The following is a 144,179-nucleotide window of genomic DNA, read 5'->3' on the forward strand; positions in this document are numbered from 1 at the left end:
GCCCTGGAGTGCAATGGCATGATCTCAGCTCAATGCAACCTCTGCCTTCCAGGTTCAAATTATTCTGCTGCCTCAGCCTCCTGAGTAGCTGGGATTACAGGCACCTGCCACCATGCCCAGCTAATTTTTGTATTTTTAGTAGAGACAGGGCTTCACCATGTTGGCCAGGCTGGTCTCAAACTCCTGACCTCAGGTGATCCGCCCACCTTGGCCTCCTAAAGTGCTGGGATTATAGGCGTGAGCCACCGCGCCTGGCCGTGTTTTCTTTAAAAACAAGCAAACCAACACAGAATAATAATTACAGGAGGATTGGATGTCAACAATTCTTTATTTTTCAGGATCAAGCTCAAATGTCACCACATTTGTGAAGGTTTCCCTTCTGGCTTGTTGAATACATACTTTCATTTATTAATTGTATTCTTGTCTGTGAACTATCATTTATGTCTGTATTACTTTGCTAGGGCTGCCATAACAAAGTGCCACAGACTGAGTAGCTTAACCAACAGAAAATGTTTACAATTCTGGAGGCTAGAAATCCAAGATCAAGGTGTCAGGCAGGTGTGATTTCTTCCCCTTGGCTTGTAAATGGACATCTTCTCCCTGCACTTTCACCCAGTCTTCCCTGCGTGTGTGTCTGTGTCCTAATCTCTTCTTAGAGGGACATCAGTCATGTTGGATTAGTCAACGTGACTGGTGTTGAAGTCAACTCTCACGACTTCTTTTAACCTCAGTTCCCTTTTTAAAGACCATATCTTAAAATACAGTCACTTTCTGAGGTACTGGGGGTTAGGATTTCAACAAATGAATTTGTGGGGAGACCTAATTCAGCCTGCAACAATGTCCTTTGCCAATGAAACGATTTTGCTCTCAGCATTTTTCATACCATACTTACACGGCAATTTTGGTAAAAATACACTAACTGGCCGGGCGTGGTGGCTCACGTCTGTAATCCCAGCACTTTGGGAGGCCGAGACGGGCGGATCAGAATTGCCTCAGCCTCCCGAGTAGCTGGGATTACAGGCATGTGCCACTACAGTCTCCTCAGGAGGCGGAGGTTGCAGTGAGCCTTGCTATGTTTCCCAGGCTGGCCTTGAACGCTGGGCTCAAGCAATCCTCCCCGCTCAGCCTTCCAAGTAGCTGGGATTACAGGCACATGCCACAGTGCCCAGTTCTAGTTATATTTTTACACATAAGAGTTAATTTTTTTTTAATGTAGTTAAGTATGCCCTAAAGTTTGTCAACTTTCCTTCAACTTATAGTTTCTCATTTTTTGAATTATAGTTTAGTTTATTAATTTTTATTCTTGTAGTTTATGTATCTTTAAAGTATCTTGAGCTTATTTTGGTATTATTGAGGTAAGAACCTAAAAAGCTTTTATTTATCTGAATTTTAAACTAACTATTCCAACACCACCTTCTGAACGTGCCCTCCTTTCTTCATCTGGCATGTGATGATACATCCTTTATAGAAACCGTATTCCTATGTAACTCTGTGGCTCTGCCCCCAAGACCTAGATATAGGTTCAGACCATTACCAGAAAGAACTGCAAAACATTTCTTTACATTCTCAGCTGGGTCATGTCTCAGCCCATCTGGAAGCAGCTTAGGAGGATCTTAGGCAAATCTACTTCCTTCCTTGCTCTGGTCTCCTCTACTGTGCCCCAGAGTCCGCACTTTGCTTCCACTCCTAGTTGAGGCTCATTTACCGTTGAGCTAGTTGAAGTCATTTACCGTTCACTTCTGAGAGAGGGAAGATAGGTTTTCCCCTCCATCCTGGAGGGCAACAGAACTCACATCCTTCAGGGATCTGACTGGTATGGAGATGTGAAGCTGTTGTTCTGGTGAGTAAAAGAGGGAGGTGATGTGAGAAACGCATGTGATTTCTGCGCAGGGCTGAGGCCCATTTGAGGTTGGGGATTATGAATTTATGGTGGAACCCAGCAGCTTCATTGTGTGAATCTCATTGATAGCTTTTGGAGAGACTTAAACTCCTTTGTTCATGGACTGAAGACAAGTAGAGTAGAGAGGTTAAAATCAGGGAAAGATGAAGAAAGAGGGAAGATATCTGCTTCAAAAAGAGATAAAAAAAGATTAGCTTTCAACAAGAGAGAAAGCACTTTATCTTCTGAGGAGGTAGGAAAGAAAAGGTGTGTGCGAGTGTGTGGGGGTGTATGTGGGGGGCAGGGGGGCGTGTTCAGAAACTGGAAGGGGCCCTGCCTGGCATGTCACAGTGCCCTCCTTCTTATTGTCGAAGAGGAATTGGAAGGACACCTCTCTCGCTTCCCTTTGTGGCCAGGGTCAGGTTGTATGTTCCAAGTTCTACCAATCTGATGCTCACTTGGCACTTTGAATCTGGACCATGTGACACCGAGGATTTGTTCATGACCACTGCAGTGACACTGTTGAGATGACAGCAGTGTCTGGTGTCACAGTGTCCCTCTCGACTGTCATGGTGAAAAGAAGACTATACACTTCCTCCTCCCTTGTTCTCTGGAGTTGCCTTTGTTCCAGCTAGTTTTCCAAGTCTGGCCCTCAGGCCTCTGGCCAATATTGTAAACCTCCACTTTTCTCCTATTAGAATTGTCAGAGTCAGTTTCTGTCACCTGCAACCAAGAACCTTGACTGATGCTTTGTGGGGAGCTTTGGAATTAAAGCACAGAAGGTTCTAATCTCAGCTCTCACACTAGCTTTGTGGCCTTGACAAGATACTCAAGCATTCTGAGCTCCAATTCCTCTCATTTTGTAAAACAATAATAATAATCTATACCTTACAGGATTGTTGTTAGAATCAAATGAAATAGTAAGTGTAAGATCGCCTGAGTCATGCCTGCATTTTTGTAAGGTCTTGCTGAAGGAATTATTCCTTGCAAAGCGCTTTCGTGTCTATCTTCCCATGTGATGACCTTCACAGCAAGGTAGTGCAGAGATCTCCATTTTACAGATATGGAATCTGAGGTTCACGGAGGCAAAGTGGCACCCTCAGGTTCAACAAGGAGTGAATAAATATGGGGTTTAAATCCAGATTTTCTGATTCATGGTTCTGTTCTTCTAGAGCCCTAGCCGTGAGCATGTAGATGGATATCAGAGTTTCATGGTTTATTCATGGAAACCTTTAAAGACAGGGAATTTGGGGGAAATAATTTGGAATGTATGACCAGCAAGATGTCTTTTAATCCTATAATTATAGTGAAGAGGAGGAGAATAAGGACTGTCTGATGTACCCCCAGGTTAAAGGGAAAGAAGAGCAAACAGAGGTATGGAGTAGTGGACAGAGAAGAGGAGACTCAGTGCCTTTTAGGCCCCATAGAATAAAGAACGGTGTGGGCCTGATGGACAGAATTCACCATTTCAAAGAGGTCATAGAGAATGAGGACTGAGAATAGGCCATTGGATGCAGCTACAGAGATGTCCCCAGTATTCAAAGACACCACAGTGTTCCCCAATCTACTTGCCTATACTTATCTGATCATCAAATTAACAAGTATTTTAAAGCATTTCTTTGATTCACAAAAGTTGACATAAATAGAATAACATTAATGGTATCTTTCATTAAATATACTGTATTATGCTTTTCACTAATTACCATTAATCCTCTAAATGGTAATGTTCCCAGAAATGGAAGAACATAATAATAATAATTTCTAAAATCACCCCATAAAGCTGAAGGCAATTGATGATTTTTAGAACATTTTTCTATTGATCACTAGAAAAATGAATAGCTTTTCTAATATGTGTAAGTGCACAATTAAAACACCAAAGAAAAAAATCCTGCAATACAAGTAATGTAAAGCTATTTCCTAATATATAGGAACAGGAAGCGTATAATACAGCGAGTGGTTCAGACTCTTTTCTTTGTTATTTTTGCAAGGTTCAGGAGTTAAATAAACTCTGTGCCTGATGGGTTTGCTCAGCTCTGAAGTCACATGTAAATGCTGAGCACATTATTTGAAATTAACTTTGGAGGTCAATCAACACAGACAAGAGAACATGAAAAAACTTTTTATGGTGCTTTGCCTGGTCTCCTCTCTATCTCTTCTCAGTATAATAATGACAACGTGTTCTACAATGGAAAGAATATGAAAGATACAATGTGATTCTACTTATTTTGGCTATTTTTTTGAAAAAAAAAAATATATATATATTGGAGACAAAGTCTGTTGCCCAGGCTGGAGTGCAGTGCACAATCATGGCTCACTGCAGCCTCAACCTCCCGGGCTCAAATGATCCTCCCACCTTAACCTCTCAAGTACCTGGGACCACAGGTGTGCGCCACCACACCAGGCTAATTTTTAAAAATTTTCGGTAGAGATGAGGTCTCGCTATATTGCCCAGGCTTATCTTAAAATATATTTTAATATAAAAATATGTAAAATATAAATATGATAAGTACATTTTATGAAAATGTATTACTGCCGTGTTAACATCATCAAAACTTATGATCTTGGCCTTTTCTTATCTCTCAAGAGAGAAGCACTGGCTCCTTTGGCAAAGGGTGACTCCAGGAAAGTCACCAACAGCATGATCTTTGTGATCAAATCCAGCCACCAGAGGTAAGGTGTAGGTAAGTAAATTGGGTAACATTGTGGTGTCTTTAAATACTGGGGACTTCTCTGTAGCCACATCCAACGGGCTTCATCATTTTCCTCATTAAAGTTTGAGCAGCCATCACTGCTTGAACAGATGCACGGCCGAATTGGGTTGCTTGGCTTTAATCTCTACTTTACCAGCACAATTCCCTTTGCATGGGAAGTGCCTCCAAAGGGGTTGGCTTTAAGGGCTGTGCCCAGATGGATCTCCTTGTATGTTTATCGTGACATTTCTCCTCCCATTAGTAGCTATAGCACTCAGTCCTGGCAGTTCAAAGACCCCGATGCTTGCCCATGCTGCAGGCCTGGGCAAAGGAACAAGACAGGAGAGGCTCTTTTGCTAATTTTTGTATCGCTGTTATAAAAACACAAAAAGATTTTTAAAAGGAAGAAAGAGAAGAAACACAAAAGAAGGTTTAGTGTCTAAATGTCACGGAAATCAGGGGTTCAGTCTAGGTTTTGCTGCTTGCCACACAGAAAGCCAATCACTGAGACAGTGAGTATTGCCAAGGAGCAAGGCTTTAATCAGGTGCTTCAGCTGAAGGGATGAGAGATCAGTCTCAAATCCATCTCCCTGGCCAACTAAAATTAAGGGTTTATATAGCAGAGAAGAAATGTAACTTCATGCACAAAAACAGGAATTAGGGAAGGGTAAGGAAGAGTTCATCCATAGGAAGTAAGTGGTCACTTATGCAATCATGATAGATGAGGGGGTCTGGTGTCTCATTGTCCAGATGTGATGATCTGGTAAGTTTCACTTCCTGGATAGCATGTGGGAGACCTGATGGTTGCTTTCCTGAGAAAGGAGCTCACATAAGAGAAATGTAACTTTCTTAAGTTTCAAGACTGGGAGGGTCAATTTCTAGGTTTATTCAAAAGAAACTATTAAACATCAGTTCTATGGGACAATTAGATGGGTTTCATAAACGCGATCTTAGTGAGTGTGCCACTCAGCTCAAAAGCTACTCTACTATTTGCTCTGTGTTAACCAGCTGGACCCTGTAAGCAGTTCTCCTTTGCAGCAAGCACTTTGTTAGGTTTTGTCAATAGAGGGTGCAAGAAGGACACTGCAAGAAGAAGGGACTTCTGGCTCTGATTCTTCCATTCATGTGACCCCCAGGCAGGAGAAGCACTGGATAATATAACAGCCTCTCTGTGGTGGAGGTACGAGGTGCCTGCAGGCCCAGATCCCCTTTGCCATCAGGTGCTCCCGTCACCCTTGCCTCCCAGCTGCTGTGACTCTGGGCTGATGGACTCCACAGCTGCCCTGTTGCTGGAGAACTAACTGCCCTCAGCCACACAGGAGCTGCCTTGGACCTGACCTGCCCAGGAGGCTCTGCCACATTCTCATCCATCTGCCCCTGGTCTGATGACTGACTCACGGGGAAGGAAAAAAAGCCCAGCCCCCTCTCCACAAAGAAACTGACTCAGTGTGGCCATTTGTGCTCCAGAGCACCTTCATGGGATTAGACTGAAGACAGGCTGCAGCTGAGACCACTTCCTCACTTAGCTTTATCCTCCATGCCATCCTGCATTCCTCACCCTGCTTCTCCTGAGAGCATCCACTAGTGAAGCACTGAAACAAGAACTTTCATCTCAGGCTCTGGTTCTTGGGAACCCAATTACATTTAGAGCTCTAACTCAGAGCATGGCAGAACTGAGCAGAAAGAAGGGAGACCCTCAGGGCAGGAGCAAAGAAGACAGTGGAATAAGGCAGAACTAGAGCAAAGAGGACATGGGATAAGACAGAACTAGGACGTGAGCCCTATTCCTGTATCCCAAACTCAGCAATCACAATTTAATTCTCCCCTGCTGGGGAAGAGTGGGTGCAGAGAGAGAGAGAGAGACAGGGGTATTATGATTGTGGAGCTCACCTCAGTTGCATGAAAGAGAACATCAGGAAGGGGGACAAGGCATTACAGTGTCTAACAATGTGACACTGTTGTATTCATTTCCTAGGGCTGCTGTAATGAAGTGTCACCAACTGGATGGCTTAAAACAAGAGAAATGTATTCTCTCACAGTTCTGGAGGCTAGAATTCCAAAATCGAAGTGTCAGTGGGGACATCCTTGACTCTCAGACACATCACTGCAGTCTCTGCCTCTGTGATCACGTGATGTTCTCCCACTGTGTCTTCACATCATCTTGTCAACCTAAAAGTCATCCAAAGGGTCAGAATCTAGTTTAAAGAGTTTGCGCAGGCCGGGCACAGTGGTTCATACCTGTAAGCCCAGCACTTTGGGAGGCCGTAGCTGGAAGATCACTTGAGCTCAGGAGTTCGAGACCAGCCTGGGCAGCATGGTGAAACCCTGTCTCCACCAAAAATACAAAAATTAGCTGAGCATGGTGGTGCACACCTGTAGTCCCAGCTACTTGGGAGGCTGAGATGGGAAGATCATCTGAGCCCAGGGAATTCCAGGCTGCAGTGAGCCATGATCATGCCACTGTACTTCAGCCTGGGTGACAGGAGAAGACCCTGTCTCAAAAAACAGAAAACAAACAAACAAAAAAGAGTTTGTTCAAATGCAAAATTTGAGGACAGCTAGAAAACACAGATTCCAAAGAAATCTGAGAAAACACAGATTCCGAAGAATGAAATTCAGTGTTCTGAAGTGTAGAAGTTTAGGATCATTTATTTAGACAAAACATGGAGAAGCATAACAGAATTTCAGTATCTTTCTACATGAGGTTTAGTGCATAGTTACAATGATTGGATTAGTTGGTCTTTTTTCTCAGAAAAGGTATATTTAACATTCCACACTGAAGAGGTAACAGTCACGGGGTCTTCTGCATCATTTGGTCTGTTTCAGATATGGGACAATGAAGGAAGAAGTTAATCTATAACAAAAACCACTGATTGGAAGGGGAGGGGCCTGGTTTCTGGTCTTTTCTAGTCATTAATGGAACAACATTTATGGAAAAGAGTTAATCTATAATCTAAGAAACAGAAGTTGTAAACATGTTCTGTGTCTCAGTCTCCAGGGCTTAACTTTCCCCTGGGCATAATAAATTTAGAGGATCCTGAAATTTTATTTTCTTTTACAGTTTTTTCTTTTCTTTCTTTCTTTTTTTTTTTTTTTTTTTGAGCTAGAGGAGTGCCGTGACGCGATCTCGGCTCACTGCAACCACTGCCTCCCAGGTCAAGCGATTCTCCTGCCTCAGTCTCCCAAGTAGCTGTGATTACAGGCATGCACCACTACGCCCCGCTAATTTTTTTTGTATTTTTAGTAGAGACAGGGTTTCACCATGTTGGCCAGGCTGGTCTCAAACTCCTGACCTCAAATGATCTGCCTGCCTCAGCCTCCTAAAGTGCTGGGATTATAGGTGTGAGCCACTGCCCCTGGCCTACAGTCTTTTTATTTTTATTTTTAAATTTTATTTATTTATTTATTTATTTTTGAGACGGAGTCTGCTCTGTTGCCAGGCTAGAATGCAATGGCATGATCTGGGCTCACTGCAACCTTCGCCTCCCTGGTTCAAGCAATTATCCTGCCTCAGCCTCCCGAGTAGCTGGGACTACTGGCACACGCCACCATGCCCAGCTAGTTTTTGTACTTTTTGGTAGAGATGGGGTTTCACCATGTTGGCCAGGCTGTTCTCGATCTCTTGACCTCATGATCCGCCTGTCTTGGCCTCCCAAAGTCCTGGGATTACAGGTATGAGCCACCACGCCCGGCCTACAATCTTTTTTATAAGGATATCAGTCATATTGGAGTAGGGGCCAACCCTACTCCAGTATGAATCTTTACTAATTTCGTCTGCAACTAACTATTTCCAAATAAGATCATATCTGAGATACAGGGGGTTAAGTCTCCATCATATCTTTTTGGGGACACAATTCAATCCATAACAATTGCATAGGTCAAATAAGATACCTCTCAGGTTCAGATTCAGCCAGAGGGCTGTCAGCCAGCAGATGCAGGTGTTCCTCCTCTGTGTTTCTGTGGCACCTGTTTGTGTGCAGAATACCCATCTCTATCACAGCACCAGCCACAGTGTACAGCAATCATCAACCCACTTCGATTTCCCTTAGACTGCAATGCCTTCAAGATAGTAGCAATTTATTATTTGGTTTTGCATCCTCAGTGCCTGGTTGTAAAAATCTTCCACTCAGGGTTCACTCACTAAATGCTTGTGGAATAACAGTAGAATGCTTCCACTTTTGTTAGAGATGTGTGAACCAGAGCAACTCAATCTTAAATAGGAGCTAGGTAAAATGAGGCTGGGACCTACTGGGCTGCATTCCGAGATGGTTAAGGCATTCTAACTTACAGGATGAGATAGGAGGTCGGCACAAGATACAGGTCATAAACACCTTGCTGATAAAACAGGTTGCAGTAAACAGGCTGGCTAAAACCTACCAAAACCAATATGGCCACGAGAGTGGCCTCTGGCTATCCTCACTGCTACACTCCCACCAGCACCATGACAGTTTACAAATGCCATGGCAATCTCAAGAAGTTACCCTATATGGTCTAAAAGGGGAAGCATAAATATTCCACCCCTTGTTTAGCATTTCATCAAGAAATAACCATAAAAATGGGCAACCAGCAGCCTTTGGGGCTGCTCTGTCTATGGAGTAGCCATTCTTTTTTTCCTTTACTTTCTTAATAAACTAGCTTTCACTTTATGGACTCACCCTGAATTCTTTTTTGTGCAAGATCAAAGAACCCTCTCTTGGGGTCTGGATCGGGGCCCATTTCCTGTAACACTTTCATGGAACCGTTGTGAGTCCAGAGCCCAGCCCAGTGGCATGATTCAAAAAGCAGTAGCTTCCATGCCTTTGTGGCTTTTCCCCTTTGAAGGTGTGAAGACCCATTTGGAACCCCAGATTTGATACGAAGATAATTTTGAGCTGAAGGAATTTGAGATTCAACAGATGCAGAAAGAAACCTACTTGGAGCTTCTCTTATCTGACTTAAAGCAGAAACCTCTGAGAAATGAGGACTGCCATAAACTCCCTCATGAGGTGGCTTCTACTCCCAGGAAATAGAGAAAGAGTAAATCTACCATAAAGTGCCTCTTCAGGGGAGTTTTATGGCCCCAAAGAAGCTGGAAAGACCACTTGCCTGTATAGACAACATTATCACAAATTTTTGTATCTCCTATTCTCCTAAAACTTCATTTGTCTTTCCTTAAGAAACCTAATTGTTTTTCCCATAGAAGCCTTTTCTCCTCCCTCCTTTTCCCCTGCTAATTTAGGTGTAAGCCTTTAACTTTAACCATTTGACAAGCCAGCTACTCCTTTTGTTGGCTTCTGGGTGTATATGAATAAACCTTTTTCTCCTGTTTTTTTTTTGTTTGTTTGTTTTGTTTTTGTTTCTTGAGACAGAGTCTTGCTTTGTCAACCAGGCTGGAGTGCGGTGGCACCATCTCAGCTAACTGCAACCTCCACCTCCTGGGTTCAAGTGATTCTCCTGCCTCAGCCTACTGAGTAGCTGGGATTACAGGTGCCCACCACCACACCCAGCTAATTTTTGTATTTTTAGTAGAGACAGGGTTTCACCATGTTGGCCTGGCTGGTCTCGAACTCCTGACCTCAAGTCATCCTTCTGCCTCAGCCTCCCAAAGTGCTGGGATTACAGGTGTGAGCCACTGTACCTGGCCACTTTTTCTCCTGCTAATCTGTCTTTTGTTGGTTTAATTCACAGGCCTCAACTACAGAACATAAGAGGGTAGAGGAAAAAGCTTTTTCCTCCCCTACAAAGTCTTTGGAAAAGAGCCTATTTTTTTCATTCATGGCTGTGACTTGACTATGTACAAATACAAACATCTTGGAGTATTTTCTTAACAAGGATGGATGATTCTGCCAAGAATGGTATGATCATTGTTACTCTCATGAGCTTCTAGCAACTTCTGTACTATGTCTGAACCACAGGTGTCCACAGTGACCCTGTCTCCTTCACACAGGACTAACAACAGCACATTCAAGTGCATTAATATTACAAGAAAAACCTGGAATTGTATAGAAAAATGTTCCTGCAAAGTGGGAGGGAGCCAAGGGACCAAAGAATTATTCGGAAAAGTCCAGCTTGGCAAGTAGATGTGTTGATTAATATTTACATACAGGGCACTCCTGGACAGCAGCAGGACTGTTCTAGAGATCTGTGCCACCTCCCACCTCTAAACTATCTTTAAGCTGATTTTCTGGCTCTTTGCCTACTGTGTTTGAGTGATGAGACTGTTTTTCTTGGTAGGTTCTCAGATACTCCTCAGGATGCTTAGGTTCTCAGGGATCCCCAGATGCACACCATGGCCTTGGCTCACTACCCGGCCTTCAAGGTTCCAGCAGCAGGCATGCACCCTTCAGTAACCTGGTGCGGGACCCATCACACTACAATTAAAATGTATATGTGGGAAGAATGCATCCCAAAGGGTTAGCATGAGTTATTTCCTGATGAGGAAATGTTTTAATGAACTTTTTTTGGCTTTTCTTTATTTTCTACATTTTCAGCAGTGAAAATTAGTTTTATAAGAAAGCTCTTTCCTCTTAATAAATATTAATTTAAAAACAAAAAATAAAAGTTACAAGACAGGCAATATCCTCTAGATCACTCTTTTGCTAGTATTTTTGTCTTTTTTTAACCTTCAGTTCAGATTTCACATTGCTGTTGAAGCACTTACACGTGTTCGGCATTCCTTGCTCTTTGGATGTCTATGTAGGTAGCAGAAGGGAAGGTCTTTGGGATTTTGCAGTCTCTGCAGGGGTTCAACATTTGCCTCCTACCTGAATCAGAGCTTATTTTATTTTAGTTTTTTAGTATTTCTGTCGCCCAGGCTGGAGTGTAGTGGCAAGATCTCGGCTCACTGCAATTGCACAGCTAATCACTACTTCTTATGTAAGCTCAGCTATGGGAATTATTTTTATTAAGCATAGCCCTTATTCATGAAGAATAATTTTTTTAAAAATAAATTAGTACAATGGTGTAGGGAAGAGTAATATTTTTTCCTTGCTTGTTACAAGGTTCATGGCTTACGCCCCATAACAAAAAACAAATTACCAAGAGAAAAGTGTAACAAATTTATTTAACCAAAGTTTTATGTGACATGGCAGCCTTCAGAAATGAAGACCCCAAAAATGGAGGAAACTGTGTATTTTTATGTTTAGGTTTGATGAAGAGTAGATATTTGTGGAGAAACATGATTGGATAAGGGGGTATGATCTAACAGTAATAAACTAGGTGACTTAACAAGGGCTGTGTGTTCAGATTTATCTTGGTGTCTCTGTGTCTTCATTCCCTTTCTCTGGCTGTCACATGAAGATCTCATGACTGAGAACAAAAAGACATCCTAAGTCCCCCAACTGACTGAAGGGACCCTCTCCTGGCCAAGAGGACCCCAGAGAAACCTTGAACACTGAGTTCCTGGACATGACAGGATGGAAAGTGAGACATGCCTTGTATTAGTTCAGTTCATGCTGCTAATAAAGACATACCCAAAACTGGGAACAAAAAGAAGTTTAATTGGACTTACAGTTCCACATGGCTGGGGAGGCCTCAGAATGATGGTGGCAGGTGAAAGGAACTTCTTTTTTTTTTTTTTTGAGATGGAGTCTCGCTCTGTCGCCCAGGCTGGAGTGTAGTGGTGCGATCTCGGCTCACTGCAAGCTCTGCCTCCCGGGTTCACGCCATTCTCCTGCCTCAGCCTCCCGAGTAGCTGGGACTATAGGCGCCTGCCATGACGCCCGGCTAATTTTTTGTAATTTTTTAGTAGAGATGGGGTTTCACCGTGTTAGCCAGGATGGTCTCGATCTCCTGACCTTGTGATCCTCCCGCCTCAGCCTCCCAAAGTGCTGAGATTACAGGCGTGAGCCACCACGCCCGGCCTAATGGAACTTCTTACTTGGCAGTGGCAAGATAAAAATGAGGAAGAAGCTAAAGCAGAAACCCCTGATAAACCCATCAGATCTTGTGAGACTTACTCACTATCACAAGATTAGTATGGGAAAGACAGGCCCCCGTGATTCAATTACCTCCCCATGGGTCCCTCCCACAATACACCGGAATTCTGGGAGATACAATTCAAGTTGAGATTTGGGTAGGGACACAGCCAAACCATATCAATCCACCCCTGGCCCCTCCAAATCTCATGTCCTCACATTTCAAAACCAATCATGCCTTCCCAACAGTCCCGCAAAGTCTTAACTCATTTCAGCATGAACCCAAAAGTCAATAGTCCAAAGTCTCACCTGAGACGAGGTGAGGCCCTTCCACCTATAAGCCTGTAAAATCAAAAGCAAGCTAGTTATTTCCTAGATACAATGGGGGTACAGGTATTGGGTAAATACAGCTGTTCCAAATGGGAGAAATTTACCAAAAAAAGGGGGTTATAGAGCCTATGCAAGTCTGAAATCCAGCAGGGAAGTCGAATTTTAAAGCTCCAAAATGATCTCCTTTGATTCCAGGTCTCACATCCAGGTCATGTTGATGCAAGAGGTGGGTTCCCATGGTCTTGGGAAGCTCTGCCCTTGTGGCTTTGCAGAGTACAGCCTCCCTTCTGGCTGCTTTCACAGGCTGGCATTGAGTGTCTGCAGCTTTTCCAGGTGCATTGTGCAAGCTGTTGGTGGATCTACCATTCTGGGGTCTGGAGGATGGTGGCCCTCTTCTAACAGCTCCACTAGGCAGTGCCTCGGGAGGGACTCTGCATGGGGGCTCTGGCCACACATTTCCTTTCTGCACTGCCCTAGCAGAGGTTCTCCATGAGGGCCCCATCCTTGCAGCAAATTTTGCCTGCACATCCAGGCATTTCCATACATCTTCTGAAATCTAGGCGGAGGTTCCCAAACCTCAATTCATGACTTCTGTGCACCTGCAGGCTCAACACCAAGTGGAAGCTGCCAAGAAATGGGGCTTCTGCCCTCTGAAGCCACAGCCTGAGCTCTACGTTGGCCCCTTTCAGCCACAGCTAAAATGGTTGGGACACAGGGCACCAAGTCCGTAGGCTGCACACAGCACAAGGACCCTCAGCCTGGCCCACGAAACCATTCTTTTTCTTCCTGGGCCTCCAGGCCTGTGATGGGAGGGGCTGCATGAAGGTCTCTGACATGGCCTGGAGACATTTTCCCCAAGGTCTTGGGGATTAACATTAGGCTCCTTACTACTTATGCAAATTTCTTCCGGTTTGAATTTCTCCCCAGAAAAAGGGTTTTTCTTTTCTACTGCATGTTCAGCCTGCAAATTTTCCAAACTTTTATGCTCTGCTTCCCTTATAAAACTGAATGCCTTTAACAGTATCCAAGCCACCTCTTGAATGCTTTGCTGCTTAGACATGTCTTCCACCAGATACCCTAAATCATCTTTCTCAAGTTCAAAGTTCGACACATCTCTAGGGCAGGGGCAAAATGCTGCCAGTCTCTTTGCTAAAACGTAACAGGAATCACCTTTGCTCCAATTCCCAACAAGTTCCTCATCTCCATCTGAGACCACCTCAGCCTCGACCTTACTGTCCATATTGCTATCAGCATTTTGGGCAAAGCCATTCAATAAGTCTCCAGGAAGTTCCAGACTTTCCCACATTTTCCTGTCTTCTTCTGAGCCCTCCAAACTGTTCCAACCTCTGCCTGTTACCCAGTTCCAAAGTTGCTTCCACATTTTCAGGTATCTTTTCAGCGATGTCCCACTCACTCTAATAGTACCAATTTACTGTATTAGTTTGTTTTCATGCTGGAGATTAAGACATACCCGAAACTGGGAACAAAAAGAGATTTAATTGGACTTACAGTTCCACATGGCTGGGGAGGCCTCAGAATCATGGCAGCAGGTGAAAGTTACTTCTTACATGGCGGTGGCAAGAGAAAAATGAGGAAGAAGCTAAAGCGGGTCTGGGTACAGTGGCTCACGCTTGTAATCCCAGCACTTTGGGAGGCCAAGGTGGGCAGATCATGAGGTCAGGAGTTTGAGACCAGCCTGGCCAACACAGTGAAACCCCATCTCTACTAAAAATACAAAAATTAGCTGGGCGTGGTGGTGGGCATCTGTAATCCCAGCTACTCGGGAGGCTGAGGCAGGAGAATCGCTTGAATCCAGAAGGTGGAGGTTGCAGTGAGCTGAGGTTGTGCCACTGCACTCCAGCCTGGGCAACAGAGCTAGACTCCATCTCAAAAAAAAAAAAAAAGAAGAAGAAGCTAAAGCAGAACCCCTGATAAACCCATCAGATCTTGTGAGACTTATTCACTATCACAAGAATAGCATAGCATGGGAAAGACTGGCCCCCATCATTCAATTACCTCCCCCTGGGTCCCTCCCACAACACCTGGGCATTCTGGGAGATACAATTGAAGCTGAGATTTGGTGGGGAGGCACAGCCAAACAATATCACGCCTCATTATACCCCCTCCCTCACTAACCACCATTAGACCTTTTTCCCTAAGAATTAAACAGAAACCAGCCCTTTGGAAAGACTCATTCCACCCTTCATTTAACCAACACCCTGACACTGCCCCTCCCTTTTGCAGCTTCCACAAACCAACCAACCAGCATTCCTTCATGATAAGAGATCACCAACCATGGGCTGGTTCTTTTTAGTTGTTGTTTTTCACTCAGATCAAGTTTCCATGTATTCAAAAAATAAGTAAAAGTTTAAAAAGTGGTTTCACTAACTTTAGTTTCAGAACTGACTAACATCAGGCATTTCTTATTGTCAAAGTCCACCCTTCACAGAAGATAAGAAATTTCTGAAGTCTACCTTTGGATTCTTGTGGGATTCATTCTGACTAAGGAACATTTTTTTACAAGAAAAACCTGGAATTATGCAGAAAAACATTTCCCCAAACTGGGAGGGAGCCAACATTTCATTGAGAAATGTTTCTTTGTTTTGCTCACATTCTTTGAGGAGCAAGAAAATACTGACTCTCCAGATGTAGGTGTTTTGAAAATCAATACCGGGCTCTTACCTTTGGAACCAGACATCTCATGATTTGGGTTTGCAGTCCTTCTCTTTGGTGTCTTCAGGCTGAGTTTACTTGAGGAATAGTAGGATTGCTCTTCAATGCTAATAGAAAGCTTCTACTCTTACCATGATGTTTCACTGTTCTGTGGCATGTTTTACAAGTAATCAGCAACACACTTTTGGAGTCTTTGAACTTTTTCACAATTTTTGCTTCTTTAAAACTGAGTGTATAATTTCATGCTTCTCGATTAATCAGTTTCTGTATTTTGGGTGTCAATGTGGCTTTGGGTTTGAGACACACTCAAGAGTTATCCAGAATCAACAATTGTAAATAGTGTGGACAGGTTTCTTCAAAAGTACTCTTATCATAGGAGATGGCAGGCTTGGCCCTGGCAGCTGTTGTGCAGTCCCTGCTCTGAAGCTTCAAGGTAGATGCTTCTGTGTCATGGCTGTCACTGCCACTTCCTTGTCACAGGGACCTGGTGAGAAAACATGGCACCAGAAGTTGGCTTCCACCACGGGGTGGTTCTTGCCAGCCTAAGGAGGATGTGCAGTGAGGGTTTTCATGTCCTCGGCTTCACATTTTGTTTTTTGATTTTGTTGTTGTTGTTGTTGTTGTTTCGAGACAGTTTCACTCACTCTGTTTCCCAGGCTAGAGTATGGCATGATCACAGCTCACTGCAGTCTCCCCAGCTAATTTTTGTATTTTTTGTAGAAATGGGGTTTTGCCATGTTGCCCAGGCCGGTCTTAAATTCCTAGGCTTAAGTGATCTGCCCGTCTTGGCCTCCCAAAGTGCTGGGACTACAGGTTTGAGCCAACACACCTGGCCCGTTTCATCTTTTGACATCAGAGACCCAAAAACTTAACCCTGGGATCATGCTAAAGCCACCATTTTTGAACATGGGTCTCATGCAGAGGTGTAAGGTAGATGAATGTGCTTTGGTCAAGAATAGGCCTAGGCAGACATGCAGGCCAGCATGACTCAGCAAGTTTGGAGCACAGGCGCACAACTCCACTTGTTGTATAACGTGTGTGTGTAAGCTCATACTTGGCTTAAAGCCACTATTGTTTTTAAAAGCTATAACTACCCTGCAGACACTGTACGTGAGTCACACACTCAGAGAGAGTGAAGCTCCTAACCCTGTAGGGAGAGTCAACTATCTTGCAGATGGACATGAGGGGAGCCAGAAACCAGCAAGTGTGTCAGGGAATGCAGCTATAAGTGTGGGAGTGACAAGAGCTGCAGAGCTGGCTGCCGAGAAGGGATGCAGCTGGAGCAGACAACTGAGACAAAGGAACAGTGTACGAGAGCTGCTGAATAAAACCATATTCCACCTGCCTGCAGCCCCCCGAGTGTTCTTTCAGCTATCTGCCACCCATCCACCCACTCCCCTTGGACCTCAGCATAGGCTGGAACATGACAGTTGGTGTGACAAGAGGCATGAAGGTCAATTGCACATGCATTTCTCATTTTATAAATATTCATGACTCCTCCTATAGCTTATTGAATATGTATATTTGGCCACCCACTTCAGCATAAATTCCTGCCTTATTCTTCTCATTTTTGAAGTGCTTGTTTCTGGCTTCTAATGGGAGATTATGCTTCCCAGCCTGTCAAAATGGCCACTTGCAGGCTGCAACCCTTTATGAAAAATAAAGCTCTCCTTTCCATTCTTAAGAACCTCATCATTCTTCAGTTGCCACTTTTTTTGAAACAAAGGTGATTTTAAGATCACATACAATTTATTTGAAAATAATACTAGTATCTATTATAATTTGGTCTATTATATATAATTCGGTCTATTATATATAATTATATATAATTCGGTCTATTATATATAATTATATATAATTTGGTCTATTATAATTTCGTCTTTAACCAAATTATAACACATGTAGTAGCTTTCTGAGCTACTATATAATAGCTTTCTAAGAACATTTATATATATGTTCATTTATATACATACATTTTATCTCATATATAATAGCTCTCTAAGAACATTTATATAATATAATAGCTTTCTAAGAACATTTAAACAACAGAGGACTTGATCTTAAACCAATCAAGATGAAATAAGAAAATAAGAATAACTCTGTGTTCAGTTTCCTCATCTGTTAAATGAAAAAGAAAAAGAAAAAGTAATAATAATTTGGTCAAATAGCCTATCATGAAACCATGAAGAAACTTGTGTGTCCACATCTCTGACAGACCTTGCACTTTAACCACTGTAAGTAAAATGGCATTTGTTTGGGCAATATAAGTAAAAAAAAAAACACACACACACACACACACAAAACTCCCATTTCAGAAAACTTCTCTACAAAGAGAAAGAAAACAGTGTTATGATTAAATAAGCATTAAACCAGAATGTGATGCACAGCTCAGACAATCTGCTAAAGAGATTGCAAAGACAGAAAGAAATCCACTGACATACAGCTAGCTGGACATAACCCATCACATTAGGCAGGTGATTTGTGAATTGGAGTCAGGTGATAGCCAAAGTTTGTCCACCTCCTCCCAGGAGACTGGGAAGATAGGGTGTTATCTTCCTTGATGGGTACATTTCAAAGAAATGACTCCCAGGTCCTTGAGAAAACATTCTTGAATCATGAGCCTGGAAAGAGGCTTACTTAGCTATTTAAAAGACTTACATACATTTGAAAAGGGCTGAGAAAGAAATTCTTTAAAAAAAGAGGGGGCGAAGTAGAGAGGTGGGTCTCTTTCCTTGTTTTCAACAGGAAGAATTAAGTTTCTTATTCACCCTTACACACACTCTGGGGTTAGTTAATAAACTGAATTCGTGCTAGATAATGAGGGATAAAAGGTAATTCAGCACATGTCAAGGATACAGTTTTCCTTTTTGGCAAAGCAGCAGAAACATACTCACTTTCCTAATTGCCTAGGCCAGGGTTTTTCAACCTTAGCACTGTGAAGGAGGAAAAATACCTTTCCTTCCCCTCATTTTAGGTTCATTGGCTGGGGGTCCCTGTAACAAAAGGCAGATTAACAAGAGAAAAGCATCCAAATTTATTTAATATAAGTTTTACATGACAGAGGAGCCTTCACAAGGAAATGAAGACCCAAAGAAATGGAGTAAACCTGAATATTTTTATGCTAGGTTTGCTGAAGAGTGGATAGTCTTGGAGAAATATAATAGGGCAAAGAGTATGATCTAATGGTAGTAAACTAGGGGAAACAGCAAGTCTTGCTTATTAATTCTTCTGTGTGTCTCTGTGTCTTTGAAAATAAGGATGTTTCATTTCTCTTGGTGTACGGAGGACATCTCTCATATGAGGTCTTACGATCTGCTTCAGGGGAAGTTCAGAAAATCCTTTCCAGGTTCCTTTCCTTTTCCTTCTCCTTTCCTTCCCCTTTTCCTCTCCTCCCTCCCCTCCCCTCCCTTGCCTTCCACTCCCCTCTCTCTCCTCTCTTCTCTTCTCCTTTCTTCCTTCTTTCTTACAGGGTCTTGCTATATTGCCCAGGCTGAATTCAAATTCCTGGGCTCAAGTGATTCACCCACCTCAGCCTCCCAAAGTGCTAGGATTGCAGTCATGAGCCATCATGCCTGGCCTATTTTTTGCTACAGGGGTGTCAGCTGTGTTTGTGACAAGTGAGGAGAAGATACCACTTTTCCTCCTCTACACCATTCTACTAATTTCAGTGATTGGCTTTGCTGTGCCAGGCAACCCCAGTTTGGTTCTGTAACACCCCCAGATGATGTCTGATCACCCTGGTCTGCCTTTGGCAAGAATCCTGTTGGGCTGGTTTAGCCAGAACCCCCCTTACCCTGCATGTTTCCTTTTAATAATTTTCCATCCACTGACCTGTTTTCTGCTCCTTGGTTCTAAATTCCCACTTGCCCATGGTATATTTGGAGTTGAGCCCAATCTTTCTCCCCTACTGAAAAATCCCATCACAGTGGTCCCTATACGTATCGGAATGGTCCTGAATAAAGTCTGCCTTATGAAGGGGTTAAGAACCTGCCACCCCAGAACATGTTCTGGCATATTGAGTATTTTGAGTTAGAGGCACTCAAAAAACGGCAGATGCAAGAAGATAACTCTGACCTTCCTTCTGTTTCCTAAAAGCAGGAGATGAAATTCCCACATGAGGGATATTCTGCCTATTCCAGAGGGAAAGTATCATTTTTATCATCAAGGATGGGAAGTCGAGGCTGAGGAGAATCTGAATAAACCATAGACTAATCCTTAGGTTCCTAGCCACTATACTACCCAGTACCCTTTGTTGCATCACATTTTCACAATTTACTACTCTTCGTTTAATTCTTTATATAAGTGTTCATCTCTAGCAGCGTCTTTGGGTCTTCATTTCCTTATGAAGTCCCCTGTGCCATGTAAAACCGTACTAAATTTTTCGTATGCTTTTTTCCTGTTGATCCCTCTTATGTCAATTTAGTTCTCAGCTTGAGGGGGTGAAAAAAACAAATCCTGAGGGCATTTTTTGCCTGTCTTTATGTACGGGAGGAAAAATAATGCCCTCCTCCAACCTTCATGAGCTCTATAACAAAAGACAGATTAACAAGAGAGAAACAAATGGAAGTTTAATAACATGTGTACCCCCTGTAACATGGGAGATAACCCAGAGAAATAAGTAAATCTCTAGAGTAGATCTCAAAGAAAGATTTTAAAACCTCAGGCTTGAAAAGCATTATTCTCTGAAACAAAGAAATAAGGATGGAGAGAATGGCCAGCTAAGAGAAGATGGCCAGAAAAAGCATCTTAAACAAAGGTACATTTGTTATACAGATTTAAGTTGATGCCTTCCTTCTTTATTGATTAAGCATCTCTAGAGATTTAGTCTTCCTTCTCTTCCTGGTGCAGAGAGGGAGACACACTTAAAAATGAAGACTGCCTTTATAGCTGCAAATTTCTCTTACACAAAAGGGTAACTTTCTAGAACTTCTGTGTCTGCAGTTTCTCAAAATAACCAGCTCAAAATAAACCTTATGCCAAAGAGGCCTATTTTGGGGTGGCATATTCTGGACTCTGGCAGTCATATTTTGGAGTGGTATGTCCTGAGCCCTGTCACTTACTGTGTTTAATAAGGATCATCAAATAATTTTTTCTCTAGCAGAACTTAGTGTGCCCCTGGCACGCAGCACTCACAGGTTCCTCGTGTTACTGGAAAGGGGTCCCAGTCTAGACCCTAAGAGAGCGTTCTTGGACCTCGTGCAAGAAAGAATTCAGGTCAAGTCCATATGGTAAAGTGAAAGCAAATTTTTTAAGAAAGTGAAAGAACAAAAGAATGGCTACCCCATAGGCAGAGCAGTGGCAGGGGCTGCTCAACTGAGTATACTTACAGGTATTTCTTGATTTTGTGCCAAACAGGGGTGGATTATTCATGAGTTTTCTGAGAAAGAGGTGGGCAATTCCTGGAACTGAGGGTTCCTCGCCTTTTTAGACCATATGGGGTAACTTCCTGATGTTGCCATGGCTTTTGTAAACTGTCATGGCACTGGTGGGAGTGCCTTTTAGCGTGGTGATACATTGTAATTAGCATAAAGTGAGCAGTAAGGATGACTAGAGGTAACTTTGGTCATCATCTTGGTTTTGGTGGATTTTAGCTGGCTTCTTTACCACAACCTGTTTTATCAGCAAGGTCTCTGTGACCTGTATCTTCTGCCAACCTCCTGTCTCATCCTGTGATTAAGAATGCCTGACCTACTGGAATGCAGCATAGTATGTCTCAGCCTTATTTTGTCCAGCCCCTATTCAAGATAAAGTCACTCTGATTCGAATGCCTCTGACACCCATGCTGTCCTTTTTTCCGAATGGGTCAGTGAGGTGGAGGTGGAAGCACACGCCTTTAACATCCCCTTCTAATCTCTCTCAGCACTATGTTCCTACCTCTCCTCTTCAATTCCTCTTCTTAACACTTTTGATACAGTTATTTGTGAGGATGCCTTATCCCTGCTGCTAAGCTGCATGTTTCGTTAGGACTCTATCCTGTTAGATTCACCTTTATATCCTCTGTAGCACACAGCAAACCCTCAATAGAAAGTATAGGGTGTAGAAAAAAAAAAAAAAAAAAAAAAAAAAAAAAAAAAAAAAAAAAAAAAAAAAAAAAAAAAAAAAAAAAAAAAAAGGTGTCATGAAACAATTTCAAACAGGAACCAAACTGTAATCTACCTGTGTCTTAAATTGATGCCTTTCTGGTTTCCACAGTAAAATGAGAGAAATGTTTTCTGCAGTGTTCAGATTCTGGAAGCTAGGCCCGTTTCTTCCCCCTTAGATCTCTGGACTTCATCTTTCCCTTCTCTGTATCATTTCTTGCTCATATTTATGGAAACACACCGTGGCCAAACAGCTCTATTGTTCCTCCTTTTGCTGGCCAACAACTGTTTCTCCAGTTCCCATTGTCCTTAAAGGATACCAGAATATCTCACCCCAAAATATGCCTTTTTGGCTTATAAATTATTTTGAGCTAAAGGCAATTAAGAGCCAGCAGATACAGGAAAAGCTCTTTATCTCCTGATGACTGCCTGAAAACAAATTGTATTAGTCTGTTTTCGCACTGCCGTAAAGAACTACCTGAGACTGGGTAATTTATAAAGAACGGAGGTTTAATTGACTCAGTTCCACATGGCTGGGGAGGACTAAGGTGTCTTCCAATCATGGCAGAAGGCAAAGGGGAAGCAAGGCACATCTTAAATGACAGCAGAAGAGTGGGGTAGAAGTGCCCCACGCTTTTTAAACCATCAGATTTCATGAGAACTCACTCACTATCATGAGAAGAGCAAGGGGGAAGTCTGCCGCCAAGATCCAGTCACCTCCCACCAGGCTCCTCCTCCAATTTGACATGATATTTGGGTGGGAACACAAATCCAAACCATATCATTCTGCTCCTGTCCCTTCTGAAATCTCATGTCCTTTTCACATTGCAAAATACAATTATCTGTTCTCAACAGTCCCCCATTCTTTACTCATTTCAGCATTAACTCAAAAGTCCACGGTCCAAAGTCTTACCTGAGACAAGGTAAGTCCCTTCCATCTATGAGCCTGTAAAATCAAACAGTTACTTCCAAGATACATTGGGGGTACAGGGATTGGGTAAATGCTCCCATTCCAAATGGGAGAAATTAGCCAAAACAAATGGGCTACAGACCCCATGCAAGTCCGAAACCCAGCAGGGCAGTCATTAGATCTTACAGCTCCAAAATAATCTCCTTTGACTCCATGTCTCACATCCAGGTCATACTGATGCAAGAGGTGGGCTCCCAAGGCCTTGGGCAGCCCTGCCTCTGTGGCTCTGCATGGTACAGCCCACATGGCTGCTTTCACGGCTGAAGTTTAGTGCCTGTGGTTTTTCCAGGCACACGGTGCAAACTGTCAGTAGATCTACCATTCTGGAGTCTGGAGGACAGTGGCCCTCTTCTCACAGCTCCACTAGGCAGTGCCCTAGTGGGGACTCTGTGTGGGGGCTCCAACACCACATTTCTCCTCTGCACTGCCCTAGAAGAGGTTCTCCATGAGGGCACCCCCCGCCTGCAGTAGACGTCTTCCCTGGACATCCAGGCATTTCCATACATCCTCTGAAATCTAGGTGGAGATTCCCAAACCTCAATTCCCAAACCTGTGCACCCATAGGCCAATACCACATGAAGCTGCCAAGGCTTGGGGCTTGCACCCTCTGAAGCCATGTCCAGAGCTGTACTTTGGCCCCTTTTAGCCACAGTTGGAGCTGGAGCAGCTGGGATGCAGGATGCCATGTCCTGAGGCTGCACAGAGCAGCAGGTCCTGGGCCTGGCCCACTAAACCATTTTTTCCTACTAGGCATCCAGGTCTGTGATGGGAGGGGCTGCCATGGAGGTCTCTGAAATGCCCTGGAGACATTTTCTCCAGTGCCCTGGCTATTAAAATTTGGCTCCTCTTTACTTGTCAAAATTTCTACAACAGACTGGAATTTCTCCCCAGAAAATGACTGGCTACCACATGGCTGGGCTGCAGATTTTCCAAACTTTCACGCTCTGCTTCCAGTTTCGGATAATCTCTTTGTTCGTGCATATGAATGTACACTTTTACAAACAGCCAGGTCATATCTTGAATGCTTTGCTGCTTAAAAATTTCTCGTGCCAGATACCCTAAATCATCTTTCTTAAGTTCAAAGTTCCATAAATCTCTAAGGCAGGGGCAAAATGCCACCAGACTTTTTGCTAAAGCGTAGCAAGAGTGATCTTTACTTCAGTTTTCAATAAGTTTCTCATCTCCATTTGAGACCACCTCAGCCTGGACTACATTGTCCATATCACCGTCAGCATTTCTGTCAAAAGCCATTCAACAGTCTCTAGGAAGTTCCAAACTTTCCCATACCTTCCTGTCTTCTTCTGAGCCCTCCAAACTGCGCCAACCTCTGCCCATTACCCAGTTCCGGCATTGTTTCTACATTTTCAGGTATCTTTATAGAAGTGCATTACTCCTGGTACCAATTTTCTGTGTTAGTCTGTTCTCACACTGCTATAAAGAACTACCTGAGGCTGGATAATTTATAAAGAAAAGAGGTTTAATTGACTCACAGTTCTGCAGGCTTAACAGGAAGCATGACTGGGAGGCCTCAAGAAATGTACCATCACGTTGGAAAGGGAAGCAAGCACCTTCTTCACATGGTGGCAGGGGAAGGAGGGGAGGTGCCACATCACTTTTAAACAATCAAGTCTCCTGAGAACTCACTCACTATCACAAGACCAGCAAGGGAGAAATCTGCCCCCATGATCCAATCACCTCCCACCAGGTCCTTCCTCCAATTCAACATGAGATTTGGGAGGGGACAAAAATCCAAACCATACCACAAAGTAAGTAAATTTTTTTTGTAAAAAAGTTTATATTTTTGAAGGACACTTCCATCTGTAAAGAAGTCTCTGTACCAAGGACAGAGCTACTCCAGGGAGACAAGTCTTATCCCCTCCAGCCCACCCCCGCCCTTAGAGAGTATTATCTGCATAACAGGACAAGTCTTCTTTACCTTGCATTTCCCCCCTCCCCTTCCCATAACTTGCTTCCTCTGCTCAGAAGCCCAAAGCCCCTTTTATTTGTGTAGCTTAGTCTGTGTATAAGCGTCAAGCATCTGGCTACCTCCTTGAGTCACATTTTCTCTCATTTGTACATATATAAGTTAAACGGTTTTTTCTTTTTTGTTCGTCTGCCTTTATCAGTTTGATTTGCGGGCCTAGCCATTGAAGCTAGGAGGATAGAAGGAAAAAGATTTTCTTCTCTATATCCCCCAAACACTAACCAATTTCCTGTTCCTATAAAGAATTTAAGGAAGACTGGCATTGGAAAGGCCCTGATGGTGATGAGGAAGACCAAGCCATGCCTACCTCTTTTATCAGAGAGTGTGCTGTTTGGAAAACAGAGCCCATCTCAGATAATTTTGTTGAGGGAATTTGATATAGGGAACCAAATACAAAAGTGTTGAGAGAATTGAAAAGTCAAACAAAGGACAAGGAGGCAAGCCAGATATTAGCAACAGCAAGAGGCTGCTACTACCCACAGGACTAGAAAGAACAAAAGAAAAGGTGGTATTGGGAAGCCAGGAGCCAGACCACCACCATTGGTGGGAGTTAGCCACTTTGGAGCCTGCCCAAGGAGCTGAGACTGCAGAGGGGCTGCCTCAAAAAGGCTGGGACCTTAGAGGAGACGCAGTCGGAGATGCTGCCAGATCTCCTGCCAGTGCCTCCCACTGGCCTATTGAGAAGGAAAAACTTTTCCTTTACTATCTTATGTTCAGTAGCTCAGGGCCTGTGAATTTAACAGACAAAAGACAGAGTCACAGGAGAAAAGACAGTTTGTGTGTGCAATGCACACATGAGTGCTCAGTGAGGAGTCACTGGGTGTGGTGTGGTAGTTAGAATTTGGGGCTTGCATTCCTAACTTCATAGGTGAAAGGGAGAAAGGAGAAAAGTCTCCTCATGAAAGAACAAATAGATTTCTTTAGGAAAGACAAATAGGTTTTTAGGGACAAAAAAAAAAACAGGAGACAAGAAAGTTTGTAATAATGTTTGTTTGTAAGTAGTCTGTCTCCTTTCTGGCCATGAAACCACACTGAAGAGGGGATTTATGGTAGGTTAACTCTTGGTCTCTCTCATGGGAGGAAATCTGCTTCAAAGAGGAAATTTATGGCACCCTCATTTAGAAGTTTCTGCTTTTTGTCAGAGAAAGGAAGCTCTGAGAGGGCTCCTTTCTGTATCTGTTGAATCTCAAATGTCTTCAGCTTAAAATAATCTTTATATTGTCAACCTAAATAACAGAGAGAGGCTCTCTAAAAGAAAAGATGTTTATTTGGGAATAGAACATTGCAAAAGGAATGCACATACCGTAGTAAACTATGTGTATATTTAGGGAAGTGAAGGAAGACAAAGGTTTTCAAAGGAAAAAATGAGGATTATGTGATTGTTTTGAAATAATTATTCTTGGCTCTGAAGATCAATAATAATGGTGGCACCAGTCCAAGGTTGGACTGGCAGTTGCTGGGCAGAAGTCCTTGCAGAAGTCTTTTATGTACAAAGTTGTGTTTTGCTGTAGAGTCTTTTTCATGATCAGGCATACAAGCATGAAAACCCTCTCTTCATGGCCTTCCCTGGCTCTATGGTCAGAGTTTTCTTAATATCAGTGACTCCATTTTGACTCTGGCATCTTTCACAATACCAGCTCTGGAGCTTCAAGTGGGTTTCCACAGACTAAACCTAACTGAGCACCAGGTCAACAAGAAAGACTGGGAAATGGAAATGTTCAGGCTCTGGCCCCTACAATTCTGAGAAGAAAAGAGCAGGGGATGGTTCTGAGAACAAATAAACAGCCATCCCATTTCTTTTTCTGTGGTCACCAGTGATGTGGCTCCACAATTGCCCCTTTAGGAGTACTCCACCATGCAGGAAACACTGCCTACCCCCGGACAGCAAGCCCAGCAGTTCACTTCCGGGTTTCCTTGAATTACTACTTTGATGGTTACTGCCTGAAAAGCAAGAAGAGTTTTTAATCTGAGAGAACTCTACTGCCCTCCACAGTCGCATACATGTAACTACTAACTTAGATTGGTTTGTAAGTAACACCAAATTGAGGTGCTTAAATAAAACACCCCAATAACACTCTGAAGCTTCTTAATTCACAGTATAGATGTGGCAAGTGTTCCCAGGGATAAGGAGTGGAACTCATTTCCTTCCAAGCCACTTGAATTACCTGTGGAACAATTTATCTGCAATTCTAGCAGAGACCAGCCAGGACATCTGTTACCAAGGGTGGGATTCAAGCTTCTCATTCAACAGATCATTGACGTTCACTAAGGAAAAGCGAACTCTTGAGTGGCTTTCTCTGATCTTAATCTGCTTAGTGGTCTGTATCAGACACAGGAACTCAATTGATCATTATTTATGGATGAAACCACTCGCTATTATGAATCAGTAGCATGCCAATTATGCATTAGGAATAAATAATGAGAAAGACTTTTTTTCATTGCTGAATTGATAATAAAGAAGTTTTGACAGTGTCTGCTCATTTTTCAGGAAAAGACAAAAAAGGACACATGAAACTTGTAGGGAAGCCAGCCTCCACCTGCCGTTCACTCTGCCCACAGTAACAAAAGTGCGGATGCAGCCACTGTTAGTGTGTTCCGCCCACGGTACTATTTAGTGAGGCATCAGACCATTCTCAAATTTTTCTGTGTTTGGACTCATGTCCCACTTTTGTGCTTCTCTCAAGGACTTTCGGCTTCTCCTGAAAGAACACGTGTTCATCCAGCCCAACATCTTGGCAAAGGCAAGTCTTTTTGGCAGCAGGGCCATTAATGATAGTAGGTGCTGGCAAAAGTGTAGGCAGCCAGGGCTCAGGGGAAGGCAGTGACCCAATTACTGACAGCTGTTAGAGCCTCGTTTCTCTGCCTTTTAGTTTCCCCAGCAGAGTGGTACCGACACCACCATCATTAACAGTTAATTTTGATTTAGTATGTCTGCACAGGCTGGGACAACTAAAGTGCAGCCTGTTGCCTATAAAAGCTCAACTCCCCCCTTGAGGTCATTTTGAATTGCACCTGCTCAGGCCCAAGCGATAGGTGGAAGAAGCTTTTCAAGGTCATTCCAGTTTCTAAAGGCTTCCTCCCGCAGCAGGAGTCTTGAAAGATGAACTTAAGAGCTATGCAAAGGGCTGAAATAACTTATGTTAAAACCCTCTTTCTACTCCCCTGTGATCATACTGAGAAAAACCCAAGAACTAAAATTAAGCTAAAGACAAAGACCCAGGTTTTATAACAACCAAATGTCAAGCTTAGTGATGGTATTTTAAAAAACCAGCTAAGTGGAGTATTTTGAACAAATATTGGAGGGTGACGAAAACTCTTTTCTTGACCAAACTTTATTTATTACTTTATGTTTTAAAAATAGATACGGGGCCTCAGTCTGTTGCCAGGCTGGAGTGCAACGGCATGATCATATCTCACTGCAGCCTGAATCTCCTGAGCTCAAGCGATCCTGCCACCTCACCCTCCCAACGTGCTGGGATTATAGACATGAGCCACCACGCCTGGCTCAAACTTTAGAAAGACTCCTCTGAGCCCTCTTTTTGATGAGGCCTCAACTTTGGCCTGTAAAAACTACAGACTCTCAGAAGAAATGATTTCATCCACACTCTCTCTTCCCTACTAAAAGACTCGAACCACCAGTAATATAGTCTCTAACAGTTAAGGCTGAACCCCTAGGATGACCCCTCACTCCCCTTAAAGTGCCTGCCTGGGAATGCTCAAGGCTGCTGGAGAATTGCTGTCTGTTCCAGCCCAAACCTGGTAATAGACAGATAGGCCCCTTCACCTGCCTGCCTTAGAGCAGTACCTTTAGAAAGTTTGCAAGTGTAGATGCTTTCTCTCCCTCTTTGTGATGTTGATTTCCACCATCCAGAACTCTCCTCAAGAACCTGAGGGCCATCCCTTTTTTTTTTTTGAGATGGTTGAAGCGATTCTCCTGACTCAGACTCCTGGGTAGCTGGGATTACAGGCTCCTGCCGCCATATCTGGCTAATTTTTGTATTTTTAGTAGAGACGGGGTTTTACCATGTTGGCCAGGCTGATCTCAAATCACCTCCAGTGATCCAGCTGCCCAGACCGCCCAACGTGGTGGGATTACTGGTGTGAGCCACTGCGCCCGCTGGCCATCTCTTTGAAATGCAGAAATTCAGGGAAATAACTCTGCTCTCCTTACCACATCTCCCAGCGGGGTGACCACTGCGCTCTAACTAGCAGCACTATCTCCTGTCATAAAGATGTGAGGGGAAATCTGCTTTTCTTCCATATAAGCACCAATGAACAAACCCAGTCCCTGCTCAAGCTCGATCTGGTTCCCCCATCCTACCCCCTCATTCTCCCTTTAAAACGCCCAGTCACCTCTGCACAATCAAAGTAAGCTCAGTTCACACTGGATCTCTTCCCTATTGCCGTGGTTATGACAGAATAATGTCTATTTTAGTACTTTACTAGTGTCTGACTTTGTCTTTGACAAAGGTCAGATACATTTTCTTTTTGTCATAGGGAGCAGGGATTAGTTTAGACAGACAGACCATGGAGCTAACAAGACCAAGGTTATTATGAACTTGACCTCCAGATGGCTCTGCCCATATTGCAGTGGCATGTGCACACCTCTGTCAGGCGTTTCACACATGGCTTCCATTGATCACAAGGGAGACCAGATGAGAAAGTAGTGCTGGCTTAGCACAAACCACGTGCTGCTGCTCATTTGGTTTCTCGTTACTGCCTTAATAGCTCTAGTATACAGATGGTGCAGCTCATAGCCTCTTCTTTGTACACCTCAGCTGCAAGGGTACCTGTGCTCTTGCTGCCCCAAATGCCTTCTCTCTGACATCCCCAATTCTCCCTCCTTTTAGCATCTAGTTCATGGTCCCCTTCTACCACAGTTCCTTCCCAGACTCTACCTCCCACTTTGCTCACTCTGGTGCCTAGAACATTTATCTTGCATACTCTACATCTCATTTTGTTACGATGGGTAACAAAATTTTGCTGCTCCTAAAAGAAATAAGGACTAAGTATTCCACCTCCTGCCTTCTACCAGTATCAGGCTAGTATATTGAAACTATTCAGTAAAATGCACTTAAATATTTTAAATGAGTTTTCAATGGCTTTGACAAATTTCAGTAAAATGATGTTGAATTCCTTCATCATTTCTAGGATGGACAATAAACTTTTATTACAACTCTCAAAATGCTTACAAATTTATGCAAAATCAAACTAGTGTTGCTGCACTTTGTATGGAGTAAGTAGTCTATTGCCTATGGATTTTTTTCCAATTTTATGTGTGATCATACAGTAATATTATATTTTACCACAAAGGAAAAACGTTTAGCATTTGGCATTATAATAGCTAGTTCTTTACACTCTCATTGCTGTTAGCCTACATTTTCATAACTTTATGCATATCTCTTTCTTATGATAGTATCCTTTCTTCCCATTTTAAAAAGAGAAGAAAGGTTTGGGAAAGTGTTAGAGACTAACTAGATGGCTCATAAAAACTCCTCTGCAGTTAGCGATTCAAACTTCTGGTTATCTGTGTTAACTGGACCTTTGTTGTTCTGTTTTAATCAACTAAGGATAGGACTTTTACATTTTACTTAAACTATTGTAATACTATAAATAAGTAATACTAATACTATAAATAAATTCTTTTCACTGGAGAAAAGTGCAATCAATAAAAATGTTAGGTATCCATCGCAGTAAACTTCTTCTTTTTTTTTTTTTGAGATGGAGTCTTGCTCTGTCGCCCAGGCTGGAGTGCAGTGGCATGATCTCGGGTCACTGCAACCTCTGCCTCCCAGGTTCAAGCCATTCTCCTGCCTCAGCCTCCTATTCGCTGGGATTACAGGCGCCTGCCACCATGCCTGGCTAATTTTTTGTATTTTTTAGTAGAGATGGGGTTTCACTATGTTGCCCAGGCTGGTCTCGAACTCCTGACCTTGTGATCTGCCTGCCTCAGGCTCCCAAAGTGTTGGGATTACAGGTGTGAGCCACCACGCCCGGCCACAGTTAACTTCTATGTAGTTCTCAGGAACATAAAATAATCCTGTCATGAGTATTTAACTTAGATTACTCATGTGCTAAGATCCAGAAGGAACCTTCCAGAATGGTGGTTTTCCATTTGTGTTCCACAGAACCCTAGTATGCTGAGGAGTTATTTCCAGGTATATTGGTTTTCTGTTACTGCTGTAACAAATTATCACAAATGTAGTGGCTTAAAACAACACAGCTTTATTTACCTTACAGTTCTGGAGGTCAGAAGTCTGAAAAAGGTATTTCTAGGCCAACAACAGGGGTCAGGAGGTCTGTGTTCCTTCTTGGAAACCCTAGAGGAGAAGCTGCTTCCTTGCCTTTTCCAGCTGCTGGAGGCCTCCTGCATTCCTTGGCTTGAGGCCCTTTCCATCTGGCTGGCTGCATCTTCCTCAGATCAGATCACTCTGACTAACTCGCCTGTCTCCTGCTTTCACTTATAAGAACCTTTGTGATTACATTGGGCCCACCCAGATGATTCAGGTCAATCTCTTCATCTCAAGGTCAGCTGACTAGCAAACTTAATTCCATCCACAATTCTAATTTCCTCTTGCCCTGTAACAAAACATGTTTATACATTCCAGGAATTAGGAGTTGAACTTCTATGGTTGGCCATTCTACTGCCTACTACATCAGGTATCTTACAGATTTGAATTCAAATTCTAAAACAGCAAAAACAGGTTATTTAAAATATTTAGAAGAAACAAAACACACACTCAAATGCAAAATGTACAGCTTTCTATTTTATTTTATTTCTGGAGACAGGGTCTCACTTTATTGTCCAGGCTGGAGTTCAGTGGTGCAATCACAGCCCACTGCAACATCGAGCTCCTGGGCTCAAGCAATCCTCCTGCCTCAGCCTCATGAGTAGCAGGGACTGCAGGTGTGCAACAGCACACCCAGCTAATTCTCTTATATTTTGTAGAGAAGGGGGTCTCACTATGTTGCCTGGCCTCAAGCGATCCTCCAGCCTTGGCCTTCTAAAGTGTTGGGATTACAGGCGTGAGCCGCTGTGCCCAGGCAATGTACTGAATTTTAAACACCAGAGTCTACCAGTGTATTAACTTGTGCTGCTAGGTCACTCGTTTGAGCACAGACCTTAGATGAAAACTTCTGCTGCCATCGATGTGCAGATACCTCGTTTTGGTGGGGAGTTTGATCATCTAATACATGTGGTTCAGTTAAAGCAAAATCCAGTTATTTCCTCCAGAGTAATACCTCTTCTGAATAGCAAAATTGTTATATATTGCATACCTGTAGTTATCTTGAAAGACATTGATCAGATCACATCTTCAAGAAGTACTTCAAGTGGCCACATATCACTTCCATAGCTTCTGCAGACAAGGATCGAAGGACTATTTTATCAGTGAAAAATGAAGGAAATGAAGCCCACTAATTCATCGTACCAGTTTTCTCCTCCAAGTTTGCTTTAGAACATTCTAAGCATAATCATAAGGGACAACAGAGAGCTCAAAGCCACCAACTCAGTGGGGAAGGCAGATCATACCTCCCTACTATGCAGTGCAGAGTCCTTTGTTGGGGTGCACTCGGTGGCAGAAAACAACCGCCCAATATTTTGGTGTGATTATTCCAGCTGTCTGGAGGGTATGGCTCTCAGAAAACTATCCACCCATTTTATTTAGTCTGGTGCAATACAGCTTTAACCCACTGTCCTTTTTCATATGTATTAATGTCTTTCAGGAACATTTGAGTGAATCCATCATATAATATCCTGATAGATCCTATATTTTCACAAGAGGAACATTAAAAAATCATTGTTGCTTGTCAATATTGCATTTCTTGTGATCTTCACACCTACCTACATGTTTTAAAAGTAGAAGAGAAGTAATAATTTATCCCTCGACCTTGCTTCAACCTGGACATTTTCCATTGTATTTAGAGCGTGAAGACTGCTTCAGAGATACAAAACTAACATCAGAACCTTTCTAAGAGACTGACATATTCCTATTCCAGGTTAGGTATGAAAGGTGAAGTCACCAATTAGATATTTTCCTTTGAATCTGATCTTTCTGAATTGTGCTAAAATAGCTCTCTCTGTGTTGACATCTACAGTCAATGAAGAATAAGCCACAGGGGTCTAATAGGTTACATCCTTTGAAAAAAGGATAAACTGTTGTGCCCCCCCCCCAAATTTAAATGTCTTAAATATATTAGTTTAATTCTCTCTCACAAAAAGCCTGAAGTCTTAGAGAGCATGTTTAATTCTGTAATTTCCTGCATGTCTCAAGGTGTTTATTTTATCTCTACACTAGGATGGGCATAGATGACTGGGGTCTTTTCTCTATACCTCTGAAGATATGGCTTTATTGTCTTTCAGCACAGCAATAAATAGGTATTAATAGAATTCTCATTCCTTTGGACTGTAATCTGTTTTTATTTTTTTCTCTCTAGAGGCTTTATCCTGAGCGTTCTGGTTTTTCATTCCCATGTGTCTAGGTGTTGGTCAGGACCTGGTGGGGCCCTTTCAATCTGTTTTTCATCAGCTCCAGGGAAATTTATCTTGTATTTATTTGTTCTCTTCCTCTGGTATGCTTTTTAGACATACAGATGTCTGAATCTCTCCTCCATGCCTTTCATTGTTTTCTTTCATTGTTAGCAATTTTTTTGTTCTATGGTTATGCAGCTCAGAAAGATTCTTCAACTCAAACTTGGAAATCACTAATTGGCTCTTCAGGTCTGACTATTCTTGCTATCTGCAACCTCCACCTCCTGGGTTTAAGTGATTCTCCTGTCTCAGCCACCTGAGTAGCTAGGATTACAGGCATGCACCATCATGCCTGGCTAATTTTTTTTTTTTTTTTTGTATTTTTAGTAGAGATGGGGTTTCACCATGTTGGCCAGGCTGGTCTCAAACTCCTGGACTCAAGCAATCTGCCCACCTTTGCCTCCCAAAGTGCTGGGATTACAGATGTGAGCCACTGTGCCCAGCCAGCTATTGAGTTTTTCATTTTGATCAAAATATTAACTTCTGATATGATAATTTGACCTTTGCCTTCTATCTAGGCATCGACCCTAAAATATTAATTATGGTTTTCTAAAATCTTGATCTGTTGCTTATTCATTGCCTCCTTAGATCGTAATTCTTCTGTTCGCTGAATTGCTGTCTCTATTTTATGATGTTGACTTTACTCATAAACATTTGGCATTCTTGGTTCTCTGAGCAACTTAGTATGTGAGAATCCTTGTTTTCTGCTTTTTCTGTTACCAGATTGTGGTAACACGCTGAGGGTTTGAGCCAGTAGCTTTTCTTGTGGGTGTGTGGATTACCTTCTATCTTTCACTCCTTGCTGGATCCTGTGGGATACTGTTTTACCTTTGTAGGAAATGCCACTAGTGTGTACTATTCTGCAACAGTGAGGGAGCAGGAAAAGCCTGCTGGCCTAGGATGCTCCATTTGGCTTTTTAATCTTTGTGACCCTATGTGTTAGTGCCAGTCTTCACTGTTTTTCGGTGCTATTATATACTTGGGCTATTTTCAAATCTCTATTTTATTTATTTATTTTTTATTTTGAGATGGAGTTTTGCTCTGTTGCCCAGGCTGGAGTACAATGGCGTGATCTTGGCTCACTTCAACCTCTGCTTCCAGGGTTCAAGTGATTCTCCTGCCTCAGACACCCAAGTGGCTGGGATTACAGGCGTCCACTACCACGCCCGGCTAATTTTTGTATTTTTATTAGAGAAAGGGTTTCACCGTGTTGGCCAGGCTGGTCTCAAACTCCTGACCTCCAGTGATCCACCCACTTCAGCCTCCCAAAGTACTGCGATTACAGGCATGAGCCACTGCACCTGGCCCAAATCTCTATTTTAAATCATTTCCTGGGATTTTAGGCAAGAGGAAGGGCAAACACATATGCTCAGTCTGCCATCTTGATCCACTCCTTTCCAAACACATGTAGAGTAGCTTGTGCTGCAAATGAACACAATCAAAAACAGAATTATCGGTGTGATCAGGGATGAGTCTAGGCTCTGTCACTTGATAATGGGGTGATCCTGGCAAGCCACACTTTCCACATTGGTAATGTGAGGTAAAAAACAGCATCTCGGATGGCTGCAAGGAATCATCTAGACAAAGCATGAAAGTGTTCAGCATAGTGCCGGCACTTGGCAAACCTTCAATAAATGGTAGTTTATTGTCACCCTTATTATTGTCATTGAGTGTAACAAAAGAAAATATACACTTCTGGCCGAGTGCAGTAGCTCACGCCTGTAATCCCAGCACTTCGGGAGGCTGAAGTGGGCGGAGCACCTGAGGTGAGGAGCTAGAGACCATTCTAGACAGCATGGTGAAACCCTGTCTCTACTAAAAATACAAAAATTAGCCAGGCGTGGTGGCACATGCCTGTAGTCCCAGTGACTGGGGAGGCTGAGGCAGGAGAATCGCTTGAACCCGGGAGATGGAGGCTGCAGTGAGCCGAGATTGCACCACTGCACTCCAGCCTGGGCAACAGAGCGAGACTCTGTCTCATAAAAAAGAAAATAAGGCCAGGTGCGGTGGCTCACGCCTGTAATCCCAGCACTTTGGAAGGCCATGGCAGACGGATCACCTGAGGTCGGGAGTTCGAGACCAGCCTGACCAATATGGAGAAACCCCATCTCTACTAAAAATACAAAATTAGCCGGGCGTGGTGGCGCATGCCTGTAATCCCACCTACTAGGGAGGCTGAGGCAGAATGGCTTGAACCTGGGAGGTGGAGGTTTGTGGTGAGCCATGATCGCGCCATTGCACTCTAGCCTGGGCAACAAGAGGGAAACTCCGTGCTCCTGTCTCAAAAAAAAAAAAACAAAAAAAACTTGTCAACATGATTATAAATTACTAGAAATTGTTATATAAAACCAAGTATAACAATGCTTATATATTTTTGGTGTTACTTCTTGTCATAATGAGATGGAGTTCAAAAGCTGCAGTGATGCTTGTGTGGAAAGGCTCTCACAAATGAAAGCATAAAGTCAGGGAGGGCCTTACCTTAGTCCTTCCTGAAAAAATACCAATGTGGAGATTGGAGGAGAGGGTGGCTAGGTTTGAAAAGGCTCATAATTGACCAAAACATGGGTGTGCTCCAACAGAAAAGCCTCTTTTGGGTGGTTGTTTAAATTTATAATGCAAAGCAGAAGAGGTTTGGACATTAGAAAGATCTTGAAGTTAATCATCTTAGAAATGGGCCAGCTGGCTTGTAGCTTGAAAAGAATCTAAAAAGAAAAAAATAAAATAAAACCTGACACCACACTGGAATTACTGACATTTTACTGTTTTGAAGCCTTATAAGAAGGAATTGCAGATACATTCTTTGATGCTTCAGCATAGTCAGATGACACCTTCAAAAATGCCACATTTGAATCTGATTTGCCTAAACTTTAATTTGGTTTAAAGCAATAGGTAGAAATCAGCTCTTTCTATATTTATATTTATAATATAAAATATATATTATAGATAGAGTGCTAAATACATATATGGAGAGAGAGAGAGAGAAAAGAGAGAGAGAGAGGGTCTTGCTCTGTTGCCCAGGCTGGAGTGCAGTAGCATGTGATCTCAGCTCACTCTAGCCTCATACTCCCAGGCTCAAGTGATCCTCCCACCTCAGCCTCCTAAGGAGCTGGGACCACAAGTATGTGCCACCAAGCCTAGCTAATTTTTAAATTTTTTGTAGAGATGGGGTCTTGCCGTGTTGTCCATGCTAAGCTTAATATTTTTCTAAATGGCGTGGTAGCCATTTGTCTCAATTCCATTCACTGAGTTATCCATCTTTTCCACTGTGACTTGAAGTGTCATCTGTATTAGCTGTTTTCTCTGCTGTACCCACTTCTCTGTCTTCTGAAAAACCAAAACCCAAACCTAAACCCTATATCCTGCTCATAGGGGTGGGAAATGGACCCACAAGGGACTAATGAGAACCCTTCCTGGGGATTTTTCTAACTAGAGTTGGCAGCAGAGAGCTCTTTTTGCTTTCATCTTGAAGCCATAAGGAAGCAAGCCTGGTGCCGCCCCACAAAGAAGAGATGGTGAGTATGGATGGTGTTAGGATTCTCTGGTTCTAGCTGCCCCAAGGCCAATTCTATTGCTGGCTACTGTTTGAGAGCATGGCCACTAAACGTCCCTTTTTGCTTAAGCTACATATGCTTGCATTTCTATTACTAAAAACTGAAAAACCACGTTTATTATTATTATTATTATTATTATTATTTTGAGATGGAGTCTTGTTCTGTCGCCCAGGCTGGAGTGCAGTGGTGCGATCTCGGCTCACCGCCTCCTCCGCCTCCTGGGTTCAAGTGATTCTCGTGCCTCAGTCTCCCGAGTAGCTGGGACTACAGGCATGTGCCACCACGCCAGGCTAATTTTTTGTATTTTTAGTAGAGATGGGGTTTTGCCATGTTGCCCAGGCTGGTCTCAAACTACTGAACTCAGGCAATCTTTCCATGTCGGCCTCCCAAATTGCTGGGATTATAGGCATGAGCCACTGCGCCCAGTCTATTACATTAAATTCTTAAATGTATTTAGGTCTATTTCTATTCCCCACTTTGTTCCTCCCCACTTATCTACTTCTCTAGAACTAAACTGTTTCAGTTTCTTTACATTTTAATATCTTTTAGGGCTAATCACCCACCATTACACTTGATACAATCTTTTATTGAGATTGACCTGGAGAAACACTGATAGAAGTGTGTGTGTGTGTGTGTGTGTGTGTGTGTGTGCAGATTGTCCTGAACTGCAGATACAGGTATTCAATTACTGTAAAGGTACCCTTCTCCCTGCCCCCTTACCTCTAATCTTCAATTAATAAATTAATCTTGGATTATGAATCAGTTTTTTACAAACTTGTTAGCAAGAATCAGACCTTTGGCCTGGCACAGTGGCTCACGTCTGTAATCCCAGCACTTTGGGAGGCCAAGACGGGCAGATCACTTGAGCCCAGGAGTTCGAGACCAGCATGGACAACATGGCAAAATTCCTTCTCTACAAAAATTAGCTGGGCAGTGACACGCACCTGTAGTTCCAGCTACCTGGGAGGCTGAGGTGGGAGAATCACTTGAGCCCAGAAGTGAGCCTCGAACTAGGTGACAGAGCAAGACCCTATCATCTCAAAAAAAAAAAAAAAAAAAGAATCAGAGCTTCACTTAATTGGGCAAACTAGTAAACCTGGGGTTTCTAGACTTAAAAAAAATCCTCAAGACTGGACTATGGCCCATTGTGAATGCAACTCAGAGGCTGGTCCAAACAGCAGCAGGCTAGCCAGCTGCTGTTTCACCATCTTTGTAGCTGCAACAAATGGAACATGTGCAGCGAAGCCCAGGATTCTACTAGGACATTAGGATGCCATACTTTGACTTGTGTAAGGAAATGCAGGGATGGGAGTGGGGCAAGGATGATGGAATGTAATGCTAAAGATAAAATCAAGGACAGGTGTAAGGAACACTTAGGAAGGAATAAAATGGACAAATTTACCAAGACACTATTGTATAATGATTAAGTGTGTGGATGTTACACTGGGGCTGCATGGGTCTGAATCCTCGCTCTGTGACTAACTAGTTTATGACCTTGGGAAAGTTACTTTAGTTTCTCTGTGTGTCAGTTTATTCATCTGTAAAATGAGGATAATAATAGTACCTGTCTTACAGGTACTATTGTATAAGAAATTAGTTCATATAAAGCACTTAAAAGAGTTCCTGGCACATAGATATTTTCTGTGTGTTTACCTAGTACTCTAGGTAAATGACTACTAGATTACAATGGCCTAAAATGTTAAGGCACAAATAACTTAGACTATGGATCTATTTGCAAAGTTTCCAATGGATGTTTCTTAGACAGGTGGGTTGATCGTTAATCAAACAAGTTCAGTACTCATAAATATTGCTAGTTAACACTTTTTTCTTGCACTAGTGTCATCTACCTTTGAGCTATGATTGTGAAAAGGGAGAGGCAATATTTAAATTGTGTTTAAAGAAAAGCTTCCAATTGTTAACTGTGGGTAGCATTCATTCTTCACTGAGATTCCTACTTCGTGCAGTGAAGTGTGTGGGTGCTGGTCGCATACATACATGGAGGACTTGGACATCCAGATTATAAAGTAGTGGCAGCAAAAAGACCTGGGCATAAATGTGGGGTCTATGATGCTTATAGGAGGGCACCCAGATATGGGGTAGGGGTGAGGATGAACCTGGAACAATGTCATAGATGAGACAGTATTTTAGCATTTTTTAGTTAATCCTTGAAGTATTAGTGCATTTTAAAGATAATTTTCAGGCATTGGAAATAACATAAAGCAGTTAGGAAATGGAGGGTTTGGAAATCCTAAGGAAAATTCTGGGGATTTCAAATAGTCCAATTTGATGAAAGAAATGGGTAAGAGAATAATGAAAGATCTGGATACAAAGGTTGAGCACAATGTTGATGAACTTGAATTTCATTTTGTGGTGGACACTGTAGTCTGTTTAGCAGATAAATAATGTGTAAGTATTCCAAAGAATGAATTGTTAGTGGGAAGAGGTATATTCAAACATTATTCATAGTTCTTAATGTATAATTAAAATGTATTTTTTCATTTATAAAGTATAAGTTATCTTTAATAAAACACATGTACAATAAATAATTCATATGTGAAAATGCTCATCAGATAGCTTCATGCTTTGTCAGTGGAAGAAGCCACAGCACCAGGGAAATCAGAAGGCAATCTTAGCAGCTCTTCTACCTCTTCTTGCAGGGCCTCTGCTTTTTCATGCAACAGCATCTACATTAAAAAATTAAGACATGAGGCCAAAATATGCATTGCTAGAGAATTGCCAACAATTTTACCACTGTCCATTGAACACCTGAATCCTTACACATCAGAAATCTAGACATTAAAACTATAATGAGATTGAAAAATGGCCACTTAAGAATAAACGATTATAGTCAATGAAGATGAGGCATTTAGTTAAAACCATTTTAGCTGATCACTGCCTTTTAGTATATCAAAAATAAAGGAGCTTTAATTCTCCCAAAGATTTGTTTTATTGAAGACTCAGCCACTTAAAAATTAAGTTTTAATCTATAAAATCTAAGACAATTTTGCAAAAATTTAATTAGCTCCTGAAAAATGTTATCCTTTATATATATGCATTTTATTATTCCTCAAAATTTAGTATGCTTTTAAAAAGCTACCAGTATTTCAAATAAAAGTTTTATTCAAGTTCCTAAACTTAAAACTGTTGATTTCAAAAGCAACATAATGAGCCAAAAAAGTATTTCCAAACATGGCATATAAAAGATGTCAATGAATTTTTGCCAAATAATAAGCTATATAGGTCAATAACAATAATAAGTAAACTACACAAAACCCTTGTGTTAGTATTACTATAATACAGAGAATATAAACAACCTCAAATTCCTTGTTGTTTAAAAAAGCCCACCAATTTCTGGAAGAATAAATTCCGCTCCCCCACCTTTTTTTTTTTTTTTTTTTTTTTTTTTTTAAGACGGAGTAGTGCTCTGTGGCCAAGCTGGAGTGCAGTGGCATGATCTCGGCTCACTGCAGCCTCCGCCTCCTGGGTTCAAGCGATTCTCCTGCCTCAGCCTTCTGAGTAGCTGGGACTACAGGCACGCACCACCACACCTAGCTAATTTTTGTATTTTTAGTAGAGATGGGGTTTCACCATGTTGGCCAGGATGGTCTCCACTGCTTGACCTCATGATCTGCCTGCATCGGCCTCCCAAAGTGCTAGGATTACAGGTGTGAGCCACCATGCCCAGCCTCTTTTTTTTTTTTTAAATTAAAAAAAATTTAAAAAGCTTTTTTGTAGACTGGATCTCCCTATGTTGTCCAGGCTGTTCTCAAACTCTTGGGCTCAAACGATCCTCCTGCCTTGGCCTCCCAAAGTGCTGGGATTATAATGTGAGCCACTACACTCAGCCAAAACCAGTTTCTTGAGCTCCCACCCAAGTGTTTGCAGAGATCCAGATGGGGTTGAGAAAAAAACCCACATGAACAAGATAAGAGGGAAATAGAGGGTCTAAAATGAAATAAAATCACCTCCAGAGAGAAAAAGCCTACCCAAAAATAAAAATACTGAAAAAAGAAGGTTGGTTGATTAAAGCATTGTTTATAGGAAGATATTTTAAATGCATGTGGGACTCTAGGAGGCAGTCTTGGAAAGGCAATGCTTTTAGGGGAGAGAATGGGTGAAAATGGAGGTGTCTTTTGGAAGCTCAGCCATGAGGGGAAGAGGAAAAAAGGACAAAATTTACCATCTTGTAGGGCAAAAGGGAATTAAACAAACAAACAGACAAACAAACAAACAAAAAAACAAACAAAAAAACAAAGGACACAAACCCTCCTTGCATTCCTCTCCCACCCCGTCATCCATTAAAGAAAAATACTTTGCTACTCTGACAGAAGAGAACACTCTTTTTTTTTTTTTTTTTTTTTTGAGACGGAGTCTCACTCTGTCGCCCAGGCTGGAGTGCAGTGGCGCAATCTTGGCTCACTGCAACTTCCGCCTCCTGGGTTCACACCATTCTCCTGCCTCAGCCTCTCCGAGTAGCTGGGACTACAGGCACCCGCCACCACACCCGGCTAATTTTTTGTATTTTTAGTAGAGACGGGGTTTCACCGTGGTCTCGATCTCCTGACCAGAAGAGAACACTCTTGAACCGGGATCTCATAAACCATTCCAAATGACTGTGTTGTCCAAGATATGCAGAGGCACAAGCAGTTTTCATCTATACAAAACTACTAGATAAAAAGAAAACAAGGCCAGGCGTGGTAGCTCATGCCTGTAATCCCAGCACTTTGAGAGGCCGAGGTGGGCAGATCACGGGGTCAGGAGATCGAGACCATCCAGGCTAACACAGTGAAACCCCATCTCTACTAAAAATACAAAAAAAAAAATTAGCCGGGTGAGGTGGTGGGCGCCTGTAGTCCCAGCTACTTGGGAGGCTGAGGCAGGAGAATGGCGTGAACCCGGGAGGTGGAGCTTGCAGTGAGCTGAGATTGCGCCACTGCACTCCAGCCTGGGCAAGAGGGCGAGACTCTGTCTCCAAAAAAAAAAGGGAAAAGAAAACAAATAAGAACCCAAACTCTTCAGCTCATAAAAATTTCCCTCCCTGAAAGCAAACCATGAAGCAGAAAAACTGTAACACAACACTCCAAACAAAATTAAATATTCTCAAATAAAAATCTGGAGATATGAGGAGGAGTAGAAATGCTCTCTAAATAAGAAGTTAAAAAACTAAGAACCTGGACAAAAGCTGGAAGAAATGATACAAAAGTTGACTGAGCTCAGGAATGAAATAAAAGAAAAAGGCAAAATCATATGAGAAATAAAAACTAATAACTATAACTAAATAACTGGGTATCCATAGAAAAACAGATTTAAATAAAAAACCTAATTAGGGCCATTGAACAAATTTAAAAAGCAGGAAAACAACAAAGAGAATAAAAATGAGATAGGCCGGGCATGGTGGCTCACACCTATAATCCCAGCACTTTGGGAGGTTGAGGCAGGAGGATTGCTTGAGGCCAGAAGTTAGAGACCAGCCTGGGCAATGTAGTGAGACCAAGCCTCTACAACAACAACAACAACAAATTAGCCAGGAATGGCGGCCCATACCTATAGTCCCAGCTACTCAGGAGGCTAAGGTGGGATTGCTTGAGCCTGAAGTTCAAGGCTGCAGCGAGGGTGCCACTGCACTCTAGCCTGGGTGACAGGGACCTAGTTCCTCCCCACTCCCCCTAAAAAAATATCTGTGAGGGAAGGAGAGGAATTAAAATGGAATACCAGTAGAATTTGTGTTTCAAATGTATAACAGCCATACTGAAGCATTTTTTTTTAAACCCCAAACCAAGTAACATTTTAACACATATAGTTGAGATCAAGAGGGAAATAATCTCAAATTGCTGTGGAATGGCTTTACCCACAGGGAGCAGAAGGCAATGACAAACTGGGTTGCATCTAGCAAAGAGTAACTAGGATAGTGAATGGCCTAAAACTTGATTATTTAATACAGACAAAAGCAACAGAAAAGAGAAACCCTTGGGGGCAATAAGAGCTGTTTTTGAACATGTGAAAAACAGCATACAAACAAAAAAAGAGTCCAGTTCCAGAGGTGGTACTCTGATGCAATGGTAGAAATTTTTCTAAGAAGGCAAAATTTAGCCTCAGTATATCAGAATAATTTTTGTAACACTAAGAACGTACAAAAATAGAACAACCTAATTTTTGATAATGCAAGCTCCTTGTCAGTGATGGCGCTCAAAGGTGGAGAGATGAGATGTCGGGATGCTGAGGAAAGGATTCCTGTGAAGAGAACTTTGGGAGGCAGAGCTCAGTGACTTCCAGGGTTCTTTTTACTTCAATGAACCCTTGAAATTGTCTTTTTTTTTTTTTTTTTTTTTAGACAGACTCTCACTCTGTCACCCAGGTTGGAGTGCAGTGGCGTAATCTCGGCTCACTACAACCTCCACCTCCTGGGTTCAAGTGATTCTCATGCCTCAGCTTCCTGAGTAGCTGGGATTACAGGTGTGGGCCTACAGGTGTGGGCCATCATGCCTGGCTAATTTTTATATTTTTAGTAGAGACAGGGTTTTACCATGTTGGCCAGGCTGGTCTCAAATTCCTGGCTTCAAGTGATCCACCTGCCTTGGCCTCCCAAAGTGCTGGGATTACAGGAGTGAGCCACCAAACCCAGCCATTTTTTTTTTTTTTTTTTTTTTTTTTTGGACAGAGTCTTGCTCTGTTGGCCAGGCTGGAGTGCAGTGGTATGATCTCGGCTCACTGCCATCTCCGTCTCCTGGGCTCAAGCAATTCTCCTGCCTCAGCCTCCTGAGTAGCTGGGATTACAGGCGTGTGCCACCAAGCCTGGCTAATTTTTGTATTTTTAGTAGAGATGGGGTTTCACCATGTTGGCCAGGCTGGTCTCGAACTCCTGACCTCAGGTAATCCACCTGCCTCGGCCTCCCAAAGTGCTGGGATTACAGGCATGAGGCACCATGCCTGGCATTTTTTTTTGGGGGGGGACAGGGTCTCACTCTGTCATCCTAGCTCACTGCAGCCTTGAACTCCTGGGCTCAAGCGATCCTCCTGCCTCAGTCTCCTGAGTAGCTAGAACTACAGCACAAACCACCACACCCAGTTAGTTTTTCAATTTTTTTGCAGAAACAGAGTCTCATTATGTTGCCCAGGCTGGTCTCAAACTCCTGATTTCAAGCCATCCTCCCATCTTGACCTCCCAAAGAGCTGGGATTACAGGCATGAGCCACCACTGAAATTTTCTTTATTTTTTAGCAGGTCCTTTTTCTGTTTAGCAAAGCTTGTGTACAGATGCACTATTTTTACTCACAAATATGAGTATGTACTTTTGTATCTATACAAATAAACAGTTATGCAATGCGAAATGTTTTTGTTCTGATGTCTACAATACAAGGAAATAACACTACACAAGATTATTAAAGTTAAAAAATGGTTTGTTTGCTTACCTTTGCTGATGAAACAATTTGCTTGGCTTGGCGTCTTGATAAATGATCAATTGTCCTTACGAGCACTTCAGGATTTGCATTAGCTAAGTGCATTAGACTTTTGTAACCTGCACTGTGTAACTGTTTTGCTCGACCCTGAAAAGTGTTACAAAAATCAGTAGGATAATAGTTTGGGATTAGAAAAAAGAAAATTAAGCACTTTACTGAAAAGAACGAAAACTGCATGTAAGAGACTGGGATAAACTAAGATAATAAAGTAAATATGAAGAGATAAGACATGAGAATCCTGAAGAATTTTAAAAAATGCATTTGGGTGGTTCCAAACTGACTACAAGGTAACTGTAGTTCTACACAGCTTGAGTCAACTGACGTGTGCTGCAATCAAGAATAGAAACCCACTAAAGCACTTAGGTTGGTGGCATCATCTCATATCCTCAAGTAAAATGTTCCAGTCCAGTATCTTTCTTTCTTTATTCTTTTTCTTTTCTTTTCTTATTTTTTTTTTTTTTTTTGAGACAGAGTCTTGCTTTGTTGCCCAGGCTGGAGTGCAATGGTGCGATCTTGGCTCATGGCAACCTCCACCTCCCACGTTCACAAAATTTTCTTGCCTCAGCCTCCCAAGTAGCTGGGATTACAGGTGCAAGACACCACACCTGGCTAATTTTTGTATTTTTAATAAAGATGGGGTTTCACCATGTGGGCCAGGTTGGTTTTGAACTCCTGACCTCAAGTGATCCACCCACCTTGGCCTCCTAAAGTGATGGGATTACAGCATGAGCCACCTCATCCGGCCAAGTCCAATATCTTTCAGTGCTCTTACCATCTCCTCAGGGGACCACTGGTTCTCTCTCTCTCTCTCTCTCTCTGTGTGTGTGTGTATCCTAAATAGAACTCCTCTGACTCAAGAACGGAATAACAGAGAATAAACTGAAGTTGAGGGTTGGCTGAAAATAGAAAGCTGGAAAACCAGTTGCGAACCCTTTCTTCTTACTCTCTTAGAAAAAATACAAATGACCCTTGCTGCCACTGAATCACCATTACCTTAAACAAGCACTGATTCCAAACTGACAGAAGGTAATTCTTCGAAGGAGTGGAGGAAGGAAGAAGTGTTAAGGACAATTAGTAGCACAACATACTTGGAGACAGTCACCCCCACCCTTCCTGTTATGTTTTTTTTTCACAACTGAGATTTTTCATCAGGTATGCCATCTAGTAACAGTGGATTTCTGGAAGGCCATAGCAGCTATTTGTTTTAAATAAAAAATTCCCATGACAAATGAGCAATAAGGCTCTTGCTATCACTTCTTCTATATTAAGACTTCACAAAATAATAAAACCTGGCTTCTGTATTAATTCGACATAATTTCAACTGGGAAACCAGCAAGCTACTGACCTCTAAAACTCCAGTAACTTCCATGAGAGGGATTAATTCTGCCTTTACACAGTAAGTCAGCTTCTTGGTAAGTTCTACCAAAAGGGCTCTGTAAACCCAAAACTCCTCAAGCTCCTGTAGAACACAAAGAAACATATAAAATTTAAATTTTGTAAGTTATTTCAAAGTTTGGTTTGCGTGATAGGGGGCTCAGAGAGAATGTTCCTTATATAAGTTCTGGAACTTGAGTTAAGCCAGAGATGAAAGATGATTCTAAGCAAAACAGATGTAAAGAAACATGGTAAGGACCCCGAGGAATCTGAGGAACTGGTTTTAGGATGAGGAAAAGAATGAAAATTGAAAAATAAGTCAATAAAAAGAGTTCTGGTCATTTTAATCAAAATACCTGGAAGCAAATGCATAGTTTTTCTTTCCCAAGTCACTAAAAACAATTCCTACATCTGGGAATTTATCCTGAAGATGAATATTAAATATGGAAATATCCAAATGCAACATGATGTTCAATGCAACAATACAATAATAAAAATACTGGAAGCCATGAGTCAATAACTGTTAAAGCTAGATGGGTAAATGGGAATTCAATATAATATTTTGTCATAGATATCTGCAATATTCTATTACAGTAGTTTTATTTTAAAGGTCCTTTTCTAGCCTTTGGATATCACTGTGAGAGTACATGATGAATGGAACAGCATTAGCTAGCCATCTTGTGACCACTAAGAAATCAACGTAATGAAGATGGCAGAGTAAAAAGAAGAAAACCTTGAACAGAACTATTGAATCAATTAACCCTGAAGCTGCCTTAGTTCTGGCATGCCTGTTATATAAAATAATTATTTTTTCTTATTGTTTAAACCTTGATGGGTTTTTCTGCAACTTGTAGTTAAAAGCATCTTAACTAAGACAATTAATCTGCCATTTCGTACCATTTATAACTTTTTAAAATAAAAAATACCTTGAAACAAGCTTGTCCAACCTGTGGCCCACAGGCCACATGCGGCCCAGGATGGCTTTGAATGTCACCCAAAACAAATTTGTAAACTTTCTTACAACATCATGAGATTTTTTTTTTTTTTTTTAGCTCATAAGCTATTGTTAGTGTATTTTATGTGTGGCTCAAGATGATTCTTCTTCCAGTGTGGCCCAGGGAAGCCAAAAGATTGAACACCCCTGCCTTGAAATATTGAAAGTAGAACAGGTGTGGTGGCTCATGCCTGTAATCCCAGCACTCTGGGAGGCCAAGGTGGGAGGACCACTTGAGTCCAGGAGTTTGAGGCCAGCCTGGGCAACACAGCAAGATCCCTGTCTCTATTGATAATAATTTGAAAAATTATATACATGTAATATATATCACATAATTATATAATATTTATATTATTTTATATGTAATTATATAATTATGATATATATAAATGAAGTTAATTAATTAGAGTACAAATTGTCAGCTGGATTTTTCTTAGGATTAGCCATCAAATTATTGCTGTTTTTCTTGATGCTTTTTGGAGTTTTTTACTTGAACAATTCTATAAGGCTCAAGTCCTCATAGTTGCAATGAAAACAAAGGGAAAAAATATTAGGGAGAGCATCTTTAAATATAAAAAACAACAAACATAGAAAACTTAAGAAAATACATTTTAAAGGCTAGCTTCTTCTTGTTACCCATAATTTTTGTCTTCTGTTTAACTACCATGTGCTCGGGGGTATAAACCAACATTTAAAAATCAGCACAAGTAAAAGATATTTAGAAAGCTAAATTTGTTAAAATAATTATCATTCAATCGAAAGCCAAGTATTTTTGAATTATTTACTCCCTTCATTAGCACATATGATAGAATTAATTGCCATATACATATACAGAATATGAAGGTTTAAGAAAGGGAAAATGAAGTAAATTTTAAGTTTAGAAAACAATTCATGGGAAAAAAGTTTTAAAAAATTGACTTGGAGACAAATATGGAAAGGATTATTATGCCACCCAATAAGAAGAAATTTAAATGCAGCAAAAATGGCTTATATTATAAAAACATAAAAAAATTATCTGGATGTAAAAGCCTGGTAAGCTTTATTGTGCTATTTAAAGGAATTCTGAAAGCTTATTTTAATAAAGTCTTAAATCCATCGCAAATGCATATGGCCAGTATAAGGTTTTCTTCTTAAATTGTTCTATAAAATACACATTTGATGTAAAAACTTTTAAATAGCTGCCTGACACTGGAAGCAAATATACTAAATTACAGTGGCAATCAAGAGAATATGGGGCCAGGCGTGGCGGCTCATGCCTGTAATCCTAGCACTTTAGCAGGCCAACCTGGAGGATCACTTCAGCCTGAAGTTCAAGACCAGCCTGGGCATCATAGTGAGACCCCCCCCTACCATTTGTACAAAAAAAAATTTTAAATTGGCTGGGCGCTGTGGCTCATGCCTGTAATTCCAACACTTTGGGAAGCCCAGGCAGGCAGATCACTTGAGATCTGGAGTTCGAGATCAGCCTGACCAATATGGTGAAACTCTATCTCTACTAAAAATACATAAGTTAGCCGGGAGTGGTGTTGTGTGACTGTAATCCCAGCTACTCTAGAGGCTGAGGCAGGAGAACTGCATGAATCCGGGAGGTGGGGGTTGCAGTGAGCCAAGATTGCGCCACTGCACTCCAGCCTGAGACTCCATCTCAAAAAAAACAAAAAAAATTAGCCAGGTGTGGTGGCACATGTCTATGATCCCAGCTACTTAGGAGGCTGAGGCAGAAGGATCACCCGAGCCCCGGAGGTCAAAGCTGCAGTGAGCCTGGATTGCACCACTACACTCCAGCCTGGGCATCAGAATGAGACCCAAGTAGCTGGGACCACAGGTGTGTGCCACCATGCCTGGCTAATTTTTGTTATTGTTTGTAGAGACAGGGTTTTGCCACATTGCTCAAGCGGCTGGTCTCGAACTCCTGGGCTCAAGTGATCCACCTGCCTCAGCCTCCCAAAGTGCAAGGATTACAGGCAGGAGTCATGGCATCCAGTCAAAATTAAATTTTTTTAAAAAGAGAATAAAGTACTAAATAGTCGCATGGTAGCTGTTGGATATAGGTCACTTACTAACCAAACACCTGACATTTTTATTACTCAGGTGAAAGACATTCACATGGAATCTACATCAATAGGTTGTTTTTAACAGTTAATTCCAAATACCTGAAACTATTAACGGTGGCTTTAAGAGTTGGGTTAAAAAGACACTTTTCATTATGTGTTTTAGTTGACTTAGTAATTTTTGTATTGTTACCATAAGTACATAATAGTAGTTTCATAAACAGATAAAAACAAAGGTGCATTTTAAATAGTTTTTTAGTGCTCTGTAATAACAGAATATGTCAACAAGGAGAAAATGCTGACATACTGACTAACTGGCTTATTAGTTTAGTAACAGTTAAAACCAGAAGATGCACAAAGTACATATCATATATTCAATGAAATTACCTCACAGAAATGTAACACACAAGATGAGAATGAGGCAGCTCCAGTGAGAAGATTTTGTATATATCCTCGAGGCATATTAAATTTTTCAGATACAGTCCAAATGTTGGTCTCTTTGAGCAAGGTATAAAGAACAAAAGACAGGTATAGCCTGTTGACAACGTCCTTGTCCACCTTCTAGAAAGACACAATCAAATAAATTCGTTTATTAGACCTGCTAAAAATGTATGTTATTAAAATTGGACAAGAGGAAAACTGAAGTTGTATTACAGAATAGCAAGGATAGAATAATTCCATAGAAACAAAACTAATTTCTAATAGATGTACTTCAGATTAATTCAAATTTATTATCATTTTTCCAACTGTTAAAAAAAAGATAAGCCCAGGCAGAGTGGCTCATGCCTGTAATCCCAGCACTTTGGGAGGCTGTGGCAGATGGATCGCAAGAGCCCAGGAGTTTGAGATCAGCCTGGGCAACATGGCAAAACTCCGTCTCCACAAAAAAACAAACTAACAAAAAACATGGCTGGGTGTGGTGGTGTGCACCTGTAGTCCTGGCTACTTGGGAGGCTGAGGGATCACTTGAGCCCAAGAGACAGAGATTGCAGGGAGCCGAGATAGCACCACTGCATTCAGCCTGGGCGACAGAGTGAGACCCTGTCTCAAAAAAATAAAAATAAAAATAAATAAAAGTTAAAAGATAAACCAAATTATTTCCAATATAAATTAAACTTCCTTCTACAGGGAAGGAATTGTACCCCCTCTCCATCACTCCACAAAAAGAAATGTACAAATCCTAACCCCTAGTACCTGTGAATGTGATCTTACTTGGAAACAAGATATTTGCAGATACAATTAGTTAAGGATCTCTAGGTGAAATCATCCTGGATTTACAGTGGGCTCTAAATTCAATGATTAGTGTCCTTATAAGAGGAGAAGACACAGAGAGACACAGAGAAGGCAGCAATGCAAAGATGGAGACTGAGATTGGAGGGGTGCATCTATAAGCCAAGGACCACCAAGGACTGCCAGTAACCACCAGAAGCTAGGAGAGAGGCACGGATGGCTTCTTCCTCAGCGGCTCCTGAAGGAATCAACATTGCTAATACCTTGATTTTGGACTTTTGGTCTCCTGAACTGTGGGAAAATAAATTTCTGTTGTTTTAAGCCACCCATTTGTGGTAATTTGTTATGGCGGTTATAGAAAATGAATACAGGAAAGGAAGGAGTTGGGGAGAGAGACCTTTACAGTTACTTGGTATTTGTAAATTGTATATGTATGTGATTATTATAATAAATTAGACAAATGTACTTTAGATAAATATGTTAATAAGCTTGTCTATATTATAAACTAAGAGTAAATATTAGATCCTATGATTTCCACACGGTCCAAGCTAAAACACCTGAAAGAGATAGAAAAATGCTTCCTGTAGTTGATGATTTAGATTCTGTGTACCTGCTTTTGTCTGTGGTGCCTAATGACCATATTTGTGCATAAAGGATTTCACAGCTAGTATCAAGCTTAGAAACTAATTAATTCTTAAAATCGAGGGAAAAAAGACGAACTTAAAAAAGAAAAAGTAGATATAAAAAATAAAATTAGAGGTTGGGAGTGGTAGCTCACACCTGTAATCCCAGCACTTTGGGAGGCTGAGGCAGGAGGATCTCTTAAGTTCAGGAGTTCAAGAACATGGGCAACATGGTGAAACTCTGTCTCTATTTAAAAAAAAAAAAACTGTAAAATAATAAAAAATAAAATAAAATATAAAATTATATCCTCCACCATAGTAAAAGAATGGAATGAGAACTTACGGTGACAAATTGAAGGATGTATGAGTTACATATTCTGCATGTTGATACTGGATCACTTTTTTAAAAGCATTAAGCTGAAAAAGTATGACAGCTGAACATCAAGTAGGAAAAGAAAGCTATTTAATTTCCCAATTTTAGTGCATCTTCAGTACTAACTATAAATTGAGTCAATGTAGGTTTTTTCTTAGAATGTATTTCCTAAGCCAAGAAAAATGATATAATTATTATATGGCAAAATACAATGCTTTATGCCAATTTCAAGATCTTCTGCGGCAGGGCACAGTGGCTCACGCCTGTAATCCCAGCACTTTGTGAGGCTGAGGTAGGCATATCACCTGTGGTCAGGAGTGTAAGATCAGCCTGGCCAACATGGTGAAACCCCGTCTCTACTAAAAATACAAAAATTAGCTGTGTGTGGTGGCGGGGCACCTGTAATCCCAGCTACTTGAGAGGCTGAGGCAGGAGAATTGCTTGAACTTGGGAGGCGGAGGTTGCAGTGAGCTGAGATCGTGCCATTGCACTCCAGCCTGGGCCACAAAAGTGAGACTGTCTCAAAAAAAAAAAAAAAAAAAAAAAAAAAATCTTTTGCAAGAAATCAAGAATGTTCAAAAAAGACTGGGGGGCGCCTCTTTTTCAATGTGGAGAAATCAATTAGATTTTAAGTATTTAAATATGTTCCCTAGAGTTTTAAAAAATTATACCTCCAAAACATTAAACTAGTAATTAATCCATTTGTAATTAAGATAAATTCACGTCCATACTATTTTAAATATGTATCAATTTGGCAAATATTTGTTGACTATATTACATTAAATGCAACAAAAATAAACTCTGGATTCAAGCTTAAAAAGATATACTATTCTAATAAGATTTTTGCATGTTTATTATTATTTGATAATTATTTCCAAATTAATGATATTGTTTTTATTTTACATTTTAGAGTTTGATATAAAAGGTTTAAGAAATATTTTTATTCAGCATTTTGAAGGTCTAAACAACATAGCCATTTCCAAAGTAAAAGACCCAATCTAAAAATGGTGATAACATGAATGCTTAAGTACTACAGATACTTTTATTTTTATTTTTGAGACAGGGTCTCACTATGTTGCCCAGGCTAGCCTGAAACTCCTGAGTACAAGCAAATCTTTTGCCCTAGCTTCCTGAGAAGCTAGGAGTACAGGTGTGTGCCACTGTGCTGGGCTCACGGAATTTTTTTTTTTTTTTTTTTTTTTTTTGAGATGGAGTCTTGCTGTGTCACCCAAGCTGGAGTGCAGTGGTGCGATCTTGGCTAACTGCAACCTTTGCCTCCCAGGTCATGTGAGTCTCCTGCCTCAGCCTCCTGAGTAGCTGGGATTACAGGTGCCCACCATCACACATAGCTAATTTTTGTATTTTTAGTGGAGATGGGGTTTCACCATGTTGGTCAGGCTGGTCTGGAACTCCTGACCTCATGATCACTCACCTCGGCCTCCCAAAGTGCTGGGATTATAGGCATCAGCCACTGTGCCCGGCCCATTATTTTTTATTTTATGACACAGTGATGCATGGGACACTGCACCATCAATTTAAGTGTAAGTAAACATCATCTTCCATTTTACAAAATGAAATCCGTACTGTCTATGCAAATTTAAAAGGTATAGGGGAGGTTGGATGCGGTGGCAAATCCCAGTGCTTTGGGAGAACGAGGCGGGTGGATCACCTGAGGTCAGGAGTTTGAGACCAGCCTGGCCAGCATGGTGAAACGCTGTCTCTCCTAAAAATACAAAAATTAGCCAGGCATGGTGGCGGGCGCCTGTAATCCCAGTGACTCAGGAGGCTGAGGCAGGAGAATTGCTTGAACCCGGAAGGCGGAGGTGTCAGTGACCCAAGATCATGCCGCTGCGTTCCAGCCTGGGCGACAGAGTGAGACTGCACTTCAAAAAAAAAAAAAAAAAAAAGGTGTGGGGGGAAAATGGAAGGTAACTAGGTTTCAATGTAAATTGGATTGCCAAATAAAATTTAAAATGAAAAAAAAAAAGTGTATCACAAGGGGGAAAATAACATTATCTTAAGGAAATCGAAGGTATGGTTATGAAAGAATTACTTCAATTTCTCTTAAAGTTAGTATATGCATTTGATAACTTGCTTCATGCCTGCTGACTGAATTTTAAAACATCAAAATATAAGATATCACACAAACGAGTATTAGCTTATCCCCTTTAACCTTCTAAAATGCTTTACGTAATATAAGTACTAGACTAGGAGTTCTTTGAGGATGACAAAAGCAGTAACAAAAAACCCAGACCCATCCTATCTTAGAATCCTTGATAGCAAATAGAAAGCCTAATATAAAGTTTCTAGAAAATGTATTTCCTCCTTTGAATTGAACTTATATCAGGATTGTGTAATATTATGAAAACATTTCATGCTACCCAAAAAAAGGCCATCACACCACCCAGAAATAAATGTTGTTTAAAAATATTCATACATTTTGGATGCTCAAGTATGTTTTAAGTAGTAAAATGAGCATTATACTAATTTAAAGGAAAACATGTAAACCAAAAAAGATCAATATAATGGTATTAATTTTGTTGAGTGAACTTAGTGAGTGAACTAAGTGTTGAGTGAACTTATTATTTCGGAAGAAAAAAAGAATGCAGTACCTTTCTGATGGCTTGGCCTGATGCTTTCTTCCCAATAAAGCTTTCAGAGACTCCAAGAATGGCAGCTACATTTTGTTCTGCTGGACTGAGTTGGCTGAACTACATGGAAAAACAGCAAATAGATGGAAGCATCAAAAAATCTGTCATGTGAACCAAATCCAGTATTTCTTTTGATATCACATTCTCATGATTCAGGATACAAAAAACAAGATAAATGTATTTGTAAATATTGCAGGTTTTAAAGTTATATCATTAGGATATAACATACTTTAGAATTACTTAAAGGCATAGCCACAAGTACTGGTTTCCATGGACTATATGATTATGTTTAATACCAGATGGCTGAGGGAGGGGAAGGAGAAGGAAAGGTTTTGAGAGTAATTGCATTATATAATGCCACTTAAAAAAAACTTACTTCCTGAGTAATGTAAACTCAGGAAGTTGAGAAGAGACGGAGAAAAGAAAAAAAAAAAACAGTAATGATTTAAAAATATGACATTAAAAAGAAAGTTAATTTTCTGTGATTAAAAGACGTATACTACCTCTGCCTAATAAACATTTTTGTTTCTGTTTTTGTTTTTTTTCTGAGACAGTCTCATTCTGTCACCCAGGCTGGAGTGCAGTGGCATGATCTCAGCTTACCGCAACCTCCGCCTCCTGGGTTCAAGAGATTCTACTGCCTCAGCCTCCTGAGTAGCTGGGACTACTGGTGTGCGCCACCATGCCTGGCTAATTTCTGTATTCTTTTAGAAGAGATGGGGTTTCACCGTGTTGGCCAGGCTGGTCTCAAACTCCAGACCTCAAGTGATCCTCCCACCTTGGCCTCCCAAAGTGCTGGGATTACAGGCATGAGCCACCACACGCAGCCCTAATATACGTTTATAGAGCTAGCCTGTTCACAGTAAAATCATAATGTACTGTATGTTACCACTTGGCTTTATAATAAGTATGGACAGTTCTACTTTGTGATAGGTTGTAAAATAAATATTCCTTTTCAGTTATTAACATCATTGGATTTAATGTATTATCATACTTGGCTCTGACCGAGCTTTCATGTAATTAAACTCTCAATCATCAGAGATGGTTTTCACTGTTTTCTTTGCATTCTAGGGATTATAAAATGCAGTGATCATAACAGTAACTTTCTGTGGGGAAATAGGACCATGGATAATCTTTTCTTCTTTTTTTTAACTTTTACTTTTTTCAATAACAAATATGTTTATATTTAAGAGAAAAGTAACATTAAAGTTAAACAAACCATAAATGCTGTTGCCAGATTACAATTTTTAAAATCTGAAAGAAAAAAATATCCAATTCCAAATATATTTTAATAGAGAAAAAAAGTGAACAATCACTTCATAAAAAGCATATAATAGGCCGGGTACAGTGGCTTACACTTGTAATCATAGCACTTTGGGAGGCCAACGTGGGAGGATCGCTTGAGCCTTGGAGTTTGAGACCAGCCTGGGCAACATGGCAAAGCCTCATCTCTAAAAAACAAAACAAAACAGCATGTAATAATTCATAAACGAAGTAGCCTAAGTTGAAAAACATTATATTCTTACCTGCCTGAAGTATATCATCCAATCAGGGTTACACTGTGAAACCAGATCATAGGGGGTTGTTAGGTAGATTAGATGAAGAAGGCTTTCAAGCACAAGTCCTTCAAGACCTTTCTTCAAGTCTCTGTAGAGGATGTCACAATAAGCTAAATCTATAGTTCCTAAAAGAAAGATACAAATATTCAATCTTTCACAATTACCAGAGGGGCAAAGAGATGGTTTTAAATAAAGTATTGTGTAGAAATTGCTTAAATATAGCAAAAAGTCTTCAAAATCTCTTATAACATCTTACTATATAACTATTTTGGAGGTCATTTTGATAGTACTCATCAACACTTAATAAGTACATACCTTCTGATCCAACTATTTTGGGAATCTAATCCAGAGAAACATTTCCATATGTACCCCAAAATACATAGAGATGTCCATGCAGCCTTGTTTATAACAGAGAAAAATCAGAAAGAATGCAAGTGTCCATCAACATCGAATGGTTAAATAAATTATGGTACATCCATACTATAGATGACTGTAGTATTAAAAGAAAAATGAGATAGATTTAAAGAGACTCATCTGTTAAGATGTTCATGATATCTTATGAGAAAAGCAATTTGGAAAAAAATATTTAAATGATGATTCTATTTGAAAAATAAATACACACACAAAAATATTTGAAAGAATACATATCAAACTGGTAGTAGTAGCTCGTGAAATGGGACAGCAATATGGCACTTTCCTTAACATAATTCTGAGTTCTTAGGTTTTTTTTTTTTAACAACAGACATGTATTATTTTTCACTAAAAAAGAGCCTCAGCCTGGGCACCATCGTGAAACCCCATCTCTACTAAAAATACAAAAATTAGCCAGGCATGGTGGCATGCACCTATAGTCCCAGCTACTCGGGGGGCTGAGGTTGGAGAATCATTTGAGCCCAGGAGACGGAGGTTGCAGTGAGCTGAGATTGCACCACTGCACTTTGGCCTCAGCAACAGAGCAAGACCCTGTCAAAAACAAGCAAACCAACCAACCAACCAAAACAACCCCCACAACACTTTATTCACTGTCATGAAACAATCTCTAAGACATTATATTCAGAAAAAAACCAAGTTGCAGGCCAAATGTGTTGTCTCATGCCTGTAATCTCAGCACTTTGGGAGGCAGGAAGATTACTTTAGGTGAGGAGTTTGAGACCACGCTGGCAAACATAGCGAGATTTTGTCTCTATACTTAAAAAAAGAAAAAAAATTTTTTTAATTTATAAAAAGTTTCAGAATAATATAAATGATTATTTGTTTAAAGACAAAAACTTAAAACTGTACATATGTACATATTATGCACTGAAATGAAATGTACAGAAAAGGTCTGGAAAGATACACACCAAATTGTTATTCTTGGTAGAATATTAAGATTTGTATGGTTGCTGGGAGGGAAGCATGAAGGAGGGATGCCTACCTTATTCTCGATATACTTCTGCAGTACTTTACTCATAATTCAAAACATTTTTCAACTTTTGAAAGTTGAAGGAGTTATCGTCTTATAAAATAAGATTAATGCAATTAATAAAAAATTATAAATACAACTTAAAGAAAGTATAATTTTTTATTTTTTTATTTTTGAGACAGAGTCTTGCTCTGTTGCCCAGCCTGGAGTGCAGTGGTGTGATCTTGACTCACTGCAACCTCAGCCTCCCAGGTTCAAATAATTCCTGTGCCTCAGCCTCCCAAGTAGCCGGGACTACAGGCATGTATCACCACGCCTGGCTAATTTTTTTTGTATTTAAAAGAGACAGTGTTTTACTATATTGGCCAGGCTGGTCTCAAACTCCCAACCTCAGATGATCCACCCCCGCTTGGCCTCCCAGAGTGTCGGGATTACAGGCATGAGCCACTGTGCCCAGCTTAAAGAAAGTATAATTTAATTTTCATTTTTTTCCAATGTGTTTCCTATGATCAATAAGATTTAGGTAAACTCTTACCCTTAAATGAAGCACGTCCCAACTTTGTAATATGAAAATTATATTGGACCTCTTCTTCAGACTTATAAATAGTGTCTTTTTGTAGGAGTCCTTTTTCTGTCAGGTATCTAAGTGATTCAACAGTTATTTCCCAGAGACTTTTTTCTTTCAATAAAATCTTTTGCTGAACACCAAAAAATGTACCATTCATGAAGTGATAGATGTCATCAAGATTTGTTGCAATCTGAAAAAATTCAGGACATCATTGGAGCATTTTCCTTAATTCAAGGCATCACCTTGAATGCATATTAATCAAGATAACTCACTTCCATACCTCACAGCTATTTAAATAAAAAATTAGTATTAAATCTACACAGTTGCATATATAAATTTATAATGGCAATTAAAAATTAACAAAAAATTTAGGGGGATGATAGTTATTATATTCATGCCTTTTACGAAAACATGTACCCATTTTTCATTCCAAAACTCCTTTGAATAGATCTTTAAATAATTTTTCACAATATCTTCAAAACTGTGCTATTTACTCCCCAACCAATTTTCACTAATTCTCACTCAGCCTCCTTTAGGGATCTTCCCTGCACTGCATTCCACCCACCTGTGAAAACATCCTTTAGCTCTAAAAGTTGCATTAAAAAAAAAAAAAGGAAAATACAACAGTTTCTGGGTGCAGCACATCAACATGGCACATGTATACATATGTAACAAACCTGCACGTTGTGCACATGTACCCTAGAACTTAAAGTATAATAAAAAAAAATAAAAAAACATAAAATAAATAAAAAAAAGAACTGAAAAAAATACAAGTTTCCACTAAAACAGCGTCAGACAATATTTTGCCTAAAATGTTACCTAAAAATAGTTGATCTCCACCTATTTTTGTCTCTCTCATTCCTATCTCCATTTCTTGTTCTTTCACTGTTATTCACTATTTATAACTTAAAATGGCAATCATAAGGAATACTTAACCCTCCATTTAGTATTCAGATGTAGAGCTGACTCTGAATTAGAATAATTTTTATTAGCCAATTTCAATGAAATCAGCATGTTATACTAAAATATAGTCAATCAATAAGTATATTTCTCTCTCTTACAATTCTGATGCTATTTCAACTGGAAAATGTAAGTCATAATTTCATATTAAACCAATATAAGGGGTAAGAAAAATATTATGGGGCACAGACATTTTCTATTGCTTCTTCCCACTTTAATAAAAATCATTATTAATATAGTATTCAATTAAGCTAAAATTATACTTTTAAGATATTTAAGAACTGATACTTGGTTTTTGGATTATTAATGTACTTAGTTTTTGTACTGTTTCCTACCTAAATGATTAGAGTTAATACTGGGGGTGGAAGAGTGCAGGGGGCCAGGGGAACCTTTACTTGATCCCTCTATCTACCATCATGTTGTCTTTCTATTCCTCCCTGAAAAAGTTTTTGACATAGTAATTGAAACCCACTGGGCCACCTCTGCTTCTGGCTTCTCAAATCCAGATTCTCCACTGATGCCCCAACTTGCCAGTTCACCCACGCTCAGTTCCAAAGTTAATTTTATCACCATGTCCCAGATTAAAGAAAAAACAAACAAACAAACAAACAAAACAGGCCAGGCACAGTGGCTCATGCCTATAATCCTAGCACTTTGGGAGGCTAAGGTGGGAGGACTGCTTGAAGACAAGAGTTCAAGACCAATCTAACCAACATAGCAAGACCCCATCTCTAAGAAAAAAAAAAAAAGCCAATTTCATTAATTCAAGTATTTATTAAGTGCCAACCACATGCCAAGCATTAGGATTCAGTGATCTTTTTTTTTTTTTTTTTTGAGATAGGGTCTTGCCATGTTGCCCAGGCTGGTCTTGAACTCCTGGGCTCAAACGATCCTCCTGTCTCAGCCTCCCTAAGTGGTGGGATTGCAGGTGTGAGCTACTGCACCTGACCATTCCATGGTCTTTTAAAAATTATTTACCTTAATCAGTGAAGTGGATGAGAAAACAAACAACATTAAAAAGAAAAAAAATTAAAAGAAAAAAATTATTAAATAAAAAATTAGTATAAAATCTACACAGTTGCATATATAAAGTTATTACATAACTTTTTAACCTCTATTACCTCAGATAACAGTAATACGATACAAATTAAAAAAAAATACCTTCAAACCAATCAAAGAGAGAAATAATGTTTGGATTCCCTTGGTGAATTCCTGAACAAGATGGCTGTAACAGTTTTCCAATGGTTTAGTTATTAACTCCAATACCTATAAAGTTTAAAGCAACACCATGCCTTGTGTTATTATTAAAAATAAATGGCATTTAATATAAATATTTTATACTTTACATAAATCTTGTGGAGCCAGAAGGAGACCAAAAAAGTAAAGACAAAAGAATTTAACATTTATCTTCATTAAAAATGGAAGAAAAACAAATAGGAAAAATATTTTTTCATTGTCTGAAATACATACATTTTCAAACCATTCTAATTCTTAATCATATAGGAAAGAAAGCATCATTTAAAGAAAATTAATAATTAATTTTTAAAAGATGATTTCATAAAAGGGCTAGACCAACAACCAAGAAAAAGACAAAAACAACCAACCAACCAAATTGAGTATTACCTGTTGTTTGTCTTTTTCTTGCAATATGAGGATACTCTCCCCAACAGTATCTATTCCAGCACGACCAGCTCTGCCAATCATCTGTTTATATTGATTCCTCTTTAAAAATTCCTTAGCAACATAGGGAGCTCTTAAAATAACTCTGTGGAATTAATGAAAAGTGATACTCTACAGCAAACAGCACCAATTTAAAAAATTCTTAATTTCATTATATATTTGTGATATTAAATTTAATGACCTACTAACACAAAATAATAGGTAACTAGTGTTTACCAAGAATCTATGATTTCTTAGGTTTTTACACACACTATCTATAATTCTTACAAAACTCTTAGTAATAATATACTTTTAAATTTCGTTTTTATAAAGGAATTAATTGCAACTCAGTTAAGTGACTTATCCTAAACTAAAAAATTAGTAATTACCAGAGCTATCATTTGAACTGAAGTCTGCCTAGCTGCAATGTCTATGATTAATCTGTAGCAGTAGTCTCCAAAGCGTTTGGACTTTATACTCCATAAATAAAAAATATGACCATACACCACTAACATACACATATCTATTTATGAATTTTTATTATTTTGAACTGTATAAAATTGCAGATGTCAACTGTTTTTGACCTACAAAAATGGTGATTTCAGCCAGGCTCAGTGGCTCATGCCTGTAATCCCAGCACTTTGGAGGGCTGATGTGGGAGGTTTGCTTGAGTCCAGGAGTTTGAGACAAGCTTGGGCAATATAGTGAGATGCAGTCTCTACAACAACAACAACAACAACAAACTGGCTGGGCATGGTGGTGTGCCCCTGTAGTCCCAGATACTTGGGAGGCTAAGGTGGGAGGATCACTTGAGTCTAGGAGGTTGAGGCTGCAGTAAGTCGTGATTACATCACTGCACTCGAGCCTGGGCAACAGAGTGAAACCCCATCTCTTAAAAAAAAAAGCAATTTCAATTATACAGAAGTCTATAGTCAGTTAGTCAGCTTTCCTATCCAAAGGGAAGAAAAAACCTATTGTTTACCTATACTAGTCAACTTCCTCTTTATTTATAAATCTCAATATGCAGAAAAGATTACCAAATACTTGAAGAAAACTAATAACATAAAAGAAACATAACATGAATATACAAAATAAATGACCACAAAAACCAGATAACATAGGGCTCAGAAGAGAACTTTTAAAAATCCTAATTAGCATTAACAGAAAATTCCAAAGAGTATTATATCCACAATATAAGAGTAGATAATTGGCTGCGTGTGGTGGCTCACTCCTGTAATCCCAGCACTTTGAGAGGCTGAGGTGGGCGGATCATGAGGTCAGGAGATGGAGACCATCCTGGCTAACATGGTGAAACCTCGTCTCTACTAAAAATAAAAAAATTAGCCAGGCGTGGTGGTGGACGCCTGTAGTCCCAGCTACTCAGGAGGCTGAGGCAGGAGACTGGCGCGAACCCAGGAGGTGCAGCTTGCAGTGAGTGGAGATCGTGCCACCACACTCCAGCCGGGGTGACAGAGCGAGACTCCGTCTCAAAAAAAAAAAAAAAAAGGAGTAGACTATTGGCCGCGTGTGGTGGCTCATGCCTGTAAATCCCAGCACTTTGGAAGGCCAAGGCAGGAGGATCACGAGGTCAAGAGATCGAGACCATCCTGGCCAACATGGTGAAACCCCGTCTCTACTAAAAACACAAAAATTAGCTGGGCATTGTGGTGCATGCCTGTAATCCCAGCTACTTGGGAGGCTGAGGCAAGAGAATCACTTGAACCCGGGAGGCGGAGGTTACAGTGAGCAGATATCACGCCACTGCACTCCAGCCTGGCGACAGAGCAAGACTCCATCTCAAAAAAAAAAAAAAAAAAAAAAAAAGAGTAGACTATTACAAGGAAAGAACAACAAAAGAGAGTTCTTAGAAATAAAAAGAAATTAAATTTATTTAAAAATTCATAAAAAATTTGAAGGGCCAGGTGTGGTAGCTCACACCTGTAAATCTAGCACTGCGGGAGGCCATGGTGGGCAGATCACCTGAGGTCAGGAGTTTGAGACCAGCCTGGCCAACATGGCGAAACCCCGACTCTGCTAAAAATATAAAAATTAGCCAGGTGTGGTGGTGGGTGCCTGTAATCCCAGCTACTTGGGAGGCTGAGGCAGGAGAATCACTTGAACCCAGGAGACAGAGGTTGCAGTGAGCCGAGACCGCACCACTGCACTCCAGCCTGGCCGCTGGGCAACAGAGCGAGACTTTGTCTCAAAAAAAAGAAAATTCAATTGAAGAACTGAATAATGAATGAAAATAGTTAATGGATACAGTTAATGTAGTTAATGGATATCAGTTAAAAACTGATTTTTTTTTGAGACAGGGTCTCACTGTTGCCCAGGCTGGAGTGCAGTGGTACAATCATAGCTAACTGCAGCCTCGATGTCCTGGGCTCAAGCAATCTTCCCACCTCAGCCTCTCGAGCAGCTGGGATCATAAGTGTATGCCACCATGCCCAGCTAATTTTTAAATTTTTTAATAGATGAGGTCTTGCTATGTTGTCCAGACTGGTCTCAAACCCCTGGGCTCAAGCAATCCTCCTACCTTTGCCTCCCAAAGTGCTGGGATTACAAAAAACTGATTTTTTGATATGGAAGGTAAAGTTGAAAAAAATTACATGGCACAAACGTGTGCTTACATTCTTACACATTCTGAAAAATGTGTAAGAAAAGAGACACGAAAGCTGAATCTAAGAGGCCTCAACCCTGTCTAAGTGAAATTATAAAAGCAAGGAACAGAGATAATGGGAAGAAAAAGAAATAACAGAAAAAAATTACTCAAAGAAGAAAGGCATAAAGCTTAGATTAAAAGCATCCACCCAAGTGCTAAGCCCTATGAATGAAAAGTAGTAAAGTTGGGATTGTAAAATCAAACTTCCCGGGTTCAAACACTGGCTTTAAAACTCATTTGTTGGAAAATGAGTTGGGAAAAAGTTATTAACTTTTTAAAGTTGGGAAAATTATTTAATTATTCAGTGCCTCAGTTTCCCATTCTATAATAGGTGTGTAATAAAATATGACCTTCCTCACAGAGTTGTTGTGAAGCTGTATCAAGTCAATGCATGTAAAGTTGTTACTACATGAAGGGGAGGTGAATGTAGTAACTACAACTATTATTATACACCATGATGAAATTGGGAGGTTAAAGAGAAAAGTCTAAAAGTTTCTGGAAAAGAAAAACAGAAAATCCATGCAGAGACAAAAATGAGCAACATTGGCCTCTAGAAAATGTGGAACAATATTTACAAAGTCCCTAAAGGAAAAAAATTGAATCTAGAATTCTTTTGCTAATGAAGTGTGAGGCCAAAATACAGATAAAGAGTCAAAATGTTTTACCCCCTAAAGCGGTATTCTAAAAAGGATTACTCAAGGAAGGCAAAATTAAAAAAAAAAAATCAGAGAAGAAAGATGTGGGATATAAGAGGCAGTGGTAAGCAAAAAACAAGTATGATTTACAGGTAAGTTTAAATACTACATAAGATGAAAGAAAATGTTTAAATCTAGCACTAAAATTCTAAGTAATTGCAACATTCATGGAACAGAGTAGAATATACTAAGGACATGCTAAGCCTCTTTATGTTCAGGAGAGGAGAGTTATTGATTAATTCTAAAGTAATAAAAAATGTTTGGTTACAACTTAAAATTTTAAGAGTAACCACTGGAATAATAGAAACAGGATATATAACTTTAATTTTTTTCTTCAATTGTCTGAAAAATGGAAAACTTAATCAGAGACAGAAATTGAAAGTAAAAAAATGGAAAAAGGTACATATGTGGCAAAAAAAAAAAATGAGTTCTGGTATTCAAAGCAAAATTATTAAATGGGCAAAACAAGTATTTATTGTATTGATAAAAGGTACAATTCGGCAATAAGATATTTGAAGTAAACCTATGTATATCTAAATAGTTTTGAAATATAAAAAGTAATAACTTCTAGAAATGCAAAAAGGAGAAACTGATAACTACATAATTAAAGTGGGAGACTAACACACTTCTCTGAAATTGGTAGACCAAGGAATCAAATATAGTAAGAAAATAGAGAAGCTGATAACACAATGAACCTCTGTGATCTCACTCAGATGTACAAAACTGCATATTCAACTGAAAATGCATATTTTTTTAAACACTCATGGAAAGTTTATAAAAATTGATCATTTATTAGCAAAATACCCCATGATCATAAATTATAAAGGGTAGAAGTCAATTACACAGGCCCACACCTTTGGTAATAACTGAAAAGGTAATCAAGGATCTGCTTTAAAATACATATATTAGACACAAATTTCCTATGGATCAGCTCTCCAAGATTTCAAGGAAATCTCTATGTTAAATAAACTTTTATATAATAAAAAAGGTGAAACACCTGCCAACTATTTCTACAAAACCAGATTAATAGACTCTAACATCAAAACCAGATATAAAGAGCACAAAGGATGGAATTCTAATATCAAGAAATCTATTAACATCATTTTTCATTACACATTTATTACATATTCATTAAAATATTAAAGAAAATAAACCAACCAATTAACTCAGCATATACTAAAAGAACATTTGATAAATTCTCATCCATTACTGAGAAAGCATAAAACAACAAAACTCCTTGCAAGCTAGAAATGGAAAAGTTCTGAGCCTGGTCAACACTTACTTATCTCTTACCTTCGAGCTGGTAGGTTGACACCTGCTGCTAAGGTAGATGTGCAGGTAAAAAGACAGAGCACTCCTGTGGAGTAGGCCTCCTCCAAGAGTTTCCTTTCATCACTTGTTAAGCCACTATGGTGATAGGCAACTCCAAATGGGATAGTGCGCTTTAAAACAGGACACAGGTTGCCATTGCCAATATTCTTCAAGTTCTTAATCACCTCACATTTTTCTTTCTCCTTGTGTTTCAGATATTCCCTATGAAAAAGATCTGTTAGAAATAAGAGCCTTTGCTCTTTTAGTGACAAAATTTCTACCATTTTCATTTTAGTAGATGCTAATGTAAACATTCTTTAATGTACTATTTCCATTGAGTTAAGTACATTCACTGTTCTTAGAATTTTGATTCTGACTTCATTAACTATTAGGCAGTCTCTCAATCTTTTTGTGGATTACAGAACCCTGTGAGAATCTTATCAAAACTAAGGAAAGGCGGAATTCGATGGCTCACGCCTGTAATCCCAGCACTTTGGGAGGTAGAGGCAGAAGGATCTCTTGAGCCCAAGAGTTCAAGATCAGCTTGGGTAGTGAAGTGATACCACCTCTCTACAAAAAATAACAAAAATTAGCCGGGCATGGTGGTGCATGCACCTGTAGTCCCAGGCTACTGGGGAGGATGAGGTGGGATGATTGCTTGAACCCACCTCAAAGGGAGTTTGAGGTTGCAATGAGCTATGAACCTACCAGCCTGGGTGAAAGAGCAAAGCCTTGTCTAAAAAAAAAAAAAAAAAAAAGGAAAAATATAACTATTTACATAAATACAACACTTTACCTATAATTTCAGAGGGTTCGTGGATTTCCTAAAATTCATTCCTGTACTTCATTTGAATCCATGGACACCAGGTTTAGACCTTTGCTCTGGATGTTATAACTGTTTTTTCTTTATAACATATATCTTTATAGGGGATAGTTTTTTTAAGACATAAATTTTCTTTTCTGAAGATGGAAACATACATATTATTAAATCATACTTCTATGGTAAAACACTGCCTAAACACTAGCACTTTAGAAACTTCATATCCTACAATGTTTCCATCACTTAGCCAATGTCTCCATCTTATTACCTTGAATTATTCTAAGAAAATGAATGATTTACTGAGAGTTTTTTTAATGATAATTTAATTTCCTTAAGCTTTTATAATCAAAATCATTGTAAAAGCAGACTGTTACCGAAATGAGCAACGCCTTCATCTTATTCCAAACATTTTTATCTTTTGCTATTCAATAAATTTAAGTCTATCTTAGACCAATCCATGATAGCAGGATTGAAAGAGGAGGTAGAGGTTGACTAGATTAGCATTCAGGTTAATAGACTATGAATACAGATACAGCATTAGCTAAGGGGCTGAAAGAAATCTCAGAAAATGATAAAACCACACATGGGACAAACAGGTGCATAAAAAACTGAACTGTTAGTAGTTAAAGTAACTTCATACTTACCTCTATGAATACGAGAGAGCCAATATTAAGATACTACAAAATTACAAGACAACACATTTCTTACTCAGGAAATTAAATCCAAGTCCATACAACTAAGTGTGAAGTTTACTAAGAAAACAAAGGCAGGCCAGGTGCAGTGGCTCACGCCTGTAATTCCAGCACTTTGGGGGGCTATGGGGGGTGGATTGCTTGAGCTCAGGAGTTCAAAACCAGCCTGGGCAACATGGTGAAACGCTATCTCCATGAAAATTACAAAAAATTAGTTGGGAGTGGTGGTGTGTGCCTGTAGTCCCAGCTACTTGGGAGGCTGAGGTAGGAGGATCACTTGAGCCCAGGAGACGGAGGCTGCAGTGAGGTGAATTTGTGCCACTGCATTCCAGCATAGGTGATAGAGTGAGACCCTGTCTCAGGAAAAAAAAAAAAAAAAAGGAAAAGAGAAAAAAAGGCAATGGAAGATACAATTCATTTCCACAGTGGTACCAGTGATTAGTCCTTTGACTGACTAAGCCAGTGGTTCCTGTCTTTGGCTATATGTTGGACTTGCCTGGGGAGCTTTACAAAATGATATCTGGGTGTCACTCCTAGGGATTCTAATTTATCTAAGATGTAGCCTGGACTTTGGAATTTTTAAAAGCCTCCAAGATGATTCACTATGCAGCCAAGGTTTTGAATCACTGACCTAATATTACTTAACATTCTCGTACATATAGTCTTAGGGTTTTGTCTTTTTTTTTTCCTTTTCTTTTTGAGATGGAGTCTCCCTCTGTTACCCAGGCTGGAGTTCAATGGTGTGGTCTCGGCTCACTGCAACCTCTGCCTCCCAGGTTCAAGTGATTCTCCCGCCTTAGCCTCCTGAGTAGCTAGGACTACAGGTGCACGCCACCACACCCAGCTAATTTTGTATTTTTAGTAGAGACAGGATTTCACTATGTTGGCCAGGCTGGTCTTGAACTCCTGACCTCATGATCCGCACGCCTCGGCTTCCCAAAGTGCTGGGATTACAGGTGTGAGCCACCGTGCCTGGCCTTCTTTTTTTTTTTTTTTTTTGACGGAGTCTCGCTGTGTCACGCAGGCTGGAGTGCAGTAGTGCAATCTCAGCTAACTGCAACCTCCGCCTCCCGGGTCCAACAGATTCTCATGCCTCAGCCTCCCCAGTAGCTCGGATTATAGGTGCAAGGCATGACACTCAGCTAATTTTTTGTATTTTTAGTAGAGATGGGGTTTCACCGTGTTGGCCAGGCTCGTCTCAAACTCCTGACCTCAAGTGATCCACCCACCTCGGCCTCCCAAAGTGCTGGGATTACAGGTAAGAGCCATGGTGCCCAGCCACCTTAGAATGTTTCTCTGGCTATTTCACATGTGATTTTCACAGTTAAAATTTCTTTCTTCAAGGTCAATGCCTTCAGTATACTAAAACAACTTAATATGATATTTTGCAAGGCATAATTAGCGTTTGCCCAATAAACATAATACATAGTCTGTAATTCCTAATAAAAATAAAACAGGATATTTAAAAAATATTAACATACTTGCTTAAAAATTTGCATATCATTTCTGCTACATTTTCACAGTTCTTCTTACTAGGACAAAAAACTAAGCAGGAATAATTGGGAATAACTTCTGTCACCAGTGCTACCAAGTGATCAGGATCCATCTTTTTTAGAGTATCAGAATACTGCAAAACAACAAGATGTAGGAACAAGGTGGTTAGTAAACATGAAACCCTGTCAATTTTTTACCAGTGTGATTTGAAAGGTAAATAAACCATCTATAATTCTAAACTTCTAATTTAATAAATCTGATCATTTAAAAGAAAAGATGAAATCTATATTAAACATCAAAATGTTCGATCTCACTTTTCTTTTAGGTTATTATGATTTTCTTAGGTCTAGTTAGTCTAAAAAAAACTAGAATTAAAGAAATGAATTAAAGAAAATTAAAGAAGTGAAAATAGTTAATGTTATTAATAGCCTCACTACATGCCCATCTCCACCACAGCAGAACAAAAAAGTCCACAGAGAGAAACACAGATTGATCCTAATAATAGTTAAGGGACTGTGTAAATAAGACATGCCCTTTAAAACCACTAAGTTTTCAAAAACACAGATTCAATCATACTACTGAATTATGACAATTTTTGTAGTGACACGAGGAACACAAAGAACATGAAGAAAAAATGTGAAGTTATTTAAAATCTATTTCTTCAACTTTACTAAAGACATAGCTTTAGAATAACACATCTTCATAGAATTCTAAAACTACTGTATAATCCCTTCTTCCCCTTTTTAATATCCTTCATACAAGTCATAAAACACTAAAATTTACATAGTAGACATTAACATTTTATACACCAATATCTGAACTACCTGGTCCATAAATTATTCTTTTGTTGTTGTTGTTAAATGAATAAACATTTACAGGAGAGGTTTCCAAATTTTCTTTGTTCACAGCCCCAGTGCCCAAAGAAATGCTTTACAGTTTTGTTAATTAAATAGTGAGGTCCAAACAACTTAATAAATATGTACTTCCTCACAACTTAGTAGCTGTTAGAATAAATAATACACATCAGTTGAGTGAAAAAATATTTTTATTTCATTCTTAAATAACCACAACAGCTCACTAATGGGATGTGTGCACAACTTGGTACTGTCTTTCAAACTCTGAAATAAGACTGGACACAGCTATTCTCTTCTGTTCCAGATTGATTTTCACACGGTACTTGCTTACAGCAACTGCAAAAACCCCCACTTCACAAAGATACGATGTCATAGAAAAGAATATGGTGTGATCTAATGTTGAAATTCGAAACGAGCTATCTTGAACTGGCAGTCTGCATGGTGTCCAACAAATGCCAAGCATCAGCTGTTTCTCTAAAAAATCTAGACTATTCTACGGAACCCATTGGAAACTCTTGTGGTGGCCCAGACACAAAGTCTGGTAATCTGGAATTTAAAGGTTATCAATGTTACCTTATAATTAAGGAGATGTGAAAAAGTCATGCCATTCTCAGCTTTGCTGTCAACTTCATATATTGTATCATTTATTTTCAGATATTCTTTTAACTCAACCTTGAATTAAAAGGACATTTGCAATTAATACCACATATAAATTCATCTTTCCAGCGTTTTAAATGTTGTAAAATAGGTTAAGAAAGGACAGCTATAAAAGAGTTTAGCTTTTCTAAGATATATACAACATGCTTCAACTTAAAAGTTCTTGCTTTACCATTTCTTCTTCTTCTTTTTTGGTCTCTTTTTCCCTTTAACTCAAAATAGGGATCAATATCCTTGAAGAAATATGCTTGAATTCAGTAAACATCATATCCAAAAAAGAAACCACACACTTCTGTATTTGTCACAAAAAGTGTGAGTCTTGGTGTTCTTAACTTTTACTAAGATATCATCTGTTTTATGTCTCAAGATCTAAAACTTTGTTTTTTTTTTTTTTTTTCTTTTGAGACAGGGTCTCACTCTATCACCCAGGCTGGAGTGCAGTAGCATGATCACAGCCCACTGCAGCCTCAACCTCCAGGGCTCATGCTATCCTCCTACCTCAGCCTCCTGAGTAGCTGAGATGACAGGCATGCGCTACCATGCCAGGCTAATTTTTATAGAGATGGGGTTCCTCTGTGTTACTGAGGTTGGTCTTGAAATCCTGGGCTCAAGCGATCCTCTTGCCACAGCCTCTCAAAGTGCTAGGATTACATGCATGAGCCACCGTGTCCAGCCAAAACTTTCTGTCTTATTACTCATCAGTTTTAATTCTAAATACCACCACACTATTTTTCTTTATTTGTAGACACAAACAGTTTGTAAACACAGCTCATTGCATTTTATAATAACAATAACAATGTCTACTATGGCAATTAAGTTAAAAAATATCTCTTGAAAATGTTCATATCTGGTACAAATGTAAAAACATCAATTTTTTTTTTTTTTTTTTTGAGACAGGGTCTCACTCTGTAGTCCAGGCTGGGGTGTAGTGGCACAAACACAGCTTACTGTATCCTTGACCTTCTGAGCTCAAGTGATCCTCCCATCTCACCCTCTCAAGTAGCTGGGACTATATGTGAGTGCTACCATGCTTTAATTTTTTTTTTTTTTTTTTTTGCTCTGTCGCAAGCCTGGAGTACAGTGGTGCAATCTCGGCTCACTGAAACCTCCACCCCACTGGGTTCAAGCGATTCTCCTGCCTCAGCCTCCAGAGTAGCTGGGACTACAGGCATGCGTCACCACGCCCCGCTAATTTTTGTATTTTGTAGTAGAGTCGGGGTTTCACCATGTTGGCCAGGATGGTCTCGATCTCTTGACCTCGTGATCTGCCCACCTTGGCCTCCCAAAGTGCTGGGATTACAGGTGTGAGCCACCGCACCCGGCTGCCCTAATTTTTTAATTTTTTGTAGAGACAGGGGTCTCGACATGTTGCCCAGGCTGGTCTTGAACTCCTGGACTCAAGCAATCCTCCTGCCCCAGCCTCTTAAAGTGTTGGCATTGCAGGTGTGAGCCACTGCACCCGGCTAAAACATCAAATTTCAAATTAAAATTTGGCAATTAAAAAAATATTTTCTGAAAACCTATTTAGACACTGAAAAGCTATTTAGACAAAAAACATACACACTAGTACTGCACACAAAAATATATATACATTACAAGCTATTTTCAAATAACCACAAATTATATTTGTTTACTTTCTTCAAGCATTTTGGGAATGCTGCTGTTGAGGAGTTTACATGTAAATCCATGTGAAGCCTTAACTTATTAAACAAGTATTATAACTACTAACATATAAATATTTAAAAATATTTTAAATTTTAAGATATATTTTTTAACGTGCCAATAACTCAAAACATGTCTCACTAAAATTTTGCCAAATAAAAAAATTTAGTTTAGAGAATAAGAAGTGAAAAAATAAAATGGGGGTCTGGGAAAACTCATTCAATGAACATTCATTGAGAGCCTGTGGGCCAGGCTATAGATACCTTAGTGACCCAACCCAAGATCGCTGACCTATACACAAACTCTTAAATTCTCTATACACAACCTCTTATTAGCATATAGTCATGGTGAGTAAAATATGCCCCTTCACTACTCTACAGAATTCTTTAAATCCTATGTTTACTACTTTCATTTCTAAGTTAGATGAATACAAAACAAATCAATACAGTGCAAACCTTAGGTACATACTGGTCTAAATTGACTGGTATAATATTCTGCTTGAAGAAACTTTTGTAGGTCTTCAACATTGTTTAATGTTGCACTCATACCAATAATTTGAGTTGTTTCTAAAACACAAACAAACAAAAACCAAAGTGTTAAGGAAAATATGTTATTTAATATATCATAAAGTAATTTTAGCAAATCTTTTGTGCTCTGAATTCTTCCTGAGTGATTTGGGAAAGGGGTGGGAGAGGTAAGTAAGAAAAATACAACTAGCTGGGTGCCTGGCTCACATCTGTAATCTCAACACTTTGGGAGGCTGAGGTGGGAAGATCGCTTGAGGCCAGGACTTCAACACTAGCCTGGGCAACATAGTAAGACCTCATCTCTACAAAAAAATTAAAAATTACCTGGGCATGGTAGTACATGCCTGTAGTCCCAGCTACTTAGGAGGCTGAGGTGGGAGGATCGCTTGAGCCCAGGAGGTCAAGGCTGCAGTGAGCCCTGATTGTGTCACTGCACTGCAGCTTGGGCAACAGTGAGACCTGACCTCTTAAAAAAAGAAAACTACAAATATATTACCAGAGTATTAATCTGGCATTTGAAGAATGAAATTTTTCAGGTATCCTGAAAGTTACTACTTAGAAGTTCATAGAGTTTCAAACTGTTCAAGAAGTAGGATATTAAGGCTTCTAAACAATAATAAATGAGTATAAATTTGCTTATAACTGTCTATCTGGATCCCCTTTTTGAAGAGCTATGATATGTCCCACAGGTATGGCTATAGACGGATGTAGAGTTAGTAGGAGAGAGGGCTAAATGCGTCTCAAACTCTTGGCCCATGAAAAGTCCTCTATGAGATCTTGCTATCAAGCTAACTTTTAATTTTATTTATTTATTTATTTTTTTGAGACAGAGTCTTGCTCTGTTGCCCAGGCTGGAGTGCAGTGGCATGATCTTGGCTCCCTGCAACCTCCACCTCCTGGGTTCAAGCGATTCTCCTGCCCCAGCCTCCCGAGTAGCTGAGACTATAGGTTTTGTTGATGTTGTTTTAAATAAAGGTGGAGTGAAGCTTATGAAGCCATATGACATCCTGGACAATACAAAATGGCTGCTTTCTATAGACTTAGCTATTGAATGAAAACCCAAATAGGCTTTCTTTGCAAATGTTTCTTCATTGCTCCTATGTCTTGAAATGACCATTCAAGAAACTGGCTGAAAGAGGAATAAGTGGGAGTATCCTTCTCATTCCATAAGGATAGACTACAAAACTGAAGAGGTGGGCATGGGGTCAAATCAAGAAAGGCTGTGCTAAGAAATTAGGAATTTATGCAGAAAGCAAAGGGGAGCTATTAAAGAATGGTAAACAGTAAAATAAACTAATTGGATTTGCATTTGGGAAAGATCATTCTACTTGCGCTAAAGAAAGATGGATTTGGTGGATGAAGGGCAGTGGGTACACAGAAGAACTTGGTGATTTCTGTGGCAATCCAGGTAGAAAGGATGAGGTACTGAACTAAAGACTTAGTGGTAATGAGGGATAGGAGAAACAGAAGTAAAAATATATTTATGAGGTAAACCAGATAGGATTTGGTTGCTGATAGAATATATAGGATCCTGGCTTGGCTGGCTGGAGAGTGGTGGCTGAGAATTCAGGCTGAAGAACGGCTTTCAAGGAAATGAGTTGGGCTCAGACTAAGCCTTAGTTAGGCTTAGCTGTTCATAGAATATTCAAATAGGAATGCCCTAAAATACAGGCTTGATGAAAGCAGGGACTGTTTTATTCACTGCTGTATCCCTAGCACTTAAAATAGTGCCTAGCACACAGTAGGTGATCAATATTTTTTTGAATGAACAATTATAAAATGCTATAACCTGCTTAAATATTATTGCTGTTGAAATTTTTAAAATACTTTTTAAGATTTGACCTTTATAGTTAATTTTTCCATATATAAGGTAAACATTGCAATAGCCTATCAATAGTAGGTTATGACATTTAGAATAAATTTTTCATGAACTTTAAAGACTACCTGATGCTGCAAAATAGCTCCTTAAAGTGATCTATTCAAATGTATTGCTTTACAATATTATTATTACAATATTTATGCTGTATGTATTATTATGGTGATGATGATGATGGCCGCAGTAGCAGCAGCAAACCCTTACTGAATGCAGTGTGCTAAGCACTGCTGAATGCAATACATGTGTTAACTCACACAATCCTTACAACAGTCCCATCAGGCTGGTACCATTATTATCCCTGTTTTACAGATAAAGAAACATAGAGGTTGAGAGATGTGCCTGGGCACACATAGCTAGTAAGTGGCAGATAATAATAGAGGACTTCTTCGAATACCAATTTCATTTACCTTCAAAATTCTATTCATTAGAAATTTTAAAACAAAGGCAAAAAGCTTAAGTATCTTGCTTTAGGTTACATACTGTAGCTAGTAATAGAATTAAGTATTTTATAAGTCTCTTGATTATAAATCAATTCATGACCTCATTTAAAAAATACTTACTGCTCCTGAGTGACCTACAAAGGGACTTAAACTCCCACACAATAATAATGGGAGATTTTAACACCCCACTGTCAACATTAGACAGATCAACGAGACAGAAAGTTAACAAGGATATCCAGGAATTGAACTCAGCTCTACACAAAGTGGACCTAATAGACATCTACAGAACTCTCCACCCCAAATCAACAGAATATACATTTTTTTCAGCACCACACCACACCTATTCCAAAATTGACCACATAGTTGGAAGTAAAGCTCTCCTCAGCAAATGTAAAAGAACAGAAATTATAACAAACTGTCTCTCAGACCACAGTGCAATCAAACTAGAACTCAGGATTAAGAAACTCACTCAAAACCGCTCAACTACATGGAAACTGAACAACCTGCTCCTGAATGACTATTGGATACATAATGAAATGAAGGGAGAAATAAAGATGTTCTTTGAAACCAATGAGAACAAAGACACAACATACCAGAATCTCTGGGACACATTCAAAGCAGTGTGTAGAGGGAAATTTATAGCACTAAATGCCCACAAGAGAAAGCAGGAAAGATCCAAAATTGACACCCTAACATCACAATTAAAAGAACTAGAAAAGCAAGAAGAAACACATTCAAAAGCTAGCAGAAGGCTAGAAATAACTAAAATCAGAGCAGAACTGAAGGAAATAGAGACACAAAAAACCCTTCAAAAAATTAATGAATCCAGGAGCTGGTTTTTTGAAAAGATCAACAAAATTGATAGACCGCTAGCAAGACTAATAAAGAAGAAAAGAGAGAAGAATCAAATAGATGCAATAAAAAATGAAAAAGGGGATATCACCACCGATCCCACAGAAATACAATCTACCATCAGAGAATACTACAAACACCTCTATGCAAATAAACTAGAAAATCTAGAAGAAATGGATAAATTCCTCGACAAATACACCCTCCCGAGACTAAATCAGGAAGAAGTTGAATCTCTGAATAGACCAATAACAGGTTCTGAAATTGTGGCAATAATCAATAGCTTACCAACCAAAAAGAGTCCAGGACCTGATGGATTCACAGCTGAATTCTACCAGAGGTACAAGGAGGAACTGGTACCATTCCTTCTGAAACTATTCCAATCGATAGAAAAAGAGGGAATCCTCCCTAACACATTTTATGAAGCCAGCATCGTCCTGATACCAAAGCCTGGCAGAAACATAACCAAAAAAGAGAATCTCAGACCAATATCCTTGATGAACATTGATGCAAAAATCCTCAATAAAATACTGGCAAACCGAATCCAGCAGCACATCAAAAAGCTTATCCACCATAATCAAGTGGGCTTCATCCCTGGGATGCAAGGCTGGTTCAACATACGCAAATCAATAAATGTAATCCAGCATATAAACAGAACCAAAGACAAAAACCACATGATTATCTCAATAGATGCAGAAAAGGCCTTTGACAAAATTCAACAACACTTCATGCTAAAAACTCTCAATAAATTAGGTATTGATGGGACGTATCTCAAAATAATAAGAGCTATCTATGACAAACCCACAGCCAATATCATACTGAATGGGCAAAAACTGGAAGCATTCCCTCTGAAAACTGGCACAAGACAGGGATGCCCTCTCTCATCGCTCCTATTCAACATAGTGCTGGAAGTTCTGGCCAGAGCAATCAGGCAGGAGAAGGAAATAAAGGGTATTCAATTAGGAAAAGGGGAAGTCAAACTGTCCCTGTTTGCAGATGACATGATTGTATATCTAGAAAACCCCATTGTGTCAGCCCAAAATCTCCTTAAGCTGATTAGCAACTTCAGCAAAGTCTCAGGATACAAAATCAATGTACAAAAATCACAAGCATTCTTGTACACCAATAACAGACAAACAGAGAGCCAAATCATGAGTGAACTCCCATTCACAATTGCTTCAAAGAGAATAAAATACCTAGGAATCCAACTTACAAGGGATGGGAAGGACCTCTTCAAGGAGAACTACAAACCACTGCTCAATGAAATAAAAGAGGATACAAACAAATGGAAGAACATTCCATGCTCATGGGTTGGAAGAATCAATATTGTGAAAATGGCCATACTGCCCAAGGTAATTTATAGATTCAATGCCATCCCCAACAAGCTACCAATGACTTTCTTCACAGAATTGGAAAAAACTACTTTAAAGTTCATATGGAAACAAAAAAGAGCCCGCATCACCAAGTCAATCCTAAGCCAAAAGAACAAAGCTGGAGGCATCACGCTACCTGACTTCAAACTATACTACAAGGCTACAGTAACCAACACAGCATGGTACTGGTACCACAACAGAGACATAGATCAATGGAACAGAACAGAGCCCTCAGAAATGATGCCGCATATCTACAACTATCTGATCTTTGACAAACCTGACAAAAACAAGAAATGGGGAAAGGATTCCCTATTTAATAAATGGTGCTGGGAAAACTGGCTAGCCATATGTAGAAAGCTGAAACTGGATCCCCTCCTTACACCTTATACAAAAATTAATTCAAGATGGATTAAAGACTTAAATGTTAGACCTAAAACCATTAAAATCCTACAAGAAAACCTAGGCAATACCATTCAGGACATAGGCGTGGGCAAGGACTTCATGTCTAAAACACCAAAAGCAACGGCAACAAAAGCCAAAATTGACAAATGGGATCTCATTAAACTAAAGAGCTTCTGCACAGCAAAAGAAACTACCATCAGAGTGAACAGGCAACCTACAGAATGGGAGAAAATTTTTGCAACCTACTCATCTGACAAAGGGCTAATATCCAGAATCTACAATGAACTCAAACAAATTTACAAGAAAAAAACAAACAACCCCATCAAAAAGTGGGCAAAGGACACGAACAGACACTTCTCAAAAGAAGACATTTATGCAGCCAAAAAACACATGAAGAAATGCTCATCATCACTGGCCATCAGAGAAATGCAAATCAAAACCACAGTGAGATACCATCTCACACCAGTTAGAATGGCCATCATTAAAAAAGCAGGAAACAACAGGTGCTGGAGAGGATGTGGAGAAATAGGAACACTTTTACACTGTTGGTGGGACTGTAAACTAGTTCAACCATTGTGGAAGTCAGTGTGGCGATTCCTCAGGGATCTAGAACTAGAAATACCATTTGACCCAGCCATCCCATTACTGGGTATATACCCAAAGGACTATAAATCATGCTGCTATAAAGACACATGCACACGTATGTTTATTGCGGCACTATTCACAATAGCAAAGACTTGGAACCAACCCAAATGTCCAACAATGATAGACTGGATTAAGAAAATGTGGCACATATACACCATGGAATACTATGCAGCCATAAAAAATGATGAGTTCGTGTCCTTTGTAGGGACATGGATGAAACTGGAAAACATCATTCTCAGTAAACTATTGCAAGGACAAAAAACCAAACACCGCATGTTCTCACTCATAGGTGGGAATTGAACAATGAGAACTCATGGACACAGGAAGGGGAACATCACACTCCGGGGACTGTTGTGGTGTGGGGGGAGTAGGGAGGGACAGCATTAGGAGATATACCTAATGCTAAATGACAAGTTAATGGGTACAGGAAATCAACATGGCACATGGATACATATGTAACAAACCTGCACATTGTGCACATGTACCCTAAAACCTAAATTATAATAAAAAAAAAAAATACTTACTGCTAGTGTAGAGGATTTTTGCTAGGGTCATTTCCAGTGTAGCTCCACGGCTTCCTTCACCAATCATGTGCAACTTCGAGATTTTAAGAAGGGCAGAGAAGTAAACCTTCATATAATGCTCATATAAAACATGCATATATTCGTATGAAATTTGTTTGTAAAGAGTTGCTTATAACTTTTAAGTATTTTGAATATAACAACTATAATACCTGTATATTATTTCACTGGTATTTAGGTTAATGAGCTTTTGGTATAAAATCCTTATAAATCTGGGATTCATAAGTACTATTAAAAAAATTTTTTTTTTGAAACGGAGTTTGGCTCTTGACCCCCAGGCTGGAGTGCAATGGCGTGATCCTGGCTCACTGCAACCTCCACCTCCTGGGTTAAAGTGATTCTCCTGCCTCAGCCTCCCGAGTGGCTGGGATTACAGGCGCCCACCACCACGCCCGGCTAATTTTTATATTTTTAGTAGAGACAGGGTTTCACCTGTTGGCCAGGCTGGTCTTGAACTCCTAACATCAAGTGATTCACCTGCCTCGGCCTCCCAAAGTGCTAGGATTACAGGCATGAGCCACCATGCCCGGCCTATAAAATTGTATACTACACACATACGTGTTCACACTTCAAGAAACACTTGACGGAAAACCAAATTTAAGATTATCAAGCATAGAATGTCTTCACCTATATTGTCTATATGTTCAAATAAATTTATTTTTATAGAGGTACTAAGGTACTAAGTAGATCCACACAATAACCAGAATAATAAATATTTAGTATAATAAAAATATTGACAAATTACAAAAGTATTAACCAACCTCGTCTATAACAACCAGACCCAGACTGTCAATTCTTCCAGTTTCAATCAAAGAGTTCACCAAGCTATGTCCTTTTTCAATCGTGGCAATATAGAGTGATTTCTTTTCCCTTCTTTTAGTTGGAGGAAATCTTCCTTTGCTTCCAGCATATTCTTCAACAAAGAAACCGAGTTCTATACCAAAACTGGACAAACCTGAAATCTAGAATATTAGTTAAAATAAAGAAAAATTGGCCAGGCATTGTGGACAATGCCTGTAATCCCAGCACCTTGGGAGGCTGAGGCGGCAAGATCACTTGAGCCCAGGAGGGTGAGACCAACCTGGGCAACACAGTGAGACCTCATCTCTACAAAAAATAAAAAATTAGCTGGCTGTGGTGGCACAGGCCTGTAGTCTCAGCTACTTGGGAAGCTGAGGTGGGAGGACTGCTTGAGCCCAGGGAATTGAGGCTGCAGTAAGCCTTGGTCATGCCACTGCACTCCAGCCTGGGTGACAGAGCAAGACCCTGACTCAAAAATAAATAAATAAAATAAACAAAACCAAAAAACCACTCTATTAGGTGTTCATGGGGTTCAAAAAAGCTAAAGTAGTGTTTAATATCCATCAACAGGAACAAGGTCACAGGCAAGACATACACAACAAATGCTGTAACGTCTCGATCTTTGCAAAATAAATGCAACTTCTAAAATACATGTGAAAATAAATTTCAACTGTCTCCTTTGATGCCAAAAAGCATCAGGGGTGTGGTGGCTCATGCCTGTAATCTCAGCATTTTAGGAGGCTCAGGCAGGTGGATCACTTGAGGACAGGCGTTTGAGATCAGCCTGGCCAACATGGCGAGACATCATCTCTACTAAAAATAAAAAAATTAGCCGGTCGTGTTGGTGTGTGCTTGTGATTCTGGCTGATGGGTGGGGTCGTGGGGCATGAGAGTTACTTGAGTCTGGGAGGTGGGGGTTGCAGTGAGCTGAGATCACGCCACTGCACTCCAGCCTAGGCAACAGAGCAAGACTGTGTCTCCAAAAAAAAAAAAGCATCAGAATAACTCATTTTAGTAATAGTTTCTGCTTGAAAAAGCAAGGTAAGGCCGGGCACAGCAGTGGCTCACACCTGTAAACCCAGCATTTTGGGAGGCTGAGGTGGGAGGATCACTTCAGGTCAGAAGTTCGAGAACAGCCTGTCCAACATGATGAAAACCCATCTCTACTAAAAATACAAAAATTAGCCAGGCATGGTGGCACACACCTGCAATCCTAGCCTACTTGGGAGGCTGAAGTAGGAGAATCACTTGAACCCAAGAGGCGGAGGTTACAGTGAGCAGAGATTGTGCCACTGCACTCCAGCCTGGGCGACAGAGGGAGACTACATCTCAAAAAAGAAAAAGCAGGGTAAATAGTAACAGAACATTTAAGATGATGTTTAATCCACCAGTTTAGAAAAAGTAAAACTTTAAACAACTGGTAATTAGTATTTGAAGAGATTTTAGGTAGTGTATACTGCTTTTATACATTGTAAAAATATTAATTCTCCATCATTAAGAGGTACTTCTCACCGGGCACAGTGGCTCATGCCTGTAATCCCAGCACTTTGGGAGGCTGAGGCGGGTGGATCACCGGAGATCAGGAGTTTGAGACCAGCCTGGCCAATATGGTGAAACCCCGTCTCTACTAAAAACACAAAAATTAGCTGGGTATGGTGGCATGGGCCTGCAATCCCAGCTACTCGGGAGGCTGAGGCAGCAGAATCGCTTGAACCTGGGAGGCGGAGGTTGCAGTGAGCCAAGATGGTGCCACTGTACTCCAGCCTGGGTGACAGAGCAAGAGTCCATCTCAAAAAAAAAAAGAGGTACTTCTCAACAATACAAAGTTATTACATTTACAGATCTTAACGTCAAAGTATTAGCAAATAACATTTGTTTTAAAACATACACACATACAAACACACACACACACAGACCTTTTCTTGGACAATTGCCACATATGGAAGAATCATTAAAACATCTTTCTGACAGCAAAGCAGTTCTTGCAGCATTAAAATCTCAGCCACGAGGGTTTTTCCACCACTTGTTGGCAAGGAATATATTAAATTTTTTCTTTCTTGCACAGAATTCAATGTTAAACAAGTATGTTGCCATTCTGTGGAATTAAACAAAAAAAGGTATTATTTTCCCCTTCCAAACTTTGAAACTCATAAGTTTTTTAAGAAAAAAAATCAAATCCCTTCCTGTGGAGCAATCTTCTCATAAGGATAAATTTAATTATAACCAATGTTACATGTCAAAAATCCCAAATGTGCAAGTAGTACAGCCAGTGAGAGCCTAGTTCAGGCCTAGGCAGCAAGGTGGGCAACCAGCCCATTTATTCACCAGCTGCAGACTTAGGTCCAATATTACAGCAGGGCAGGTAGCAGCCTCGTGGACAAGGAGTGCCATCTGAGATATCAGAGGAACAAAGGAACAGTACAAGGACCTATGTGAATTCTAATGTCTTCCTCTTATGTTCTGCAAGGAGATTATATAAGCTTCCCTTCCTCATTCAGCCAAAAGCCACCTCAGAGAGAAGCAGGGGGAGGAGGGAAACAAATCTATTAGGTTTTACACAAACCAATAAAAACTTTAACTAGCTCTCATGGGTAGTTAACTTCGAATGGGTCCCAAACCATTTTAAACTGTTAAAATTGCTTAAACCAAAAAAGACTAGGATTATTAACTGGCACATCTAGGATTCCCACAATTTGGCAAGGTGGGATTCATGAAAATAGATCAGATCCAAGATACTGTGTGAAAACTAGTATTAATTACTCTGTAGGATAATTTGACAATAAAAATCATCAAAAGTCTTTAAAAATGTGCTTCAGTGTTTTATCACTAGAAAAATGGGCAAAAAATTTAAGACATTTCACAGCAGATGGCAAATGGCCAATAAATACATGAGAAGATGCTCAGCTGTTCTCTACTGGGTTGGCAAAATAAATTTTTAAAATAAAAAACAAATAACTATAAAAAAAAAAAAGGCCCACACATGCAAAATCCAGAGCTGACTAATGTGGTTTGAAAAACAGCCATTCTCATGTATGGTTGTGAGAACATAAACTGCTAGAATCCTTGTGGAAAGTAACCTAGTATAAAAAAATAGAACTGCACATTGCCTTTGATCTGGTAGTATTACTTTTGGGATTCTACACCTATAGAACGGAAGCCAAAGCATATAAAACACAGCATTGTTTGTAGGTAACAAAGTGCCATGGTGGTGGGGGTAAAGGCCGAATGAATTATTGTACAATCAACCAATGAGATTCTTTGCAGTTTGAAATGAAGAGTAGATGGATATATATATGTTCAATATACAGTTAAGTTAAAAAAAAAAAAAAAAAAAAGCAGATCATTGCCCCGGAGTGGTGGATCATGTCTGTAATCCCAGCACTTTGGGAGCCTAAGGCAGGAGGATCACTTGAGACCAGGATTTCAAGATGAGCCCATCTCTATTAAAAAAAAAAAAAAAAAGAAAGTTATATCTGAATGACAGTTACAAGTAACTTTAACTTATTGTGCTTTTGGGTGATTCCCAAACACTACAAGTGACTGTGAATATTTTTTCTTTAAAAATATTTCGAAAATACTTAAATTTAATATTGAATAAATATTGAAAAATACTTCAGATTGGTATTACCCGAGTTATCAAATTAGATGTTTATGCCACAGTATAACTTAACCATAGCCACATTTTATCCAATTCAGATTTTTAAGTATAACATGACAAAATAACTAATATTTATGAATATAATCTTTACATCAAAAAAAAAAAAAAAAAACTAGCCGGGTACAATGGCTCATATCTGTAATTCCAACCCTTTGGGAGGCTGAGACAGCAGGACTGCTTAAGCTCAGGAGTTCAGGACCAGCCTAGGCAACCAAATGAGACCCTATCTCTACAAAATATAAAAAAATTAGCTGGGTATGGTGGCACATGCCTATAGTCCTCACGACTTGGGAGGCTTAAGTGGGAGGATTGCTTGAGCCTGGGAGGTTGATGCTGTAGTGAGCCATGATCATAGATTGCCAGGTCGTACTCCTAGAGGTTCTGATGCAGTAGGTCTGGGGAAGTGTCTGAGAACATGCACTTCAACAAATTTCCAGGTGATGTTGATGCTGCAGTCCAGGAACCACACTTGAGAACCACTGCTTTAGCTTAATAAAAAGTAGCACATGTATTTATGCTTTAATCTAGTCATGTTATTAAGCCAGATTTAGAGGTAAAAAGATTTAAAAAGTTGTTATTTACTGAAGTTCTTACTTAGAAGCTACCAATATAATTACCGACGATCATTACCAACATCTAATTTGGCATGTCCTTAACACAGACTCTAACTTGCAAAAAAAAATTATCCCTTTTTATAGATGAGGAACTAGGCCCAAAGTGCTAAAATTGCATTTTTAAGTGACAACCCCCAGCAGTTGAGAACCTACCAGAGTGTACCAGGCACAGTGCTAGTTAAGAAAAAGATGAGTTAGGCCGGATGCAGTGGCTCTCACCTGTAATCCCAGCACTTTGGGAGGCCGAGGCAGGTGGGATCACAAGGTCAGGAGATCGAGACCATCCTGGCTAACAGGTGAAACCCTGTCTCTACTAAAAATACACAAAAAAAATTAGCCAGGCATGGTGGCGGGCACCTGTAGTCCCAGCTACTGGGGAGTCTGAGGCAGGAGAATGGTGCGAACCCGGGAGGCGGAGCTTGCAGTGAGCCGAGATGCGCCACTGCACTCCAGCCTGGGCAACAGAGCGAGACTCCGTCTCAAAAAAAAAAAAAAAAAAAAGAAAAAGATGAGTTAGAGCCTTGTCCTCAGGATATTCATTCTGGCAGACTAAACAAAAAGCAAGGTGCTAGGTGAAAAACAGAAGGAAGAAAGTTAACATCTACTTCCAGGGTAATACACACCATTAGCTCTTAAACCATGAACCTCACAATTTAGATTCTTGTAGTCTTTTATTAGACTTTGTTTCCCGTAGTTCTGCTTCTCCAACCTGATTGTCTTCTCCGTAAGAACCCAAGTTTTCATATCATTCATAGGATCCTAACAGGAGTTCCAGAAAACTTATGAAGTGGAAGGTTGATGGGGCTGACCCTCCAGTATGGCAGCAACTGTCCCTTCTTTGTCTAAAATGACACATATCTGAAATATATGCAAGGACCCTGGATTTTTGAAAAATATTACAAGATACCTTCTTAGCATTATTGCTTCTTTGCACTTAAAACAAGCTTGTCCAACCCACAGCCCTCAAGAGGCCCAGAATGGCTTTGAATGCGGCCCAACACAAATTTGTAAACTTTCTTAAAACATTATGAGAATTTTTTTTGCAATTTTTTTTCTTGGCTCATCAGCTATCGTGTTACTGTATTTTATTGTGGCTCAAGACAATACTTTTTCCAATGTGGCCCAAGGAAGCCAAAAGATTGGACATCCCTGACTTAAAACTTAATTGCAGCTGTCTTTAAAGATGTCTAGTTTTGGGAGCGGCAGCACAAGGCAGAGCATCTGGGTGGTGGCAGGGATGTGCCCGTGGGGAGAGGTGGCTGCGGCTGCTGGTGTCGGGGGAAAGATGTTTGGTTTAATCAACAGTATTACTAATACTGACTTCTTTCACTCAAGACATGTGAGTGTCAAAGACATACTACAACAGCTAGGTTTTGGTAGAGAAGGCAGAGCCAGCCAAGGAAATGCAAGCTAAGAAAGCTGAGGATCTACTAGACAATCGGGGTCAAAAAACAGGAGTGGTTGTAAGGACATCCAGAAACAAGAATTTCAAGAAGGGTGTAGTCAATAGCATCAGGTAAGTTATTGAGAAGTCAGGTAAGGTAAACATTAAAAGTAACACTGTGTTTAGACGTCTTAGTCATCAGATCTTAAGTGACAGCACAGAACCCAGAATTAGAGTGGGGTAATTTACTAAAGTTCTTACTTAGAAGCTACCAATATAATTATTGAAAATCATTACCAACATCTAATTTGGCATGTCTTTGAACCAGACTCTAACTTGCTAACAACTTATTATCCCTTTCTTATAGATGAGGAATTAGAGGAATTATGTGAGGTAAGGAAACAGAAAGGATAACTGGTTTGATAAGTGTGACTGTGAGGGAAGGAAAGAGGTTCAGTGGTAGCAGGATAGGTAGGAATGGAAGGGGTTGAGAGACCACTGATATTTTGTTTTCAAAATGAGAAATAGTATGGACCATGAAAGCATTTGCTTCTATTTACTTGCACTAATATTATGGTAATGATAGGAAAAAAAAATTTTTATTCCAGCAAAAAGCATTACCATATAATTTTTCAATTCCCTTGAACTGGGCATAAAGGTCTCTCACTTTGCTGGGTAATGAATAAAAAGGACCAAGGTCATTTGATGATGACTCAATTGTTTTCTTAGCAACATTAATTTCCTCAGATAGGAGAGTGTCTTTGAGCTGTTTACTTCTAGAAAATATTGGTGTCTGGGCCTTGGCATTTCCAGTCATGGCACTTTTTAGATGATCTTTAATACTTTTTCTCCTATTCATATCTGAACTAGTTCTGACTGTGGAAGAGGACTCATCATTTTGCTGGAGTTGCTCTATACAATTATGGGGCAGTTCCTCATTCACAGTGTTGTGAGAGGATGACTTCCAATCCCTTTCTTTCATAGAATGATCACCCAAATCATTTGAAGAGTTCTGCAAATTTTCAAAGTATAGAGCCTGTGAGGAAGGTACATCATACAAAAGATCAGCTCCAGGTTCAATAGTGACACCTTCATATCCACTCTGGTTCTCTGTGTGCTTATCAGTTTGTAATTCAGTAAGGTTGCCTATGGTAGTAATGCTGAGTTTGTTTTTGATACTTTCCGAGCAAAGATTTTCAGTGGCAAAGTCTGTAGCATGTTTCTTATGTTCAGGGAGTTGCATATATTTTTGTTCCAAGTCGTCAACTTGAGCTATAAAGGAGTTTTCAGTAAAGCTATCATAGTCACCAAACATGTCCACTTCACTGTCATTATGCTGCAAAGAGAACAAAAACGCTTATGGTCAATTCCAGTTTCATTAAGAATAAAAGCTTCACCAGCCTGGCCAACACGGTCAAACCCCGTGTCTACAGAAAATACAAAAATTAGCCGGGCATAGTGGCACGCTCCTGTAATCCCAGCTACTCGGAGGCTGAGGCAGGAGAATTGCTTGAACCCGGGAAGCGGAGGTTGCGGTAAGCCGAGATCGCGCCATTGCACTCCAGCCTGGGCAACAGAGTGGGACTCTCTCAAAAAACACAAAACAAACAAACAAACAAAAAAACCAAAAAAACACTTCAGCTTAGGGCTGTACCAAGTATATAATTATATGGTCACATATGGATCACAGACCTATATGTAAATAGATATCTTACAGCGGAAGAAATGGAGGCCCAAAGAGGTTAAATTACTTGCCTAAACAGCAGGTTTAGGAGTGCTACGATGATACTGAGATTCTAATTTTTGAGACAGGGTCTGGCTCTGTCACCCAGGCTGGAGCACAGTGGCTCCAGCCACTGCACGATCACAGCTCACTGCAGCCTTGACATCCTGGGCTCAAGCGATCCTCCTGCCTCAGCCTCCCAAGTAGCTAGGACTACAGGTGCCAGCCACCACACCCGGGTAATTAAAAAAAAAACAAAACTGTTTTTTTTTTTTTTTTGTAGAGACTGGGTCTCTGTTGCCTAGGCTGGTTTTGAACGCGAACTTCTGGGCTTAAGTGATCTTCCCATCTCTGCCTCCTAAAGCACTGGGATTACAGGCATGAGCCACCGCACTCGGCCAGACTGTAATTCTTAAAGCTGTACTAAAACAGCAGGAAGACTGGTAGACGTCTACTGAAACGTCAGCGCATTCGAAGTTTCTGATAACTGCAGCGCTTCCCTCCCAGACTACAATCTACAGAGACTGGCCTGTAACAGAAACATGGTTGTACCACTAGACACTCCAAGGAGTTCCTAGGAATTTGGACTTGAGACTGAGAAACTTAATACTGACTAGGAGTGGTCTGCTACACAGAAGAGACACAAACCTGGAGGCAGCAACATAGTAAAGTGATTAAGACAACAGGATTTGGAGCAAGAAGTGTAGTATCTCAACTTTTCAGGGCCTGATTACTGTCGTAAAATCTAGATAATGTAACTAGCTTAACATAACGGGTCTTCAATAAACAGCAGATTTTATTTGTACAGTAGGAGCTGCAGTTATCTGGAAGCCTAGATTTGTGTCTCAGTCATGCCACTTATCCGCTGCGTGTACAACTTTTATGTCTCGGGGTTTACATTTCATATTTATACAGAAATGTAAATAACAAGGCAATCAATACCTCCTAAGTGCCGATTAACAGTGGTAACGAAGACGAGAGAAGTAAACGAAGGCGATAAAACTGGTCAACTCTTTGCATCTGGGAAGGATGCCAAAAGTTTGCAGTTTCAAGTTCCAAGTCCTCCGTACCTGGTCTCCCACCCCTCTGTCAGTGGGCATGCGACGTAGGAGGTCCAGGTTTGTATCACCACCTCCAAGGACGAGACATTCGGGGGAATCTGAGAGTAGAAGGGGCTGTACCTCGACCGGCAGTACGCCCGCGGTTTTCCGCCTCCTGTTCTCAGCCACCATTTCCTCCTCCTCTTTCCCCTCATCTCCGGGCTCGAGCTCGGCCGCGGTGGGAGCACCAAAAATACACCCCAGGCTTGGACGGTTCCTTTTGGGGAGAGACACCCGCCGGCGGATGCGGGAACCACCTTCATCCATGGCAAGGACCCAGGACCCTATTCAGACGTCGTTCTCAGTGACCCAAACGCTAAGCCCATATGGAAGGGAGAGTGGGAGGCCGGCGCCCGCTTCTACATCTACCTTGGGTGAAGACCCCAAGTTAGCTCTCGGAGCTCGCGGACCGGAAGCAAGCATAAACTTCTACCTTGTCCAATCATAAGCCTCACGTGACCTGTCGCGTAGCGAGGGCACAAGCAGAAAGGTGCTGCGCATGCGTATTAAAAAAACCTCACCTATTCTCGCGGGTCCTCAGCGTTCTCCTGCGGAACCTTTGAACGTGGGTACCGGAGCCCACAGGGGAAGAGCAGCGGAAGGGGCCTTTCGGAACGATTTGGAATGAAAGGAAGTGGAAGAAACGCGGAACCATGGCTGCTATGGTTGCTGTTTGCGGTGGTCTAGGGAGGAAGAAATTCACACACTTGGTAACGGCTGCTATCAGCCTTACACATCCCGGGACTCACACGGGTAAAGTCTCCATATCCTACGCTCCATTGTAGCGTTGCAGGCATTAACCTTAGTCCTAATGGTTGGAGTCGTCCCTGTTGGCAAAACGACTCTGGTTTCTAGGCGATTTTTTCCAAGATGGGTGGGAATCTGTAATTGCCTTTGACTATTTGTGTCGTCTAATCCACTCCTTTAAAGTATTTAAACGTATGAGGAAGTTGGAGTGGTTCTTAAAAAGCAGAGACTTTCCTAAGATCTGTGGATAATCTTAGTGAGGAAGGGACATTTCCAGAGTCGCCCAGCAGCAAATTCCAGATGTCTGAAGTCCCCAAACAGAACAAAATTGTATAATTTTTGCAATTTTATCTTCTCTGTGCTTCTCTATAAATTCTCTCTGGGACGGGTCTGTTACTTTCTTTTTGGTATGACAGTGCCTGTTGCTTCTCCTGTAAGAATTTGCATTAAGAATTTTCTCTAACCATGGAATAAAGGGAAAATAAATGTCAGAAAGAGAGCAGGTATGGGCGGGAAAATATGTGGATTTTTCCCCAAAGCCCTGGAAAGCACACCCATGTTGAGTCTTACTCTGTCCCAAATATAAAAGTTTTTCACCAGTCATTCTGAATATAATGAATACAAAACCTTTCTTTAATATCGTGTCCCTTAATTCATCCTGTCTCCATAAAAACAAAAATCTTTAGCTATTCAGCTAAGAAAAAGAAATGGTTAATTGCTGTTTCTGTTTAATCGCAGTGCTTTGGAGAAGAGGTTGTTCACAATATAAACAGGAATCCAGCAACGAGGACCTGGTAAGAATTTTTTTTCCTATTAGTAAGGCCTTTGCAAATATGACCAAATTGTTCTTCTTTTTAAAACGAGAACTGGTATTAGACTCTAACATCTTTTATTTTAGCTACTTGAATAGAGTTCTGCTGTAGGACAAAACAATTAGATAATTACTCTGAGTTCAGAAATGATGATGAATTGATTGTATTCAGCTGAGTTTTGAAGTAGGAGAATTCCTAGATTGGAAGCAAAGCTGCTATAATACCATATTTTTCTTCCTAGATCTTAAATTTAAGGATATGTGATTTGGGAACTGTTTTATTTTTTTACATAGCCCTTTGTAAGCAAATGACTTGGGAATTTTAAAAGGTAGTTTGGGTGAGTAGAATTTTAGATAACTGAAAAGAGACTGTACAAAGCTTAGCTATAGGTTGGCTATAGTATTAACATGGACTTGAAAGCACAGGTTCTTACTACATGCAAAGGTATTTTGACACTAATCAGACCATACAAAGCACTTGGCACAGAGCTAAAGAGTAGTCACGTGAGCTGAATGTAAATTGGAAAGTTTGAGGAATTGGAAAAAACAAAAGAACTTGTCTAGTTTCTCTGAGCATCTGTCTTGGTAATCTAATCCATGCACCATACTTTAAGAAAGTAAAGGGACATTATTTCTTTTTTAGTTCATAAATCCCACTTTGTCTCTAATCAAAGTTATGGACCCTCTCCACAGAAGGCGGCACACAGTCCCATTCATTTGAAGTTTTGCATACGATTACAGGGAGTCATGGGCTTCAAAGCCATTTCTAGATTAAGAACCTCTATCCTGGAGACAGCCATACTGACGGTAGGAAGGAGGCACTGTGACAGAAGCATTAGAGGCAGTAGTGGTAACAGAAAAGCCAAAAAGGCTGATACAAACTTATATAGTAGCCTGGGGTGATAAAGTCAAAGAACCTTTTATTACAGTAAGTCATGGGCCATTATCTATGTATAAAAATAGTGATAAAATACTTGATAGAGACATGGGGATGGATAAATTAGTGATTGTACTCATTTAAGAATGGCATATGTTATCTATTGTGTTGTAAGTTTTCTTAAATCTAAACATTTTTTCGTTATCTACAATCTGAGCAAAGCATTGGAGCAATCACTTTCTTATCAGACATTTTTGTTCTGCCATAAAATTTTATTCTACAAAGATTGTACTTTATTCCAGAATCTTCCCATGCGTTAATCTGTAGGCTAAACTGAAACAAAATAAAGTGCTTATACAAAATATGTACACAGTAAGAAAGGTATAACTAATCGTTTGAATGGATTTGAATGTAGAATAGTAATCTTTTAAAATTCAGAATTAACACATCCTATTATCAGACTTTTCGTTTTTTTCCCTAGCCCATTCCAATGGAAAATCCTTATAAAGAACCTCTTAAGAAATGTATCTTGTGTGGAAAGCATGTAGATTATAAGAATGTACAGGTGAGATCTGGTTTTACTTCACTATATTTTAGGGTTTTGCTTCTGATAGATCTGCTTAAAGAGAATCAAGTCAGTTTACAGCAGGCTTTTGTAGAGGTAACTGTTTAGCAACTTCATAATTTCAAATATTTGTTTATAATTCTATGTATAAGCTTATCTCTGCTTTATTCAAGTAAAAGCACCTTGGCTCTCCCCCACTTACTATTATTTCCACTCTGTTTTTTTCTCTACCTCAAACATCTTAATAGCTCACTGTGGCGGTAATTCTCAATTGGTGAGGGTCAGAACTTTGGAAAAAGCTCATCTGGTGAAGCTGATCTCGTTTTACCTCACCACCCATATCACTGATTCATATATTACTTATCTCTTGTCTAACTCTCAGCAAGTTAGAAGTTGCAAATTTGGGGCAGGTGAATAGCGCTAGAATTCTGTATGTTGGCTGGGCATGGTGGCTCACGCCTGTAATCCCAGCACTTTGGGAGGCCAAGGTGGGCAGATCACCTGAGGTCAGGAGTTTGAGACCAGCCTGGCCAGCGTGGTGAAACCCCGTCTCTATTAAAAATACAAAAATTAGCTCAGTGTGGTGGTGCATGCCTGTAATCCCAGCTACTTGGGAGGCCGAGGCAGGAGAATCGCTTGAACTCAGGAGGCAGAAGTTGCAGTGAGCTGAGATCGTGCCATTGCACTCCAGCCGGGCCACAAGAGCGAAACTCTGTCCAAAAAAAAAAAAAAAAATTCCATATATTGACAATAGTATAAGATGATAGCTGCCTTTGAGGGAGAACCAAGAAATTACAAAAACACACATACTGGGAAGATTATGCAAAGTGCCAAGAATAATGACTAGCACCTAGAAAGTTCTAAAGAAGTATTTAAATAAAACATAAATTATAGCAAATGCCTGGTGTACTTGTACCTCTTGAAAATCTCATTACCCTCTGATAATTTATCTTAATGATTATTATCAGAGGGTAATGTGATAGCTTGTCATGACAGATGAAATTTTTTAGTAGCTTGTTTCAAGCAATATTTTAGAAAGGTATCTGTGGAAGTCAAGAAAACAGATTTACCATTGAATGAATATGCTGATTAATCTGCTGTTTAATTATATATAGACTTGACACACTGGATAGAAAATATTTAAAAGGTAGCAGGAGGGTAACAATATTTTTTTCTTATATTTTATGAAATGTGTCTGAAATTTAGTAAAGCTTTATATAACTTGAAGGTTGTTTTTTGAAATTTACACATTCAGAAATAAATAACAAATACTTTTTTTTCCCCTCCAAATAAAACTCCAAAACAGCTTTTGTCCCAGTTTGTTTCTCCATTTACCGGATGCATTTATGGAAGGCACATTACAGGTATTTTGTTTTTTATCATGGGAATATAAATGTAGATATGAATTATATCAATCTATTTCTGTCATTTAAGAAAACTGTCAAATTTTCAAATTGTGCTATAAATTACTACTAGATCAGCTACTACAGGGACTAGAGCTAGTTACTATGAAAAAGCCTCTTAGGCCAAGAGGATTATTATTTTGCGGTCTTATGCAGAGTTAACTATATAGAAAAATTGGGCTTTAAAAAACTGTTGTTGATGTTTTGGAATATACTATAATCATTCCTAGATTGATACTTAAACTTGGTGTCAGCAAACTATGGCCCATAGGCCAAACCAACCTGCCCCCTTTTTATCTTGATTAGGTTCATCATATACAAATGCCACTTTTTTTTTTTTTTTTTTGAGATGGAATCTCACTGTCACCCAGGCTGGAGTGCTGTGGCACAATCTCGGCTCACTGCAACCTCTGCCTCCTAGGTTCAAGCTATTTTCATGCCTCAGCCTTCCGAGCAGCTGGGATTACAGGCATGCACCACCATGCCTGGCTAATTTTTGTATTTTTAGTAGAGATGGGGTTTCTCCATGTTGGCCAGGCTGGTCTTGAACTCCTGACCTCGGGTGATCCACCTGCCTAGGCCTCCCAAAGTGCTGGGATTACAGGTGTGAGCAATTGCACCCAACCCCACTTGTTTTTGTAGTTTTGTTTACAAAGTGCCATATGGTTGTTTTTGAGCTACAACAGCAGAGTTGAGTGGCGGTGATGGAGACTGTATGGCCCACAAAACCTAGAATATTATTATTCTGGCCCTTGACAAAAATGATTTACCAATCCTTGACTTAAAAACTTGTTGAGGCTGGGCATGGTGGCTCACACCTGTAATCCCAGCACTTTGGGAGGCTCAGGTGGGTAGATCACCTGAGGCCAGGAGTTCAGGACCAGCCTGGCCAATATGGTGAAACCCCGTCTACTACAAATACAAAAAAATTATCCGGGTGTGGTGGTGCATGCCTGTAATCCCAGTTACTAAGGAGGCTGAGGCAAGATAATCGATTGAGCCTGGGTGGTGGAGGTTGCAGTGAGGCGAGAGAGCGCCACTGTACTCCAGCGTGGGTGACAGAGCGAGACTCCGTCTCAAAAAAAATTGCAAACTTTAAATATTGACTTTTTTATGAATAAGAAAGCTTTTTATTTTACAGGTCTTTGTGGGAAGAAACAGAAAGAAATCACAAAAGCAATTAAGAGAGCTCAAATAATGGGTAAGAAAGAATACCTCAACAACTGAATTAAGCTAGCTGAAATTTTGCTCATTATGTTTTGTCAAGAACTTTAATTATCTCTTTACAGGGTTTATGCCAGTTACATACAAGGATCCTGCGTATCTCAAGGACCCTAAAGTTTGTAACATCAGATATCGGGAATAAATTCTATCACGTTACTACTAATAAACTTATTTTACAGTAAGTGGTTGTATGATGCCAATACTGACTCAAACCAACCTTTGGATGTAAGAGTGTTTCAGGAGTGAGGTAAAGAATGACACTTCCCCTTCATACCAATGTCCATTAAGCAGATTGCTTATTTAAAATGTTAACACTAATATATGTTGAATAAAAGTGGTTCTGTGTGATTGTCATTTATATCTGATCCCCAAATAGCTCATACAGTAATCCATTCAATAGAATGGAATTAAAACTGTTCAGAATGATTTTCCAACTAGCAAATGTTAAGTATGCCTGGTTAAGATATCTTCCCTTTGTAGAAATGTTACATTGGGATGGATAGTGGTGCTGTCACAGAAGGACAAAATATTCCTAGACAAGTCTGTCCTCAAACCAGTAGTGTCTTTTACATAAAGAGATGATTTACACCTAATAGACACTGAATATGATAGACATACATGTATATATGTATCAGTTCTGAGTTCCACTGGCCTATCCCAAATACACTGGATTACAAGGCTTGTACTGTATTCAAAATTTGATTTGCCAAATTTCATGCAACGGACTCTAAACTAGGGGAGAGATTACTATTTGTGTCGTGTTATAGTTGTGTAATAATTAAGGCTGCCAGATTTAGCAAGTACAAATGTAGGACAAATTTAAATTTTAGATGATGTTTTGCAAATTTATTGCATGGTATCCAGCATTTTATCTGGCAACTCTAGCCATAACATACTTCTAAAAAAGTATCACTTAAAGAGAATTTTAATGACTCAGATAAATTTTCATATAATTTTCTTTCCATATTTTGAAAATAAAGCTATTCTTGCTTTTCCATTTTATTTTTTAATAGAGATGGGTCTCAATACGTTGCCCAGGCTGGTCTCTAACTCCTGGCCTCAATCAATCCTCCTGACTTGTCTTCCCTAAATGCTGGGATTACAGGTGTGAGCCACTGTGCCTGGTCTCACTTTTCCAATTCTAAAGAATGTGTCTGTGTAAGCCTTCCCCTCAACAACTTAGTGAAAGGTGAAAAAAAGGTTTGGAAATAAAAGCATCTGATGTTTGAAAAAGTACTTTGTGAAGTAAATGCACTAAGACTTATCTGTGTATTACTACAAACAGGTGAACATAGTAAAAACAAATGAACTTACTGCAAGTAGCTCAACATAGTAAAAACAATAGAAATGTTTGGCTTTACCCATCAGCCAAGTAAAAAAAACTTGTAAGGTTAAAAGGATCAAAATGTAGGAGACCGTGAATATCCACCAAAACCCTTTATCTTTTCAATTTCTTCATCTGTTTCTGGGCTGCTCATTTTGGACACTTTATCTTGGTTACTACTGTCTGTATCTGTTTTAGATCGTTTGTCTTGTGTATCTAACAACCGTGATCTCTTGAATTGCCATCTGTCATCTAAGTCTAAGGCTTTATGCTTAATGATTTGTGGTGTACTAGCTGGACTAGCTTCAGGAATGTCAGTGTGTTCCACCATTAAGGTCAGATTGTCTACTACATCGAGATGGTGGTTGTAGTTACAGCTACTTTTAGAAACATGTCTATTTTTTAAAGACATAACACATGAATGAAGAAATTCAGAATTTGGAAAAAAGGTCCGTAATGCTTGACAAAGAAAAATGTTCTCCTGAGGGTCTTTTTGGATGTTCTTCTCTCCTAAACAAAATAGAGTAACAGTTCAACATATAACATTTCTTCTACAAAGCTTTTATAATTAACTATTTGTAAGTAAAATTAAGTCAAAAAGATTTTAACAGTTGTATTATCTAAAGTGAGAATAACATACATAATTCTGAATTCTAATTTATATGCCACAGTATTCTAAGACAAAATTAAAGTTGTGTTCTTTCATGTCAGCAATATAGCTACCGTAGTATTATGTTCTTTAAAAGCACAGAACGGGCCAGGTGCAGTGGCTCATGCCTGTAATCCCAGCACTTTGGGGGGCTGAGGCGGGTAGACCACTTGAGGTCAGAAGTTCAAGACCAGCCTGGCCAACATGGTGAAACCCTGTCTCTATTAAAAATACAAAAAAATTTAGCCAGGCATGGTGGCAGGCACCTGGAATCCCAGCGTTTCGGGAGGCTGAGGCAGGAGAATTGCTTGAACCCAGGAGGCAGAGGTTGCAGTGAGCTGAGATCATACCATTGCACTTCAACCTGGGCGACAGAGCGAGACTCCATCTCAAAAAAATAAATAAATAAAATAAAAATTTTTAGCACAGAAAGTAGAGATGTGTTGTTTACTTACTTGCTGCCTGAATCTGTGCTCTTCTCCTTTTCTTGATTTCTCGTTTTAATCTGTTTACATCCTTTACTAGTTTATCTACTGCTTGTTCACTGTCTTCCACTTTTTTGCATATACTCTGCAAAATAAAGTAATTTAAGGGCATAGGTAAGATTTCAAGCTCTGTACTAATACAGTCTAGATTCACAAATAATATAAAATCATTGGTGGTATATAATACCCAAAACTATTTGTCTTTTATATAAATTTTATTTATTTTCTGGAGGATCTCAGTAACAAGTACTTGTAGGTTATAAATAAGCCTTATAAGTTATAAAATGCTTTTTCAGATGTAGTAACTTCTCATTTATATAGTTTTTATCATGCCAGTTATTTCGTTGAAAATATGCAGAAATAAACTGAAATATTAACTCATGGGCCAGCTGTGGTGGCTCACGCCTGTAATCCCAGCGCTTTGGGAGGCTGAGGCGGGTAGACTACCTGAGCTCAGGAGTTTGAGACCAGCCTGGGCAACATGGTGAAACCCTGTCTCTACTAAAAATATAAAAATTATCCAGGTGTGGTGATGCATGCCTGTAGTCCCAGCTACTCAGGAGACTGAGGCACGTGAATCGCCTGAGCCCAGGAAGCAGAGGTTGCAGTGAGCCGAAATTGCACCACTGCACTCCAGCCTGGGCGATACAGTGAGACCCTGTCTCAAAAAAAACAGAAACAAAAAAACAAACTTTGAAACAAAAAAATACAGACGCAGAGTTACTGCATACATTTAACATTAAGAAACTCACAGTAAGTGAAAACAAAGTGACTCTATCTTACTATTACGAAAGGATACTATTGAAGATTTTTTCCTGTAAGAGAAACTACTTTTGAAAAGCAGATCACTTCTGTGTCTTTAGTTTTAAAAGTATGAATACCAGTAACTTTTGACGCCATAATTTCACTTGGGAATATATCTGAATAACAACAAAAATATAAGATGATGTTTCTTAGTGTAACATAAAACAACTGGGGGAGGGGAGAACAACTAATTACTAAAAAAACCTAATTTCCAACTGTAGGGTAATAGTTGTTTTGCCAGTTTTAGTGGACACTTTTTAGGATGTCTGCCAAGCCTACTTTTTACAAACTTTTTTTGCCCTGACATAAGAGTTTGCCGGTTACCCCTGTACTCACCTTTCACCCGAGCTAACCCAAACAGAACCAATGAGATTCTTGCCTGGCAATCTAGAGGTATTACATAGCCAATTGGCAAATCTTATGCTCTAGAAGAGATCTAAATGCAGGAGCTGTGGGTTGGCTGTTTTCTGGCCTGCCAGTGGATGAAGAAACAAAATGGTCTGGAAGGATAGCAATGTGCAGACACAGAAAGTTCTATTGGCATTCTAGCTGCTGGTTCCAATTCCTTCCTAAAGTTCAGCTGCTTTCTGCCTACAGTTCTTATGATATACCTCTACATTCCTTACTTTAGCCCAAGTTGGTATTTTTCCACAACATTGCTCTATGAAATATACTGCCATTAAAAATAAAGAGGCCGGGGAAGGTGGCTCACACCTGTGATCCCAGCACTTTGGGAGGCTGAGGCAGGTAGATCACCTGAGGTCTGGGGTTCCAGACCAACCTGGCCAACATGGCGAAACCCCATCTCTACTTAAAATACAAAAATTAGCCTGGCGTAGTGGTGGGTGCATGTAATCTCAGCTACTTGGGAGGCTGAGACAGGAGAATCTCTTGAACCAGGGAGGCGGAGGTTACAGTGAGCCAAGATCGTGCCATTGCATTCCAGTCCAGGCGACACAGTGAGACTATCTCAAAAAAACAAAAACAAAAACAAAAAACAACTGAAGAATATGTAGCAACACAATGTTTTATGTATCAAATTTTTTAAAAATCATGACAAATTTATGTCACCATGACTATTGACTATATCAAAGTATATATATATTAAGGAAAAACTGGAGGAAATGGCAGAGTGAAAATAGTTATGTTAAAATGGTGAGATTCCAGGCTGGATGTGGTGGCTCACACCTGTAATCCCAGTACTTTGGGAGGCCAAGGAGGGTGGATTGCTTGAGCTCAGGGGATGGAGACCAACCTGGGAACATGGTGAAACCCTGTCTCTACACGAAATACAAAAAATTAGCTGGGCGTAGTGGTGCACACCTGTGGTCTCAGCTACTCTGGAGGCTGAGAGAGGAGGATCACTTGAGCCCAAGAGGTGGTGGTTGTAGTGAGCTGAGATTGTGCCATTGCTCTCCAGCCTGGGTAATAGAGCAAGACACTGTCTCTAAAAAATAAATAAGATGGTGAGATTCTGGATGTTTTTACCATCTAAAATTCCTGTTTCATATGAAAAAAGTAGTGTAATATGAATCAAAATATTTTAACTGCTTTTCTGTTAAGTGTGCTCTACTGATGAGTATGGTGGCCATGGAAATATACTCCTTAGTAAGATCTCCAACTGGGGGAAGCATAGTTGACTTAACAGCCCCAGCTTTGGATCTACCACTGTGTTTGCTCTTAAGCCACACTTCCCCTGGGCTGTTCCTAGCCAATGACTAAGCACAGTGCAGGTATTAGTGCAAGTCCATGCCTATAGAACAATTTTCGGGCAACTTTGCTCAAAGACTCCCCATCAGCCTAGTGGAACTTTCTTAAATGGCACTGCAGTCTGAGGCTCTTCCTAACCACTTGTCCTCTTATCCCCCTCTCCTTTCTCAGGGGTCAGACTTGCAGTGTTGTCTGAAGGCTCTTCCTGCCTTCTTGCTTCCTCTTCTTTATCCTTCTCAGGCCCAGCAAATCTCCTGCACTTATAATCCCATCTTGACATCTAGTTCTAAAAGGACCTGAACTGACACATGAAGTAGAACTGACACATGAAGTAGAGGGAAGTATACTGTTCCCAAATATACTTCCCTCTATTCTGTAAGGATTATATATCCCTGCCTATTACCATGTGATGTGTTCAGGCCAATGAAATGTGACTAGAAGTGACATGGCCGTTTTAAGCCAAGTTTTAAAAGCTATTGTGAATTCCCACTAGTTTTTTTTTTTTTTGAGACGGAGTCTCGTTCTGTTGCCCAGGCTGGAGTGCAGTGGCATGATCTCGGCTCACTGCAAGCTCCACCTTCCGGGTTCACGCCATTCTCCTGCCTCAGCCATCCGAGTAGCTGGGACTACAGGCGCCCACCACCATGCCCGGCTAATTTTTTTTGTATTTTTAGTAGAAACGGGGTTTCACCATGTTAGCCAGGATGGTCTCGATCTCCTGACCTCGTGATCCGCCTGCCTCGGCCTCCAAAAGTGCTGGGATTACAGGCGTGAGCCACCACGCCCGGCTCCACTAGCTTTCTTGCTCTTTGCCTTATGCCATGAGAACATTTCCCAAATAAGGGCTGCTCCTTCAGCCTGGATCCTGGATGAAGGTGACATTCAGAAAAGGAGTAGAGCTACAGCCAAGATAAAATGGGAGCAAGACTAAATCATGGTTGTTTTAAGCCACTGAGATTGCAATCTTTGTTACTACAGCTGAAGAAATACATCTCAGTCAATGAAGCTAAAGGAATAACGACATCTCGTTCAACAAGGGACAGCATCTATGATGGGGTCTCACAAGATTATAATGGAGCACATATAGAAAGCTGATATATAGCACTTGATATTGGCATTACAGATCAAATAGGGGAAATGACTGACATTCAATAATAATTTGGGGACATTTGGTTTTCCCTATGAAAACTAAAAAGTAAAAATACATATAGGTTTGTGTAAGTATATGTTTGCACAATGATGAAACTGCCTAATGACACATTTCTCAGAAGGTATAGCCTTCATTAAGCAACTCATAACTGTATAAATCTAATCAAGATGTCAGGTTATCCCTAAAAAACGTCAGTCATTATTAACCTGATATGAACTCTATCTAGAAGTGGTTGAAGTGTCTGATATGTTAACTTACCTTTAATTCCTCTTGTAATGAAGCATACATTTCATTTATCTTATGCACCTCCTTTAAGGATCCATCTTCTTCAAAAAATTTAGAGCTGTAAAAAATTACCATTTCCTCAGGCAAATACACAAAACTCATTTTAATGATAAGGTGAAAAACTTATTGTCAAGGAGCAATAGAAGAGTCTTTTTACTGGTTTTGTAGGAACCATAATTTTGTCAATCTATGTGTATAGAGAAAAACCAACCACAAAACCTACTTCATTGATCTTCACATTAGCAAACTTTTTAGCCTCCTAAGTACTATTGCCAGGTCTCCCAAAAAGGCGAGGATAGGCGGGGGGATGGGGGAAGATTGCATAAAAATAGATAAAAATTGAAGGAAGGAAAAAAAGTCTCTATTGGCAATGGGAACTGGAGTCAATTTTTAAAATATTTTACTGAATTCAAGTTACCTTTAGAGACATCATTATTTTATGATCCATAAAATAAGGAAGAAAGTATTTCTAAGAAGGTATGACTTGTAGAACATCCCAATGTCAGAGATAAATATGAAAAATGTGCATCTCGCCGGGCAGGGTGGCTCACGCCTGTAATCCCAACACTTAGGGAGGCTGAGGCAGGCAGACCACCTGAGGTCGGGAGTTCGAGACCAGCCTGACAAACATGGAGAAACCCCATCTCTACTAAAAAAACTACAAAATTAGCGGGGCATGGTGGTACATGCCTGTAATCCCAGCTACTGAGGAGGCTGAGGCAGGAGAATTGCTTGAACCCGGGAGGGACAGGTTGCAGTGAGCTGAAATCATGCCATTACACCCCAGCCTGGACAACAAGAGTGAAACTCTGTCTTTAAAAAAAAAAAAAAAAGAAAAAAAGAGGAAAGTGTGTACCTCAGAATCAATGAAATATGGTATTCAGTTTTTAAACTGCTAGCACTGTGGGGACACAAAATTAAGTAAAACCTAACCCCTTATTCTCAAAGTTTACACTCTAGTAGGTATCTTATAGTACCAGTGTTGCTGTTTTTGACATTACTTCCTTAATGGCCACAAAGAAAGTTATATCTAAACAGCCTATAGTATGAGTGAGTCTTGGCTAAAGTCTGATTTTTAAAAATATCTAATTTCACGCCTTTAATCTGAACCACTGCCTTAGAAAATTATAATTTTTAGGCTATATACTTATTCTAACCTAGAATAGATATGCTAAACTTTACAGGATATGCAACAAGCTCCTCCCAGTACTTTTTTTTTTTTTTAATTTCTTTTGTAGAGATGGGGTTTTGTTGTGTTGCCCAGGCTAGTCTCCAACTCCTGAGCCCAAGTGATCCTCCTGCCTCAGCCTCCCAAAGTGCTGGGATTGCAGGTGTAAGCCACCATGCCTGGACTAACCACCACCTTTTTTGTATCTTGTAAGTAGACAAGCACTAACAGGAGTATGAGGAAGGTAAAAACAGCCTAGTTTACTTGAGTAATGGATTAGTTTTCCCTTTAATTTTTATTCTGCTGTTGTTTGAGAAATAAGAAAATTAATTTCAAAGATGAATAGAAGTTTTGTGAGAAAGCAGTTGAATCTTACCTGTGTGTTTGCACTGCTTGGTGAAAACCAGTGGACATACAGGAACCTGATACAGTTTTATAACCCAGTTGTTCAGACATGCCCAGATTGGCAACCACTAAAGGTACCCTGTGAAAAAGTCTGACAAAATAAAACTTTAGAGTATAAACTTAGAATGAAAAGAAAGATTAGTATCTACCTGCTGGAATAGACTACTTGTCTCCTACAAGATTTAAAAAAATACACCCCCCAAAACCCATTCTTTACTACTTATCCAAAATAGAATTTACTGACTTGAGACAACTGTGTTTTTTTTTTTTTTTTTTTTTTTTTTTTTGAGACAGGGTCTCACTCTGTCTCCCAGGCTGCAGTGCAGTGGTGCGATCATGGCTCAATAATGCAGCTTCAACCTCCCGGGCTCAAGCAATCCTCTTGCCTCAGCCTCCCAAGTAGCTGGGACTACAGGCACCCATCACCACACTCGACTAATTTTTAAGTTTTTTGTAGAGATGAGGTCTCCTAATGTTGCTCAGTGATCCTCCTGCCTTGGCCTCCCAAAGTGCTGGGATTACAGGTATGAGTCACCACACTGGGCCCAGATGACATGTAAAGCTGTGAAATGTGCTTAGTATAACAGTGTGGAAAAACAGTTTAATGGCTCCTTTGATTAGTACATGTATAAATAAGGCAGTACTAACATTGAGATTTACCCTATCTTCCATGAACAATAATATTATTCTTAGTTGGTACTCTTTTAACGTAATTCTCATATTCCACAAAAATGTAGTTTACTGTATACAACCTGTAGGGAGTCCCTGGTTAAACTCATTTTAGTGGACCATCAAGAGCTACTTTGTTTCTTTGCTCAGTTATAGAAAAACTGCTCAAGTATCTAGGCTTAAATTCTAAATTCTACCCTTTATCAATCAATTAAAAAAGTTTTTTTCCACTTTAAATAGTAAATAAGAGCAAATCTTCAGTGCCAGAATACAAGCCATCATTCCACACTGGGCTTCTAATTTCCTTATCTGACCACTATTTTCCCATCTATAAATTAACAGATGGTAAGATCTACTTCTGAGGGTTATCGTGACAATCTGATGCGACAATATATGAGAACACTTTGTAAGCTGCAAAAAGTACTAAATATTAGATATATTTTTCTATTAGTTTAATACAGCCAGTGACTGGCCAACATTTACCCTTTTTGAGGTTTATATAAGGAATGTTCCAGTCGATGAGTAGAGCAGCTTTCTGTTATTATACTTGGTGTTAATAGCAGAAAAACAAGGTCTTGGTTTGAAAAATGCTCCTGCAAGTTTTTGTGAAGCAGCCTCTCTCTAAACGTCATGATCTGATCTGAATGACGACGGAATTTGTACCAACCTACCACATTCTGAAATACAGAAAAAAAAGGATATACATCTTAATAGTTACAATGATATGTCTTACTATTATAATTAAATAAACAACCTTAAGATGGCTTTCTTAATATTTAGAAAGATTTTGGGCATACATAAACAAAGAATACACTTAATCATATGCTTTACTTTTTTTTTTTTTTTTTTTTTTTTTTGAGACGGAGTCTCGCTCTGTCGCCCAGGCTGGAGTGCAGTGGCGTAATCTCGGCTCACTGCAAGCTCCGCCTCCCGGGTTCACGCCATTCTCCTGCCTCAGCCTCTCCGAGTATCTGGGACTACAGGCGCCCGCCACCACGCCCGGCTAACTTTTTGTATTTTTTAGTAGAGACGGGGTTTCACCGTGGTCTCGATCTCCTGACCTCGTGATCTGCCCGCCTCGGCCTCCCAAAGTGCTGGGATTACAAGCGTGAGCCACCGCGCCCGGCCATCATATGCTTTACTTTTGTAAAATATACAAACTGACTTACTTTCCATTCATTTAAAAGGGTACAGTTTTGATCAATATAGATTAAAAGGGAGAAGTAAATTCTTGACTTTCTGTAGTTTCTTTTATGGCATTTGCTATCTTGCAATCTTAATCTTTAGTCAAAATTTAGATGAAAAAAATATCAATGCCATTGATTCACTTAAAAGGCAATCCCTCCCTGAAAATAAATTAATCGCTTGTATGGATACTTGGTTTGTTAAATAAGTTAAGCTGAACCCTACAGCTTTTACCTAAAATTTTTATGGGAATGATATCACCTACCCGACAAAGTTGGTTTCAAGATTAAGATCACATTAAAGGGTTTTGTAAACTACAACATACTAAGCAAATGTGTTAATATTACTAGACCTTTTTTTAACTAGGAAAATAATTCTCCTTTACTTAAGACAAAGAGAAAACCAACCACTTTGCTTAGAGATCTGTGAGTTTCAGCAACTAAATTATATATTTGCACATTTAAATTGAGGAAATTAAAATTAGTTTTTAAAAATAAGGCATTTTTACAGGTACATTTTTAAATACTCAAATAATAATTGGGGGGAAAAAACACAAGCATTTTCAGCCAAACATATTTTTTGAAAGAAACATCCTTTTTTTTTTTTTTTTGAGACAGTCTGGCTCTGTTGCCCAGGCTGGAGTGCAATGGCATGATCTCAGCTCACTGCAACCTCTGTCTCCTGGGTTCAAGTGATTCTCCTGCCTCTGCCTCCTGAGTAGCTGGGATTACAGGCATGCGCCACCACGCCCAGCTTTTTTGTTCTTCTATTTGTAGTATAGAGGGGGTTTCACCGTGTTGGTCAGGCTGGTCTCAAACGCCTGATCTCATGATCTGCCCTCCTCAGCCAACCAAAGTACTGGGATTAAAGGCGTGGGCCACTGTGCCCAGCCAAGAAACATCTTTCAATTAATCTATTTTTATTTTCAAATCGAAGTTTTAAGAGAAAAAGTAGTGCCTTGAAAAAATTTTGTGTTTGGAGAAAAAACCCATTTTGATCATTGAACAACTTTTAACCAAACACGAAGTATGTTGCAGAGGATTCAAATTCAGTGCTATATAGGAAACATCCCTGCAGTATCTATCAGAAATAATAACTGAGGCCAGGCATGGTGTGTGGTGGCGGGTGCCTATAATCCCAGCTATTCAGGAGGCTGAGGCAGGAGAATCGCTTGAACCGGGGAGGTGCAGGTGGTAGTGAGCTGAGATCACACCACTGCACTCCAGCCTGGGTGACAGAGCAAGACTCCATCTCAAAAAAACAAAACAAAAAAAACCAAAACACTACAGCCAAGTAAAATAACAGAACTGATTAGGTCACAGAATAAATGGTAGAGGGAAGGGGTGTGGTGGAAATATAAGAGAAGGAGATAAATGTTAATTATAGTAGTCAAAGAAAGGATGAGAACAAAATTAATATTTTTAATTACTAGTTTTATTTTCAGAGCAACCACTTTCAATTTCTGGGACGAACAAACCTTTTCTTACTTACTTTACAGGATACCATGATGTCAAACACTGCTTAAAAATTCTGTCAAAGTACTGTGTTTTTAAGAACCAAAAACAATGCAAATAATACCAAAAAAAGGGAAGATAAATTAGAGAATACCTTTTTGACATTTGATAATATTTTCTTCAGTGCTTGCTCATTTACTTCACCTGAAGAATTATAAAAGCTGTAAAAGCCAAAATTAAAGGTATTTCAAATATGCTAAAAATATAAGTAATTTTATTAGTATTTTAAATTTTAGTTATTCCTAACCCAACTACCAAAGCCCATATACCTATTTGCCTGTCAGATGAAGTCCTAAAATAAATAGTAGAGAAAGTTCTCAAATTAATTGACTTAAAGTGGTAGAAACATAAAGTCCATAAAGCAAAGAAAAGGAAAAAGGAGTAATTTAAGAGACAAGTTTTGGGAATCGTTTTTTTTGAACCTAAAACAGTAAACTATCCATGAAATACAGGTATTAAAATGTAAGTTCACACAGCCGGTTCACAATTCATTCAGTTTACTCATTTATATTTTTTATAACATTGATACATACAAAAGAATGTATAACCAGTAATGAAGCACAATAACAAAAAGACAATTTATTATTCACTGCTAGTTACAAAAGCTATGTATTTTAGGAGGTGGCTGGGTTTTTTGGGGTGGGGGAAGGGAATAGGTTTTGTTTGGTTTAGAATAGTAGTCTTTGTTCAGGAGTTGGAATATCCAAAATGTAGGAAGAATTAAAAGATAATTCCAAATGATTCTACTTCCAGCTTTCTTTCCCTTCCAGTAACAGAGACTGCAAATAATATTTTCTTCTTTTTACCATTCATTAAGATCAACAATATTTTCTATGATGGTTAAATATGTTATACAAAATCCTTCATAAATAATTTTTGCCAGGGCATGGTGACTCACACTTGTAATCCCAGCACTTTGGGAGGCTGACGGGGGTGGATGGCTTGAGCCCAGAAGTTCAAGACCAACCTACGTAATGTGGCAAAACCCTGTCTACATAAAAAATACAAAACTTAGCTGGGGCGTGGTGGTGTGTGCCTGTAGTCCCAGTTTCTAGAGAGAGCGAGGTGGGAGGATCACTTGAGCCTGGGAGGCAGAGTTTGCAGTGAGATGAGATGGCACTACTGCACTCCAGCCTGGGCAACACAGCAGACTCTGTCATCTATTTATATTTCCAGTATTTGTCTACTTACAGTTCCAATATGAAAATACAAGAAATTCTTCTCTAAATACAAGAATTTATTCCTATATTTCCCTAGAATGGTCCACTTCTGAGCTCAAATCGGAGCATAAAGCAGTATATTAGGGCAAGATTAGCAACAGGATAACAGTGCACATCATCTGTGGAAGCACTAGGTTTATGTGAAGTTTCTGGGGAGAAGATGAAGGGGGTGGCATTTTATGTAGAAACTGATATATCATGCAGAATTCATGTCAAACTGCATAATTTTTTTTGAGACACGGTCTCCCTCTGTCACCTGGGCTGGATCTCGGCTCACTGTAGCCTTGACCTCTGCCCTCAAGCAATCCTTTCACCTCACCCTCCCTAGTAACTGGGACTATAGGCACGCCAACACACCCAGCTAATTGTGTTGTATTTTTTGTAAAGAGGGCGTTTCGCCATGTTACCAGGCTGGTCTCCAACTCCCTGAGCTCAAGTGATCCACCCACCTCACCTCCCAAAGTGCTGGAATTACAGGCGTGAGCCACCACGACCCACCTGCATAATTTTTAAAAAAGTGACTTTAAGTTTCAGAAGCCGGACACAGTGGCTCACGCCTTAATCCCAGCACTTTGGGAGGCTGAAGTGGGTGGATCACTTGAGGTCAGGAGTTTGAAACCAGCCTGGTCAACACGGCAAAATCCCATCTCTACTAAAAAAAAAAAAAAATTAGCCAGGCGTGGTGGTGCAGGCCTGTGGTCCCAGCTACTCATGAGGCTGAGGTGGGAGAATCGCTTGAACCTGGGAGTTGGGAGGTTGCAGTGAACTGAGATCACACCACTGCACTCCAGCCTGGGCAATAAAGACCTTGTCTAAAATATAAATAAATAAATAAATAAATAAATAAATAAATAAAATCTCTATCTATCCATCCACACACTAAGTTTCAGCAGGCTATTTCCCAGGTACTTCCTCCAGATTTCTGAGGTAACCAAATCAGTGTATTTCAGTGGAAAAGTCTGCATCATAATGTATTTAGTGCACGGTTAACAAACTTTCTGTAAAGGATTGTATAGAAAATATTTCAGGCTTTGACGGCCACATCCAGTCTTGATTGCATATTTTTCCTCCTTTTTTTACAACCCTTAAAAAATGTAGTAAACAAGGCCAGGCATGCGTGTCTCACACCTGTAATCCTAGCACTTTGGAAGGCCACAGCAGGCGGATCACGAGGTCAAGAGATCAAGACCATCCTGGCCAACATGGTGAAACTTCGTCTCTACTAAAAATACAAAAAAAATTAGCCGGGCATGGTGGCACCCGCCTGGAGTCCCAGCTACTTGGAGGCTGAGGCAGAAGAATCACTTGGACCTGGGAGGCAGAGGTTGTAGTGAGCCGAGATTGCGCCACTGCACTTCCAGCTTGGCAACAGAGCAAGACTCTGTCTCAAAAAAAAAAAAAAAAAAAAAAAAGTAGTAAACAGTCTCAGATTGAGGGCCACATAAAACTACATTGTGGGTCTCTATTTTAGCAAGCCCTGTAATTACAGCAGGAAGAGGAAGAAACTGCATAGTATGATGCTGGATTAGAGCTCAAGAAATCCTTATTCTTCTCATTTTTGCCCTACCATTAACTAGATCTGTGGCCTTGGTTAAATCATGAACTTTTCAGGCCCATTATTGTGTTGTTTAATGAAGTATGTAGTTACCCTCTGAATGAGAGGTATTTCACATGTCTCTCCTAATGCCTTTCCACCCCGCTTTAATCCTGTAAGAGCAAAAAGGCTCAGGCATTGGTTTCTCATCACTGAAATAGATGGTTTCTTCAGGTCTCAGCTTCTATTAAGTTAGTCTAATTATTAATGTGGTTGAAAAAGGTACTGAATCACTTTTTGCTCTTCCTTTAAATCCTTTGTTGGTCCAGAAGATCCTTCAATAAAGTCCTTTTTATGAGTCTCCACTAAGAATTCCTCAGTCATCTAACAAATATTTTTGTATGTCCATTACACATAAGGCAGTATAGGAGCTGTGCCTTTTCTTGGTATAGCAGTTTAAAAGACCACACTAAGCTCCTTTTTTCTGCTCTCCTCCTACAGTTATTTCTCACCTTAACCATCTGCTCCACTGTAATTCTTACATAACTTTAAAGATGTGTATAGTACACAGTCTGTAAGATAGTTATGCTGATTTTTCTTTTCCTTTTTTTGGAGACAGGGTCTTGCTCTATCACCCAGGCTGGAGTGCAGTGGCATGACCTCAGCTCACTTCAGCCTCTTTCTCCTGAGCTCAAGTGATCCTCCTGCCTCAGCCTCCCCAGTAGCTGGGACTACAGAAGCATGCCATCACTCCTGGCTAATTTTTGTATTTTTAGTGGAGACAGTGTTTCACCATATTGCCCAGGCTGTTTGTGCTGATTTTTCTTGCGTGGTTTATATAAATCATAAAACTATTTCATTAAAATTACACCATGCTCTAGTTACATGATTACATGTGTTTGCTTTGCGAAAATTCATTTATTTGTGTACTTTTCTATGTGTATGTTATACTCAATAAAAAGCTAAAAAATACACAATGTATTAGAGTTAACAGTACTATGACTATCTGTAGGACTAAGTGCAAGCGTTCATCCTAGAAAAGCAGTAAGAAACAGGTTAAAGAACATAACCAGCGGAGTGCAATGGCTCATGCCTGTAATCCCAGTACTTTGGGAAGCAGAGGAAGGCGGATGGCTTGAGTCCAGGAGTTTGAGACCAGCCTGGGCAACATGGCAAAACCCTGTCTCTACCAAAATACAAAAATTAGCCGAGTGTGGTGGCTGGTGCCTGTGGTCCCAGCTACTTGCGGGGGCTGAGGTGTAGAGGGTCACCTGAGCCCAGAAGGTGAAGGCTGCAGTGAGCTGTGTTCACGCCACTGCACTCCAGCCTGAGTGACAGAGTGAGACCCTGTCTCAAAAAGAAAAAGAACATAACCAGCTAACAGACAAAAGATAACACTAAAATATATAAGTGAAGAACCAGTTGCTAAAATATGCTGAAATAAAAGGGTAGAAAAAAGGGCTGCTATTGATGATGTATAAGAACACTTCATTTACTGAGTTTATAATATGCAATGAGGTGACTGGGTGTGAGAAGAAAAAGAAATTCTCAAGGTAAACTGGTGCCTGGGAAAGGTAATGCAGATCAGCTTAAAGTAATATAAATACAGACAAAGAACTACTAGGGTTGACAATACACAAGTGATTTTTTCAGCTATTTTAAAAAAACTTTCCATACTACTCAGTACCACCATGTATAGGTGATAACTAAGATAATCTGTTAGTTTTAAATACTATTTCACTTGCAGAGAGTAATTTTCACAATGGTTTATTTACTAGCACTACTACTTACCTAAAAAGCTGATAACATGGAATATATTTCTGAATGTCTGGAAGAAAAGGATTTTTAGTTATGATTACATTAATTCAATTCACAATCATCTGAATACTGCATATTGAGCCTTTACCTCATGCCAGGAAGTACTTTACCACTGATTATCTGATTTTTATCCTCACAACAAATCTGCGACATATACTATCATTATTCCCCTTTCAAAGATGATATAACAGGTAAAGAGAGATAAATGGCTTGCCCAATCCAGTGGTAGGGCCAGAGTTCAAAACCCAGAGCCTCGCCTGGAACCACAATGCTATATTTCCTCTAAATAATGGTCTAATAAGTCCAACACAAAAGATAAATTCAAAGTTGTCACATTTTCACTGAGTTCTAAAAAGGCTGTGCTCTAAATTTGCCCAATTAATAAAATCACCTGTTAAAGGAATTTAAAATGATGAAAATCTCCTTAACCAAAGCAATGGAATAATATGTTGATCTTGGATTTTACGTGTTTAAACATCTGTGATAATCCAACATTTAAAATAATTGGAGCAAATACCTTAGAGCTTAGCACTGTACCTAATACCACAATGCAGTTGCTCAGTAAACATTTGCTTAATTAAATGCCTAGAACTATGTTAGATACTTTGGATGGCACGCTAATTTCAATTAGGGAAAAAAATGCTCTAAGGGCTTGCTTTTATTTTTTAATTTTTAAAAAATAATCTTGTATTGCTATAAAGGGCTTGCTTTTAAAACTCAAGTGTCCGAACCAAAAAAAAACTACAGTAAAATTATAAACTACAGGGTTTCTATGCTTCCGGGTTGGCACTGCAGTGGCATTTTTGACTGTGGGAGCCTCAGTTTCCCAGTCGTCTGATGAGCCTGAGCAGCAGCAGAAAAGGACCACTGTAAGCCTTGAGATGTCTCGTCTGAACTGGAAACCCTTTGTACATGACGCCTTGCCTCTATCATTGCTGAGTTTGGAACTTTCCCCATGGACCTTGCCAAAACGCGACTTCAGGCAGGTTCAAGGCCAAAGCATTGATGTCCGTTTCAAAGAAACAAAATATAGACGGATGTTTCATGCTTTGTTTTGGATCTATAAAGAGGAAGGTGTATTGGCTCTGTATTCAGGAATTGCTCCTGCTTTGCGAAGACAAGCATCATATGGCACCATTAAAACTGGGATTTACCAAAGCTTGAAGCAATTATTTGTAGAACGTTTAGAAGATGAAACTCTTTTAACTAACATGATCTATGGGGTAGTGTCAGGAGTGATATTTTCCACTATAGCCAATCCCACCGATGTTCTAAAGATTTGAATGCAGGCTCAAGGAAGTTTGTTCCAAGGGAGCATGATTGGCAGCTTCATTGATACATACCAACAGGAAGGCACCAGGGGTCTGTGGAGGGGTGTGGTACCAACTGCTCAGCATGCTGCCATCGTTGTGGGAGTAGAGCTACCAGTCTATGATTTTACTAAGAAGCACTTAATATTGTCAGGAATGATGGAAGACACAACTTTAACTCACTTTGTTTCCAGCTTTACGTGTGGTTTGGCTGGGGCTCTTGCCTCTAATCCAGGTGATGTGGCAGGCACTCGCATGATGAACCACAGGGCAATTGTGGGATATGTGGATCTCTATAAGGGCACTTTGGATGGTGTTTTAAAGATGTGGAAACATGAGGGCTTTTTTGTACTCTAAAGGATTTTGGCCAAACTGGCTTTGGCTTGAACCCTGGAACATCATTCTTTAAATTACATATGAGTAGCTCAAGAGGCTTTAAATCTAAGGACTGAATTATACGTGAGCCCAGCCCTGCCAGCCTTTCTACTCCTTTTCCCTTTTCCCGTGTTCTAATGTATTTTGGCAAAGTTGTAAGTGTTTACCAAACCGTTGGTCTCCTAAGGGCCTCCTGATGGAAGAACAGTAGGATGGTTCAAAGTTATTTATATGTTTGTGTTACCATGTTAACTTTTCCCTGAGAGAAAGTGTTAACATTGAGACTCTAGCCCCAGACTGGTATCTTCTATGAAGATGGATACTGATGGATGACACTGAAAATGGCCTGCTTTCCAAATGTGGGTTAAATGTAACTGGTTGGGCCCCAGACTTGGGCTAGAGCAGAAGGCATAGGCCAGGGTGGTCACTGCTATATATGTTATAGACCTCGGTTCTCATTAAAGTATTTATTGACAGAAAAAAAATTATAAACCGTGTTAGCATATGTATAAAACATGACAAAAGCCCAGTTTCCTTAAGTAATGTGATTACAAATCACTAAAAGCAAAATAGTACAAATGCAGCCAAAGAATAGGATAGCCCTATCCTTTTCAAAGAAAATGGCCAAGAAAAAAAGTAAAAAGTATCAAAAAAATACTTAACCTCTTTTGTAATTAAGAAATGCAAATTAAAATCCTATTTTTTTCACTTATCAAATGGGCAAAGATTAAAAGATTTGATAATACCTAGTGTTGGCAAGAGCACGGGGGCCAGGCATGGTGGCTCGTGCCTGTAATCCCAGCACTTTGGGAGGCCAGGGCGGGCAGATCACCTGAGGTCAGGTGTTCGAGACCAGCTTAGCCAACATGGCGAAGCCCCATCTCTACTAAAAATACAAATATTAGCTGGGTGTGGCGGCAGTCGCCTGTAATCCCAGCTACTCGGTCGGCTGAGGCAGGGATAATCACTTGAATCCGGGAAGCAGAGGTTGCAGTGAGCCGGAATCCCACCACTGCACTCCAGCCTGGGCGACAGGGTGAGACTCTGTTTCAAAAAAAAAAAAAAGAGTATGGGGACCTAGGCACTTTTATATACTGTGGAGAAGCCTAAAATGACATAAGTTTTCCAAAAGGCAATCAGCTAGTCTACTTCCAGGAATGTGACTTTCAAATATACACTCAAAGACACAAAGAAATGTACAATACTAAATGTTCATGGTAATGCTGTTTACGTTAACAAAAAAACAGAAAATTATTCTTAGATGGTTAAAAAAATTATGGTATGTCTATACAACAGGATATATGCAGCCAGCAGAAAGAATGACGGGCCGAGTATGGTGGCTCACCCCTGTAATCCCAACACTTTGTAATGACAGGAGGATTGCTTGAGCCTAGGAGTTCGAGACCAGCCTGGGCAACAAAGTGAGAACCTGTCTCTACAAACAATAAAAAATTAGCCAGGCATAGTGGTGCATACCTATGGTCCCAGCAATATAGGAGGCTGAGGCAGAAGGATTGCTTGAACCCAGGAGGTCGAGGCTGCAGTGACCAGTGTTTGTGCCACTACACTCCAGCCTGGCTGACAGAACAAGACCTCATCTCAAAAAAAAAAAAAAACAAAGAATGATGAATTATACACACAGATACTATTCTGTACTTGTGATATCTTGGGAGATATTAGGCACATATAGTAAGATCCCATTTGTGTAAATAAAAAGTATACACACTTGGCCGGGCATGGTGGCTCACGCCTGTAATCCCAGCACTTTGGGAGGCCGAGGTGAGAGGATCACTTGAGGTCAGGAGTTCGAGACTAGCCTGGCCAACATGGTGAAACCCCATCTCTACTAAAAATACAAAAAAATTAGCCGGGCATGGTTGCGTGTGCCTGTAATCCCAGCTACTCTGGAGGCCGAGGCAGGAGAATCGCTTGACCTCGAGAGGCAGAGGTTGCAGTGAGCCGAGATCATGCCACTTCACTCCAGTCTGGGCGACAGAATGAGACTCCATCTCAAAACAAAAACAAAATATATATATACACATAAGTGTGTGTATATATACACACACACATTTACATTTGTGTGTTTTATGAATATTGCAAGCTAGTAAAAATCCATGAAACAGTAGCTGCCACTAAGGAAACTAATGAGAGTTTATATTTTTTATTTCCTACTTTATATATTTCTATTTTTAAACTTTTAAAGTAGCAAACAAAAATAACGTGCAGTATGAGTACAAACTGATATAATCTTTCCGGAAAGCAATCTGCTAATGCAGATCAAAAACCTTACAAGTGTTCATACCCTGTGACACAGTAATACCATATCTAGGAATCTATAATAGATAACGCCAAATACTGATATACAAGGATATTCACTGTAGTATACTTTATGATAATGAAAAACTAGAGCTGATTATAACACATTTAAAGGACTGTTTAAATCACAGTAGAGCCACAGGGTAGAACACAATGCAATTATGAAAAATGGTATTGTAGGTCAGGCATGGTGGCTCACGCCTGTAATCCTAGCACTTTGGGAGACGGAGGCAAGTGGATCACTTCAAGTCAGGAGTTCAAGACTAGCCTCGCCAACATAATGAAACCCCATCTCTAATAAAAATACAAAAAATTAGCCAGGCGTGGTGGCGCACGTCTGTAATCCCAGCTACTTGGGAGGCTGAAGCAGGAGAATTGCTTGAACCCGGGAGGCGGAGGTTGCAGTGAGCCGAAATCGCGCCACTGCACTCCAGCCTGGGCAACAGTGTGAGACTCTGCCTCAAAAAAAAAAAAAAAAAAGAAAAAGAAAAGAAAAATGATATTGTAGAGGATTATACAACATTGGAAAGTGATCATGACACAATATGATGCCAAACCTTTTATAAAGTACACTACCAATTTTGTTTAAAAATATATACACATATATAGAGAAAAACTATATTAGACAACCAGAAAACTCCCTACACATTTTATGTCTTTTAAACATTTTTTTCCCTATACATTTTAAGGGTTCTCTGCTGCTTTTCCCTAAAAGAAAAACTGCCACCAGCTATAACTGCTTTAGCACCCACTCCTCAAACCCTTTACAGCCTGGTCTCTTCCCCATTACGCTCCAGCAATTACTGAGGATTTTCAGTCATCTAATAACCCAATTACTGCATTTTCTCAGTTCTCATCTTCCAACTTTTCTGCAGTATTTAACATTTTATCTTTTTCCTTGGTCTTCCTATTGCTGGGCCATCTTCCTACTAAACAGCAGGTGTTTCATCCTTGTTTCCCTGGCAGTAATCTTATTTGCTTCCTAAGTCTCATACTATTTCTTACTTTAGACCAGTCCATGGCCATAATTTTAACTGCAAAATGAGTGCAACATATCCTTTTAAATTATTTTAAAATTAATATATATTTCTTATTTTTCTTTTTTTGAGACAGAGTCTCGCTTTGTTGCCCAGGCTGTAGTGCAGTGGCAGAGTCTCGGCTCACTGCAACTTCTGCCTCTCAGGTTCAAGCAATTCTCGTGCCTCAGCCTCCCAAGTAACTGGGATTACTCCTCACCTCAGGTAATCCGCCTCGGCCTCCCAAAGTGCTGGATTACAGGTGTGAGCCACCTTGCCCAGCCTCTGTATTTCCTAATTTAAAAATGATAACTTATGCTGACCCCTTTCAGCATAAACTACCAAATATAGGAGACACAAATGATTCAAATATAGGAGAAATAAATAACTCACCAATTGTATACACAACTTCAACATCATCCATTTGGGAATCAGTAATGCTGTTCTTGGCTTCACCTTTTACTTCCCCAAGAAGAAAACCTTCCTATGAAGATAAAGAGGCAGTATATAGAATACACTGATAGAATTACTGTTCACTTAACTAACCGGTATTTTCTGAGTATTTTACTATGTATACAAGTATGTGCTACCAGTCGGGGGCACATATGAAAGATCTGAGATGATTCTAGTTTACTTGGGAAAGATGAAAAGTTAAATAAAAATGAGAAGAGGCTAGGCACGGTGGCTCACGCCTGTAATCCTAGCACTAGGAGGCCAAGGTGGGCAGATGGTTTGAGCCCAGGAGTTCAAGACTAGCCTGGGCAACAGGGTAAAACTCCGTCTGTACAAAAAATACGAGAAAAATTAGTTAGGCATGGTGGCACATGCCTGTAGTCCCAGCTACTTGGGATGACCTGAACCCAGGAGGTTGAGGCTGCAGTGAGCTATGATCACGCCACTGCACTCCAGCCCAGGCGATAGAGTGAGACTCTGCCTCAAAAGAAAAAAAGTAGAAATAAACAGGAGAGGAAGGGAAAGAGATGAGCCTGGCCTGAAATAATGAGAGTAGGCCCTGGGGAGGCAAGTACAGATTAGACTAAAGCGATGGGCAGTATTTGTGTAGGCAGAGCATGGAGCACTCGGCACACTTGGAAGCACGTAAGACTTAAAGCCAGAAATGAGCGCACACTGAGGAATGAGTAGAGCACTTTGCCTTGGAGCAGAAGGAAATCAAAGATAAATTAGAACGAGCCAATAATGGGACACCCCGAATGACTACTCTGGATTTAACCACATGTGCTTCTGGGAGTTACAGAAAGCTTCTAAGGTATGAAATGACATGATTAGTGTTTTCTGATTAAAACTCATGCACAATATGAAAGATTAAAATTCAATTTCAGAGTCTGCTTTCTAAAAGGAGCACTGTGAGCCTGATTCTTTTAAAACTACTTGTATTCTGCCACCCCAGTGATAATTTATCTGAGTTTTGGAGAATTCAATTTCTCTAGGCACACTTAAAGGCCCAATGTGCTTGACAATGAAGATTTTATATCTTTTTTTTCTTTTTTTGAGAAGAGGTCTAGCTCTGTCATCACCTAGGCTGGAGTGCAGTGGTGCAATCACTACTCTGCAGCTTTGACCTCCCGGGCTCAAGCAATCCTCCTGCCTCAGCCTTCCAAGTAGTTGGGTCTACAGGCACGTGCCACCACGCCGGGCTAATTTTTAAATTTTTTTTGTAGACATGAGGTCTCCTTATGTTGCCCAGGCTGGTCTTAAACTCCTGGGCTCAAATGATCCTCCTGCCTCCGCCTCCCAAAATGCTGGGATTACAGAAATACCTTATATTCTTTATAATTAATAATGCTTTTTTCCCTAAAAGTAAAAAAGGATTATTTCCATAATGTGAGTCTTTACTGGAATCACGGCGGGGGGATATCCAGAATCTAGTGTTCTTGATTTTGACACTCAAAAGACGAACTCAGGGAAGGGAAGCAGGGGCAATGCAAGTGCAACTAGCCAGAAAAACCACCCTTTAAAGACTTAAGGAAAAAGATATGAGAAACAGGGGTCTCCCTAGCACTCTGGTACTTCCCAAGGGCTAATCGTTTAAGCTACCGAGGACTTACGGTCCCACTTTATCTACACTACAGACATTCCAAAATAATTTCCACAGCTACACATATATTTTAAATGATCATATATTTGTTCATTAGGTATTACTTTGTAAGGTTATCTGAAATTGTATACATAAAACATGCCAGTTCCAACCTTTATTAGGATTGTGCTAAAGAGCAATTTTGTAATGTTTAGATTTTGTAGAGACCGGGGCTCACTAGGTTGTCCCCGATGGTCTCGAACTCGTGGGCTCAGGTGATTCACCCGCCTCGGCTTCCCAAAGTGCTGGAATTACAGGCGTGAGCCACCGCGCCCGGCCTATATTAAGGCAATTTTGAGTAAAACAGACGTTATATCTTAAAATGAACTTAGCAGAAATTAATAGGCACTGTTCAGCAGGATATTCTCCGAACTGTATCACACAGCAGGGAGGTGTATTTTAGATGCTTAGACTTTCTTTCTGCAAGTTACTCTAAGTACTACAGGACATTAACTACTTCCGAGCTCAACGTTTTACAGCGTTTCTTTAATTTCATAGAACTTTTAGGAAATAGGCAACGTACTTTTTAAAACTGTTTTAACAAATTTAATAACGCAAATAAAAAGATATCTGATATGCCAGATTAAGCTGTTCCATCCACTGAGATTTGCCACTGGACGCAACATCTATTTTTATTCCCTTACCATCCTACCATCTCAATCAACACGCACAGGCGCTGCTCTGCATGAAAAAGTCCGGCTGGCTTTGCAAACGCCTGTCGGGCGCCGCGAAAAACGGAAAGTTTACCGCAGGCTCCGCAGAGCAGCGGAAAGACGCTCCGTCAACTTTCCATCTTTTCACGCCCAAGTTTCCACAGCGAAAGGGGCGCCGAGGAAAGATGGGAGCGTGTGGGACACTTGGGTCGGAAAAGGGAAATAACGGACTATAGCAGAGGGAGGGCTAATGCTGGAGAAGACTTCGTGGGCACGAGGCACCTCAGGGACCGCTGAGGGGTAGAGAAGGCAGAGCCGCGACCGCAGGGAGGAGGGGCGGCGGCGTCGGGGGAGCGGGCGGGGACCGGGGCAACAGCGGGGAGGCAGGCCGCGCGCAGGGCTCTTCCCAGGCGACGCCGGACCCCGCCCTGTCCCTCGGCTCACCATGTCCGAGTCCGTGTTGAGGTGCTGGAAGGCAAGTGCGCCGAGCACAAAGCCCGAGAGCACCGCCGACGTACTCTCCCCCTCCATGCTACCGCCGCCTCAGGCTACACAAGAGGACGAGGGCGGGCCGCGCGGAGCCAGGATCCTGCGGTGGCAGCGAGGCGGGGCCCAGCGAGGAGGCGGGGCCTGCGCCGGCGCAGGGGCTGCTGCGCGCTCCGCGGAGGGGCGGGGCGAGGGGGCTGAGGGCGGGCGCGGGGCGCGGGCGCGGGCGCGGGCGCGGGCGCGGGGGGTTTCCAGGCGCGCGCTCGGCTCCTCCTTCACTTCTGCTGCCGGCCTCTCCCGGAAGGCCGCTGCGTGTCGGTACCACTGCAGAGGGCCGCGAATTGCCTTTTGGTGGCCTGCGGCTGCTGAGCGACCTGTCACAAAGATGCAAAGCTATCAAAATGAACACGGTTGACAGGGTCATTTTAAGACAAGGAATGATTACAAGAATAAAAGAGTTGAGTAGCAACTTTACGATGCCACAGTGGATATGCCACGGTTTTGGTTTTCAAACTGCATTTTAGCGCCCTTCACTCACTGAAACTTACAGAATACTAATAACCATTTGGGGATTGTCTCTGCTAGAACTCTCTAGCCATGTTCTGTGTGTGTGTGTTTGTGTGTGTGCGTGTGTGTGTTCCCTTGCTTTTAGAAAACTTCAGCCTAATTTAAACAATACATGGATATTTAATGTTCTGACAGTTTAATGATGGGCATAATCATAGTGAGCTGGTTCATTTAATGTAAATGGTAAGGTGAGTGGACCAGGGCTTGGCAAATATATTTTACACACACACACACACACACACACACACGTAAAGCTATGTTTCTTAAATGACTGAAAGTAAGCATAATAGCAGACTACTGAATTAGTGTGGCGCATTTGTGGGTTTTGTTGTCATGCAGTTGTCTGTGGCTGCGTAACACAATACATATGTATATAATTAATGATTATATATTTATTCCCTAGAATTAAGTTTCTTGCCTTCATTTTGTAGGGGTGAAGGGAGAGCTCCGCCCTCTGAAGTTTCACTGGAGTGAACTAACAAGAGAAAAGATGAACAGAAGAAAAAGGCATACAAATTTATTTTATTTTTTATTTTTTTGAGACTGAGTCTCGCTTGGTCACCCAGGCCGGAGTGCAGTGGCACCATCTCAGCTCACTGCAGCCTCCACCTCCCGGGTTCAAGCGATTCTTCTGCCTCAGCCTCCTCAGTAGCTGGGATTACGGGCACGTGCCACCAAGCCCTGCTTATTTATTTATTATTTTTTTTGTATTTTTATTAGAGACAAGGTTTCACCATATTGGCCAGGCTGGTCTCGAACTCCTGACCTCGGGTGATCTGCCCCCTTTGGCCTCCCAAAGTGCTGGGATTACGGGCGCTCCCGGCTGGCATACAAATTTATTAATGTGCCCTGGAGAAAATCACAGTAGAGTGATTACCCAATAATCCAATGAGGTTCAGATGCTTATGTACGCTTTTTCATAAGGGAGAGGGAGATGGAGGAATGTTAGTAATTTTGAGGATCACAATTCTTTGGATGAGCTTGAGGGATTGCTTGCAAAGAATTCTTTGTGGAAGTTGGATGAGCCCAAACAGAAGTCAATAACTTCGTACAAAGTTCCTCTGGGCTCTAGATTTGATGTTTGACTTTCAGTCTTCTTCCCACAGTCAGTAGATAATGAAATTTCAATGAAGGGGTGGAAGACAATTGTCGTAGGGTTGATGAAGAGTGGACAGTCGTGCAGGAGTATAATTACACAAAGGGAGTATGATGTAACAAACCGGGGGAACTTAGAATGGGCTGTTTGTTCAGGTTCTTCTCTGTGTCCTGGTGTCTTCAGAGGTAAGGATGTTCCTTTTCTCTATGTAAGGGGAGGGTACCTCTCAAATGACGGTCTTATGACCTACTTCAGGGAAGGACACCGGGTTTTATGGCCTGCCTCAAGGGAGATGGCCAGAGTATTCTTTCTATGGTTTATGGCCTGCTTCAGGGCAAAAGGAGTGAGGGGAAGGTGAAAATGACTTCTTTGCTCTGCTATTTTCTCAAATGCTCAGGTGCTATATTTTGGAGTAGTGTGTCCTGAACCACATCACTAGTTTTACTGCCTGCAACCCAGAGCAGCACAGTAGCTGAACCAAATACTCCTTCCGAAGCCAAACAAGCTTGGGTATGAGTGGAGATAAGGAGAAATAGTAGATGAGAGTAATGGAATACATAAACGGGTTATATAATGAGGGAAATCCAATATTCCTTAAGACCTCCAAAGAAACTCAAAGCAAGGGATGATATTGTCTCTTATCTTAATTATATCAGATGCCTGAAATAATGAAGATATATATTGCTAAGAACTCTGCTTTTGAAACCTGAAAAGATCAAATGGAAGCCTGAGTGGCCACACCCTGGGAGGCATTTTCTTTTCTTTTTTTTTCTTTCTTTTTTTTTTTTGAGACGGAGTCTCGCTCTGTCTCCCAGGCTGGAGTGCAGTGGCATGATCTTGGTTCACTGCAAGCTCCACCTCCTGGGTTCACGCCATTCTCCTGCCTCAGCCTCCTGAGTAGCTAGGACTACAGGCGTCCACCACCACGCCCAGCTAATTTTTTGTATTTTTAGTAGAGACAGGGTTTCACCGTGTTAGCCAGGATGGTCTTGATCTCCTGACCTTGTGATCCACCTGCCTCGGCCTCCCAAAGTGCTGGGATTACAGGCGTGAGCCACCGCGCCCAGCCTGGCATTTTCATATGATAGGCTGATGGACTGGACAGGTTATTAGTGATTGAATGGGGTTTTAGAAATGTGCAACTATCTTTTAACTCATAGGATTCTTTGCTATAAGGAATCAGTGGTCAAAGATCAAGAATTTGTCTGTAGTGTAGTAAAAAAGAAAATAAATATTTAGTCTTTGTCCTGAGTTCCTGGCGTGGTAGCTTCTAAAACCTTAGGAATTTACTGGTTTTTGTATGCTAAAGAATGACTCATGGGAGAGTGTATTCGTCCCTTCTTGCACTGCTATAAAGAAATACCTGGTGGCTCATATCTATAATCCCAGCACTTTGGGAGGCTGAGGTGGGCAGATCACCTGAAATAGGAGTTTGAGACCAGCCTGACCAACATGACAAAACCCCATCTCTACTAAAAATACAAAAATTAGCCAGGCCTGGTGGCATGCGCCTGTAATCCCAGCTACTTGGAAGGCAGAGGCAGGAAAATCACTTGAACCTGGGAGGTGGAGGTTGCAGTGAGCCGAGATCCTTCCACTGCACTCCAGCCTGGGCAACAGAGTGAGAATCTGTCTCAAAAACAAACAAACAAAAAAAAGATTGGTCACGGTCACTCATGCTTGTAATTAATTCCAGTGTTTTGGGAGTCTGAGCAGAGAGTATGGCTAGAGGTCAGGAGTTTGAGACCAGCCTGGGCAACATAGTAAGACTCTATCTCTTCAAAAACTTTAAAAAATTAGGCCAGGTGCGGTGGCTTATGCCTGTAATCCCAGCACTTTGGGAGGCCAAGACGGGTGGATCACGAGGTCAGGAGTTGGAGACCAGCCTGCCAATATGATGAAACCCCGTCTCTACTAAAAATACAAGAATTAGCCAACCATGGTGGTGGGCACCTGTAATCTCAGCTACTTGGGAGGCTGAGGCAGGAGAATCACTTGAACCCAGGAGGCAGAGGTTGCAGTGAGCTGAGATCACGCCACTGCACTCTAGCCTGGGTGACAGAGCAAGACTCCATCTCAAAACAAAAACAAACAAACAAAAAATTAGTCCAGGTGCGGTGGCTCGTGCCCGTAATCCCAACTCATGCCAGTAATCCCAGCACTTTGAGAGGCCAAGGCAGGTGGATCACCTGAGGTCGGGAGTTCGAGACCAGCCTGGCCAACATGGTGAAACCCTGTCTCTACTAAAAATACAAAATTAGTGGGGTGTGGTGGCGTGTGCCTGTAATCCCAGCTACTGGGGAAACTGAGGCAAAGCTGCTTGAACCCAGGAGGCCAAAGTTGCAGTGAGGCAAGATTGTGCCACTGCCCTCCAGCCTGGGCAACAGAGTGAGACTCTGTCTCAAAAAAAAAAAAAATTAAAAAAGTTAGTTGGCCAGGCACGGTGGCTCACACCTGTAATCCCAGCAATTTAGGAGGCTGAGGTGGGAGGATCGCTTGAGCCCAGGAGGCAGAAGTTGCAGTGAGCTGAGATCATGCCACTGTACTCCAGCCAGACCCAGTTTCAAAAAGAAAAAAAAAAGCAGTCAAGTGTGGTAGTGCACACTTGTAGTCCCAGCTACTGGGGAGGCTGAGGCGGGAGGATTGCTTGAGTCCAGGAGCTTGACGCTGCAGTGAGCTTTGATTGTGCCACCTCAGCCTGGGAGACAGAATGAGATCTTGTCTCTTAAAAAAAAATTAGAAAGAAGAATAACTATGAAAATAAGAGAAACATTTTAGCTGCTGTATTAGAATCATGTTAATGATAGGGTTGATTGCTTCAGAAGGATGTGCTTGCTTGCTTAAATTGGGATCCAATAATATTCATCTCTGTTAAATTTTTGGTATTCTATTTTAAATAGGAGGGTTAATGGAACCTCAAATAATTTCAAGAAAAAACTGTATCTTTTACTTTTCTATTTGAATTTTTAGATATTGATTTTTTTCGCATGAAAAGGATAAGAATATGATTTTTAAGTAATGATTTCACTCACAACAGATCAACTTTTAAACAAATATGCTTACTAATAAATGAGTATCATAAAGGGAAATATATCTTATCTTCATAGCATATTGTTAATTATACAATTTATTCAAAATGAATGGAGAATGTGATGGCCATGGACATGCTCCACTCTGGTTGAACCTGCTGGGGGAGCCACGGTTGGCTGAAAGCCTCCCCCTTCAGCTCCTGTGAACATTGCTGCCCTCTAACCTTCCCTGCCACAGCATCAGTGACCATGGTGGGGTATTAACACAGGTCCATTCTTACAAGATGCAGGATTCCTGTAATGGGACTTTGGCTCAAGGACTCTCCATCAGCCCGGCTAAGATTATGTTAGCTTGCACTGAAGTCTGAGACTCCTATCCTTCCCTTCCTCCTTTCCCAGGTGTCAGATAAGCATGGTTTTCTGCAGCTTCTCCTTGCTTACTCCTGCTCTCTTCCCTTTATCTTTCACAGACATTTCCCCAATAGGTCTCTCTCTTGCACATGGACTCCTGTCTTTGTGTCTGCTTTTCAGAGCATCCAAAGTGGAACAAAGTGCTTGCTTTTCCATATCACCTATGAAGGGCTTTCAGAGCCATAAAGATCACATTTTCAAATATCTGCCAATTAAAAAGAACTTCAAATACAAACATACTCAAAATATAATATGATGAATTTCATTTTTTAATTATAGACATGATTTATTTCTAATGGTGAACAAGTATTATTTTAATTTTTTTTTGTTTGTTTTTGAGACAGGGTCTCAATCCTGTTGCCCAGGCTGGAGTACAGCTGTGTGGTCATGACTTACTGCAGCCTCCACCTCCCAGGGTCAAGCGATTCCCCCACCTCAGCCTCTTGAGTAGCTGGGATGACAGGTGCATGCCACCATCCCTGGCCAATTTTTTGATGGTTTGTTGAGATGGGGAGGTCTCACTATGTGGCCCAGGCTGGTCTCGAACTCTTGAGCTCAAGCAATCTTCCCGCCTCAGTCTCCCACAAGGCTGGGATTACAGGAGTGAGCCACTGCACCTAGATAAGTATTATTTGTTAAGGCTATGTTATCTGGGAAATACTATTATAAACACAGTTTGTTTTCTTGTAATATTTTTGTGTATTAAAAACGTAATGAGAGTTTTAAAAATCTCTGATAAAACTTGATATAACTCTAAGATTATAGACAAATGAATTTATCTGAGGTTCCAGGGAAATTTGAAGATGTATTAATGTGATAACATTCCAACTTGCTATTATTTCATTCCATCTGTTAAAGAGGCATAAGGAAAATTACACAAACACCGTTAAGAAATATGCCCCCTCAGGATGCACCTCTACCTGGTGACCTGCAGGGGACACTGTGATAGTAGTTCTGAAGGAAAAGGCCTTCGACTGGGATTCAGAGATTATTATTACGTAAAAATAGTTAATAGGGCCTAATCTGTTATAATGTGTTAAAATAGGCTCTTTGAAAATCCATGGTGATTTAGTAAAAATGACTTAAGTGATGTATCTTGGATAAGAATCATTGGTTTTTTTAAAAAAATACCCTTGCACATCCACAAATATAAAAACAATAGAACTCTGGCAAAGGAGATAAAGTAACTGCAGAAATAGTAGCGCTGACTCGTGCTTTAAGAATTATTGCAGACAGGGTTAAGAAGCGAATTTGAATTTCAACAGAGTCCTCCTTAAGATAAATTCCAAGAGCAAAGTAAAAGTTTTAGCAGTGTTAGTTCAGCTAATCCTGAGAAGGCATTCTTACAGAGAATTCCAAGAGGCATTAGTTTGATCTGAGCTTGTGTGGATGACTCTACGTATAAGGTTGTTTCTGGTAGAAAATTAATTTCTATAGCTTCAGTGGATAATTTATGCTAGTTTAAATAATGAATAAGTGACTGGCTTGGGTTAAACAAAAAAAGCACCTGCCTCCGGGTGAGGTGGCTCACACCTGTAATCCCAACTACTAGAGAGGCTGAGGCGGGAGGATTACTTGAGCCCAGGAATTCAATGTTACAGTGAGTTATGATGGCACCGCTGCACTTCAGCCTGGGCAACAGAGAAACGTGCTGTCGCAAACAGACAAAAAGTATGTTATATATTTATATAATGAAATAAGAGAAAGTTCCCATAATCCTTCCATCCAAAGATATTACAGTGAATGGTTTGGCTTATATTCTTTCGGGTTTTTATCTATTCATATGTGTATTAATGTATATAGGTGTTTGTGTATATTTTGATTATTATATTATATTACATTATATTTATTTTTTTTGAGAGATTCTCACTCGGTTGCCCAGGCTGGAGTGCAGAGGCACTATCTCGGCTCACTCCAGCCTCTACCTCCCGGGTTCAAGCGATTCTCCTGCCTCAGCCCCCAAGTAGCAGAGACTACAGGTAAGCACCATTCCCAGCTAATTTTTGTATTTTTAGTAGAGATGGGGTTTCGCCATATTGGCCAGGCTGGTCTCGAACTCCTGAGCTCAGGTAATCCTCCTGCCTTGGCCTCCCAAAGTGCAGGGATTACAGGTGTGAGTGAAAATCATTTAAAAGTGAAAAGCACCTCACCCGGAGGCAGGTGCTTTTAAAAAATCTATTTTCACTTTTAAAAATATATATTATACTTTATTATTCATTTTTGTAATTTAAACTTATTAATGGGGTTCAGGACACACCACCCCAAAATATGACTGTAGAGTCCAGAATGTGCTATCCCAAATATGCCTCTTTGTCATAAGGATTATTTTGAGCTGGTTATTTTGAGAAACGACAGGCATAGGAGAAGTTCTGGAAAGTTACCCTTTTGTAAGAGAAATTTAAAGCTATAAAGGAAATCTCTATTTGTAAGTGTATCTCCCTCTCTGAATCAGGAAGAGAAGGATGACTAAATCTTTAGAGACTTAATCATTGGAAAAGGCATCACTTTAATCTGTATTAAAAAAAACTTACCCTGGATTTATGATCTCTTTCCTGGCCATGTCATTTTTCTTTTTTCTTTTTTTTTTTTTTGAGACTAGGTTTTGCTCTGTTGCCCAGCTTCTCACTACAGCCTCAGTCTCCTGGGTTCAAGTGATCCTCCTGCCTTGGCCTGCCAAAGTGTTGGGATTAGGTATTACAGTTGTGAGCCACTGTACCTGGCATTTTGGTTCTTAATTATTGAACTGCTGGGCATAGTTGGGCACAGCTAAGTGTTTCCTGGATTTTTTTTTCTTTCCCCAGGAAGATTCTAATCTCTTAAAAGGCAAAAATCTTGCTTTCCACTTTCCTTATGTTCATGAATTCACAGCTATTGACTGCCTGCTTTACATCAGGCACTGTGCTAGTTGCTGGAGGTACATTGAATAACAAAATAGAGATAGTGCCTGTCCTAATAGAATTTATAATCCAGTTGGGGAAAGGAAAATTACATACATCATCTCACATATGATGACATAATTACGATTCCAATAAATACGTAGTAGGAAAAATAGAAAACTAGAAGCAAGGGTAACTGAGATACCCACTCCCCTATTGCTGGGATCAGAGAAAGTCTTCTCAAGGACCTGGATACTTGGGAAAAGGAAAAGAAGTGGGGAAGAGTGTTCCCAGTTAAAGGAACACCATGTGTGAACACCCTGAGGCAATTAGAAGATTCTAAAACCTGGAGTGTGGGAGGGAGGGAGGCAGGAGGTAAAAGCTTTCTAGTGAGAAGGGCCGGACCATGCTGGCTGTTGTAGCACAGGATTTTAGAATTTGTCTTTTTGGTTTTGAAACAAGGTTTCACTCTGTTGTCCAGGCTGTGGTGCAGTGGCATGATCATGGCTTGCGGCAGCCTCAACCTCCCTGGGTTCAGGTGTTTCTGCCCCTTCAGCCTCCTGAGTAGTTGGGACTACAAGCATGCAACACCACACTGGGCTAATTTTTGTAGCAACAGGATTTCGCCATGTTTCCCAGGCTGATCTCCAACTCATGGGCTCCAGCAATCCTCCCACCTTAACCTCCCAAAATGTTGGGATTACAGGTGTAAGCCAACACGCCTGGCCCAGAATTTATCTTAAAAGAGTGGAAACAGCCAGGTGCGGTGGCTCACACCTGTAATCTCAGCCCTTTGGGAGGCCAAGGTGAGTGGATCACCTGAGGTCAGGAGTTCAATACCAGCCTGGCCAATGTGGCGAAACCCCATCTCTACTAAAATACAAAAAATTAGCCAAGAGTGGTGGCAGGCATCTGTAATCCCAGCTACCTGGGAGGCTGAGGCAGGAGAGTCCCTTGAACCCAGGAAGCAGAGGTTGCAGTGAGCCGATATCGCACCACTGCCCTCTAGCCTGGGCGACAGCTGGGATTACAGGAGTGTGCCACCATACCTGGCTAATTTTTGTATTTTTAGTAGAGATGGGGTTTCACTGTGTTGGCCAGGCTGGTCTCGAACTCCTGACCTCAACTGATCTTCCCACCTCGGCCTGCCAAAGTGCTGGGATTACAGGCATGAGCCACCACATCCAGCCCATTCAGTATCTTTTAATAATTAAATTTAATTTTTTAAAGTATGTTTATATATATAAAATATATATATAAACATATATAAAATACATATAAACATATATAAAAAATATATAAACATATATAAAATATATATATGAACATATATATAAAATATATATAAACTATATATAATATATAAACATACATATAAAAAATATATAAAAATATATAAAATATATATAAACATATATATAAATAAATGGTTACTCATGAGGCATGTGCTAATTGTAGGTCATCGTATTAATGAAAACCCAAACAAAAATTTTTCACAGGTGGCTTACAGGCCTTTCAGAGTGTGTCTGTGCCCCTCGTGAGTTCCAGGGACCCCATTTTGAGAACCAATGAGAATTCTTTTCATAGGATTATTTACTCATGCATTGCATTTATATTGAGATCTTGCCCCAAATATTGTCAGTCTTCTAGTGAAAACAGTATCTGATAGATTTAAATATAAGTAAAACAAAAAAGTTTTTGTTAAAATAACAATAAGAATAGTGGAAATAAGTGAAGCATAGGAATCATGCTAGGAAATTAGGGTCCTTGACACCATTACCTGTTTCAAACTCTGGTTTGATGGGGAGTGTTTTTCCTTCAGAACTCTAGGAAGAAGATACCAGGAGAGAATAAATAAGAGTAATTGTGGCCGGGCGTGGTGGCTCACACCTGTAATCCCAGCACTTTGGGAGGTGGATCACGAGGTCAGGAGTTCGAGACCAGCCTGGCCAACACAGTGAAACCTTGCCTCTACTAAAAATACAAAAATTAGCCGGGCATGGTGGCATGTGCCTATAATCCCAGCTACTTGGGAGGCTGAGGCAGAATTGCTTGAACCCGGGAGGCGGAGGTTGCAGTGAGCTGAGATCGAGCCACTGTACTCCAGCCTGGGGGACAGAGCAAGACTCCGTCTCAGAAAAAAAAAAAAAAGAGTAATGGTGGAGGCATTATGAATAATAGAAATGTGTTATAACAGCCATCACCGTAGTTGAAGAGATTTTATTTTTAACAGAGGCCAGGGTACATTGAAGCTACTAATTAGTCAGCAAATTGTTTTCTTTTTAATTGTTGCCATCAGCTAGTTGCTTTCTGCTCAAAGTGCGGAAATAAACTTTAGCACTTTATATTACAGGGTGGTGACAGCAGTCCATTAATTAAAGACAACTCTCTTGATTTGAACAGATTTTTAGCTTATGAACTTGTAGAATAAAAGAGTTCAAGACTAATTCTGGGAAAAATTTGTTCTCTATCAATCTACTTATTTTTATCCTGCTTTAGTAAAGGGAGAGTATGCCTCTTAATAACATTTAAAGTATCAGTTTCCGGTTTGGGCCGCCTGTCTAAATAATTAATTCACAGCTGCATTTTGTTGTTTTTTTTTAATCTAATTTTTAAGTTTTTTAAGCCAGGCATGGTGGCTCATGCCTATAATCCCAGCACTTTGAGAGTATTGCTTGAGTTCAGGAGTTTGAGATCAGTGTGGGCAACTTAGTGAAACTCCATCTTTACAAAAATTTTTTAAAAATTAGCCAGACATGGTGGCATGTGCCTGTAGTCCCAGCTACTTGGGAGGCTGATATGGGAGGATTGCTTGAGCCTGGGAAGTTGAGGCTGCCATGAGCCGTGATCACATCACTGCACTCCAGCCTGGGCGATGGGGTGAGACCTTGTTAAAAAAAAAAGTAAAAGATTTAAAGATTTTTATTTTCCCTGATCTGTGAATACTTTAAGGACTGAAGACAGAAAAGTCAATCTCTATGACTTTTCTATCACGAATGTCTCTTGGTGGTGTGTGATTATACCATTAGAGATTTATAAATCATGCTCGATGTCACCAAATCATCAGGACATTATGTATATGCCTATGTGTATGTGTGCATGTGTGTGTGTAGATGTGGTTGCAATACTGTCTCTAAAGAGGTGAGGGCCTTACCCACTCAGGTAGGGTCAGAAGGCTAGATATTGTATCAGCCTTCTAAATAAAATGTTGCTATCATCCAGAAAATTCTAATATAAAGCCAAATTTAAAAAGCCTGTTAAAGGTTTTCATGGTTATAATAATAACAATAATTCTAAAATCAGAGAGCTATTCTGGGTGGATATTATTGGGGATAATGTAGCTAAAACTTCCTGAGGAAGAAGCCCCTCCCTGAGTGAGTGTTTTTTTTTAGTGGAAACTTTTAACAACATTTTTATCATCTTTCCATTTTATTCTCCTTCATCACCTTTCTTCACTTCCCAGAGGTGTCAAAGTCTATCGTGGAGTTTTTGGTCCTAGTATTATCCTGGCAACACAGGGTACTTGGCCCTCAAATTCCTTCTCTAATCTTTCTTTAAAAGAAAGAAGGAAAGAAAGAAGAAAAGAAAGGAAGGAAGAAAAGAAAAGGAAAAACTTACTTCTTCATGGGAATCGGCTATTGGGGCTCAGAACATGATACCCCAAAGTAAGGGCATGCTGAGTAATGGTTTTTTGTTGTTGTTTTGAGACAGAGTCTCACTCTGTTGTCCCAGCTGAAGTGCAATGGCATGATCTCGGCTCACTATCACCTCCACCTCCTGGGTTCAAGTGATTCTCTGCCTCAACCTCCCAAACAGCTGGGATTACAGGTGCTCACCACCACGCCCGGATAATGTTTGTATTTCTAGTAGAGACAGGGTTTCACCATGTTGGCCAGGCTGGTCTCAAACTCCTGACCTCAGGTGATCCACCCTCTTCAGCCTCCCAAAGTGCTGGGATTACAGACATGAGCCACTGCGCCTGGCCAGCATGCCGAGTATTGTCTTTTTCTTTTCTTTTCTTTTCTTTTCTTTTCTTTTCTTTTCTTTTCTTTCTTTCCTTCCTTCCTTCCTTCCTTCCTTCCTTCCTTCCTTCCTTCCTTCCTTCCTCTTCTCTCCCACACATACAACTCACTCTCTCTCTTTCTTCTTTCTTTCTCTCTTTCTCTCTCTCTCTCTTTTTTTTTGACTGAGTCTCGCTCTATTGCCCAGGCTGGAGTGTAGTGGCATGCTCCTGGCTCATTGCAACCTCTATCTCCCAGGTTCAAGAAATTCTCGTGCCTCAGCCTCCCAAGTAGCTGGGATTACAGGTGCTCTCCACCACGCCCGGCTAATTTTTGTATTTTTGGTAGAGATGGGGTTTCACTATGTTGGCCAGGCTGGTCTCGAACTCCTGACCTCAAGTGATCCGCCCACCTTGGCCTCCCAAAGGGCTGCAAAGTGCTGGGATTATAGACGTAAGCCACCTTGCTTGGCCCTCTTTCCTTTTTAGAGATAGGGTCTTGATCTGTTGCCCAGGCTGGAATGTGTTGGTGCAATCATGGCTGACTGCAGCCTTGAACTCTTGGGCCCAAGGGATCCTCCCATCCCAGACATCCGAGTAGCTGGTACTATAGGCATGTGCCACCATGCCCAGCTAATTTTTAAATTTTTGTAGAGATGGGGTCTCACTAGTCCCAGGATAGTCTGGAACTCCTGGCCTCAAGCAATCCTTCCACCTTGGACTCCCAAAGTGTTGGGATTACAGGTGTGAGCCACTGTGCCCAGCTTTGGCATTTTGAGTACATTGAACTAAAGGATATTGGAAGGCCTCAGAAGCAAGGACTTTGTTTATTTATTTATTTATTTTGACGTGGAGTTTTGCTGTCGTTGCCCACGCTAGAGTGCAGTGGTGCGATCTCAGCTCACTGCAACCTCTGCCTCCTGGGTTCAGGTGATTCTCCAGCCTCAGTCTCCTGAGTAGCTGGGATTACAGGGGCCTGCCACCACACCTGGCTAGTTTTTGTGTTTTTAGTAGAGACAGGGTTTCTCCATGTTGGCCAGGCTGGTCTTGAACTCCCAACCTCAGGTGATCAGCCCGCCTTGGCCTCCGAAAGTGCTGGGATTACAGGCGTGAGCCACCATGCCCAGCCAGAAGCAAGGTCTTTCTGACTTTCCCCAATTCTCCTGTCTCCCCGCTCTGCCTGTCTTTCTCCCCGGAAGCAATTCCTCTTTTCCAAGGTGGGTCATAGACACTAGAACCTCTCTGCCCCAAAGCAAGGCATAGAACCTAGAACATTCACTCTCTATTCCTTTGCCTTTCTTCCTCGAACACCGTTATTCCAGAGGGATTCTGGGAGAGGCATTTGAACCAGAGCAACTCTATCTTGAATAGAGGCATTTGAACCAGAGCAACTCTATCTTGAATAGGGGCTAGGTAAAATGAGGCTGAGACTTATTTATGGACTGCATTCCCAGATGGTTAGGCATTCTAAGTCACAGGATGAGACAGGAGGTCAGCACAAGGTCATGAAGACCTTGCTGATAAAACAGGTTGCAGTAAAGAAGCCGGCTAAAACACACCAAAACCAGGATGGCAACAACAGTGAGCTCTGGTCATCCTCACTGCTACACTCCCACCAGCACTGTGACAATTTACAAATGACGTGGCAACATCAGGAAGTTACCCTATATGGTCTGAAAAGGGGAGGTATGAATAATCCACTCCTTGTTTAGCATATCATCAAGAAATAACCATAAAAATGGGCAACCAGGAGCTCTCAGGTTGCCGTGTCTATGGAGTTGCCATTCTTTTATTCCTTTACTTTCCTAATAACTTGCTTTCACTTTACGGGACTCATCCTGAATTCTTTCTTGCGTGAGATCCAGGAACCCTCTCTTGAGGTCTGGATCTGTACCCCTTTCCTGTAACAGTCCTGCCTTACCTGGGAGGAAAGAATGCTACACAGAGAGACCAAGAAGAATCTAAATGGATAGGCCTTGCTGGGTGTCTGCCCTCGAAGTCTATTACCATTAGGCCATAGCCTTTTGTCCAATCACAGTTCCACGTACCTCTCCATTCTTCATCGAAGTGAAGCATAAAAATAGACAGTTTTCCTTGGGGCTTGAGGTCTTCATTTCTGAAGTCTCCTATGTCGTGTTAAACTTTGATTAAATAAATTTGTCATTCTTTTCTCTTGTTAACCTGTCTTTTGTTATAGGGCTGTTGGCTGTGACCCTGGTGATGAGTGAGGAAAGGTATCATGCCTTTCCTTAGTAATACTGAAAATCTAAAGCTTTGTAGTGATGGGGTATTAGAAGTCCCAGGGGAAGAGGTTCTGATTAACTGGCACTAACTGAAGTTTATCTACAGTTAAATTCAAATGCCTACTGAAAGAGGCTGGACAGGTGATGAAAAGCAGAAAGTAAGCTGGGGTTAAGACACATTTTGATAAGTACTTAGGTACAAAGTACATGTCATTTTGTTTTTTTTTTTGGAGACAAAAGTCTCACTCTGTCACCCAGGTTGGAGTGCAGTGCTGTGATCTCAGCTCACCGCAACCTCTGCCTCCCGGGTTCAAGCAATTCTCTTGCCTCAGCCTCCTCAGTAGCTGGGGTTACAGGTGCGCCACATCTGGCTGATTTTTCTATTTTTAGTAGAGATTGGGTTTCATTGTGTTGGCCAGGCTGGTCTTGAACCCCTGACCTCACCCACCTTGGCCTCCCAGAGTGCTGGGATTACAGGTGTGAGCCACTGCTTGATAGAAGAGATATATCAATGCCAGGGTGATGACAAAAGACCATGGGAGAGATGGAGAGAGGACACACCGAAGAGGTTACATTCTGCAGACGTGAGCTCAGGGTTGCCTTTGTTGGGGCTCAGGACCTACCACCCCAAAATATGACTATAGGAGACCAGAATATGACACCTCAAAATATACTTCTTTGGCGTATTTCAAGCTGGTTATTCTAAGGAACTGCAGACACAGAGTAGCTCTGAAAAGCTCTTGTTTTGTAAAAGAAATTTAGATCTATAAACGAAATCTATATTAGTAAAAGTGTCTGTATCAGGGAACTCTGAAAAAAATCTTGTTTTATAAAAGAAATTTAGATCTATAAAGGAAGTCTACATTGGTAAAAGTATCTGTATCAGGAAGCTCTGAAAAACTCGTTTGATAAAAGAAATTTAGATCTATAAAGGAAATCTACATTAGTAAAAGTATCTGTATCAGGAAGAGGGCTACTTCAAATTACTTTTATTACCTGAGAGACTTCATCTGCATAACAAGATAGCTTTCGGCCGGGTGTGTTTACTCATGCTTGTAATCCCAGCATTTTGGGAGGCTGAGGCAGGCAGATCACCTGATGTCAGGAGTTCGAGACTAGCCTGGCCAGTGCAGTGAAACCCTGTCTCTACTAAAAATACAAAAATTAGCCAGGTGTGGTGGTGCACGCCTATAGTCCTAGTTACTTAGGAGGCTAAGGTGGGAGAATTGCTTGAACCCGGAAGGCAGAGGTTGCAGTGAGCCGAGATCGTGCCACTGCACTCCAGCCTGGATGACAGAGCGAGACTCCGTCTCAAAAACAAAAAAAAACAAACCAAACAAACAAACAAGACCCCCCAAAACAAGACAGCTTTTATCTACCATGCATTTCCTCCCCTCACCCTCTCGTAGCTTGTCTTTACCACACCCCAGAAGCTCCAAGCCCGTATTCCCTTCAATAGCTCAGAGTGCTATGAAAGCTTCAATCACCCAGCCCCTTTTCAAGTTCCATATTTTGTGGGACTCTTGTACATATATATGTAATTCAGTATGTTTTTTCTCCTGTTAATCTGCTTTATGTCAATTTAATTTATAGCCCAGCCAAAAGAGATATAAGAGAACTGAGAAGGGTGGAGGGAAGTCATTTTTTTCCCTCTCCAACACCGGATTTTAGAATAATATAGGCATTTTAATTTTAGTGCCAATATTTTAATATGTGGGCAATCAATTCAAATTTTTAAAATGTATTTATTTACTTTTTTGAGACGAAGTCTTGCTCTGTCGCCCAAGCTGGAGTGCAGTGGTGTGATCTCAGCTCACTGCAGCCTCTGCCTTCTGGGTTCAAGTGATTCTCCTGCCTCAGCCTCCCAAGTAGCTGGCATTACAGGCACCCACCACCATGCCTGGCTAATTTTTGTATTTTTAGTAGAGATGGGGTTTCACCATGTTGGCCACTCTGGTCTCGAACTCCTGACCTCAAGTGATCCACCTGCCTTGGCTTCCCAAAGTGCTGGGATTATAGGCATGAGCCACTGAGCCTGGCCATTTATTTATTGAAACAGGATGTCACTCTGTTGCCCAGGCTAGGGTGTGGTGACATGATCATGGCTTACTGTGTAATCACCTGACAGGTTCTTCCTATGGGCTGCACAGACAAAATCAATTCACTGAGACCATGACATTGTAGTAAGGAAAGAGTTTAATTGACGTAAGGCTGGCCACACCACATAGGGAGATGGAGTTATTACTCAAATCAATCTCCCTGACAATTCAGATGCTAGGGTCTTTCAGGGACAGTTTGGTACACAGTGGGCTAGGGGAAAGGGTGCTGCTGATTGGTTGGAGATGCAATCATAGGCCTGTGGACAATAGTCCTTGCGCACTGAGTCTGCTTCTGGGTAGGGGCTACAGGACCAGTTGAACTAAGAGTTGAGGGTCTGGGTGGAGCCATCTAATTGTCAGAAATGCAAAAGTCTAAAGAGATGTCCCAAAAGGCCAATCTTAGGTTCTAAAATAGTGAATTGGAGAAGTCGCAAGTCTTGTGATCTCCAGAATAATGGCTGGTAATTGTTTAAGCCTACATTTTAGCAGAATTTGGGCCCCTGTCATCCTTCTAAACTGGTGGACTTTCTTTAGTTTTAGAAAGGCAGTTTAGTTTTGGGAAGGGTTACTATCATTTAAACTATAAACTAAATTTCTCCAAAAGTTAGCTTGGCCTGCACCCAGGAATGAGCAAGGATAGCTTGGAGATTAGTAGCAAGATGGAGTCAACTGTGTCAAATTTCTCTTACTGTCATAATTTTGCAATGGCAATTTTTCAACTGCACCCTCTATCTCCCAGGCTCAAGCAATTCTCTCACCCCAGCCTCCTGAGCAGTGGGGACTACAGGTGTATAACACTTGGCCTGGCTAATTTTTAAAATTTAGTTTTTGTAGAGATGGGGTCTCACTGTGTTGCCCAGGCTGGTCCAAACTCCCGGGCTCAAGCAATCTTCCCACCTCAGCCTCTCAAAGTGCGGGGATTGCAGGTGGGAAACACTGCCCAGCCAATTCAAAGTTTTTAGGGAACATTTTAAGAGACCTTTGTAAAGGGCATCTGGCCTGTGGTTCTCTGGCTTGTGACTGCTGATTTACATATAACCAGTGTATAAATGAGTTGGGAAGAGGAGAGCCTGGGCTTTCTCTTCAGAGGTTTCTCTTCCCCTGTGTACCCACTCCTTCAAGCTTCATACTTGCCCCTGTGAGACCATCCATTCAATTTAGCAAGTGTGTAATGACAACATCATTTGCCCTGGGATGAAAATTCTCACCTCTAGCTCTCACTGCTACTTTGAAGACTTGATATAGTAGGTTCAGGTATCAGATACTATGACAGTGGTTCCAATAAGACTAGATTAAGTCCCAGCACTTTGGGAGGCCGAGGCGGGCAGATCACCTGAGGTCAGGAGTTCAAGACCAGCCTGGCTAACATGGTGAAACCCAGTCTCTACTAAAAATACAAAAATTAACCAGGTGTGGTGGCACATGCCTGTAATCCCAGCTACTTGGGAGGCTGAGGCAGGAGAGTCATTTGAACCCTCGAGGCGGAGGTTGCAATGAGCTGAGACGGCACCACTGCACTCAAGCCTGGGCAACAGAGCGAGTTTCTCTTTAAATAAATAAAGAAACAAATAAATAAAGTTTAGCCTAAAGCTACCTCCCTACATATTTTAAGTTTGGCCTAAAGGTTTATCTGTACATAGCAAACTGGATGTGCAAATGGATGTGTAAACAGACTATAACTTACTCTTGTAGCAAGAGCAAGAAGCCAGCTCTCAAGACAGCAGCCATACTTCAATCATTAACAGGTGGCCAACTATTTAAACAAGACAAACACTGAGCTGTAACCAATCCAGCTCTTTCTGTACCTCACTTCCATTTTCTGTGTGTCACTCTTTTTTCTGTTTATAAATCTTCTCTGACCAGACAGTAGTGGAAGACGGGTTGTCCGATTCATGAATCATTCTTTGCTCAATTAAACTCTGTTTAATTTGTCTAAGTTTTTAACAGTAGATCCAAGGATTAGGCTCTAATCCCACTCATAAAGAAAAAGTTGGATGTATCAATATCATCCTTGAAAAGTTCCCTAGAAATTCTCCATCATGGTGACCATTTCAGACCACCTCTCACCATGTTAGTTTTCCTTCTGAAACTGCCTTTTGCAAAAATTATGACAGTAAAAAAAAATCTGACATAGAAAAATTATGACAGTGAAAGAAATCTGACCTAACTGACTCCATCTTGCCTTTAACCTCCAAGCTGCCCTTGTCCATTCCTGGGTGTAGGCCAAGCTAACTACAGGAGGAATTTAGCTTATCATTTAACTTTGAAACAAAGACGATAGCTGGGATAACAAAGGTTCAAGCGATTCTCCTGCCTCATCCTCCTGAGTAGCTAGAATTACAGGTGCCTGCCACTATGCCCGGCTAAATTTTGTATTTTTAGTAGAGATTGGGTTTCACCATGTTGGCCAGGCTGCTCTCAAACTCCTGATCTCAGGTGATCCACCCACCTTGACCTTCCAAAGTGCAAGGATTATAGGTGTGAGCCACTGTGTCTGGCCTAAACTCTCTATTGCAATTCTTGTCTTAATAAATTGGCTTTATTTGGGCAGTGGGCAAGAAGAATCTGTTGGGCAGTTACGCTTCCATTATTGGAATAGGTTCATTGCTCCTTGGGCTGAGCACAAATGAAGTACTTATGTGGCTTTTAGGGCTGAGCAGTTTGAAAATATAAACTATAGCTTTAAACACTAGGATTGTACTCCATGGAGAAAATGTTCACATTTTGAGAGACCCTCCCCCAGGAACTGAGAGTTCTAGAAGGGAAAGCACATTTATATTCCCCATTTCAAAAAGCTCTCTGAGTGGAATGACCACTATTTTAATTTTTGTTCTTTACATTATTTTAGTCATATAATTTAATTCACATATGTTAAATAGGGCACGGGGTATTAGGCAATTCCACTGTAAACAATGTACCTCTAAGTAGCATTATTTTTTGTTGGATACTTACTTTCATGTAATCCAGCATTTTTCCAAGTGTAGCCCAGCTACTCCTGGAAGTCTTTGCCACCTTTCAGGGGGACTGGGCACTGTGGCTCATCCCTGTAATCCCAACACTTTGGGAAGTTGAGGCAGCAGGATTGCTTTAGCCTGGAAGTTCAAGACCAGCCTGGGAATAAAGAAACTCCATTTGTATAGAAAAATTAAAAATTTAGCCGGGTATGGTGGTGTGCATCTGTAGTCCAGCTACTCTGGAGGCTGACGTGGGAGGATCGCTTGAGACCAGTAGGTTAAGGCTGTAGTGAGCTGTGGTCCTGCTACTGTGCTCCAGCCTGGGTGATAAAGTGAGACCCTGTTTGGAAAAAAAAATCTTTCAGAGGGCCCATGAGGTCAAAACTATCTTTTTTTTTAATACTGAGATGTTATTTTCCTTTTTTAGCCTCATTCTCTCATACATGTGATTTATTATATTTTTGGTGCATCAACCTGGCCAGGATATAGTCTCCAGTTATTCAGGGGCTATAGTCCTCTAGTTACAATCTAGGTGTTACTGTGAAGTTATTTTATTGATATTGATATTTTATTGATAGCTTCTTGTACCTTAGAATTTCAGTCAGCTCCATCTGACAGCCTGTCCTGTGGATTTCAGACTTGCCTTGCCTGTCCCCACAATTGCATAAATGATTGTTTACAGTAAATCTCTTAATACATATTTCCTTCTGTTCTGATTAAGATTTTGACTGATAGAGGCCAGGCATGGTGGCTCACACCTGTAATTCCAGCACTTTGGGAGGTCGAGGCAGGTGGATCACTTGAGGTCAGGAGTTTGAGACCAGCTTGGCCAACATGGTGAAACCCCGTCTCTACTAAAAATACAAAAGTTAGCTGGGAGTGGTGGCACGCACCTGTAATCCTAACTACTTGGGAGGCTGAGGCATGAGAATAGTTTGAATCTGGGAGGTGGAGGTTGCAGTGAGTGGACATCGTGCCACTGCATACCAGCCTAGGTGACAAAGTGAGATTACATCTCAAAAAAAAAAAAAAAAAAAGATTTTGACTGATAGAAATATTGGTAGTGGAAGTGGTTATAGAGAAACAGAATCATAAGAATGAGTTTTTGGAGTTGGTTTTCTAATCTGATTAGATTTGAAGGCACCAATGCCTCTATTTTCAGTAGTAAAGAGGGCACTGGTAGTCCACATTATGATATGGTAAGAGATATGCAAGGCATAGCCACTGGATACTTCTAATAAAATATCTACCGGAGGCAAGGTTCTGGGTGGCCAAGTATTTGCTTTTAGTCAAACTACGGAATATAATAAGATTGGCTGATTGTTCCTAACTTCACTGAGTAGTAGGAAAAGAAAAGGATGAGCTCAAGCCTTCAAATTCTCAGGTCGTACTCCACATAAAAAACCCGAAAGCTTCTATGTCTGCCCTGAAATAAACCCTCATCTCCTGTAGCCACATGGCAAAGATTTCTGAAAACCAACCCCCGAGTCTCCCTCTGCCAAGGGCTGAATTAAATACAAAAGTGAGTCCTTGATTGAGAAGGAACAGGATCCTGAAATTTGGTATGGGAACAAGGCAGATCTTGATGAAGCTGAGGCTTCAGAATCCCTAAGTTCTGATGCATCTCCTTTGCCAGTTGTAGGTGTTTTCCACCACTGCCTGAAGAAGTTAGCCCTCCTTTGCCTGAAGAATGTTTCATGGCCTTCCCTGAGGCATTTACCTTGCTCATTCTCCTCAGGACCTGCCTCCATCACTCCTGTCTGGTTCTAGACTAGAACTAGACTCCAGTCCTAGCAGGTCATGAAAGGTGAGGTATACTATACTCCAAAGTATGTCCTAGGAGAAGGTATACTGTACTCCAAACGAAGTGCTTTTTTTTTTTTTTGAGACAGTTTCTCGCTCTGTCGCCCAGGCTGGAGTGCAGTGGTATGATCTCGGCTCATTGCAACCTCTGCCTTCTGGGTTTAAGTGATTCTCTGCCTCAGCCTCCCAAGTAGCTGGGACTACAGGCATGTGCTACCATGCCCAGCTAATTTTTGTATTTTTAGTAGAGACAGGGTTATGCCTGTTGGTCAGGCTGGTCTCGAACTCCTGACCTCAGGTGATCCACCCACCTTGGCCTCCCAAAGTGCTGGGATTACAGCGGTGAGCCACTGTGCCTGGCCAGAGAACTGCATATTTTTTGCAATGTATGCTGAAAGAAATCTGTAGAATTGTGTGGGAATGACGTGAAGGAAGTGGGAGCGTGTCATCCTGGTTCACAAGTAAAACTAGGAGCTTATGTAGGGCAGGTGATCAATGGAGTTTTATCTCAGGTACATCTTATATTGGGCCCAGTGAATCTTTGAACCCATCCTGTGGTTATTTTCCCAGTCCTGGAATGCAAAATTGGAATAGACATACTCAGCAACTGGTAGGATCTCCACGATGGATCCCTGACCTGTGAAGTGAGGGATGTGGATGAGAACAGGAGACAGGTGTGTGTGTATGTGCACTGGGGGAGGCACTGGGATGTGACCAAAGACCCAGAGAAGAAGAAACCCTGCATAAACCAGAAGGTGGGAAAGATTTTTTTTGGCATGTGATGAAAATTGGGTTGGATGCAGACTGTGGAATGCTTCCAGATCTAACCTAAGATGTTCAATATTTCAGCTTTAACTTCTGGCTATTAGAGAGTGTTAGAGTAACTAAATGTGGTCTGAGAAGGACTCTGTGCTTCTATATTTGAGTCCTTGTGGATGAACTGCAACCTAACTTAATAGGCAGACAAGATCAAAAAACCTAACTTAAGAGTATGCACCTGGCCAGTGCGGTGGCTCACACCTGTAATCCCAGCACTTTGGGAGGCTAAGGCAGGCAGATCACCTGAGGTCAGGAGTTTGAGACCAGCCTGACCAACATGGTGAAACCCCCGTCTCTATCAAAAATACAAAAATTAGCTGGGCGTGGTGGAGCCTGCCTGTAGTCCCAGCTACCTGGGAGGCTGAGGCAGGAGAATCATTGGAACCTGGGAGGCGGAGGCTGCAGTGAGCCGAGATCATGCCACTGCACTCCACCCTGGGCAACAGAGCAAGACACCGTCTCTAAAAAACAAAACAAAACAAAACAAAAAAAAGTATGTGCCTGTAACAATAGCTGAGTGTTGGCCAATCCCAGGAGTCATACTTCAATCACTCATAGACTGCTGAGTGTTCAAACTGTGTTCAAATAAGGCAAACACCAACCTGTAACCAATCTAGCTGTTCTGTTCCTGTACATCACTTTACTTTTTTTGTCTATAAATTTGTTCTGACCATGAGGCACCCCTGGAGTCTCTGTGAATCTGCTGTGATTCTGGGAGCTTCCCGATTCGTGAATTGTTCATTGCTCAATTAAACTCCTTTAAATTTAATTTGGCTGAAGTTTTTCTTTTACAGAAGTTGCTGCTGGCTTTGAACAAGAGTGTGTCAAGAAGTGAAATTCTGTGCAGGTGGAAAAGGGGTAGAATAACAGGCAGAAAGGTATGATGAATGCTGTAGCTTCTGATATCAAGCAATGAGTTCACAGTGGGAAAATTCATCTAATACACAAACCAAGGCAGGCTATAATGAAAGCTCAAGAAACGTGTGAAATAAAACCAGAGAAAAGAAAGATTTTATAAAGATACTGGAGATAAGCAATGCAACTTGTCTGTTGAATAAAGTACTTCAAAAGTCTGCTTCACCCCCAGACTTCTGAGTTCTACCATACCTTTTAAATTGAATGAATAGTCTTTGTTTGGCTTCAGCTATGACGTATTATTTGCCATAGGCTTCTACTCATGACAGTATTGACAATTGCTCAAAGTTTTTTAGCCTAAATTCTGTTCACATTGGCCACAATTGCTGTAAAAGCAGAGGCTTGAAGAAGACTTGAATAACACAATGAGTTAATAGGTAAGGGCAGCTGTTTGGAATAAATTATTTTTGCTTTGATATCCATACACTTAGCTGGACCTCAATGGGTTTTTTTTTTTCTTTTTAGACAAGGTCTTCTTCTGTTGTCCAGGCTGGAGTGCAGTAGGGTACATGTCGTCAGGACCTCCTGAGGCTGTCATGGAAAAAAAAAAAAAAAATATATATATATATATATATATATATATATATATGTATGTATACACACACACACACACACACATACACACACACGTAGCCTATAATCCTAGCACTTTGGGAGGCCGAGGTGGGTGCTCTCCCCGCTATGGATATGACCTATGGATATGACCTTATTCGGAAAAAGGGTCTTTGCAGATTAACGCAAGAAAAAGATGGGGAGTTTTTGCCCTTGCACCAGGCTGCCTGCTGATCTCTGCATAGAGCTTTGCATCTATACAGTAGGTATATATATACAGTATACTGTATATATATATATACACAATATATACACTTATATGTACCCTATATAAGTGTATATATCCATACACATACACTATATATAAATGTATATGTATACACACTACATATAAGTGTATATATACATACATACTATATATACAGTATGTATACAAAGTATGTATTATACTGTATGTATATACTGTATATATAGTATATGTGTGTATATATAATATATATAATATGTGTGTATTATATATGTATATATGTATAGGTGTATATATATATACACACTCCTGTATATATATATATACATATACACCTGTATATACATATATATGTACAGATCAGCTGTGTGTGTATATATGTATATACATGTATATATGTATATATATACATACATACACACAGGTGTGTAAGTGTATATATATACAGGTATGTATATATATTCATAGTTACTGGTGTTAGGACTTGGACATATCCTTTGGGGAGGCATGTATATATATACATTCCTGGATTAGTAGGTAAAAAAACAGGATTATGGATAACTTCATTATTGAGCATTGACTTTCAACTACCATTTAATACATATTCTCCAATCCCAATAACAACCTCTCCAGGTAGGTGTTATTATCTTCATTTTACAGAGATGGTAATTATAATGCGTTGAATTGCACCTTCCCCAAAAGATATGTCCAAGTCCTAACACCCCTAACTATGGATATGACCTCATTTGGAAAATGGGTCTTTGCAGATTAAGTTTAATTCAGGGAAGAACCTCAAGATTAGATCATCCTGGATGAGGGTGGGCCCTAAATCCAGAATAATGTGTCTTTGTAAAAGAAAAGAACGGATGAAGAGACACAGGAAGGCAACGTGAAGACTGAGGCAGAGATGTGTGTGCTGCCACAAACCAAAGAATGCTGGGATCCACTAGAAGCTGGAAGATTCTCCTCTACAGTTTTTGGAGGGAGTGTGGCCTTACAGACAGACACCTTGATTTCACACTTCTGGTCTCCAGAACTGAGAGAATCAATTTCTGTTGTGTTAAGTCCTTAAATTTGTGGTGATTTGTTAAGGCATCCCTAGGAAACAAATACAGTAAGTAAAGGGGGTCTTGACTTCAGGGATGGAGTAAGTAGGTTCCTACCTAGGTTTAAGTCTCAAGGAATGGAGGAGGGAGGAGAGGTGAGGAGAGTGAAAGAGAGACAAGGAGAGCGGCAAGTCGGGACCACCTATCCCCGACTTGAGACAGGGTCAGGATCACCCTACATTTCTTCTCTTCCCTCACCCTCCTCCATCACTGCAAAGATGAGCCTTTGTTACCCTGGGGAGCCTGTGTTGGCTCTCCTGCCGTTTAGGCAAGAAAAAGATGAAGAGTTTTTGCCCTTGCACCAGGCTGCCTGCTGATCTCTGCACAGAGCTTTGTCATTTACCATGCAGTTTCATGCTCACAATCACTTTCAACCCTGAGAAGAACCCATCTTACTGATGAGAAAGGTGAAGCACAGAAGCACTTGCTCAAACTTATATGTGTTTGCGCTGCTGTCAATCGAAGACTCCAAATTCCATTTTATTACCATTGCACCATACAGCTGTGGATGAATAATTCTTCCGTAACAGTTAAAACCAAACCAAACCAAAACCATTTTGTGGAGTTTGTAATTATTGGAGAGTGTGTGCACTCAGCACACGCAAAGTTGTGTGTATTATCTCCCTTGTGGGGTAAACTTTGGTACAAGGATTTAGCCTTCATTAGTTATCCTGGTTTGAGGAAATAAAAGGAAAATAAGAGTTTTGCCTGAACATATGGTGTTAAATATGCCAATATAATATTTGAAGTTTTGCACTCAATATATATAGTTTTTGAAAGCAAGGACTTTTGGTATTTGTGTTTTCCGTGTTTTTCTAAACTAGCCAACCATACAGAGGTTTAATTTTGAGAAACCAAGCTCCTAACACTTCTTCATTTATAACCTGTTTCACTGAGTCTCTGTCTCCCAGGCTGCAGTGCAGTGTCACGATCTCGGCTCACTGCAACCTCCGCCCCCCGGGTTCAAGTGATTCTCCTGCCTCAGCCTCCTGAGTAGCTGGGACTACAGGCGTGCGACACCACGCGGGGCTAGTTTTTTTGTTTAATAGTTTTGAGTAGAGACCGGGGTTTCGCCATGTTGGCCAGGCTGGTCTTGAACCCCTGACCTCAGATGATCTGCCTGCCTCTCGCCTCCCAGAGTGCTGGTGTGTCTGGAATTGATGGGTTCTTGGTCTCACTGACTTCAAGAATGAAGCCGTGGACCCTCGCGGTGAGTGTTACAGTTCTTGAAGGCGGCGTGTCTGGAGTTTGTTCCTTCTGACGTTCAGATGTGTTCAGTTTCTTCCTTCTGGTGGGTTCGTGGTCTCGCTGGCTCAGGAGTGAAGCTGCAGACCTTCACAGTGAGTGTTACAGCTCTTAAGGCAGCAAGTCTGGAGTTGTTCGTTCTTCCCGGTGGGCTTGTGGTCTCGCTGGCTTCAGGTGTAAAGCTGCAGACCTTCGCGGTGAGTGTTACAGCTCATAAAAACAGCATGGACCCAAAGAGTGAGCAGTAGCAACATTTATTGCAAAGAGCGAAAGAACAAAGCTCCCACAGTGTGGAAGGGGAACTGAGCGGGTTGCCACTGCTTGCCTGGGCAGCCTGCTTTTATTCTCTTATCTGGCCCCACCCACGTCCTGCTGATTGGTAGAGCCTAGTGGTCTGTTCTGACAGGGCGCTGATTGGTGCGTTTACCATCCCTGAGCTAGACATAAAAGTTCTTCACGTCCCCATCAGATCAGTTAGATACAGAGTATCGACACAAAGGTTCTCCAAGGCCCCACCAGAGCAGCCAGACACAAGAGTGTCGATTGGTGCACTCACAAACCTCGAGCTAGACACAGGGTGCTGATTGGTGTGTTTACAATCCCTGAGCTAGACATAAAGGTTCTCCACATCTCCACCAGACTCAGGAGCCCAGCTGGCTTCACCCAGTGGATCCTGCACCGGGGCTGCAGGTGGAGCTGCCTACCAATCCCGCGCCGTGTGCCCGCACTCCTCAGCCTTTGGGTGGTTGATGTGACTGGGCGCTGTGGAGCAAGGGGGTGGTGCTTGTTGGGGAGGCTCGGGGGGCACAGGAGCCCACGGAGGGGGTGGAAGGCTCAGGCATGGCAGGCTGCAGGTCCGGAGCCCTGCCCCGTGGGAAGGCAGCTAAGGTCCAGTGAGAAATCGAGCGCAGTGCCGGTGGGTTGGCACTGCTGGGGGACCCAGTACACCCTCTGCAGCCGCTGGCCTGGGTGCTAAGCCCTCATTGCCCGGGGCCGGCAGGGCCGGCCGGCTGCTCCGAGTGCAGGGCCCGTCAAGCTCACGCCCACCCGGAACTCCAGCTGGCCCGCAAGCACCACGCGCAGCCCTGGTTCCCACTCGCGCATCTCCCTCCACATCTCCCTGCAAGCTGAGGGAGCCAGCTCTGGCCTTGGCCAGCCCAGAAAGGGGCTCCTACAGTGCAGCGGTGGGCTGAAGGGCTCCTCAAGTGCCGCCAAAGTGGGAGCCCAGGCAGAGGAGGCGCCAAGAGCGAGCAAGGGCTGTGAGGACTGCCAGCACGCTGTCACCTCTCACTGGGATTACAGGCATGAGCCACTGTGCCTGGTCCATAACCTGGTTTTAATCATCAAGTTCCGTTCTTAGTGTGGGAGGGGGCTTGTGACAGCTACCTGGCAGTAAGTACTTAAGGCAGACATCTACATTCTTTACAGAGGGGCTTCTCACTTCCTCGGCCCCCCACTTCCTCCACACCCTGGGCAGGGACCATTTTCTCTGCAATATTTGCTATCAGCGCTGTTTCAGTTTAGTTTGCTGGCCCTCTCAGTTTTTTCCCGCTTGAAACAACACCTGAAAAGTACCTGTAAGAGATTTTGGTCGAATTCAGCGGCAATCTGGAAAATCCCTTCTCAAAAACCCTTCTGCTCATTCTTAAAAATAGTCCAGGTCTCTAAGAGAACAGCAATGGAATAAATAACATACAAGGTCTTGCCCTTCGTTGCTCTGATAAGGGCTGGCGCGGTAGAAGCGCGGAGCCTGAACGCCCAGGAGACACGCGTCAGCTTGGTGAATGAAGGCTTGCGCCGGCCTGGCATTTCTGCTACGCCTAAGCGCGGATAGTGTTGGCTGAATGGTAGGGGAAGGTGTGGTTGGAATCTTCCTCCAGGAAGGGAGTGACAGATACTTAGCCGCAGGGTTTCTGTGCCAGGGAGATGGCGGCTCAGTGGGCTAGGCAACGCGTGGAGAGAGCTTCCTACTCTCGGGATAAGCAAGATTGAGCCCCACAGCTGTAGGCCATGTGGGGAAGGAGGTGTGGAAGCCTGAAGCGGCGTACACGGCTGCCTGGTGCGCTCTGCGTTTTCCTGTCCTTGGAAGCCCTTTCCAAGAGTTCGTTTTACACCC

At 40.8% G+C, this 144,179-nt stretch overlaps 3 protein-coding genes and 2 pseudogenes across 11 annotated transcripts; 2 read left to right on the forward strand and 3 right to left on the reverse strand.

Annotated features, from left to right (window-relative positions):
- Positions 1 to 15,223: 15,223 nt before the first annotated feature.
- On the reverse strand, positions 15,224 to 21,421 carry LOC100600378 (annotated as a pseudogene).
- A 13,986-nt stretch (positions 21,422 to 35,407) lies between these two features.
- Positions 35,408 to 86,760, reverse strand: HELQ (helicase, POLQ like). Of its 7 annotated transcripts, none has more exons than XM_030819078.1 (18): positions 86,274 to 86,760; positions 84,102 to 84,816; positions 79,741 to 79,919; positions 77,785 to 77,985; positions 76,967 to 77,039; positions 70,799 to 70,896; positions 68,585 to 68,683; positions 67,145 to 67,290; positions 64,134 to 64,373; positions 59,448 to 59,589; positions 58,986 to 59,090; positions 56,832 to 57,054; positions 54,862 to 55,019; positions 53,297 to 53,395; positions 48,846 to 49,019; positions 45,385 to 45,498; positions 43,992 to 44,126; positions 35,409 to 35,733 (listed from the first exon to the last, which is right to left on the reverse strand). In XM_030819078.1, exons 1-18 carry the CDS (start codon positions 86,568 to 86,570, stop codon positions 35,560 to 35,562), a joined length of 3,372 nt encoding a protein of 1,123 aa, XP_030674938.1. In that variant the 5' UTR covers positions 86,571 to 86,760; the 3' UTR covers positions 35,409 to 35,559. The 7 variants fall into 7 exon arrangements, with proteins under 7 accessions (XP_030674939.1, XP_030674938.1, XP_030674940.1 ...); XM_012499576.2 differs by lacking the exon at positions 35,409 to 35,733 and adding an exon at positions 39,049 to 39,266 and having other exon boundaries at positions 70,786 to 70,896; XM_003265841.2 differs by lacking the exon at positions 35,409 to 35,733 and adding an exon at positions 39,052 to 39,266.
- Positions 86,761 to 86,842: 82 nt separating this feature from the next.
- Positions 86,843 to 93,163, forward strand: MRPS18C (mitochondrial ribosomal protein S18C). Of its 2 annotated transcripts, XM_003265845.3 has the most exons (6): positions 86,843 to 87,056; positions 87,789 to 87,844; positions 89,220 to 89,303; positions 90,610 to 90,667; positions 91,848 to 91,907; positions 91,996 to 93,163. In XM_003265845.3, the coding sequence occupies exons 1-6, from the start codon at positions 86,957 to 86,959 to the stop codon at positions 92,070 to 92,072; spliced, it is 435 nt and encodes a 144-aa protein (XP_003265893.1). In that variant the 5' UTR covers positions 86,843 to 86,956; the 3' UTR covers positions 92,073 to 93,163. The 2 variants fall into 2 exon arrangements, with proteins under 2 accessions (XP_003265893.1, XP_030674943.1); XM_030819083.1 differs by lacking the exons at positions 90,610 to 90,667; positions 91,996 to 93,163 and having other exon boundaries at positions 86,868 to 87,056; positions 91,848 to 91,904.
- Positions 91,814 to 116,255, reverse strand: ABRAXAS1 (abraxas 1, BRCA1 A complex subunit). Of its 2 annotated transcripts, XM_003265843.3 has the most exons (9): positions 116,060 to 116,255; positions 113,261 to 113,351; positions 107,824 to 107,860; positions 103,373 to 103,439; positions 101,063 to 101,256; positions 99,882 to 100,001; positions 98,311 to 98,395; positions 94,359 to 94,473; positions 91,814 to 93,764 (listed from the first exon to the last, which is right to left on the reverse strand). In XM_003265843.3, the coding sequence occupies exons 1-9, from the start codon at positions 116,144 to 116,146 to the stop codon at positions 93,331 to 93,333; spliced, it is 1,230 nt and encodes a 409-aa protein (XP_003265891.2). In that variant the 5' UTR covers positions 116,147 to 116,255; the 3' UTR covers positions 91,814 to 93,330. The 2 variants fall into 2 exon arrangements, with proteins under 2 accessions (XP_003265891.2, XP_030674942.1); XM_030819082.1 differs by lacking the exons at positions 107,824 to 107,860; positions 116,060 to 116,255 and having other exon boundaries at positions 113,261 to 113,304.
- Positions 108,479 to 109,599, forward strand: LOC105738264 (annotated as a pseudogene).
- Positions 116,256 to 144,179: the final 27,924 nt, after the last annotated feature.

This window comes from Nomascus leucogenys, chromosome 9, assembly GCF_006542625.1.
Source record: "Nomascus leucogenys isolate Asia chromosome 9, Asia_NLE_v1, whole genome shotgun sequence".
NCBI lineage: Eukaryota > Metazoa > Chordata > Mammalia > Primates > Hylobatidae > Nomascus > Nomascus leucogenys.

Excerpts from the sequence above, each read along its gene's own strand:
- HELQ (XM_030819078.1), bottom strand. The coding sequence starts at position 86,570 with ATGGATGAAGGTGGTTCCCGCATCCGCCGGCGGGTGTCTCTCCCCAAA. Across the intron at positions 79,920-84,101 it reads GGGAATTGAAAAATTATATG|AATGGCAACATACTTGTTTA; the intron begins GTAATGCTTTTT and ends TTAATTCCACAG. Across the intron at positions 70,897-76,966 it reads AAAAATCCTCTACACTAGCA|AAACAACTCAAATTATTGGT; the intron begins GTAAGTATTTTT and ends TTTGTGTTTTAG.
- MRPS18C (XM_003265845.3), top strand. The coding sequence starts at position 86,957 with ATGGCTGCTATGGTTGCTGTTTGCGGTGGTCTAGGGAGGAAGAAATTC. Across the intron at positions 89,304-90,609 it reads TAGATTATAAGAATGTACAG|CTTTTGTCCCAGTTTGTTTC; the intron begins GTGAGATCTGGT and ends ACTCCAAAACAG. Across the intron at positions 90,668-91,847 it reads TTATGGAAGGCACATTACAG|GTCTTTGTGGGAAGAAACAG; the intron begins GTATTTTGTTTT and ends TTTATTTTACAG.
- ABRAXAS1 (XM_003265843.3), bottom strand. The coding sequence starts at position 116,146 with ATGGAGGGGGAGAGTACGTCGGCGGTGCTCTCGGGCTTTGTGCTCGGC. Across the intron at positions 98,396-99,881 it reads CAAGCAGTGCAAACACACAG|CTCTAAATTTTTTGAAGAAG; the intron begins GTAAGATTCAAC and ends AATTTTTTACAG. Across the intron at positions 93,765-94,358 it reads AGCACAGATTCAGGCAGCAA|GAGAGAAGAACATCCAAAAA; the intron begins GTAAGTAAACAA and ends TATTTTGTTTAG.